Source organism: Oryza glaberrima, chromosome 3 (genome assembly GCF_000147395.1).
Source record: "Oryza glaberrima chromosome 3, OglaRS2, whole genome shotgun sequence".
Lineage (NCBI taxonomy): Eukaryota > Viridiplantae > Streptophyta > Magnoliopsida > Poales > Poaceae > Oryza > Oryza glaberrima.
The window spans coordinates 30,589,977-30,726,505 of record NC_068328.1 but is presented as its reverse complement, the minus strand read 5'-3'; the positions used below and the strand labels follow the sequence as shown (position 1 = coordinate 30,726,505).

At 43.1% G+C, this 136,529-nt stretch overlaps 15 protein-coding genes, 1 long non-coding RNA gene, 19 other non-coding genes and 3 pseudogenes across 40 annotated transcripts; 10 read left to right on the top strand and 28 right to left on the bottom strand.

Annotated features, from left to right (window-relative positions):
• Positions 1-2,452: 2,452 nt before the first annotated feature.
• LOC127768922 (probable WRKY transcription factor 57) lies at positions 2,453-7,483 on the top strand. Of its 2 annotated transcripts, none has more exons than XM_052294591.1 (4): positions 2,453-2,852; positions 4,179-4,337; positions 5,440-5,943; positions 6,974-7,483. In XM_052294591.1, the coding sequence occupies exons 1-3, from the start codon at positions 2,554-2,556 to the stop codon at positions 5,918-5,920; spliced, it is 939 nt and encodes a 312-aa protein (XP_052150551.1). In that variant the 5' UTR covers positions 2,453-2,553; the 3' UTR covers positions 5,921-5,943; positions 6,974-7,483. The 2 variants fall into 2 exon arrangements, with proteins under 2 accessions (XP_052150551.1, XP_052150549.1); XM_052294589.1 differs by having other exon boundaries at positions 5,440-5,951.
• A 3,519-nt stretch (positions 7,484-11,002) lies between these two features.
• LOC127767044 (UDP-glucose 6-dehydrogenase 3) lies at positions 11,003-13,521 on the bottom strand. The gene is made up of 2 exons (XM_052292248.1): positions 13,355-13,521; positions 11,003-12,837 (listed from the first exon to the last, which is right to left on the bottom strand). Exon 2 carries the CDS (start codon positions 12,817-12,819, stop codon positions 11,377-11,379), a length of 1,443 nt encoding a protein of 480 aa, XP_052148208.1. The 5' UTR covers positions 12,820-12,837; positions 13,355-13,521; the 3' UTR covers positions 11,003-11,376.
• A 10,850-nt stretch (positions 13,522-24,371) lies between these two features.
• On the top strand, positions 24,372-29,751 carry LOC127765320 (uncharacterized). Of its 2 annotated transcripts, none has more exons than XR_008016107.1 (5): positions 24,372-24,644; positions 26,067-26,704; positions 27,310-27,348; positions 27,714-27,893; positions 29,618-29,750. It is a non-coding gene; the product is annotated as an uncharacterized LOC127765320 (long non-coding RNA). The 2 variants fall into 2 exon arrangements; XR_008016106.1 differs by having other exon boundaries at positions 24,373-24,644; positions 27,689-27,810; positions 29,618-29,751.
• Positions 24,673-26,557, bottom strand: LOC127765319 (UDP-glycosyltransferase 83A1-like). Its single transcript, XM_052290191.1, has 2 exons — positions 26,086-26,557; positions 24,673-25,987 (listed from the first exon to the last, which is right to left on the bottom strand). Exons 1-2 carry the CDS (start codon positions 26,555-26,557, stop codon positions 25,113-25,115), a joined length of 1,347 nt encoding a protein of 448 aa, XP_052146151.1. The 3' UTR covers positions 24,673-25,112.
• Positions 28,028-30,405, bottom strand: LOC127765318 (UDP-glycosyltransferase 83A1-like). The gene is made up of 2 exons (XM_052290190.1): positions 29,605-30,405; positions 28,028-29,462 (listed from the first exon to the last, which is right to left on the bottom strand). The coding sequence occupies exons 1-2, from the start codon at positions 30,089-30,091 to the stop codon at positions 28,576-28,578; spliced, it is 1,374 nt and encodes a 457-aa protein (XP_052146150.1). The 5' UTR covers positions 30,092-30,405; the 3' UTR covers positions 28,028-28,575.
• A 1,037-nt stretch (positions 30,406-31,442) lies between these two features.
• On the top strand, positions 31,443-34,813 carry LOC127765317 (UDP-glycosyltransferase 83A1-like). The gene is made up of 2 exons (XM_052290189.1): positions 31,443-32,791; positions 33,710-34,813. Exons 1-2 carry the CDS (start codon positions 32,299-32,301, stop codon positions 34,597-34,599), a joined length of 1,383 nt encoding a protein of 460 aa, XP_052146149.1. The 5' UTR covers positions 31,443-32,298; the 3' UTR covers positions 34,600-34,813.
• A 932-nt stretch (positions 34,814-35,745) lies between these two features.
• LOC127765315 (UDP-glycosyltransferase 83A1) lies at positions 35,746-37,495 on the top strand. Its single transcript, XM_052290186.1, has one exon. The coding sequence runs from the start codon at positions 35,836-35,838 to the stop codon at positions 37,246-37,248; it is 1,413 nt and encodes a 470-aa protein (XP_052146146.1). The 5' UTR covers positions 35,746-35,835; the 3' UTR covers positions 37,249-37,495.
• Positions 37,496-44,979: 7,484 nt separating this feature from the next.
• LOC127765316 (UDP-glycosyltransferase 83A1-like) lies at positions 44,980-47,696 on the bottom strand. The gene is made up of 2 exons (XM_052290187.1): positions 47,064-47,696; positions 44,980-45,989 (listed from the first exon to the last, which is right to left on the bottom strand). The coding sequence occupies exons 1-2, from the start codon at positions 47,560-47,562 to the stop codon at positions 45,100-45,102; spliced, it is 1,389 nt and encodes a 462-aa protein (XP_052146147.1). The 5' UTR covers positions 47,563-47,696; the 3' UTR covers positions 44,980-45,099.
• Positions 47,697-63,135: 15,439 nt separating this feature from the next.
• Positions 63,136-66,310, bottom strand: LOC127765144 (protein Asterix). The gene is made up of 3 exons (XM_052289985.1): positions 66,074-66,310; positions 65,703-65,803; positions 63,136-63,397 (listed from the first exon to the last, which is right to left on the bottom strand). Exons 1-3 carry the CDS (start codon positions 66,248-66,250, stop codon positions 63,334-63,336), a joined length of 342 nt encoding a protein of 113 aa, XP_052145945.1. The 5' UTR covers positions 66,251-66,310; the 3' UTR covers positions 63,136-63,333.
• A 146-nt stretch (positions 66,311-66,456) lies between these two features.
• LOC127767745 (uncharacterized) lies at positions 66,457-71,760 on the top strand. Its single transcript, XM_052293181.1, has 7 exons — positions 66,457-66,636; positions 67,693-68,811; positions 68,980-69,951; positions 70,078-70,126; positions 70,215-70,462; positions 70,954-71,061; positions 71,261-71,760. The coding sequence occupies exons 2-7, from the start codon at positions 67,742-67,744 to the stop codon at positions 71,487-71,489; spliced, it is 2,676 nt and encodes an 891-aa protein (XP_052149141.1). The 5' UTR covers positions 66,457-66,636; positions 67,693-67,741; the 3' UTR covers positions 71,490-71,760.
• Positions 71,761-77,503: 5,743 nt separating this feature from the next.
• On the top strand, positions 77,504-84,903 carry LOC127765485 (protein LEO1 homolog). Of its 2 annotated transcripts, none has more exons than XM_052290397.1 (12): positions 77,504-77,894; positions 78,609-78,772; positions 79,008-79,116; positions 79,835-80,011; positions 80,593-80,766; positions 81,096-81,227; positions 81,310-81,489; positions 82,087-82,218; positions 82,956-83,069; positions 83,142-83,357; positions 83,902-84,021; positions 84,104-84,903. In XM_052290397.1, the coding sequence occupies exons 1-11, from the start codon at positions 77,592-77,594 to the stop codon at positions 84,013-84,015; spliced, it is 1,815 nt and encodes a 604-aa protein (XP_052146357.1). In that variant the 5' UTR covers positions 77,504-77,591; the 3' UTR covers positions 84,016-84,021; positions 84,104-84,903. The 2 variants fall into 2 exon arrangements, with proteins under 2 accessions (XP_052146357.1, XP_052146358.1); XM_052290398.1 differs by lacking the exon at positions 77,504-77,894 and adding an exon at positions 77,923-78,457 and having other exon boundaries at positions 84,104-84,898.
• Positions 84,904-85,814: 911 nt separating this feature from the next.
• Positions 85,815-88,833, top strand: LOC127769016 (protein CANDIDATE G-PROTEIN COUPLED RECEPTOR 2-like). Of its 2 annotated transcripts, XM_052294700.1 has the most exons (7): positions 85,815-86,261; positions 86,929-87,120; positions 87,834-87,993; positions 88,084-88,186; positions 88,273-88,354; positions 88,492-88,586; positions 88,741-88,833. In XM_052294700.1, exons 1-6 carry the CDS (start codon positions 85,947-85,949, stop codon positions 88,567-88,569), a joined length of 930 nt encoding a protein of 309 aa, XP_052150660.1. In that variant the 5' UTR covers positions 85,815-85,946; the 3' UTR covers positions 88,570-88,586; positions 88,741-88,833. The 2 variants fall into 2 exon arrangements, with proteins under 2 accessions (XP_052150660.1, XP_052150659.1); XM_052294699.1 differs by lacking the exon at positions 88,741-88,833 and having other exon boundaries at positions 88,492-88,706.
• Positions 88,834-90,569: 1,736 nt separating this feature from the next.
• LOC127765138 (PLASMODESMATA CALLOSE-BINDING PROTEIN 2) lies at positions 90,570-93,012 on the top strand. Its single transcript, XM_052289979.1, has 4 exons — positions 90,570-90,885; positions 90,975-91,214; positions 91,368-91,401; positions 92,601-93,012. Exons 1-4 carry the CDS (start codon positions 90,819-90,821, stop codon positions 92,785-92,787), a joined length of 528 nt encoding a protein of 175 aa, XP_052145939.1. The 5' UTR covers positions 90,570-90,818; the 3' UTR covers positions 92,788-93,012.
• Positions 93,013-97,016: 4,004 nt separating this feature from the next.
• Positions 97,017-102,243, top strand: LOC127766686 (LRR receptor-like serine/threonine-protein kinase RPK2). The gene is made up of 4 exons (XM_052291802.1): positions 97,017-100,507; positions 101,062-101,122; positions 101,305-101,552; positions 101,651-102,243. Exon 1 carries the CDS (start codon positions 97,314-97,316, stop codon positions 100,461-100,463), a length of 3,150 nt encoding a protein of 1,049 aa, XP_052147762.1. The 5' UTR covers positions 97,017-97,313; the 3' UTR covers positions 100,464-100,507; positions 101,062-101,122; positions 101,305-101,552; positions 101,651-102,243.
• Positions 102,244-102,752: 509 nt separating this feature from the next.
• TRNAR-ACG (transfer RNA arginine (anticodon ACG)) lies at positions 102,753-102,825 on the bottom strand. The gene has a single exon. It is a non-coding gene; the product is annotated as a tRNA-Arg (tRNA).
• A 1,472-nt stretch (positions 102,826-104,297) lies between these two features.
• Positions 104,298-106,276, bottom strand: LOC127767586 (60S ribosomal protein L13a-4). Its single transcript, XM_052292966.1, has 4 exons — positions 105,915-106,276; positions 105,700-105,816; positions 105,519-105,606; positions 104,298-104,682 (listed from the first exon to the last, which is right to left on the bottom strand). Exons 1-4 carry the CDS (start codon positions 106,184-106,186, stop codon positions 104,539-104,541), a joined length of 621 nt encoding a protein of 206 aa, XP_052148926.1. The 5' UTR covers positions 106,187-106,276; the 3' UTR covers positions 104,298-104,538.
• LOC127769147 (small nucleolar RNA SNORD24) lies at positions 104,894-104,976 on the bottom strand. The gene has a single exon (XR_008016714.1). It is a non-coding gene; the product is annotated as a small nucleolar RNA SNORD24 (small nucleolar RNA).
• On the bottom strand, positions 105,148-105,226 carry LOC127769176 (small nucleolar RNA R12). Its single transcript, XR_008016741.1, has one exon. It is a non-coding gene; the product is annotated as a small nucleolar RNA R12 (small nucleolar RNA).
• A 5,899-nt stretch (positions 106,277-112,175) lies between the features above and the next one.
• LOC127767585 (uncharacterized) lies at positions 112,176-114,911 on the top strand (annotated as a pseudogene).
• LOC127769104 (small nucleolar RNA Z107/R87) lies at positions 114,783-114,899 on the bottom strand. Its single transcript, XR_008016674.1, has one exon. It is a non-coding gene; the product is annotated as a small nucleolar RNA Z107/R87 (small nucleolar RNA).
• A 126-nt stretch (positions 114,912-115,037) lies between the features above and the next one.
• Positions 115,038-115,119, bottom strand: LOC127769107 (small nucleolar RNA snoR77Y). The gene has a single exon (XR_008016676.1). It is a non-coding gene; the product is annotated as a small nucleolar RNA snoR77Y (small nucleolar RNA).
• Positions 115,120-115,196: 77 nt separating this feature from the next.
• Positions 115,197-115,292, bottom strand: LOC127769102 (small nucleolar RNA snoR31/Z110/Z27). The gene has a single exon (XR_008016672.1). It is a non-coding gene; the product is annotated as a small nucleolar RNA snoR31/Z110/Z27 (small nucleolar RNA).
• Positions 115,293-115,339: 47 nt separating this feature from the next.
• On the bottom strand, positions 115,340-115,437 carry LOC127769120 (small nucleolar RNA snoR31). Its single transcript, XR_008016689.1, has one exon. It is a non-coding gene; the product is annotated as a small nucleolar RNA snoR31 (small nucleolar RNA).
• On the bottom strand, positions 115,394-119,328 carry LOC127767587 (60S ribosomal protein L13a-2-like). Of its 2 annotated transcripts, none has more exons than XM_052292968.1 (4): positions 118,993-119,328; positions 118,762-118,878; positions 118,572-118,659; positions 115,394-115,623 (listed from the first exon to the last, which is right to left on the bottom strand). In XM_052292968.1, exons 1-4 carry the CDS (start codon positions 119,064-119,066, stop codon positions 115,504-115,506), a joined length of 399 nt encoding a protein of 132 aa, XP_052148928.1. In that variant the 5' UTR covers positions 119,067-119,328; the 3' UTR covers positions 115,394-115,503. The 2 variants fall into 2 exon arrangements, with proteins under 2 accessions (XP_052148928.1, XP_052148927.1); XM_052292967.1 differs by lacking the exon at positions 115,394-115,623 and adding an exon at positions 116,293-117,707.
• LOC127769144 (small nucleolar RNA R30/Z108) lies at positions 115,504-115,599 on the bottom strand. Its single transcript, XR_008016711.1, has one exon. It is a non-coding gene; the product is annotated as a small nucleolar RNA R30/Z108 (small nucleolar RNA).
• LOC127769103 (small nucleolar RNA Z107/R87) lies at positions 115,706-115,824 on the bottom strand. The gene has a single exon (XR_008016673.1). It is a non-coding gene; the product is annotated as a small nucleolar RNA Z107/R87 (small nucleolar RNA).
• LOC127769133 (small nucleolar RNA SNORD14) lies at positions 116,302-116,422 on the bottom strand. The gene has a single exon (XR_008016701.1). It is a non-coding gene; the product is annotated as a small nucleolar RNA SNORD14 (small nucleolar RNA).
• On the bottom strand, positions 116,481-116,601 carry LOC127769123 (small nucleolar RNA SNORD14). Its single transcript, XR_008016691.1, has one exon. It is a non-coding gene; the product is annotated as a small nucleolar RNA SNORD14 (small nucleolar RNA).
• Positions 116,666-116,816, bottom strand: LOC127769121 (small nucleolar RNA snoR2/U65). The gene has a single exon (XR_008016690.1). It is a non-coding gene; the product is annotated as a small nucleolar RNA snoR2/U65 (small nucleolar RNA).
• LOC127769099 (small nucleolar RNA Z112) lies at positions 116,877-117,060 on the bottom strand. Its single transcript, XR_008016668.1, has one exon. It is a non-coding gene; the product is annotated as a small nucleolar RNA Z112 (small nucleolar RNA).
• LOC127769105 (small nucleolar RNA snoR77Y) lies at positions 117,122-117,203 on the bottom strand. Its single transcript, XR_008016675.1, has one exon. It is a non-coding gene; the product is annotated as a small nucleolar RNA snoR77Y (small nucleolar RNA).
• On the bottom strand, positions 117,281-117,376 carry LOC127769101 (small nucleolar RNA snoR31/Z110/Z27). Its single transcript, XR_008016671.1, has one exon. It is a non-coding gene; the product is annotated as a small nucleolar RNA snoR31/Z110/Z27 (small nucleolar RNA).
• On the bottom strand, positions 117,424-117,521 carry LOC127769119 (small nucleolar RNA snoR31). The gene has a single exon (XR_008016688.1). It is a non-coding gene; the product is annotated as a small nucleolar RNA snoR31 (small nucleolar RNA).
• Positions 117,588-117,683, bottom strand: LOC127769143 (small nucleolar RNA R30/Z108). The gene has a single exon (XR_008016710.1). It is a non-coding gene; the product is annotated as a small nucleolar RNA R30/Z108 (small nucleolar RNA).
• Positions 117,965-118,047, bottom strand: LOC127769148 (small nucleolar RNA SNORD24). Its single transcript, XR_008016715.1, has one exon. It is a non-coding gene; the product is annotated as a small nucleolar RNA SNORD24 (small nucleolar RNA).
• Positions 118,198-118,277, bottom strand: LOC127769175 (small nucleolar RNA R12). Its single transcript, XR_008016740.1, has one exon. It is a non-coding gene; the product is annotated as a small nucleolar RNA R12 (small nucleolar RNA).
• A 298-nt stretch (positions 119,329-119,626) lies between the features above and the next one.
• LOC127768964 (uncharacterized) lies at positions 119,627-122,913 on the bottom strand (annotated as a pseudogene).
• A 7,771-nt stretch (positions 122,914-130,684) lies between these two features.
• Positions 130,685-132,569, bottom strand: LOC127766404 (uncharacterized; annotated as a pseudogene).
• Between the last annotated feature and the right edge of the window lie 3,960 nt (positions 132,570-136,529).

Here is a 136,529-nt window from a genome sequence, read left to right as displayed (position 1 = left end):
TGGAGAGTTTGATTATTTCAATGTATAAACTGCAGAATTAATTTTGTTGCAGTGTAAATTTGATGGGTTAAATTTGACGGAAAAGAATATTAACCTTTGATGGGGATTAATCGATATAGGGACAGGAGTGGTGGTTTCGTGCAGGCCAAGTTAGGTGCAAAAATGATTCTCTTCTGGGACCCACACGCACCTCTCTCTGCTCTCTTTTCACCATCGTCCTTTCCACGGCCAGGTCTCTTATCTACCCTCGTAACTAAGTAATCGACGGTGGTAATTAATCTTAAGATAATTCTGAAAGTAATTAATCATTAAACTAATTCACCCGTGCCTGTGAAAACTTTTTTAAAAAGGTTGAAAGATTACTTTGCCGATTCGACAGATCTTGTTTGGAACATTCAAATCGACTGTTCGAGACGACGCAATGGAAACGGACATGTGAAATTAAATATATGCAGCTTTATTTTCTAAAAAAGGAATGGGATGAGGAGCTAAAGCTTCACTAAAGAACATGACATATTCTTTTTTTTTTGGCGGGGAATGACATAATTAAAAAATTTATATATATGACTTTAATAGTAATTTAAAAGCCAATTTAGAAAATAAAATAAGATAAAAATGCCAAAAGTTAAATTTAAATTTTGGTAGCGTTTTATAAGACATAGTGTAAACGATGGGAGCTAGTATAACATTAACTCAATCCTACCCCAAAAAGTGGACCACTTAAATAAGCGATTTAAGCAAATGTTTAACTGGGAAATTATGTTTATCCTGATCGAATACCGGCCACAAATGGTGTTATCTAATTCGAGAACTTAACTCTCAGTGGTTCCTTTCATGGAACAGTTTTTGGATGTGTATCAGTTGGTTGTATGCATGTGGCTACAAGGTGTGTTATAATACTAACTGAAGCGTCGGTGTGGGGCCTAATTAACCTTTCATCAATTCGTAAAACAGTATTGTAATCATGTAGGAATCCAGCTAATGGCGCCGAGAGGCGACCTGCAGAATTATTTAAGCAGTAGTCACTTCGTTGTTTCTTTATGACGACGTCCAACCTCGTAAGAGAATTGGTCAATGGGCGGTGGACATGCTGGTTACGTTGTACATTCCCTTCTCTAACCTCTGTTTATTGAGAACTACTCCACAAATTACTAGTAGTACAATGTTTGAGTTTGATTTGATGCAATTTTTTTTCTAATATTTACATGTTTAGGTTAAACCGTTAGAAACGTATAATTTGATCCGTAAGGGTTTGTCTATAAAAAGTTACCAAGGACAATTCGACCCACACGGTCTAAATTTTTTCTTGTGTTGCATAAATGCATCAACAGAATATTTTAGATCAAATTTTCTTTCTAGTCTACCTAGTACATTGTATGACTAGTTTCTAAAGAATAAAACATTGGAATTCACGATGATTAAACCCCAAAGCATACTAGAAACCACTACAATAAATATGGTTACCGGCTTACTAAGAGAGGGAAGATCAATCACAGCTTTACCATCCACGAATTAAACGGTTTGAAATCATGTCGACTTGACAAAAGAAACTTCTATAAATTCCAATATCAAAAGCTAAAGTGAATTATTTTGTTTATTCCATTATTAAAATATATATGTGTTACATTTGGTATTATATTTGTTTATTTTAGGATAAATAGAGTAATTACGAGCTGCATTAACATAATCATGGTTTTCTCTCTTAGGGCCTTTTTGATTTGGAAAAAAAAGAATTTTCGAGGGTTTCAATCATACAAATATTTTATGAGGTATTTTAAAAAAAAGATTAAATCATATTATATCGTTTGAAATTCTTATGGATTGAACAATCCTATAAAAGTTTTAGAAAAATTTAGCAAGAGCTTCCGTATCTTGAAAATTCCTATATTTTTTATACGATTCAATCAAACAGTTATTTATGTGTCTTTTCTACTTTTTATAATCCTCTATTTTACACTTGCATTCTAGAGTCAGGCCGAGTTTAATTCCAAACTTTTTATTCAAACTTCCAACTTTTCCATTATATCAAAATTTTGCTACACACGTAAACTTCTAACTTTTCTATCACATCGTTTCAATTTCAACCAAATTTTTAATTTTAATTTTGACGTGAACTAAACACATGCTCATCTGTTTTCTTCGATCCTACTGTTCAAAGAAAAAAAACAATGTGCAGCAACATACCACGGTTCGACCCTTTTTACAGTTTTACCCCAACACCCACCATGACCAAGAGAGAGAAAGCATCCAAAAAAAAAAAGTTTTAACCTCCGAGACGACGCGTCTAGCCCAGATACCGATAAAAATCACGAAAGCTACTTCTTTCCCTCCCCCCTACCCCGCCCGTTAATTAATTAATTAATTAATCACCCAAAAATAATCCATCGCCACCACCCCCCTCCCCCACACTAAAAATCCAGAACAACCCCCCCCCCCCCCCCCCCCACTCCCCCAGTGCACCGCAGTTCACTGCACTCTCCTCTACAAGCGGATCACCGGAGAAGAGATCGATCGGTAGCCGTAGCACGGCACGGTGGTTGATCGGCGGCGGCCATGGCCGGAGCGGAGTGGTCGCCGTTCGACGGGGACGCCGCCTTCGCGGAGTACTCGTCGGCGGTGCTGGCCGAGCTCGGCGGGTGGGCGGCGCCGGGCGAGGAAGGCGGCGCGGGGATGATGGTACCGGCGGCGCTGGATCTGCCGGTGGATGTGGTGGGGGCGGCGGCGCGGGAGGAGGAGGAGGAGGAGGAGGAGGCGCCGGCGAGATCGGGCGACGGCGCCGCCGCCGCCGCGTCGTCGAGCTCTAGCGGGGAGCCCGCCGCCCCCGACAAGCGACCGGCCGCCGCCGAGGCAGCGTAAGTAGTACACGTGCCCCGCGTGCGTGCGTGCGTTAGAGTTCGTCGCCGGCGTTTGGTTCTCTCGCTTCTCCTCCGGCGAGCGGCGGAGCTAGCTCATGCGACGAGTTTTCGTTTTTTTTTTCTCTCTTTTTCTCTCGTTGCAAATTGCAACACGTTTACATGGATTACGCGTCGGGGAGGGGCAATCTGGTAAAAAAACAGAAAAAAATTGCTAGTAGTAGCAGATCCGCGTGCCGCGTCGTCTCTCGCGCCGCGATTTGCGTGCGAAGATTGTTCCAAGTTTCACGCGGTTTCTCTTGTTCTTTTCCCCTCCTCGCCTCGCCTCGCCTCGTTTTGATTTCGCCTATTACACTATTCATCGTCATCGTCAAGTACTACTACCACTGTATAATAATAAATTAATAATGCCCGTATCCAATACGGATACGCGTATTTTCTTTTACTCCACCATTAATTCGACTTGCGTCCAAACATGTTCTCCAATTCTTTGTTACTTTTATGTTGTTGATCGATCTCATCGTTCAAATTCTTGCTTGGCTAATTACTTTGTGTAGCATATACACTTTTTTCTTATAGTATATTGACGTGTAAATTTTATGGGCGTTTCCGAAAAAAATATCATCGTTCAAATATGTTTGCAAAATCTTGGTCGAAACGGGAAGAAATGGGGAGTAATTATATACTCCCCCGTTTCAAAATGTTTGACATTGTTGACTTTTTAGTACGTGTTTGACCGTTCGTCTTATTAAAAAAATTAAGTAATTATTTATTCTTTTCATATCATTTGATTCATTGTTAAATATACTTTCATGTACACATAGTTTTACACATTTCATAAACTTTTTTTTATTAAGACGAACGGTCAAATATGTACTAATAAGTCAACAGTTTAAAACATTTTGAAACGGAGGGCGTATATAGAACGGTCTCTTTTGCGATTTCGATGCATCGGTGGTCTGAAATCTGCATGTCAGCAGCGACGCTGGTTGGCGGCGAGGGGGGTGTAGTGGAGTAGTGGGGCTATCTACTGGAGTACTAGTACTGTACGTCGCCATGTCTGGAGCACTGACCTGACGACCGACCGACCAATTTCTTTGTCTTACCTTGGCCAACTTGATCCAAGCACTCATTAAACCCTGCACTCCACATCTATACACATCGATCTCCAGCCCACACTGCATTTAATTTATTAACTGCATCTTGCAGCGACGGTATGATATGAAATGACGCGGTGGTTTCAGTGAAGAAAGTGTGCTAATTTTTTGAGTTTTTCATGGCGGTTTCTTTGATCGGTTTTGACAGTGCATGTGTGTGTTTGATTAGGCCGGCGGCGGCGGCGACGGCGACGGCGAAGAAGGGGCAGAAGAGGGCGAGGCAGCCGCGGTTCGCGTTCATGACCAAGAGCGAGATTGACCACCTCGAGGATGGCTACAGGTGGAGGAAGTATGGGCAAAAGGCGGTCAAGAACAGCCCATTCCCAAGGTGAGCGCGTGACAATCGATCGATCGCTTCCTTCTGTTTCTGTCCATCCCCTCGATCGATCATATCTCGTGTGTGTTCTCAGCTCTCACAAGCATGGGGGGCAAAGCTTGGATTGCTTGTTTAATTTCTTTCTTCTATCCTGCTTTATATATACCATATATGTGAAGTGAAAAATCTTTCTGAACAACTGCTAATCATTTGGTTTAGATTTTTGGTCAACAAAAGCTTTTTAAAAAATAATCTAAGTTCATGCAGTCATTGTGTCAAAGAATACTCGTTCTAATGCATGTTCTACATAGTATATATAACGGCTTGCATATTAATTGTTTGAAGTATGCCTGTATGTGGCTCTTGGCTAGCTTAGAGTAATTTTCCCTGATCAGTTTACTTTTTGTTAGCAAAGCCTAGCTATTTTCATCTAATTCTTCACTATATATATAGTAGTAGTACAATATTTATTGCCCTTTACATATTATCTAGTTATATTAGAACTGAATATGCCAAAACGGCAAAACCCATGGTTTTAAGGGGCAGTTTTTTTATAGTGGGGCATATGACAGAATCTGTGCAACTAGATATCTCATATGTCGTAATGGAACATTCTTCTTTTATCGGAGAGTTTTCTTTTACGGTATATATCTTGTATTATACTCCCTCCGTTTTTTAATAGATGACGCCGTTGACTTTTTCTCACATGTTTGACCATTCGTCTTATTCAAAAATTTTATGCAAATGTATAAGATATAAATCACACTTAAAGTACTATAAGTGATAAACAACTCATAACAAAATAAATTATAATTACGTAAATTTTTTGAATAAGACGAATGATCAAACATGTGAGAAAAAGTCAACGGTGTCATCTATTAAAAAACGGAGGTAGTATTTCCCTTATTATAGCACTAGTACTATACATAGTCAAATTCTATATCCATACATGCATGTGCTGATGTGCTATATACTTTGTTAAATTAATTAGAATCTTTGTTATAATTAATCACCAAGACACACCACCATCCATAATTGCCATCATTATTAAACATGGATTTGTTCAAGGCTCAACTAATCATCACATAACAAAAAATGGTTTTGCTTGACTCAGGAGCTACTACAGGTGCACCAACAGCAAGTGCACTGTGAAGAAGCGCGTGGAGCGGTCTTCCGACGACCCTTCCGTCGTGATCACCACCTACGAGGGCCAGCACTGCCACCACACCGCCTCCTTCCAGCGCGGCGTCGGCGGCGCCGCCGTCGCGGCGCACATCCACGGCGCGGCGGCCGTCGCCCTCGCCGAGCAAATGTCGGCGTTCGTCTCGCCGCCGCCACAGCCGCATATGCTGTACGGTTTACCCCGGTTGCACCCGCCGTCCTCCGAGACCGCCGTCAGCTGCTCGATGCCGACGACGACGTCTTTGCAGGAGCTGAACAATGGCGAGGGGCTACAACGCCCTGGCTATAATAATAGCCCCCAGGCGGCGGTGACCATCGCGCAGCGGCCGCCGTCGCCGTCGGTGCCTCCGGCTGTTTCGTTTGACAAGGGGCTACTTGATGATATTGTGCCTCCTGGAGTTAGACTTGGATGACAATACTCAAATATACATGCATGGTAAGTTGGTAAGTAGCTACACAATGGACCTCATTAATTAGAATTATTAGCAGATGTTAAATTGTATATGTTCTTATGATACTGCTAACGAAATCTGGAAGTTGGAACTCACGAAAATTTAGCCACTCCTAAATTAAGTTGATTCTTACTCCTATGTAAGAGACTGCACACTAATAGAATCAAATTTTATAATTGTTCTTACTCGCATAAAAAATATAATTATTCTGCTAGTGGTTAGCCCAACAAATTATATGATTTGTGTCACAATATATTTTTGTTTTATTTGCTTGAAATATTTTAGTATATATATATTGTTTTTCCGTAATATTAACAATAATGCAGTGTAAAACTATAAACATTTAACATTCAATTTTGAAGACAATTAAGGCTCTTAAGTAATACTTCCTCCGTTTTACAATGTAAGACCTTTTAGCATTGCCCACATTCATTTAGCATTGCCCACACTTACATTCATTAACATCTAAATAAATGTGGGCAATGCTAGGAGGTCTTACACTGTAAAACGGAGTGAGTAGTTTATTGTTTTGCGATGTAGTATAAGTATTATGTCATTTAATTTGTTTTAAGATAACTAAGACCTTCTTTGTTTGATATTAATATCCTTAATTTGTTTTGCCGCAGTCCTAAGTACTTTTGCATGGTAGAGTACCTAGTTGGTGTGTTTAGGACACCGCATAATTTGATCCCCCAAGTTTTGACAAGTTCTTTTGGATATACACACAATTATTATTTGCTTATTTCCTAAGTTCGGATGGATTATTTTATCATGCAGGAACAATTGATCTAGTAGTAGTTACTCACTGGAGAATAAACTGCTGACAAAAATGCTGCATACTCTTACGTGTGTTCTTTCCAACGTTAACAACACTATTGCAAGGACAAATATGCATTAATATTTATAAGTTATATTCATTGATTGGTTTGAAGATGTGTATGCACGCCTTCAAAGTTTTATATTTATACACAATTTTTACAATCATAATCTAATTCAAATGCACATCCATTGCAGACTTATCTCCCTACACTAGATATTTGAAGTGTCATCTCATCTCTTGGCATGGAGACAGCTGGCAGGAAGGCAAATCACGCAGCTAGGGTTCTTTGATTAGCTCCTGCTGAAATCCACCGTCTCAGTCATTACCTACCAATTAATGGCTTGGAAATTAGGAGTATATATTAATTAAGCTTATTGCAACGATGGAGAGCTGACTTACAAGTGATTGCAAACCTCATTGGTCAGCCGGTGGAGTATTTTTCATGGCAAACTTTTATGTGCCCGATTAACCGTAGTCTGTGTATGCAGTTGGCAGCACTAGGCATTCCCTGACTGTATCTTCTTGGCAGAAGAATCTCTACCTATGTTAACTACTTCTGCATTATAATGTGTATGTAGGTTGGTGTAGATATATACTACTAGCTATATCTATGTACACTTATGCTAAATTAATGTTGTGCTGTAGTATAATGACAACCATTCAACCTTTTGTTCTTTATTCCAAGTGACTTCAACTGAGATCAATTTTGGAGTTTTTAATTAGTGCTCAGTAATAATGTGATAATCTTGGTCATTTTATATACTCCATCTAAAATATAAGGATTTATAGGATTTATTTATTTTTACCATAACATAAACATTCCTGCACTAATTTCTAATATTCTTATTATTTCAATGATTCCAAAATCAAATAAATGCTTGGAAAGGGAATATAAACAATTCAAAATTCAAAAAATAACCACTGAAGCAACTAGAAAGAAATCATGTGACCCAACCTTGGTACTTCCTTCGTAAAAAAAAATATAAGGCACAACTGCTTTCTTTCGATGTTTTATAATTTAAGACAAATATACATGTGCAATTAACTAACACCTCTCCTCTTCTTTAATTCGTTTTTTTAAATCTTCCACCCTCTCGATCTCTAATTTCGATAGGTGTATACATTTTATTTATTGGATTGGTACAAATGTGATGGTAATAATATTTTTTCTTGGTTTTTACTTAGTGGTAGTTACGTCTAATATTTCATGATTGAAAGAGCATTAGCTAAACAACTTAATAATCCTTATATTTTAAAAGTGAGGGAGTACAAAGATAAAGCTGTGTGCAAAAGGAAAAAAAAAAGCTGTGTGGAAGCAATGCCATCTACACCAACTTTGAATTAATTTTGATGTGGATGGAATGTTCCCTTTGTGTTCAGCAATCCCTTTATGTTAGCTTGTACGGGCACGTGAGATCCCGGACCCCAGTATTACACGTACTGTCAGTCTGTTTGCATCAGGGCATCACCGTATAATATCGTGCATTAATTCTTGCAAGTACTACTGCTCAGTATTATTCCCACTATGGCATGTAACAAACAAACTCAAGTGTAGCAACTACTTCAATCCTTTTCCATCACATCAACCTGTCATACACATAACTTTTCGGTCACATCATCTCCAATTTCAACCAAAATCCAAACTTTGAATCCAACTAAACACAGCTCTAGTAACCAAGTATGGCTGTGTTTAGTTCAGCGCAAAGTTTAGATTTTAGTTAAAATTGAAAATGATGTGACTGAAAAGTTGTGTGTGTATGACAGGTTGATGTGATGGAAAAGGACTGAAGTTTGGATTCAAACTTTGGATCTAAACACAGCCTATAGCAACCACATTAGAAAATCGTATTATTCCCACTGGCATGAATGGCAGCAAGCCTCTTTAGGAACCACATTAGAAAATCGTATTATTCCCACTGGCATGAATGGCAGCAAGCCTCTTTAGGCTGTGTTCGGTAGTAAGGGATGGAAACTAATCCCTCCCGCTAAAAAAGATCAATCTATTAGCGCGCAATTAATTAATTATTAGAATATGTCTTTTTAAGCAACTTTCGTATAGATTATTTTTTCAAAAAATATACTGTTCAACAATTTAAAAAACGTGCGTGTATAAAAAGAGGAGAGTGGGTTCCCAATTATGAAACTTTTTTTTTCATTTTTGCCACTAAAATTAAATAGTGTCCTTTCTTTCCTCTATTCCCTCTATTATCTACATCAGGTCATAGTTGCAAAATCTATTTTTTCTGCTAATATATTAGGTGGTGTATGAGACTGATGAAGATGAAGATTGAATTGAAGCACATAAAACAAGAAATTCATTAGTATATAATTAATTAAGTTTTAATTATTACAAACTCGATAAATGTATATATTTGATATTTTAAAGCAACTTTTATATTAAGAATTTTCTCACGAAACACGTTTAAGGCCATTCCCAATCTAAGACAATAGACATAGTTTCCACAAACTTCACATCATCAAGAAACTAGTACTAGACACTACTCTTCCAATGTAAACACCACTATTCTATACTCAAATTTAATGCTAGTCTCACATAATGTCTTGGATGTTGTATAGAAACCATGTCTCATGCAAGACATGATTTCCTTCTTTTTCCTTATTTATTCACTTGCCACATCATTTTTCATTTTAGGTGGCAGTTTATTTAATGCTATAGATATCACTTTAGTTATTGGGTTGTGAATAGCCTGTTAGTATGAAAAACATATCAACGGAAACCGAGATTAAATCGAAATCTTAATCAGAAAAGAACCCGTACTAGTAGTTTGGAAGAAGGAAAAAGAAAACAGCGTGTGAAACCGCGTCGTTGTAGCTACTATACGTCGGTGGGAAAGTGCGCGGAAAGCAGCTAGCGTAGCTATATTTCTCCATGGTCCATGCCGTGGAATCTCACCGCCGTATGACACATGCAGGGATGCCGGCATATGTGCGGCCATGCACGCACGTACTCCAGCACTCGCTGATGCCCGCGGTTGCACCGCACGACACGCCAAAGTAGTGCTCTCTAGCTTGACCCCGTATACGTTAACGTTGTGTCCATCTGTGATCTGTCCATGTGGAAGGTATACGAAGGTTTTACTTTGAAGATTCGTTCACATTTGTTTGACGTGACCACAGCACTGACTTGACTTCACTTCCTGTATCGGTATAGCTGTACCACGCACACATGGAGGTAATCACTAGTGCCGGCCACAACCGCGACCATCGTTTACTCACCACGTCTTGGCACAAACCGACTGCGGGAAATCGTACGTGGCAGACAAAAGCGTGTTAAATTAACTAACCTAAGATAATTCTTCTTTTTTTTTTGGTTTTTTGCCAATAAAGATGTATTACGCACGTACCCCTCCGTAAAAAAAAAAATCAATCCTATCATGAACATAGACACATATGGTTCAAAGCTAGGTATTTGTTTTTTTTCTGAAACAGAGTAGTACTCCCTCCACCCTCAAAAAAATGTTCAATCCTAACTATAAATATAGACATATGTGTGTTCAGATTCATAGTTAGAGTTTGTCTTTTTTTACATAGTAGTACGTCTGAGTATGCTTTTTAATAACAAAATTATAATGTTAGAGATGTGTTATTGGTCTCCGTCTCTTTAGACGTGCACTAGAAAAACACACTCATATCCGATACAGTATGTAAGTGTTGTGCGTGTGCTAGATTGAAAAAAATTTCATCTTGGTCGCACGTCACCGGAGAAAGTTCACTTTAACTTTCGTTTAAATATAAGTTAGATTTGATTTATATATCGAAATCTTTAAAATCAGATATATGGACTCTCTAACTATTAAAACGTGCCAAAACGATTTTCTCGACGGTTTTAAGGGCAGTTTGGACTGACGAATCCGGTGTCTCATTTGGCACGGGAACAAGACGACACGTTTATTCACAGGCACGCCCGCATCCCAAGCGGGCGCGTGGAGATGGGCCGGCAAAAGCACATGGCGGAGATGGGGCCGAGGAGGGTGGTTGATAGCTGGGCCGCGTGCGCGGCCGAACGATACGCGGCGGATTCGGTGGTTGGGCTGGACACCACACAGAGCCGAGCCGAGCCGAGGCCGCGTGGAAAAAACGAAGCGTTTTTCGATGAATCCGACCGACACAATGTACTACTCGTTTAGTCATTTCTGGTTCGTTTTTGCGCAGACAAGAACAACACAAGTTTTGCAGCAAGAGATATATTTGAGAATAGTACAATGGAATAACCAATCTGCTATAACAAGTTGACTGAATAATACAGGTAAATTTTCGTTCAGATGGCCCTCAAACAGCAAGAGCCATGATGACAGGGGGAGGGGGAGGGGGGGGGGGGGGGATTATAGTGATCTAGAACAGTGCAAACGATGAAAAAAAAAAACTTCAACAGCGATGACGATGATTTTACTAACAAGAACACCCAACTTTTTTATGCCTGAGAAAATGGTAGTGTCGTCTCCTGCAAAAAAAAACGAACTATAAAGAATTTTAAGTGGCCAACCCATCTTGCATTGCTCTTCTTCCAAGTCGAATTCCTGCAGCTCGAATCGAGGTTGAGAATCGAATCGATCGATTAAAATTCACATAAATCTTATCATGCCACGGCGGGCATGTCCTTGAGCCAGGCGTCGAGCGGCTTGCCGATGGAGTAGACGATGAAGCCGATCTCCCTGAGCTTCTCCGGGTCGACGACGTTGCGGCCGTCGAAGACGAACGCCGGCTTCTGCATGTTGTCGTAGATCTTCTGGTAGTCGAGCGTCTTGAACTCGTCCCACTCGGTGAGGATGCAGAGGCCATGGGCGTTCTTGGTGGCCTCGTACGCGTCCCACACCACGCTCACCTGCTTGAACGCCGTGGGGCTCGTCGGCTGCAGGTGCATCGGGTGGTCCCAGTCGAACTTGCCCATGGCGAGGTCCCGCTGGATCTGGTCCTCCGTCACCTGCGGGTCGTAGATGCTGATCTGCGCCTTGTCGCCGAGCAGGCCGTGGCACACGTCGATCGCCGGCGTCTCCCTCGTGTCGCCGGTGTCCTTCTTGAACGCGAACCCCAGCACGGCGATCTTCTTGCCCGACACCGTGTTGAACATGGACGACACCACCCGGTTCACGAACCGGCTCTTCTGGTAGTCGTTGATCTTGATCACCTGCTTCCAGTAGTTCGCAACCTCGGGGAGGCCATTGCATTCGCAGATGTACACCAGATTCAGGATGTCCTTCTGGAAGCAGGAGCCGCCGAATCCAACGCTGGCGTTGAGGAATTTGGGGCCAATCCTCGAGTCCTTGCCGACGGCGTACGCCACCTCGGTGACGTTCGCGCCGGTGGCCTCGCAGAGCGCCGAGATGGCGTTCACCGACGAGATCCTCTGCGCCAGGAACGCGTTCGCGGCGAGCTTGGAGAGCTCGGCGGACCAGAGGTTGGTGGTGATGATCCTGTCCTCGGGCACCCAGTGCGCGTACACCGACTTGAGCGCCTGCACGGCCTTCCTCCCCTCCGCCGTCTCGCGGCCGCCGATGAGGACGCGGTCGGGCTTGAACAGGTCGTCAATGGCGGTGCCCTCGGCGAGGAACTCCGGGTTGGAGAGGATCTGGTAGTTGATGCCCTTGCTGTTGTGCGTCAGGATCTTCTCGATCGCCTCGGCCGTCTTGACCGGCACGGTGGACTTCTCGACGACGATCTTGTCGGACTTGGACACGTCGGCGATCATCCTCGCCGCGCTCTCCCAGTAGGTGAGGTCGGCCGCCTTGCCGGCGCCGAGGCCGCGCGTCTTGGTCGGCGTGTTCACGGACACGAAGATGATGTCCGCCTCCGCGACGTGCTTCTCGACGTCCGTGCTGAAGAAGAGGTTCCTGCCCCTGCACTCCTTGACCACCTCGTCGAGCCCCGGCTCGTAGATCGGCAGCTGCTCGCTGTTCCAGGCGTCGATGCGCGGCTTGGAGATGTCGACGACCACCACCTCGATCGCCGGGCACTTGAGGGCGATCACCGCCATGGTCGGCCCGCCCACGTACCCAGCTCCGATGCAGCAGATCTTCACCATCTTCGCCTAGTGCTCTTACTGGAAAAAAAATATTACAATTTTTATTAGTATTAGCAAACTGAATGGAGTGATGAAACGGATTGCTACCAAGTCAACACTAGCAAATCGGGGTTCGCGGATCACGAGCTGACGAACCGGGATCTCGCAAGAAACACGGGAAAATGGGGGCGCCCAATAGAATCGAGATGGAAACATTTCGAGGTTTTGGGGAAGAGTATCAAATCATAGACAGGGGCGGGCGAGATCCATCCATTGCCGCGACCAACTCTTTAACATGATTTTTTTTGCATAAAGGAAGTAAATTTGCGAGCAACATCGCGATTTTAAGCGGCAAAAGTGAGAAACCGTGATCCAGAAAGGGGGTGAGAGGAAAATGAGATCTCCATCTCCATCTCCCAGATCCGAACACAGCAAAGCTAATATCTTCAGAGAAATCAAAAACGAACACAGCTACTAGATCAAGACTTTGCAAGATCACACAACAAACTACGAACTAAACCACAAATGATCCACAGGACCGTGAGAAGGCACTCACCAGATCTCAGCAAGTTTGGGCAAGATCTTGAGGGAGACACTGAAGAAGGAGAGACCTCCTCTTGTATGCAGAGAGAAGCTGCCTACAAGTTGTGTGTGTTCAGAGGGGAGACTGCCCCCCTTATATTGGCTTCACCACTGAAGCCACCGAATTGGGTCTGAATTGGATCTACCCCTCCCCACTCGAGAAATTTTACTGTGTCAAGGCCGGTCAGACACCAGCATACTACTACTACTAGTACTATACGAGCAAGGTCTCTGACAAGTTGAAGTCACGCAATCCATGGGCCACACCAAACTCGGCATTTATCAAAGGTTCCCATCAGCACAAACCACCAACCTCTTTACTCCTTTAACCCCATTATTATTAGTAAATGGAATAGTAAGACACATTAGACAAAAGGAGATAACATGCTGGAGTATTGTTCAGTGCTGAGAACAATATAGTTCAGACTTCAGAAATGGCCATGTAGTACATACTCCATAGATATGGCAGGTTCAAAATTATCTGAGGTCAGGACTCATGATCATACTAGGGTCCCCATCGTTCTTATTAGAAAATAAAAATAAATTTGTAGGTGAAACTTTTATAAATGTGTTTTTGATGACTTAAAAGTCAAAGTTGAAAATATCTCAAAATTAAACTTGAAAATTCAAATTTTGGCTTTTTTTTTTTGCTGATTAGACCATCCGATAGGAGCCTAAATTTAACCAAAATGCAAAGATTATAGTGGTAATTTGGGATGTAGGACTAGTAAAGAAATGTCAAGATGTGCGCTTGTGCCACAATCCAACGAGAGGAAGAACGGTAGAAGCCTCCAAGGACGGACAACAGACACTGACAAATTAGGGGAAGGTGACGCTGATGCAAACCAACGTGACAACTCTCACCAACCAAAACGTGTGTATGATTAACTGATTTTTGTACTGTCATCTGAATAAGATACAGTTGCTGTTCAACAGGGAAGCTTCAGCGTCCATGGAAGAATTCTTTAGGCTTTCTTTAAACACAAAAAGGAAAAGGAGAGAATTTTCTTGGTGTTAAGTCACTTCTATTTGCTTACTGAAACTAAAGACTTTATAATGATTCGATCTTAATTCCTCTTTTTTCTTAAGGCATCATTTAGAGGGGGGAAATGGGTAATGAGAGACATTTGTTTACACAGTCCGAGTCAAGGACTGTCACATGTTCCAGGTAGCAAAGAAAGCAATCAAAAAAAATAATAATCCAACATTTCTTTCTTGAAAACGATAGTCCAGTTCATTAAGTTCAGTCTTTTCTCCCTACCTTTTGACACAAATCAGAGAAAAAAAACAAGTCGCATCCACCTAAAAACAAACCTACAAAGAATTTGTGTCTATGAAAATAAAAAATCCCCAGAACACATCACCAACAACAATCAGAGCAACAAAATAAGAGACATTAAATTCACTAAACAAATTAACAGACACTAATCTAATTAATCTGAATCTCAAGTCACTTCCCCAACAAATAATTGACCCACAAGATCACCGACATTGGAGGAAGAGCGTCCTCGCAGTACCATCTCATCCCCCACCCGAATCGGTTGCAACCGCAGCAGAAGCTAACCAACCCGGAAAAAAGAGAGAGAAAAAGCGAGCCATTGATTCGCCTTTGAGTGAGTCTCAAGCGACCACGAAAACGCATCCGATCAAGCGATCAACCCAGCAACGCACATGAACAACGCTGTAAAATCTTGGCACTCGTCCGGTGAAATGGAAGGATCCGAGCGCCCCCAATTTACACGCAAAGAGAACATCAAACAGCGACTCACTTCAGCAAGCTCACGCAGATTTATTGCTGCAAATTTTTACCAGCAGGCTGCTGCAGCGTCGCGGTTGATCGATTGGAAGGAGAGCGACGGCGTCAATTTTTTTTTCTTTCACGAACATGTAAAAGAATAACGCATCATTATATTAGAAGAGAGTAAGGCTTTAAAAACACAACGCAACTGGCCATGAAAGCCATTGCTAGGGGAAAAAAAGGAAAAAAAAAAACTGCTCCTATATAGTGGGAGGAAATTTGGCTGTTTTTTCTGATCTGGTTTGGGTTTGGGGAATTATTTTTTTCAGTGTGAGTGACAGTTTTGTAGGGCACTGTTTTAATCGCTGCTACGAAATATTTAAGGAAAAACGTAAATGTGAAGATCATGCACTAAATATATTCCTTTTTTTGACCGAACACACTACATATATTCCTTGTTTGCATCAACGTGTGCCACTTGATCCGCTACTACACATTGTTTTATGTTTTATAGTATAAACTTTTCCAAGCTATGCGGTCAGCATCAGGCTGCAAACCTGTTTATCAAGTGCTTGCGCACACACGCAGATAAAGTAAAACTACAGATTTGCCTAAGAATGGACTAGTAACAATTGGAGCCGGGATCGTTGGTGTGATCACTTGCCTTCCGTCAAGAATTGTGAGGTAAGTGTAGCTATCCTGTGAGCTTACTGCCACTGACCGGCCTAGTGAATGCTTACAGAAATGCAGTTGCAGCAGTGCATTTTGGTGTGGGTTTGGCTAAGTTAGGAGGGGTGCCAATTAGGCTGGAAAATAACTTGAAAAGAAGCGGTTTAATTAGGCATGGCAAAGGGATAAATGTGATGGATGCATCACCAACTTCACTTCGCTCTTTTGTGTGTGTTCCTTTCTTTATAGCCACCTCATGAGTGATGATGATGATGATGACCATTGGCCAACGTGGCATGTGTATACTTTGGGCACACTGCTATGTGCTACCCAACATGTGGACTCATGGTTTAGTGGTTTACTGCAGAAAAGGGCAAGTTCTTTCCTGCCTTTTTTCAGTTTCCACTACGTGCATGCATGGAGCAGAAACACAGTACGGAGAACGGGCCGGAGAAGTTGCTGCGTTGGACCGAAAAAAGAATCCACTGCTGGCGCACCGACAGAGAACGTAGACGATGTGCACGTTTCGGCACAAAATAGCGGTTTCATCATATCTCTGAAGTCAGAACCGGTTGGATGAGCTCGGGCACGATACGTACCAGCAGTCCAGTACAGCCTCCAATCCTTTGTCTTTTGGCACAACCAGAATTTCAATTCTCAAAACTTAATTTTATACTAGTACTAGTTAATTTTTTAAGAATTTATTGTCTTATTTTATTTTTAATATTGAGAATACGTATTATTTTCGGGTGTTAATAAGGCACAAGATCGAATTGTAAACTTAATCACCCAAGTCCTCGTTGCACAAAAATAAATCTTTAGGGTGTGTTTAGTTCACGTCAAAATTGAAATATTGATGGAAATTGGAACAAATGTGATGGAAAAGTTAGAAGTTTATTCATGTACTCTCTCCATCCAAAAAAAAGACAAACCATGGTTTCCGTGCCCAACGTTTGACCGTTCGTCTTATTTGAAAAAATTATGAAAAAATGAAAAAGACAAGTCGCGTATAAAATATTAATCATGTTTTATCATCTAACAGCAATGAAAATACGAATTATAAAAAAATTTCATATAAGACGGACAGTTAAAGTTGGACGCGGAAACCCATGGTTTGTTTTTTTTGGGACGGAGGGAGTAGGAAAGTTTTGATGTGATGTAAAAGTTGGAAGTTTGAATAAAAATTTTGCAAATAAGGCCCTATTTAGTTCCAAAGTTTTTTTTCCAAACTTCCAACTTTCCATCACATCAAATCTTTCAAACACACAACTTTTCTATCACATCGTACCAATTTCAACCAAACTTCCAAACTTTAGTGTGAACTAAACATAGTGTAAACAGACTTTAAGGACATCACCAATATATATGGCAAAGTGATCCATATAGATGGGACCCACATAAATAGCTTTTACCTATGGCAATCTCCACAATGTATATGGATACAATGTATCATTAGGAGAAGAGATAGGAGTAGAGATAGATAATATAATTTATTCCATATGGGTGGTCCATATGCATATGGATACCTTTTATTATTTTTTCTATATGAACTAGTTGCATAATGGTAATGGGTGGTTGAATGAAATATTCTATTACTTATGGACTTACATGCCCTATTACTGTAGACGTGAGCAGCGGCAATATATACGACGGGTAAATTTTTTACTTTTTGAGCACGTGGTGAGAAACGACGAGGCAAACTCATCAGAGTCAGCAGAGGCCGACGGGACGGGCCCGTCGGTTCGAAGCTGCCACGCAGCTCACGCGAGGAGGAAAATATAAAAAAAACGGCCGATTCACCGATGCTGGCTGCTGCTGGGGCCTCCTTCCGCGAGAGCGAGACGGCGACGCGGCGCGAGACGGTGACACCGAGTGGCCCGAGTGATCAGCTGGAACCAACGATGCGTGCGTGCCGAACCATCCACCCCACCGATCGAGACGAGACAAAAGCGGCAGAAATTTTGACCTCGCGTGTCTTCCATCGTGATTGCTGGCTTGCTGCCGGGTTTTTCCCCGTGTGCGCCGCGCCACACCGACGGCGCGCTGATCGATCGGCAGCAATGTCACGATGGTTTTGCACGCGCTGCACACGGTAGCGTAGCCACGTCGGGTTACCCTCCCGTACGTTGCAGAAATGGCCAGCAAGCTAAAGACTGTGTTTAGATCTAAACTTTGATCTAAACTTTTAATTTTTTTTATCACATCAATCTATCATATACACATAACTTTTCAGTCACATCGTACCAATTTTAACCCAAACTTTTAACTTTAGAAAGAACTGAAAAAAAAAAAAAAAAAAGACCCCAGGCGGGCAATACAAGAGCGGGGGCACGTACGGAGCTACACCTACCGTTGTCGCTGTTGAGCTCTCAGGCCTCTCCAGCCGCCGCTTACCACGTGCAGAGGTCGCCGGGGCGTCGGGCCAAGTCAACGGCGGAGGCTGAGTCAGCTTGTGGGGACTGGCGACTTTGCCATCTTGCTCCAGCTCCAGCTCTCTTCTCCGGTGGTTGGTCTCGCGGGCAGCGTAGCAACAGGCAAAATAAGGGGAAGGGTTTATTGTATTTAGTTTAGGATCTCATTGTTTATCCTATGATCATAGAAACCGTTACTAAAATTTAAATTTTAAAACTTAACTTTGATATATTTCAACGTATTTCTCTTTTACGTTACCTTTTTAGTTCATTAAGGATACATATCCATAAATTATATTTTTATTATTAAAAACCATTATATAGTTTATAATCAGCCGTAGGTAATCGATGTTGTCATTCGCAGCACAGGCAAAAATGATGGAAATGGGAGAAAAAAAAAAGACATATTGCTGCAATTTTGCAAAAACTCATCATTGACCTGGTGCTGTTTTTCCCCCGGTTGAACTTGCTCACGGCGAGGTCTGGATCTGGTCTTCGGTGACACGTACGTGGGCGGTGTGGGCTTAATATGCTGTTATCTGATTACTTTCAAGTTTCAACTAAAAGACTTCATCTTTCTTTCTCATTTTTCCTTTAAGTCATCATCTAGGAAAGGGAAAAGGTGCTAATGTTCTTCTTTACATAGCCCTAGCCCAATATTCTGGATTGTCACATGCTCCGGCTAACAAGTCAACAAAAATCAACTCCAAGTTCAATTTAGTTTTTGAATATACACAAAGTCAAATATACCATCTTTTCAAAAAAAAAAGGAGTCAATATACCATGACCGTACAAACCACAAACATATATCTATTCCATGCCGCCTAAATAAAACCGTCAAAACAATTTTCAGGTTGTGAATACATGTAACCGATGCAACCAAAAGCCATTAATTAGTCTTGGATGAGTAAAAAAAAAGATAATGAGACCCCTAAATAATCCTAAAATTAAGTTCTAAAATTCAAAAATTGTTATGGTTTACGAGTCTACAACTTCAACAAGTAGTAGGTCCTTATAAGCCTGCAATAAAACAACAAAAGTTCACTTAAAAATCTATAGCATATAAAGCTTCCTCTATGACCAACCTAGTCATAAAAAACACAAGACAACATACCAATCATAGAACAAAACAACAACCACCACCATCTCAACAACGATGACAGCAACAAAATAAAAGAGAAAGTACCTCTACAAGAGACATCTAAACGAACACCAGGTACCTCAGCATCTCAAGTCCACCGACATTGGAGACGAGCAAAGGAAAGAAAACGCAATCTCAGTACCATCTCCCCATCAGATTTCGGTTAAGAGGCAACCAACAGAAGAAAAAGCTGGTGATTATTTCTCTCTTGAGTGCCAACTAAGTGACCAAGAAACGCATCAACCAGCAGCACATAGGATTTAGAGCGTTTTGGTGGCGGATGGATGGATGGATCCAGGCGTCTTCAACACGCAAAAATGTGGAAGAAATGCGAGTACGAATCGGAGCAGAGGAGAAGTTGGGATGGAGAGCGACGCCAATCGTTGTCTGGTTGTTAGAGAACTCTCCCGTTTTTTTTCTTGGAGATGTTTGGCTTCAGTCTTTTTCTGAGGTCTATTTAATTCAGTGCAGTGTATTTCTCTTCCAGAAAGGTAAGTATTTTATCTGTATTTTTACCTGAGAACTTTAGTGAAAATACTGGATGAACCACCGTGTAATTTGTTCAGGAGGAAGTAGTTTCTCTCTTCTGTTTTGTACTACAGATCAAGGCTGGTGTTTATGTCTGCAATAGTTTACTTAAAGGTCATTATCTTTAGCAAAAGATCAAGGTTGGTGTTTATGTCTGCAATAGTTTACTTAAAGGTCATTATCTTTAGCAAAAGTTTACTTAAAGGTGTTGTACATGTTAAATTTGTGAAGCACGTAAGGGGGTAAGATCACTACATGCCTGGCTATCAAACGGTAATGATGTCTAGTAGAACCATGTCATGATATTAATCACATGCACTGACACCTTGACGTTGTAAAAGAAACCACACTAATCATATGCTTCTTCTGAAAATAGTAGTATTCAAATACTGGATCTAAAGGTCAGTCATGTAGAGATAAACAGGTTCCATTTTTTTTATCATAACTCGGTGGGCTGAAACGATGATTTATTAGGCATCCATCGATCAATCAGCATCCTATATATTAAACGATCGGTCAAGTATGCATGTTGCACTGTGGAAATTTAGCTCAAACACAAACCGGAATTCATACATCACACATGATCAAACAAATCAATTTTGCTTGCACTATACTCAAGCTGCATCTACTAACGAACTCCTGCACACACTCAAGACAACAACAACGAAATCCTTGCCTAAAAGTGGACACCAGGGAGATAACGGTCCGTGATTGGAGCCGGGATGGTTGGTACAGTTTCGTCAAGAAATGGGAGAAATGTGTAGCTATCCGTGTGATATTAGCAAGTCGTTGGCCTTCAAATTCTGGGTCTAATGAGTGCTCGCTGCAGTACATGTGATGTGAGTTTGGCAAAGTTAGGAAAGGCACCAATCAGGCTGACAAAAAAACAACGTTCAGTTAGGCTTAGAGGGAGCAGAGAAAATGGCATGCACCAACAACCTATACTGTCATTTGGTGAATTTTATTTTATTTTTTCTCCTTTATTCTCTTGTGAATCATGATTGCCAACATGGCTTGTCTACTTTGGGCACATTGCAATCTGCTATAGGGAACATGTGGGCAGCCAGGCTCACCTAACACGGAAGGTGATGAAAAATCATCATTCTAGCCGCACAGAAAAGTTCAGGTTCTTTTGTACCCTTGGAGAGGCTGGAGCAGCCACGATCAAAAGCTGGAACTGTTGAAACCAAAAAGATTAGATTCGGAGGTGAAAAGTTTTAACGTGTCACATCGGATATACGGATACACATTTGAAGTATTAAACGTAGTCTAATAAAAAAATAAATTATAAAATTCGCCTGTAAACCGCAACACGAATTTATTAAGCCTAATTAATCCGTTATTAGCAAATATTTACTGTAACACCATATTATCAAATCATGGCGCAAATAGGTTTAAAAGATTTATCTCACAATTTACACGCAATATGTGTAATTAGTTATTTTTTCGTCTATATTTAATACTCCATACATGTGTCCAGATATTCGATATGACAAGGTGTAAAATTTTGCCGGGATAAAAATAGGGCGCCCTTCTCCTTTTGTACCGCAGGGTCCGTTTCTTCTCAAGTCTGAACTGGAGCACGTGCATTATACGTACCGTACCGTGTAATTCAAGTTCCTGTACGGGAGAACACATTCTTCCGGTCATCGTGTGCCAATCTTTTGAGAGAAAAAATAGCATACATTGATACATACCATCTGTACACAAAACCAAATTCGTGCTAGCGAACGCGAATGCGAACAACGGAACAAGGCGACACCGGCAGGAATACCCGAATACAATATATCATACGATTCCTCGCGGACGCACACATGTGGGAAGAAGCCTCAGAGTCAGCGGACGCCGTCGGCGCGCGCGTCGATCACTCGCGGGAGAGAGAGCGCCAACCGAACGGTCGTTGCAGGCGAGCACGCCATCGTGAGTCCACGACCGCGACCGCATCGGCGCCCCGGCACAGACGAAGGCGTGGCAAATCGTTTTCCATATTGCCGCGATCGAGACGGCGGCGCGGGACGCGTCGAGTGAATGAGCTGGAACGAACAGGAGTAGGGAGCACCGGAGCAGTAGTACTTTTTTTTTTTCTTTTACAGTAGCGCGCTGGCGCAGCGCCCCTGCTCCGAAGCAGCCGGGGACGACGAGGCCGGTGCATTGACTTGTGGTTTTGCGGTTTCGGAGTCGCGCGTGTGGCCGTGTGCTGGGTTCCGGATTCGGCGCGCGAGTGGTAGCCAAGCCAACGACGGTGAATGCGTTGCCGCGGCCGGTGAGGCGGGGGCTTCCTTGCGGCGGTGCGGTGGCGGTGGGTGCGTGCGGGATTGCGGCTTCCACGTTCTGCCGCACTGTTTGAGTGAGCGTTTGGAAGTCGTGTATGTACTGCCACGGAGCTGCTGATATCGTAGCCACAGATTGACAGATTACTTTCATGTTCACTTTGTTTCGACTTGTAAAGTGCCTGTTCAGATTTATAGTATAATATATCATATCTCTCCAAAATCTCTTATATTATAGAACAGAGGAAGTACCAAACTAAACATAATGCTATCTTGGTCACCCTATTAAAACTTGATAATTCTGAAGGTTTCCTCTTATAAAAACTTCATAAAATTTTGGTAAGGCTCTAAATCAAACAAATTACGTCCAACGCTACCAAAATATGGTGATGTCAAATTGTGCCAAAATGTTGGTAACAAATTTGCTACATGCTTACAGTTGCAGACACGTCGGCTCGGCTAATTCTTCATTCACATAGATGTTTGGACCTGGTGGTTTCTTATTGGATTATCCTAACATATACGTATCAGGTACACTCTTCATCCTAAAATAAATTTATTTATGAGTTTTTTATTTAACATTTGACCGTCCCTCTATTAATAAATTTTTGAAAAAAATAAAAAAATAACACATAAAATACTATTCATATTTTATTATTTAATTATAATAAAACTACTAATAATAAAAATTATACTTAGGGAGGGTATACAGCCCAGTCGAACGACCAACGCTGCTATTGCAGGCCTTTTACTTCCCTCCGTACACAGCACCGGCAACACGGCCCCAATTTCCTATGGAATAAGTTCACGCCAGGTCCCTCAACTTAGCAGTGAGATTTTTTAAGGTCCCTCGACCGCAAAACCAGAAATATTTACCCCTCAACTATGTAAAACCGTAAAAAAAGTCTCTAAGCAGTATAGACGTCTGTTTTCACTGACGTGGCATCCTAGTCAGCAAAAAATAAAAACAATAATAATATGTGGGACCACATATAAGTGAGAAGGAAATAGGAAGGGCCCACTTGTCAGCATCATCCTCTTCCTTTCTATTTTCTTCTTCTTCTCTTCTTCCACTTGCCATAGAGGAGAGAGTTGCAGCAGTCACCGCAGCGGCGGCGGAGAGCGGAGTCGGCGACAGGCGAGCGGCAGCTGCGAAGCAGGCAGGAGGCAGGACGGGCAGCGGTGGACGAGCGTGGCTGCGAGTGCCGGCGGCGGACAAGCAGGCAAGCGAAGCGATGGAGAGTGGAGCAGGTGGCGGGCGGTGACGACGGGCGAGCAAGCAGGCGGAGCGACGAAGAGCGGAGCCTGCGGCGGGCGGCGACCGCAGCCGCCCACAGCTGTATGGAGATCGATGTCAAGCAAGGCGCCGAGAGCCCTGCATCGTCGTCGTCCATCCCGCTCGACCCTTCCCTGCCTATCCTCCCGTTCGCTGCCGAGCCCTCTCCCGGCGCTCCCATCGACGCACGCGACCACCCCCGGCCACGCTCCTCCGCATCCTCCGCCGGGTAGCGTCGAGGAGGTGCGCGGCACCGTGGAGGTGGCATGGCTGGTGACAGCGAGGTCGCCGCTCGCCCGCTCACCCGCCGTGGCTTCGGATGGGGAGAGGCAGGTGCCGGGCGCCTGCCTCCTCTTCTCTGGCGCCGGCCGCCTCCTCCGCCGGTGTCGCGCTGAGGAGGTGCGCGGATGCCGGCGACAGCGAGGTCGCCGCTCGCTCGCTCACCCGCCGCGGCTCCGGATGGGGAGAGGCAGGCGCCGGCCACCTCTCTCCCCTTCTTCGACGCCGACCGTCTCTCTCACGCTTCTTCCCCGCGCGCCGGCCGCCGCGCCCGTCCCTCACAGAAGAAGAGAAAGAGAGAAGAGAGAAAAGAGAAGAGAAGGAGAAGAAAAGAGAAAAAAAAAGTGTAGCTGATTTGTGGGCCCATGTATTTTTTTAATTTTTTTTTCTGACTAGGATGCCGCATCAGTGAAACCACCCATATATGCTGACATAGCACCTTGAGTGCACAGTTTGTGTAAGTTTAGGGGTACACATTTATGGTTTTTATGGTTAAGGGACCTCAAAAAATCTCACTGTTAAGTTAATGGACCTCGGGTGAATTTATTCCGTTTACTATCCGAATAACACAAATGAAATTTGAAAGCCCAACTTAAATCTACCCGGCCCAACTTTCCCAAACGGAAACGAATCCAGCTACCAGCACAGGACTACAGGAGGCGAGCGACCGGCCGTACAAGCATAGAAGTTCAGTTCCAGATTTGCCTTGCCGCTGCGTTGCTGAACTCTTCGCTGATGCTGCCCCGCGGCGGGGGGCGGCGGAGTCCCGGGGAGTTGGGGGCGCTGCCTGGGTGGACGCCGGCCGGGGAGCCCGAGGCTTCGAGGAGGAGGAGGAGGAGGAGGCGAGCCAGCCGCCTCGCTCAAACCCCGTGCCGCGCGCGGGCGGGGGGGCATATCGGTCGCGCCGCGGGTGGAGCCGTCGCGCGGTCGCGAGAACGGCAAGGATATCTTGGTGAGCTCCCGCTTCGCGCTCGTTTTTTTCTTACGGTAGGGCGGCCATCGGGGACAGTTTCTGTGTGGTGTGTGCTGCGTTCCGTCGCCGGAGTCCGCCGTTGGGCATTCCGTCGAACACCTCTAGTGCATCGGCAAACCCTTTGTCGACGGAATGCGTAGTGCCCTGTTTTATTACCAAACTCGCATTTGCCCCTTGTGATTTTCTCCTGCCACTTCGGAGGGATTGGGAACCCCGCTTAATAGAGTCAATTTTATACTTCCAGTGGTCGCTAGCCCATTCTGATGATGGTACTAAACAGCTCATAATCCAATACTACTTTCTATGTTGAACGATAGGCTCATAAACAACAGTGTACATCAAACAACGGAATCTTTATTATGGTGTGCATTCGGTTTATTTTATTGACCGATTAATCCTATTTTGACTGCACCAAGACTGCAGTGATTTTTTCTGCATCCTGAAAGATCATTGTTCTCTCAGCAAATTGACAAGCTCGAGAAAGTTCTGGTGCGAGGACCCTCCCTCTTGGATGCTTGCACGGGCCGTGGTCTTCAGTGTCACCGCTCTTTCCTTGATCTCCTTGTCTTCTAGGAGCTGCGCCGCCTTGTTCTTGATCTCCTCCTGTGTGACAACCCCTTGCTTGTCTCGGCAAAGCTTAATGCCTGTCTTCCACACATTGCATATGTAGCTCTGGTTGCAGAATTGGTCGGAAAAATAAGGCCAGCATAAGAACGGGACACCGTGCAGTACACCTTCCATTGTTGAGTTCCACCCACAGTGCGACATGAAGCAAGCGATTGAAGGGTGTGATAGTACTCGTTGCTGGGGAGCCCAGCTAATAACCAACCCCTTGCCCTTGATACGGTCTTTATATTCATTGAACCAATCTTCTTGGATTCCATTGGTAAAGTTAGGTCGGACAACCCACAGAAATGGTTGGTCAGAGACGGCAAGCCCGTTAGCAAGCTCATGGAACTGAGCTACGTCAAAGATGGTGGAGCTCCCAAAGGCCACGTAGATAACGGAGCCGGGGGCCTGTGTGTCGAGCCAGGTGAGGCAAGTCATGTCTTCAGGCAAGAAATGGCCTGTTGGCCCCGAAGCAGGTGCTAAAAGTGGGCCGACAGGCAGTGCATTTGAGAGGAGTTCCAATGCTTCGGATTCTATCTCCCTGAAAGTGTTGCAGATGATCATTTCAGCAAGTGCCATTAGTCGGTTGGTCTTAAAGACATTTTGGATGTTATATCTCCGTCTTTCTTGGGTGCTGCCAAGGCTGACCCAAGGGATCTCGGCTGCATCAATAGGTGGCATCAGTTGGACCATCTCATGCTTCTTTACATTCCCTGCATATTTTGCATGTGTTTGGCTGGTTAAACCATATGAAGTAAATAAGCATGTGACACAGAAATTACTTTGTTGCAGGTGATTTAGTTGTCCTTACCAGTTTCATCAAGAATACCATCCTCTATCAGTTTAGGAAGGTTCATCCTGAGTGCAAAGATAGCTGCGGAGTAAGTTGAGAACAAGGCAATACGGACACCCATTGTGGTAGCCAGTTCTAGTGCCCAGCTCATGGATACATCTACTATTACCCACTTTATCTTTTCGGATCTAATCATCTTCTCCAGGGGGCTGAGCATAGCGGCTGGTAAGACCTGAACCAACTTGCCGATGTCTGTGTGGTCATCAGCAGGGTCCAATCCATCTGGAATGGAGAGCATGCGAATTCCACCAGGGATTGCTCCTTTCTCTGCCAAGGCCTTGAGGACACGGTCGTGGTTGAACTCAGTGTTTACGAAGTCAATCTTGAAGCCTTGATCAGCAAGCCTATGAGATAACTCCATGAGTGGGATGACATGGCCTTGTGCAGGGAACGGTAGCACCATGACATGAAGTTGAGTAGCAGCGGCCATGGAAGTTGTCTTCTTAGAATTGTCTATGTCTACAAGAAGCTTGTGAGGTGTAAAACTGGAACTTCCTGAGGATATATATAGCCTGATATGTTCAACAGCTGTGTACGCCAAGGGTCACCTGGCCATTCCTATTTCATCAGCAAACATGTAATATGTTGACTATCTGTTTCTCCCTTTCGTAGAAAAGGTTATCTAATGACCATTCATATAACTATAACTTATTAAATAAATTACCAAACTTGCGGACCAAGTTGGTGTCTCTGTCATGTTAGGTCAAGCAAAATAGCCAACATGTACTAAGCAAAGGGATGCTGCACGGGATCTGCTTTTGATTGCTGCAGCCTAGATGTGGCCATGTCCTGTTTATGAAATGACTACCACACTTCCATATCTTTTAGGCTTATACACATGTGAGCATGTGACAGATTCCTGTTATTGAGTTTCTACTAGCTTGGCCTACCCATTATGCATAAAGAGCTTCACTAGATTAGTGTAGGTCCAAAAAATTGCTATCCCATAATAACAAGGCATGAAGTTCTTTCCAAAATTTCTTTTTCAAAAATATAAAGTTCTTTCTGAAATTTAGCTAGGTATACTAAAAGGCAAGGATCATATAATTCATCTGGAAAAAAAAAAGATGAATTTCAAACTGGTCTTATATTGTTTCTTTAGTACTTCAGAGCAACTTATTAAAAATTGTTCTGATCCTATACTTTCCAAAACTGAATGTTGGTACTTGATAATTTTCTCAGGAATGGTGCATCCTGCGATGGAGCCATACTGCCATGAAGGTACACATTTTTCAGCACTTATGAAATTCATGCTTACCTAGTTATTTCATGTATGGTTATCTTCTGTTGGCTGTTGATGGGTACATCTGGGTTTTGATTGGTACTCCCTCCGTTTCACAATGTAAGTCATTCTAGCATTTCCCACATTCATATTGATGTTAATGAATCTAGATATATATATCTATCTAGATTCATTAACATCAATATGAATATGGAAAATGCTAGAATGATTTACATTGTGAAACGGAGGAAGTAGTCTGTAGTCTCATCTGTTGATATTGAGAACTACTGCAAATTTTTCACCTGCAAAAATAATAATAGTGGCTTGTTATTCACCTAGGCTTTTATGGACGGTATGCTAACAGATTATTCACATGACGTGGCATCGACCTCGTTGAACAATCTCGGCAATTTTGATTCGCCATGATACTCCAGACTGCCAGCTGAAAGGTGACATTTTAGGTAATTTACTAGGTATAAAGTGGTCACATTTGAGAGCGAGTGCAAAAATCCCACCAGTTTTCTTTGGTGCTGCATTTGTTCAGGTAAGTTATTCACCTATGCATTACCCAATTTGTTACTGCAAGAGGAGCAGTTTTATCATGGAATATGCTGCTGAGTCTAAAATATGCATGTTGATCTATATGTATACCCGCATGCTCCTCCACATGTTTCTGATCTATAAAGCTGTCCCTTGGTCCACCATAGACGAGTTGTCTCTACTTAAAACTTTGGCTGAACTTGATTCCCATCTTCAGTTCTAGAATTGGGTTCCATTTCTAATAAAAAAAATGAACTCAGCCCTACATGGCTTGGTATAAATGGCAGCATTCGACATTTATTTGCTAATAATATCACACGATTCCTAGCTGGAGTGTTTAAGGTACCAGATTGATGTCTGAGAACTAAAAAGTCGTTTTCTGAAGTTGTTGGCTGTCACTTTCAATACCTGTCAGTTGGCCATCTGAAAAACAGTATTTATCCGTTTGCAAATATAAGCATTTCTGGCTATACATTGCATAGCCTGAAATGCTTATATTTGAAAACAGAGGTAGTAGTTTTTATTATATTGCATTACATTTAGCAGTAGCACTGGTGATTCATCTATTACACTTTTCAGAAAAAAAAAAAGAGAAGGTATACTTCCAGTCCCATGAATTTGCCAAAGCACCTCAATGATTAATTCTGACCTTTCAATTTTCAGAACAATTTTGACAATCTTAGACACTACTGTTCTCTTAGCAAATTCACAAACTTCAGCAAGTTTTCATGGGAGGACCCTCCCTCTGCTATGCTTGTGCATGCCGCATGCTTCCACTTTGCTGCCCTTGCCTTGATCTCCTTGTCGTCAACCAGCTGCTCGACCTTGTTCTTGATCTCCTCCTTGGTGACAACCCCTCGCTCATCCGCCTGGAGCTTCACTCCAGTCCCCCACACATTGCATATGTAGCTCTGGTTGCAGTACTGGTCGGCGAAGTACGGCCAGCACAGAAACGGCACACCATGCCGGAGCCCTTCCATCGTCGAGTTCCACCCGCAGTGCGACACGAAGCATGTGATCGACGGGTGCGAGAGCACGCTCTGCTGGGGAGCCCAACCGACGATCATTCCCTTGCCGCTGACACGGTGCCTGAACTCCTCCAGCCAGCCTTCGCCGGCACCATTGGTGAAGTTTTGCCTGATCACCCACAGGAATGGCCGGCCAGAAAGCACTAGCCCATCGGCGAGCTCTTGGACCCGCGCCATGTCGAAGACGGTGAAGCTCCCAAACGCCACGTAGACGACGGAGCAGGCGTCCTGTTCGTCGAGCCATGCCAGGCAGGTCGTGTCCTCCGGCCAGAAATGGCCGGCTAACCTCGACGTCACCGGCGCTTCGAGCGGTCCAACCGGCAGCACGTTGGGGACGAGGGCCAGCGCCCCCGGCTCGATGTCCTGGAACGTGTTGCAGATGATGACCTCGGCCGAGGATATTGTCGGGTTGGTCTTGAACACGTTCTGGATGACCATCCTGCGCCCGTCCGGCGTGCCGCTCAGGGTAACCCAGGGGAGCTCGACTGCTAGAACGGGCGGCATCGTGGGTCTCAATTGGATCATCTCGTTTCTCCTCACATTCCCTGAAATGATTATATGTTCTTGATCTCAATTAACCACATGAGTAATACAACAAACAACTCCAATACGACATTTGTAATTGTAAGACGCAGAATTCATGATTTTGCATTTGCTGTTCATGGATGATTACTGATGTGTTCTTACCAATTTCGTCCAGGACGCCATCCTGGATCAGCTTGGGGACTTGCAGCCTGTGCGCCACAACGGCGGCGGAGTAAGTCGAGAACAAGGCGACGTGGACACCCACCGTGGCGGCCAGCTCCGTCACCCAGGCCATGGACACATCGGCGATCACCCACCTGATCCCCTCCGATCTGATCATCTCCTCGATGCCGCCGAGCATGGCGGCCGGCAAGCCGTCACCCAGCTTGGCGATGTTGGCACGGTCACCGGCAGGGTCCATGCCGTCCGGGAAGGACACCATGTGGATCCCATCAGGGATCGCCCCCGTCTCGTTCGCCATGGCGTTGATGACGCGGTCGCGGTTGAAGTCGGTGTGCACGAATTCGACCTCGAAGCCGAGGCCGACGAGCCGGTGAGAGAGCTCCATGAGAGGCATGACATGGCCTTGCGCAGGGAAGGGAAGCACCATGACATGAGGCTGAGGACGAGGAGGAGGAGGAGCCGCCATGGATGCCAATGGAGCGTGCTAGTGTGTGACTTCACTGCAAGAACTTTTTGAGTTGGGTGTGATTTATACAAGAAAGTTGTCAGTTGCCATTCAGTCGATGTGGATCTGGATGTGCTTAGATGCCTAGAAAGGCGATACAGTCGGCGCTGTTGCATCGGATCGTGATGCATGCATCACCTATTTTGTACTGCCTGTTGGACCTGTAGACATCTGCTTTCTTTTTTCTGGTACAACTTGATGTTGAAAATGTGTTGTTTCGAGTGACAGCCAAATGGCCGTGTAGAATTGCCGGCTTCCCATCACATGGCCTGCCAAAAAAAAAAAAAGAAAAAGAACAGAGGCTACGGAAGCTACTACTCCCTCCGTCTCACAATATAAGAGATTTTTAGTTTTTTCTTTTAACTTTTGACCACTTGTCTTATTCAAATTTTTTTTTGCAAATATAAAAAATAAAAAGTTGGGCTTAAAATACTGTAGATAATAAAGCAAGTCACAAATAAAATAATTAATAATTTTAAAAAACTTTGAATAAGACGAATGGTCAAACGTTGTAAGAAAAACTCAAAATCTGGAGTAGTATATAGCCATGTAGGAGTAGGAATTATTAGGAAATGGAAAGAAAGGCTTACCAGTATTTCCAACAGGTGCTGAGTTTTTTTCAGAAATTATGGAAGGACACATAACTTCATCAATCTCTTTTACAGTAATGTGCCATTTCTGAAGGCAGCAGCAGTTGCAAAGTTCTTTTACGCACAGACAAGATCACTCAAATAGTGTCTTGCTTCTCGACGTGTTGTCTTGCAGTTCGTCGAGCTCGTCCGTGTTGGGGAGCTTAACATTCTGAGCGGATTTGCTATTGCGCGGTAAATTAGTTTCATCAAATCAATAAATAAATATATTTTAATAATAATAATAAATTTGTCTTGGGTTAAAAATATTACTACCTTTTTTTACAAACTTAATTAAACTTAAAACAATTTAACTTTGACTAAAGTCAAAACATTTTATAACCTGAAACGGAGATATCTAAGCGGATTTGCTATTGTGCTGTAAATTAGTTTTATCAAATCAATAATTGAATATATTTTAATAATAATAATAATAAATTTGCCTTAGTTTGAAAATGTTACTACTTTTTTCTACAAACTTGGTCAAACTTAAAACAGTTTAACTTTAACTAAAGTAGAAACATTTTATAACCTGAAACGGAGGGATTATCTCGTTAAAATTTTTCAAAAAAAAAATCAGAATTCATTTCCCACGCATACGCTGCCAAAACTTCAAGATATGTTGATGCATCAAGCATGGTGACGTTACGTATTATGATTGGCTCAGCCTTTACTGCCTTGGAACTAACCAGAGAAACGTATGGTCGCCGTTGCCATCCACCCCGGCGCTCTGGCCAAAATCCACATATTTCCACGTCCGTCGTGAGAGAAGCCGCCTTGGATGATGTCAACCATGGTGGCGAACTGGTGAAGCTCGTCGGGAGGATCAACGCCAGCGCGTCGGCGGCGGGCGGAGGCGGGAGGGAGGTGACATGGATGGTCGCCGACGTGAACATGGCGTGGGCGTTTCCCGTGGCGAAGAAGAGAAGCTCGGCCTCCGTGTCGCCGTCGGCTGCTTCTGCCCTTCGTCGGTGGCGATGTCCGTGGCGAGGATGAGGATCCCTGAGCTGGTGAGGGAGGCGTTCTTGACGAGAGCGGCCTGACGAGGTGGCGCCGCGCGTTCCGGCTTGCTCCGGCAGGCTCTTGCTGACCTCCCGCCCATTCCTGTGGGTGGTGAGGCCGGCCGGGCACCGTGAGCGAGCTGTGCCTCGACGGGCTAAGCCGCCGCGTCGGAGCTGGTGCCCGCAGCAGCGTCCACGGCGTGCTTCGTCTTCCACTGCAGCTGACTCACATGGCAAAACAACTCTTTCACGTCACAACACTTTCACGTCCTTTGGTTAGTGTGGGATATTATTTGACCATGCCGATTTAACCAACGTGGTAAGATAAAAATTGTTACATCCGTAATATATGATGTGTCGCTGTTATTTTGCCACGTGGTTAAAAAGTTTAGATTTTAGAAATAAGTTTTAGAAATTGTTTGTTGTTAAAATAAAAAAAAATCCCTCGGCCACACCCCCAAGGCTATAAGCTGCAGGTACGTTCTGTTGCGGCCTCTAGCCACACACTCTCTGCTTCTCTAGCATCACAAGGTAGACGATGGCTAAGGGTCACGTCCTCGTGCTCCCGATGCCATGCCAGGGCCACGTCATCCCGCTCATGGAGCTCTCCCACCGCCTCGCCGACGAGGGCTTCGAGGTCACCTTCGTCAACACGGAGGTGGACCACGCGCTGGTGGTGGCCGCGCTACCGCCGGGCGGCGCCGCGGAGCTCCGGCAGCGGGGGATCCACCTCACCGCCATCCCCGACGGCCTCGCCGAAGACGAGGACCGCAAGGACCTCAACAAGCTCATCGACGCCTACTCGCGCCACATGCCGGGCCACTTTGAGCGGCTCATCGGGGAGATCGAGGCCGGCGGCGGGAGGCCCAAGGTGCGGTGGCTCGTCGGAGACGTCAACATGGGGTGGTCGTTCGCCGTCGCCAGGAGGCTCGGCATCCGCGTCGTCTCCTTCTCGCCGGCGTCCACGGCGTGCATCGCCTTCATGCGCAAGATCCCCAAGCTGATCGAGGACGGCGTCCTCAACGAGAAGGGTATGTGTAATTTAAATTAATTAATCCCAACTTGCGTTTTGCTTTATTGACTGTAGCGTGGTTAATTAGTCGTAAAATGTATTCTTTTCGTTGGTTTTTCATTTGGGTGTTTATTGACTAACCACTCATAAATCTCTCTGGTTAAAAAAACTAGCTGAGTGGTCCGCACAATTACACGGTTAGTATCCATATAACATTATCTATTTCTAATATGATTTTACTTAAAATTTTTTAAATAGTTATATCGTTATTTTAAGATTTTGAAAGATCAAACTTTATCATCCGTGTTTATAGCCATGTTTCTATTTTCTATTTTTCTAGTTTTTAAAAGTCACCCCATATTTATTTATTCTCCTTAGAACATTTAAGAATTGGATCATGTAGTCTTCAGAGTTTATTGTCTTATTAGGTTTGGTTTTTCTAATTTTTAGAACTCTCATCAAACGCTACCACTATACTTATCTATGGCTCGGGCCGTCCATTGTCTCTTCCCTTTATTGACATTGGGATTTTTAAAAGTCGACCATAATTATTGCTTGGTTATTTTTTACTTTATAAAAATCGGATCGTAAATCAGATGAATAATTTAAGAGAAAATTCCATAAGAAAAACAATACATGCACTTTTTTCTTGAGAATCAATACATGCACTTTTGAGTGTACTAGTAGCTAGATATGAGATTAAGTTAGCTGGTTATATCAATACATAGAACTGTCTTATTGTAGACACGTACATAAATTATAGGTAGATTTACGTGTAAAAGTTAGTGTTTTCTTAACAGAGTAACTTTTTATTATTAATTTGACAGAGATTAATAATAAACAATCAACAATTAGTACTGACATGTAGATGTGAATTGAAATTGCCAACTTGTAGAGATTTATCTCACGTGCGCGATCGAACATTTTACACTTGCAGGGTGGCCGGAGCGGCAGGAGACGCTGCAGCTGGCGCCGGGGATGCCGCCGCTGCACACGTCGCTGCTGTCGTGGAACAACGCCGGCGCGGCGGAAGGGCAGCACATCATCTTCGACCTCGTCTGCCGGAACAACAAGTTCAACGACGACCTCGCCGAGATGACCGTCTGCAACTCCTTCCACGAGGCCGAGCCCGCCGTCTTCAAGCTCTTCCCGGACCTCCTCCCCATCGGCCCGCTCGTCGCCGACCGCGAGCTCCGCCGTCCCGTCGGCCACTTCTTGCCGGAGGACGCCGGCTGCCTGGACTGGCTCGACGCGCAGCCCGACGGCTCCGTCGTGTACGTGGCCTTCGGCAGCATGGCCATCTTCGATGCGAGGCAGTTCCAGGAGCTCGCCGTGGGGCTGGAGCTCACCGGCCGGCCGTTCCTGTGGGTTGTCCGGCCGGACTTCACCCCTGGCCTGAGCACGGCGTGGCTGGACGCCTTCCGGTGCCGCGTCGCCGGCAGGGGCGTGATCGTCGAGTGGTGCTCGCAGCAGCGCGTGCTGGCGCACGCCGCCGTGGCGTGCTTCGTGTCGCACTGCGGGTGGAACTCGACGCTGGAAGGGGTGCGCAACGGCGTGCCGTTCCTGTGCTGGCCGTACTTCTGCGACCAGTTCCTCGACCGGAGCTACATCACCGCCGTGTGGCGCACCGGGCTCGCCGTGGCGGCCGGCGAGGAGGACGGCGTCGTGACGAGGGACGAGGTGAGGAGCAAGGTGGAGCAGGTCGTCGGCGACGGCGAGATCAGGGAGAGGGCGCGGCTGCTCAGGGACACGGCGCGCGCCTGCGTCAGTGAGGGTGGCTCGTCGCACAAGAATTTCAGGAAATTCATTGACCTCCTAAGTGAGTGACACTGCAACCGATCGACTGATATGCGTCCAAATTAATACCGTACTTCCTGTTTGTACAAGCAGAACTCCATACTTACCTGCATTACTGTATCCGCATTGATGCAAAATCAAAACAATTTACCATATACTGTATTTATATCTATCTTGTTACTTGCATGATCAAACTAAATGGCATGCCTTGAACCCTAAATCCAAATTTAAGACCTTCCCTGGAGTTAAGCAGATCTCCCAACCATTCGTGTGTTGCGGCGTAATTTTGTGTCAACAAGTTTATAGAAAAAATAAACAACATAAACCACACCAAATTAGTTTTATTACTTACAACATCGAATAAATTTTGATAGTATATTTGTTTTGTGTTCAAAATATTATTATTATTATTATTATTATTTTTATAAACTTAGTCAAACTTAAAAACATTTAATTATGGAATAACCAAAACAAATTATAATATTAAATAGAGGAAATAGCAGAATATTAAACAGAGGAAATAACTTCAAAATTAATTGTTTTGTTTGCTTTAATGTTGCTGGTCTTAAGGTTAATATACTCTTGATTGAACCTCATGAGTATTCACGAACAGAGTTAGCCCAGTCAAACAAGAAAAAAGAAATAGACCCCAAAAAGAATATTAGTTATGGTTTTTAAGAACCAAATCCTGAATTTAAATATGAAAATAGTGAAATTAGGATTGCGCTTTTTTTAGCCGAGAAAGTACAATACAATATAAAAAATATTGAATAGATCGAATGGTTAAACACATTAAAAAAAAATAACCGCGTTACATGTTAGTAAAGAAAATAGAGGGATTATATCCCATGGAGTACCCTTTTTATGATTAAAGAAAATAAAGAATTCAGAATCCATTTCCTACGCGTGCTGCCAAAACTTAAGATATGTTGATGGATACGGTGACGTTACAGATAATGATTGGCTCAGCCTTATTGCCTTGAAAGTTTATCTTTGTTTTGCGTATTTAGTGGATTATTGTGAAAAATCTCAAGTTGAAACTAACCGGAGAATAAACGTATGGTCGTCGTTGCCATCCACCTCATGTCGCCTCGATTCAGTATCTTTGTCACTGATATATAAACCTATGGTTTATCGGACCTACATATAAGTCACAAAAGTATGATGTTTTTCAAGACAGAGGATCTCAATCCATGTCGCCTCGCCGGCCGGCGCTCTTGCCAAAACCCACATGCTTCTAGCGCACGTCCGTCGTGAGAAGCCGCCATGGCCAATGGTGAGTCTCACGTGTTGGCCTTGCCCTTCCCGGCCCAGGGCCACGTCATCCCTCTAATGGAGCTCGCCCACTGCCTCGTCGAGCATGGCGTCAAGGTGACCTTCGTTAACACCGAGGTCAACCATGGCCGCATTCTTGGCGCCTTGGATGATGCCAGCCATGGCGGCGAGCTTGGAGGCGTCGACATGGTGTCCATATCGGATGGGCTGGGCCATGGCGACGACCGGAGCGATCTCGGCCGGCTCACCGAGTCGCTCTTGTCGGCCATGCCCAGCGAGCTGGAGAAGCTCGTCGGGAGGATCAACGCCAGTGCGTCGGCGGCGGGCGGAGGCGGGAGGGAGGTGACATGGATGGTCGCCGACGTGAACATGGCGTGGGCGTTTCCCGTGGCGAAGAAGCTCGGCCTCCGCGTCGCCGGCTTCTGCCCTTCGTCGGCGGCGATGTTCGTGACGAGGATTAGGATCCCTGAGCTGGTGAGGGATGGCGTTCTTGACGAGAGCGGCATGCCGCGGTGGCGCGGCGCGTTCCGGCTTGCTCCGGCGATGCCGCCCGTCGACACGGCGGAGTTCTCGTGGAACCGCGCCGGCGACCCCAGAGGCCAGCCGGCCATCTTCCGGCTGATCCTCCGGAACAACGCGGCCACGCACCTCGCCGAGGCCATCGCCTGCAACTCCTTCGAGGAGCTCGAGTCGGGTGCCTTCGCCGTCGACGTCCCGGGCCGCGTGCTCCCCGTCGGCCCGCTGGCCTCCGGCGGCAAGCCGGTCGGTGGCTTCTGGCCCGAGGACGCCTCGTGCGCGGCGTGGCTCGACGCGCAGCCGGCGGGCTCCGTCGTGTACGTCGCGTTCGGCAGCATCGCCGCCCTCGGCGCCGCGCAGCTCGCCGAGCTCGCCGAGGGGCTGGCGCTGACCTCCCGGCCGTTCCTGTGGGTGGTGAGGCCGGGCACCGCGAGCGAGCGGTGCCTCGACGGGCTCCGCCGCCGCGCCGCGCCGCGCGGCCGCGTCGTGGGCTGGTGCCCGCAGCGGCGCGTGCTGGCGCACGCGTCCACGGCGTGCTTCGTCTCCCACTGCGGCTGGAACTCCGTCGTGGAAGGCGTCAGCAACGGCGTGCCGTTCCTGTGCTGGCCGTACTTCGCCGACCAGTTCCTCAACCAGAGCTACATCTGCGACGTGTGGAGGACGGGGCTGAGAATGGCCGCGCCGGCGCCGGCGACGGCGCCGGCCGACGAGGCGCCGGCACGGCTCGTGGCGAGGCAACTGATACGGCGCAAGGTGGAGGAGCTGATCGGCGACCAGGAGACGAAGGCAAGGGCGATCGTGCTGCGGGACGCTGCCAGTCTCGCCGTCGGCGACGGCGGGTCGTCGCGCCGGAATCTCACACGGTTCTTGGATCTCATTAGAAGTTAGAAGCTGATTGGATGGATTACTCACTTTACCAAACTTCTATGCCACAAGTGTGGTATGCCATAGTTTTTGTGGTACCAAAAAAGAGAGCCACACTTGTGGCAAATTTTTGTTAACAAGTGAGTGTATAACATGTGGGCCATGAGAGTAGAAAAGTGTGGCATGCCAAATCTTTGGCTTTAACCAAACATTTACACCAAAAAGTCAAACTTGACTAACTACAGTGTGGCAATGTTTGGGAAGCAACCAAACAGCCCCTTAGTCCCTTGCGTCTCACGGGACTACCTAGTGATTAGTCGAATATTATACTATATTTATCTATAAACTTAGTTAAATTTGAAACAGTTTAACTTTGATCAAAATTAAAACGTCTTATAATCTGAAACGGAGGGAGTAGATTAATACAATAATACTCCATGTGATATACCCTCTTCTTTTTTTAATATGTGCCACGTTGAATTTTTCTACAAGTTTGACCATTTGTTATATTCAAAATTTTTATATAAATATAAAAAAGTCTCAAATCTCTACTATTATAAAAATTGAAGATGTTTTTGTCGATACTTTGGTACGTCATCCGTGTGTGGGTTGATTTTTAACTCCGTTCGCTTTTGGAAATACATATACGTATTTGAGTAAGTTTTCAATTCATTCGCTTTTGGAAATACATAAGGAATCGTATAAGAAATCTCTTTTAAAAAACTCGCATGTTAACTTGAGATGATTGGACTCCTAATTGTAGCTTATGATTTTCTAAAATATATATATATCCAAGCAAATTAACATAGTGAATTTTACCTTAATTAAACTGTATCTTTATCTCTACTATTATAAAAATTAAAGATGTTTTTGGCGGTATTTTGGTATGTCATCCATGTTTGAGTCGGTTTTTAAATTTGTTCGGTTTTAGAAATATACATCCGTATTTGAGTCGGATTTTAAGTTCGTTTGCTTTTGAAAATATAAAAGAGTCGTATAAGAAATCTTTTTTTAAAAAACTAGCATACTAACTTGAGATGAATGTCAGACTCCTAATTACATCTCATGATTTTCTAGAAAAAAAAATATCCTAGCGAATTCTCACTGTGAATTTCACCCTAGCCAAACCGTATAACAATAATAAGATTAAAATAACATTCATCTGTTGCAACGCACGTGTATCTTTTCTAGTATTAAAATAAATGAGGATGATTTTGTCCAATTTTTGGTACGTTGTCCATTGTTAGCTAGTGCCATAAGTCCATATCAATTAACTCCGTAGCTCCTCTGATCGGTTGATCCACGGTGCAGTCGGATTATTGTTTTCCTTCCGTTGTCCGAACCGCAAGCAAGCCCACGCAAGTATACACCAATCTTTACGAGCACATTCAAAATTGGACCAATATATTTTAAGACTTACAAAGTCATTATAAACGTATCGCTATCACGGATATGTCACCTACCACTAAAAGAATAATTTGGTAAGTAATTTTCATTAGAAATCTACTAGTATTGCGATTAAAATTTGATAACTCAAAAGTAAAAACTAACAATTATTTTGAACAATTCGAGAACGTAAAAAAATTGAGCTCTTCTACGGTATTCTCTACTGCGGTGACGATCAGAAGGCATCAATTGAAAACTCAAATGTCCTTCCTAGCTTACCTTCAATATTTGTTACATAGGAGTTACTTGGTGAGTATAACAAATTAATTAAATCACAAACACCCATTAAAAAAAATTAAAACACAATCAAATCTCAAAAGTTACTTGCTGCCAGTTCGTTAGCTGCCATGTGGTAGAAATCAAAATCGAGATTTAGGATAGCAGAAATGATGTGAATAAATCCCCGTCATTAACAAAGTCAGCGGCCGGTGTATCCAGATATCCGGATCATCGGTGAGGATGGCATACGGTGGTGCCGGTGGAGAGGGGCTGCATAGGCGGTCTCGTATGCGCAATCGATCTAATCAGACCTTATTATGTAAAAGTCAAAAATGCCTAAATAGAAAGCACCGTAGAGATGCTAAAAGAATTAGGATCATTAAAAGAAGTTCAGAGCCGAGAATGCCAGTGATCTGCATCACGTCTCTCTTCGATCGAATCTGACGAGAAAATATCTATATTGGAGATATCTGTCTCAGATCTGGTGTGTGGATGGATAGAAGTACTAGTAGGCCTTGGGCTGCTGCAAGAAGTCAGTTTCTTTGGGCCTGGCCGTCGCTAAGTTGGGTTGCTACCTCCTGGCCTGTTGATTACTGTTCTATGCAACTAGCTCGTTAAGGCTTGAGCTGACTCGTTATCTCTAACGAGCTAAAATGCTAGCTAGACTTGTTAGGAAAACTAGGAAAGTAGAAATGCGCAGGCATGCATCATAGCCTGCGTTTCATATCTTATAAGGCAGCATATTTACCACATAATACCATTTCGTCATAAATTTTTCTCAGCGTTGCTTAGATATTTTTTCTATCCTATTAGTTAGCTTTATAACGTCAATATTTAATTAATCCCCATAAGCAATTATCTATAATCTTCGTCATAGGTAGTCTAAGTTTGTTTAGGTAGTCTAGGTTTGTTTAGAAGACATATGTAACAAATTAAATGTAATTTAATAGTATGGTGTTTTTTTTTCTGAATTGAATGCTTAGGTCATCACCAATGCGTAGCCTCAGACCGTGTCCCTAGCTCACACCGTCCCTTTTTCATGCCGCGCCGTGCCTCAGCATAGCCGTGCCCCCATCAGAGGGACGCGGCTCTTCGAGCGCCTCGGCCGAGGGAGCGATGGAGGAGGCGTGCTGGGTGGGGGAGTAGCCCAAGGACACTGCTCTGAGCCCCGGTTTTTCCCCTTCCACAACCCGTAAAAAGCAGCGATGAGAGAGAAAGGAGAAAGAGGTGACAACGGATCGACGACGGCGACGACCGGATCTGTGCGCCGCTCGCCGGTCGGAGTTGGAGCGCCGCGCCGTCCTCCCCGCCTTCCACCGTCGGCGCCGCGCCCGCCACCGCCGGCGACGACTAGCGGGAGGAGGCGCAAAAGCAGTTGGAGTTGAGGTAGAGCAGTGCGAGGTCGGCGAGCAGCCCAAGCTCCGGGGGCATGTACCCGGCAATGTCGCTGTGGTTAAGGTCGTCAGGCGATCCCACGGCATCGGCGCGCGGTGAAGTTGGCGCCGACGCCATCATCATCGGCAGCGGTGAGTGCGATGAAGAAAGCGACGGCGCCATCGTCGATGTGGTCACCACCTGCACCGTCACCGTCTCCTCCTCGATGCGGCGCGGCCGGCGCCGCTCCATCCGCCGAAGGGCCAGATCCGGCCACGGCGGCGCCGGATCTGTCGCCTTCGGGGTCGCCGCCGCCGCCGCACGTAGCTGGCGATGGGCAGAGGGAGCGTGGCGTAGTCGGTGGCGGGAGAGGGAGGGAGAGAGCGTCGGCAGGAGAGAGAGCGCTGGAGAGAGAGAGAGAGAGGAGGGAAGGTCGCGTGCACCCGGTGGAGAAAGAGAGAGAGAGAGAGATGGAAGAGATGGGTAGAATAGGAAAGAGAGGAAGAGGAGAGAGAGGAGTTTTTTTTTTGGGTTGGGACACTCGTTGGGCTCCTGCATTATAGAGATGAGTACCCCTAAAGTACCCTCAGTTAGTGAGGGCATTCTAGGAGTGGCTCTGATTATAGATACCCTTATGGGTTAACTTTTTTCTAACAAAATTTAGAAACTGCAATAGCTAGAAATGTGTTTCAATTGTACCGTCAAGCTAGCCCTCCTTTTATTTGGTTCATATCGATGTATTTTTTTACATACATACATTATGTGTGCTCCATGGTATCTTTTCTTAAAAATTAACCTAATCAATATGAGTCCTAAAAATTTAATTTAATATTCATATTTTAAATGTAACAAACATAACTTTTAAACCAACTATGTACTGCTATCTTCTTATTGTGCCTTATGTATGCAATAGTTTGTTGAGAAATTCACAATACCATGGCATAGGATAGAGTAAAGTCATTAACATATAAGCACTTAATAAAATATGTAGTGGTTATTGCAATGGCTATTCCAATTTAAGTGAAAATTTTGTAATTTTTATGTCAATTCATATGACATGTAAAGGTTCCTCAGAATCCCAGCTCCAAGTTCCTGCATGGTGAACAACACCTGCACTTCTTCCTGGTACGCATTATGTCGAGCAGTTCAAGGGCGTCCAAGAATCACCCTCCTTTACCGTAGACGTCCATCCTCACGCAGTACGATACGGCTTTCGGCGCCTGGACGTTGTTGTGCCTGGCCTCCTTGAAACCGAGCAGCAGCGCACTGAACGGCAGGGCGTCGGGCCGGAACGCGTCGCCTCCCGTACCTTTGGAACAGCGCGAGTAGCGAGCGCCCAGAGTCCACAGACTCGAGCGGCGAAGTCAAAGCAGGTGATGGCGGCGGCGGCGGCGAGCGCGGGAGTGGAGAGGAGGTGGGGCTGTGTGTGGCCGGGAGGGACACGAGGACGCGAGCAGCGGCCAGAGGGAACGGGAGGTGGCTCGTAGCGGCGGGAGCGAGTGAGTACGGCGCTGATACACTGGCCCGATCTCGGACTCCGACTCCGATTCGTTAGTCGTTACAAAATCCGAGAGTCGGTTTCAGTTCCTTTCCTGCTGATTATAAACGAGGATACACCTGATTTCCAAGCATTCTACCATCTCCGTCCCAATCTCTCACACATCTCACTCCACTTCTCCTTCTCTCTTCTCATCTCATGGCGTCGCCGGTGAGCTCCTGTCCCGCTGCTGCTGCTGCTTCACATCCATCGTCCTATCACTGCCGAGGTGTTCGTCCGGCGGCTGGACAGTACTGTTTCTCTACTTCCCCACGTATCACGTTGGTTCGCTGGACGCCACCTCGCCACGGTTGGGCTAAGCTCAATTTCGATTGGTGCGATCGGAGTCGACTGCAATTGGTGCGTGCAATGCAAATATCATCAAACGAGCTTTTGGATGATGCTAGGGCTTCGAGACAGCGAGATGATGTGGTGTTGGTGAAATGGTGATCTATACTAACTTACATCGCAGCTAGCCCGCACAAGAACAAACCAAAGAAACACGAAGAAAAGCTAAACTGCGACGTTGGTTGATGCGAATGTATGACAGTTATTGGATCTTCTTGGATTAGCAAAATGGAATCCTCTTCATGATTGGAACAGGAAGGTGGCGACGGTTTGCTCGGAGGTCTCTCATGGGAGAAGTTCTCACATGGAACAGAGAGAAGCAGAGGAGGAAGAAGACCCTTGTTGGAGTTGGCCAGCTGCAGCAGCCGTATGATCGAATCTGAATGTCACACTGATGTAACATCAATGCTTGTTTACAAAGCATTCAATTCATCCACTTATGTATGAATGTATAATGCATGAGATATTGAATTGAACTGTTTGTCTCCAATTAATTTCTATTGCAATTGTTTGAAAAAAATCCCCATATCTTCTGCACGAATTTTTTATGCAGTGGCCTGGACTATTCATATATGAGCTATCTATTTCTCTGGTTTTGTGTAACTAATTTAGTATTGCATGTTTGCAAAACGATACTCCATCCATCCCATAATATAAGAAGTTTTAGAGTTAGACACGGTTATTAAGAAAGTAGGTAGAAGTGGATGATGGATGGTTGTGATTGGATGAATAGTGGAGGTAGGTGGGAAAAGTAAATGGTGGAGGGTTGTGATTGGTTGGGAAGAGAATATTGATGGAGAAATTGTTATATTTTGGGACAAATCCCGAGGGCTAAAATTTATTACTCCCTCCATTCCAAATTGATCTACATATTTCATAGGTACACTAATACCAAGAAAAGCTAATAACTCTCCCATACTATATTTACTCTAGCAATAAACTCGATGCATGCACCATCCCCAATATTTCCTAGCCAATAGCAAATCAAGATATTGCATATGGGTTATAAATACTTGTGTGCATGGATGCATGCATCAATGTCCATTTACTCCAATACACAAATAACGAATAGACTTAATAAATGAACATAAATATGTAGATCATTTAGGAATAACCTCAAAAAAACTATATGTAGAACAATTTGTAATGGAGGGAGTATATTTTGGGACGGAGGAAGTATATAATAGTGCAACATGTGTTATTTAATTATTTAATAGTATTTTATCATCTAGGTGACATGTAAAAGGGCATGGGTGTTGTCCATCAATGAAAATATTTTATCATTTTGGATTGGATACTATTGATTCAGTTTAGCTATACTTTTTTTAGACTAATGTAAAATGACATAATATTTGTTGATCTTTTTTTAGTATTTTATTGCTATTTTGATGTCATGCACGACTGTGCCCAAATGTCATATTTCTTATATCGCAAAATATAGTCATACGGATCTTATAACATTAGTTTGATTATAAATAGAGCAATAATTAAAATAGACATGAGGCATGTAGCTTATAACTCTTGTTTGTTTTTCTTTTAGTTTGATAGAGAAAAATTAGTGAGGGTGAGAGGAATGAATACTGTAGCGCTTGAGCTAGAGAGGGAAGGAGTGGGTAGTGTTGGGCTCATGTGAGGGGGAAGATGGAAGCGACTTTATTTTTCTATTTTTTTTTCTAAACGACTTAAGTGAAAGCTGATGATTAGATATGTTTTCTATGATTTCTACTTTTTTTTTTAGTTTTAGGATGTGATATGATGTGACTTAGGATTTTTTCTAAAAGTAAATTTTAAGGTTGAAAATAATATTAATACGACATTGATTTGTGGGAAAACCGATCGTCGGATGTTTTAGTTTTCATTTGAATTTATATTATTTTTAGTTCTTACAACTTGACACGTGGTGAATTTGTAGCGCTCTAAAATGTGACACATGGTGGCTTTGTATGTTTGTTAAATTTTATTATTTAGACTACATAGATCCTCATTCACTACTTTAATTATATAAAAAATAAGTATTCAAGCGAATGAAAACCTGGAATTTATTCGGTTTCCATGTAAAGTATTTTATTTTTTATCATTAATATATATGTAAAATGGATCTTAAACTATTTAGTTGTCTAATTAGAATTAAAAGTTTGAGTAAATTAAAAATCGGATATAACTCTTATCAAGTTGTCTAACTATTTGTTGTTTCTATTAAATAATTAGTTAAAAATAGATCATTTATTTATAAAAGCAAAATTTAAGGATATACAATATATTTATGCTTGCGACATATGCGGCCAGAGTCCAGTGTGCTGCGGCCGTGCAACCTTCATGCATTTTGAGGAGAACACATCTATTCTGGACTTCAAGATATTTTATCCCAGCACCACCTTTTTCTTTCGGAGAACAGACTATGTCCCACGCGATTTTGCAGTTGCGAAGAAAGCTCTTCGGCACTTGTCAATGGCGGCAATCACACCCTTAGGGAGAAGGATGGCTCCCATCATATAGGAAGGGAGGGCCGAGAGCACCGAATTGATGAGAGCGAGCCATCCATCAGAAGACAGAAGGTGACCGCGCCAACCGGCAAGACGTTTGTCAATCCTAGTGATAAGCGGTTGGAAGTCCGCGAGACATAGCTTGGTAAAAGAGAGAGGGAGGCCTAAATAAGGTTGGGGGGAGGAAGCTATCGGGCAACCGAGAATCCCAGCCAACCGAACCGCCTCATCGTGCAAGAAATATAGGGAGCAATGTGCTCTTGTGGAAATTAATTTTTAGCCCAGTGGCCTCGGAGAAGGAATCAAGGATGGCTTTGAGCGCCACAAGTTGTTGTGGAAATTAATATGTAGTATCTAATTTTGCATCAAAGCGGATTCAACGATGCAGGTAAGTTTGGAGTCGATCCCATCCAGTTTCAGCTTGTACATACATTAATTTAGGTATATTTCAGTCGATCGGTTGCAGTGTCACTCACTTAGGAGGTCAATGAATTTCCTGAAATTCTTGTGCGACGAGCCACCCTCACTGACGCAGGCGCGCGCCGTGTCCCTGAGCAGCCGCGCCCTCTCCCTGATCTCGCCGTCGCCGACGACCTGCTCCACCTTGCTCCTCACCTCGTCCCTCGTCACGACGCCGTCCTCCTCGCCGGCCGCCACGGCGAGCCCGGTGCGCCACACGGCGGTGATGTAGCTCCGGTCGAGGAACTGGTCGCAGAAGTACGGCCAGCACAGGAACGGCACGCCGTTGCGCACCCCTTCCAGCGTCGAGTTCCAGCCGCAGTGCGACACGAAGCACGCCACGGCGGCGTGCGCCAGCACGCGCTGCTGCGAGCACCACTCGACGATCACGCCCCTGCCGGCGACGCGGCGCCGGAAGGCGTCCAGCCACGCCGTGCTCAGGCCAGGGGTGAAGTCCGGCCGGACAACCCAGAGGAACGGCCGGCCGGTGAGCTCCAGCCCCACGGCGAGCTCCTGGAACTGCCTCGCGTCGAAGATGGCCATGCTGCCGAAGGCCACGTACACGACGGAGCCGTCGGGCTGCGCGTCGAGCCAGTCCAGGCAGCCGGCGTCCTCCGGCAAGAAGTGGCCGACGGGACGGCGGAGCTCGCGGTCGGCGACGAGCGGGCCGATGGGGAGGAGGTCCGGGAAGAGCTTGAAGACGGCGGGCTCGGCCTCGTGGAAGGAGTTGCAGACGGTCATCTCGGCGAGGTCGTCGTTGAACTTGTTGTTCCGGCAGACGAGGTCGAAGATGATGTGCTGCCCTTCCGCCGCGCCGGAGTTGTTCCACGACAGCAGCGACGTGTGCAGCGGCGGCATCCCCGGCGCCAGCTGCAGCGTCTCCTGCCGCTCCGGCCACCCTGCGAACGATCACACGTGCCTGCTCGTGAGATACCAGGAATCGCTACAAGTTGGTCCTAATTGTTGATTCTTTTCCTCAGTTAAACACTGTCAAACTTATAATAAAGAAGTTGCTTGATCTGTGTGCTAGAAAAAAAATTCAGAATTACAAATAAATCTACATATGTACGGAATACTAATTTATAAAAAGGAAAGAAAGAAATATATATATTTTTTCCCGAGCGATTCACACCGGACAATGCAAAATTTATATAACTCTAGAAGATTGTAACCAGAAAAAGCGAAGAAAAAAAAATAACACTACCCATGTACCCACTGTGTCAATGTATAGATCCGAAAAAAGGCTAACAGCGGACCGACCGCTGCTAGATCAACAAAGGGATTATAGCCGAGATCGTTCAAAATCTATCCTTAACAAACCGACACCAAACACCAGTCTAGCCACATCTGAAAAGGTGTTACAGTAGTCTAATAATCAAATCACCACAAGAGGAGAGGAACGAGACTCCAGCGTACAGAATGATGCAGTAGTATTAGTATTATACTGTAATAATTGTTAGCCAAAGTTTTTTTTTCACTATTGATATCATAGTAATCTCTCCATCCCATAATATAACAATCTAAAATCGGATGAGACATTTCATAGTACAACGAATCTGAAGAGATACATGTTCAGATTCGTTGTGCTATGAAATGTCTTGTTCGGTTTTAGATTGCTATATTATAATACAGAGGGAGTATTTATGAAATTATTTGCTAGGATATATTTTTTTCTTTTACCATTCAATAAATTGGCCATCATTTTAGCGGAGCTGTAGATTAATAAAATCATCCTATATATTTATACTTTTATTTTATCTGAGTAAAAAAAAAGAAAACTCAGGTCGTAGATAAAACTTTCCTAGTGTACCAGCTTGTCGTTTTGTGTTAGCTGCCTCAAAGATCGGTGGCTAGTCAACAAACACCCAAGTGAAAAACCAACGAAATTAAAGAATAAATTTTACGACTAACCACGCTACAGTCAATAAAGCAAAACCCAAGTTGAGATTAATTAATTTAAACTACATGCTTACCCTTCTCGTTGAGGACGCCATCCTCGATTAGCTTGGGGATCTTGTGCATGATGGCGAGGCACGCCGTGGACGCCGCCCAGAAGGAGACGACGCGGATGCCGAGCCTCCTGGCGACGGCGAACGACCACCCCATGTTCACGTCGCCGACGAGCCACCGCACCTTGGGCCTCCCGCCGCCGGCGCCGGCCTCGATCTCCCCGATGAGCCGCTCCAGGTGTCCCGGCATGTGGCGCGAGTAAGCGTCGATGAGCTTGTTGAGGTCCTTGCGGTCCTCGTCGCCGGCGAGGCCGTCGGGGATGGCGGCGAGGTGGATCCGCCGCTGCCGGAGCTCCGCGGCGCCGCCCGGCGGCAGCGCGGCCACCACCAGCGCGTGGTCCACCTCCGTGTTGACGAAGGTGACCTCGAAGCCCTCGTCGGCGAGGCGGTGGGAGAGCTCCATGAACGGGATGACGTGGCCCTGGCATGGCATCGGCAGCACGAGGACGTGACCCTTAGCCATATTTGCCGATCTCCCTTCTCCTCTTCTTCTACCTTGTGAAGTTGTGATGCTACTATGGCTTTCTGTGGAGGCTGCAAGAGTGTGTGGCTAGAGGCGGCAACTGCACGTACTTGCAGCTTATAGCCTCGGGGTTGGGGCCTGGGGGCTGGGGGGTGTGGCTTGATCCGGTGACCTAATAAATTATACCTCATCCGGTTCCATTATTTTTTAAAAAATAATATATATAATAAATAAAATTTTATTATAGTACTTTGTAAGACAAATATAATATTATTTTAGCGTTTACTTGTCCAAAACATTAAGATGGAACCGGAGAGTAGAAACATTAAGAATTGTTAGTGAGCACCGAGTAGCAGTAGCAGCCTCACATGGCAAATATAGTGTACTCCCTTCATTCTTAAAAAAAACTAATTTAAAAAAAAATTAATTTAAGTGAAGATGTGACACCACTTAGAACAACGATTCTGGACAAGTTCAAGTGATCTAGATTGTTTTTTTATGGTTGGAATACGTGTCAAGCGACAGTAGCTTAGCAAAGCTAGGTGATCAACAAGTGTTAACAAGCTGATGTATGCGTACGCCAGCGCAGATACGGTGTACCACTCCCATAGTTTGTCTAGATTCGTTTTTCTGTTATATTTTATCGTAGATTGAGTTTCTTTCGAATGAAAAAAATAAGTAATAAATTAAGTTAGGCTGGTGGTCGACCACGAGTAACTGTTTCTATTGGGTGAGATATATCACTATATCAGAGTCATAATCATATCTGGTTCTGCTCACTGTAGAAGTGTAGATGGCACGATTTGTTTTTCTTTCGCTGGGCTATCGGCCAATCAATCAATCTAATTATCCATCTCGATCCACGTATAGTACTAGTACTGTGCAGTCTGTACTACATGAGAGAAAAAAACAGCTAACAGAGACCACATGGTGATTGTCTTATACGGAAATCGTACTATGATGCTACCACCTACTAGTTCTCTGGTAACGCAAGTGTCACAGCGAAGAAGCCGAGTAAACAGTGAATCATTGATCTACTCTCCGTCTTAAGAAAAGCCTAATCTATAATAGGATGAGATATTATGTAGTACAACTAATCTATATAAACTGATAATACTATTAGTGAAGAGCACTAAAATATAACTCATTCTAGATTGGGATTTATGGGACGGAAGAGAATATATGTCGTAATGCCGTCGAGGCATGCAGCAAATGCACCTCCTTCGGTGTAGTAAAAGCTAATAAGCGCACACCCATTTGAACTTTCTCCACGCGGACATTTATGGACCATTCTTGATTTAAGGCTTTTTAAAATACAATATTCTTGAAACCCAAAACTATAAAATGTGTAGTATTTAAATGTTACTCCTTTCGGGTTAATAATACTTGTCGTTTTGAACAAGGGCACGGTCTCCAAAAAATAACTTTGACCATTATTTTTCATAATAATATGTATAAAAGTGTTAATAAATATATAATTTTATTAAAGTACTTTTTAAGACTAATCTATACATGTAGTCATCATATTTGAAAGACAAATATTTTTAAAATGATTCATAATCAAAGATTCTAAAGTTTGACATCACCCTTATCTAAAACGACGAGTATTATCAGCCCAAAGAGAGTATCATACCTTAAATCGTAAGGAATAAAAGATACAGACAACTATTTAGATGGAGCACAAGAAAACATGAGATTTTTAAAAGAGAGAAATATACGTAATGAAAAAATTCGACCGAGCGCATGCTAGGAGTCCTAAAATCGTCTTGGTCACCGCGCAAGGAGACTGGAGAACAACTGGTGATGCGATTTCGTGTTGCTTCCCCATCCCGGTTAGGAAGGGACCACACATTGAGATTAGATTTTGTTTGGATGTGTCTGACGAAAATATGTAATTGACTTATACTTTGTATTTGTTGTTGTAGAAAACTTTTCCTTTTTTTTTGTATGTTTCTCAAAATAGTACAATCACAAACGCTCATGATGTACTTACCTCTATAAATATACACACACATTCTATCCTTATGAACAATTTCGAAAGGCTAAACCGACATATATATCACGAGACCGACGATGTCTCCACGAATTGCTTAGTTGTTTGATTAGACAGTTAGTATGGAGTACTAAAATTTTACTATGAAGTAGAGAAACAATATTTCATTGTTTGGGTAGAATGTTTTGCTTTTTACAGATAGTTTCTTAACCAAGTAGACACCTTTATTATTAGTACTTATTTCAATATAACATTCCTATGTTTTTAATATATAGCAGAAAGTTTCAGAGGTAGGAACCAACTGTAACCATTACTACCTACTCCGTAGAATTTGGTATAAATATCAGGTCCAGACGTGGAAGTCTTAGCCTGTATTCTTCCCTCAGTTTTTCCAACTTATCTCTATCGTTTTTCACGTGCACGATTTATAAATTAGTTTTTCCAACTTATCTCTATCGTTTTTCACGTGCACGATTTATAAATTGTTAAATGGTGTATTTTTTATAAAAAATTTCTATACGAAAGTTGTTTTAAAAAAATAATATTAATTTATCTTTTTTAAAAAATATCAATACTTAATTAATCATGCAATAATACATGCTTCGTTTTGTGTGCCGGGAGAAGGGGTTTCCAACCCACACCTCCTCCCGAACACCGCCTTAGTGGGGTGGGCAATAAAGACCACTACAAATTATATAGTAATATATTTCATGGAAGAAAGATTATACTGTGTAATTCTTAAAAAAAAAACTTATGACCAAATAAATAGGTCATCGTCCGGGATATATAGCTGAGGATGTGCATGATTTTGTATCATATTTTTCGAAGTCCTTGCTAAAGCTAGGTACTTGATTTTGGTTTGCAAAAATCTCCTATTGGTGGACTTGCTATTTCTTCCGCATTGACTTTGACTTCTTGGTATTTCTAGTTTCTTGGCAGCTGTGGAAGAAGCAAAACTTCGGGGTTTTTGACTCTGCGCTCGCTTCTATCCCAGTGGTTATGGAATCCATCCGCTCGGAGGGTTAGCTGTGGTCTTTAGCTGGCGTTGCTGTTTTTGGGGATTTATTTCTTGGGAGTGTAGTGTGGCTCTGCCCCTTCCCGCTGTTTGGAGTTGCTTTTTTAACCGTCATAGTATTTTCCTAGCTTCAGATTTTTTATTTTGCCTTTTCTCCCCCTCTTCCCTTGGCATAAGCCAGTGTAGCAAATTGCGTTGTGTAACAAAAAAAAAAACTCTTTTCCTTCTAATATGTTGACGTGCAATCCTTTTACGCATTCGCCAAAAAGACTTGCTATTTCTTCACAAGGCGGCTACCAAATTAGAAGTGCAGTACTATCGGGAATGCTCTAACTCGGGCGACCGGCGTGGGGGGAGCCGGATCGGGTGCTCCCGCGCCCCTCCCACCACGCGCTGCATGCAGGCCCTGGGCCCCACCGCGCCTCTGTTCCTATATGCCATTGCAACAAATCACCCACATATTTTGGAACCCCTCTATTAAGAGGATTTGGTTTATTTTTGTTCCATAAAAAATGTTTCACCTAGTGTACTCACAATGTTTCACTATGTATAGATCTAATGTTGCAGTTAACTGAAATATTCCATCGCAACAAAAAAACCCCCACATATTTTGGAAACCCTATATTAAGGGAATTCGTTTTATTTTTTATTCCACCGAAAAATATTTCACCTAGTGTACTCACAATGTTTCACTATGTATAGATCTAATGTTGCAGAGAACTGAAATATTCAATTGCAACAAAAAACCCACATATTTTGGAAACCCCCCTATTAAGGGAATACGTTTTATTTTTTATTCCACCGAAAAATGTTTCACCTAGTGTACTTATAATGTTTCACTATGTATGGATCAAATATTGCAGTGAACTGAAACATTCTTTCGCTATTTGCTGAAACATTGTTTTTATATAAGGTGAAACAACACCCGATTTAAACGAGTGAAACATTTTCGATCTACTTAGTGAAACAATTCCGATATACCTGGTGGAAAATCGTGCAACATTTAAAATAATTCAATAATAAGCTAAAAAAAATTTCGCTGGAATATATCTATGTGTGGTCTTATTTTGAAGATTTAATTGCAACGAATTTAATGGTGCAATTGGATTATGATTTGGATAAGTAATTTAAGAGAAAAATCAGTTTAAAGTAGTTTTGCACGTAAATCGGGCGCTGCTGTTGACGATTTTTCTCCAACCGATCGGGTGCCCGACCTATAGACTCATCCCAGTACTATTCCCGAAAAATGCCCGGTAATTAATTAAAGGACCAAACAATTGTTCGATCAGAAATTAATGACTACACAAACACGCCCCAAAGAGAGACATCCAGGGATTTTCCGGCTACCTTCATAAGGTGATGGGTTAACCGACCCGAGTTCATTGTTTTATCTCTTTTATTTACTAGAAAAAATACACATGCGTTACAACGTATGAAAAGCTACTTTAATCTTGTTATTGTTATACGATTTAGCTAAGGTGAAATTCACTGTGGGAATTTATTTGGATATATACTGTTTTAGAAAATCATGAGCTTCAATTAGGAATTTTAGTAGTCCGATCGTCTCAAGTTAATATGCGAGTTGTTTTAAAGAAATTTCTTATACGACTCCTTCCGTATTTCCAAAAGCGAACGAACCTAATAACTGATTCAAATACGAATATGTATTTCCAAAAGCAAATGAACTTAAAAAACGACTCTGTCGGAGAATGAACTCCTCCATTAGAGAACCGTGAGGCCCTCCTTTGTGAGTTCGGCCGGAGGCAGCGGGTGAGATTCGAGGGCTTGGTGAGCGAAACTGTGTGATCTTGAGGGCGTTCAATCCCCCAAGGACGATGAGACAAAAGGGGTTTATACAGGTTCGGGCCGCTGAGAAGCGTAATACCCTACTCCTGTATTTGGGATTATGGTAGAGTATTACAAGGGTTCCTAAACTCCGGAGAGCACTCTCGCCCTTCTTCTCCTAGAGTTCAGGCCTACTGAGTGTCGTCCTCCCTTTTCTCGGTGGGCAAGGTCCTCCTTTTATAGTTCAAGGGGATACCACATAGGCCCAACAACTTAACTTCCTCGAGAAGTATTACCATCTTTGCATTAAATGCATGTCTTGTTCCTTAACTTGGAAGCCGCATACACGTCGCCTCGGTCGTGGGGCCTACCACATCATGTTGCCTGACACGGGGGGCGCCCATGTCATTCACCATTTAATGGGTAAGACTTATGGGCTCCTATTACACCGGGAAACGGGAGCCTAGCTTTGATCAGAGCTGGAGGACCGACTCCGGCTGGGATAAGAGGATGAGAACCTCTCACCATCATTATTTGATGGGACATGTCAGGCTGCACGCCGCCTGACACACGAGCAGCGCACAAGCGCACTAGCCAGTCCCATCGGTCATTCGACCGGTCACAGACCGGTTGAGTACACTGCACGCTGCATTAAATGCTGCATGGCGCGACTGCTCGAGTCGCCATAAATGCGGGTAGGTGGGCACTTGTACGTGGTGACCTAGAGAGAGGGTCGGGGGAGCCCGACCCCTAGTCACGGGAGGGGGCCGCCGCCGCCCGACCTCGGGCCCGATCCCCCCTCGGGGGAGGGCCACGTGGCGCCTGGGGCAGCCTTCTCCCTCTAGTCTTGGCCAGGGAGTGGCCGCCACCCCACCTCAGGCCTGACTCCCCTTGGGGGAGGGCCACGTGGCATTGGGGGGCAGCCTCCTCCCTCTAAACATGATACCCCGGGCCCATATCACCGACAGTAGCCCCCGGCGTTAGCCCTGGCTAAAACCTTTCCCAGGTGGTTAGGGTTGACGCCAATCTGCTAGTCAGTTGACATGCGGGCCCGATCTTCTGTCCTATCATTCTAGGAGTTGGGCGGTGGGAGTTTAGTCACGTTCATACGTCGCCTTAACTTCCCACTTTCCTCCCGGTCTCCGAGGCGCTGCGGGCTCGGGAGTTTAGCCCGTACCTTAGGTCATGAACTTATTTCCTGTATATACTCAGCAAATGTTGTTAGACTCTCTCTGGCCCGTGACCTTACGCCGCGTACCTCGCTTGCCCCTGCCTCTTGTTAACCTCTGTTCGTGTTCTACTTCATCTATTCAAACGATTCTTTTTGCGTGAGCGTGGGGACTGAACTTTCCATAGTCAACAATCTTTACCCGCGATCAAACCAGGCTGGGCGCCGTAGCCAGCCGGCGGGGCCAAAGCTAGCTGCTACGGAAGAGCCAGCACATGGGGCCCCGGGCGTCGGCGGCGACCAGAGCTCGACGCAGGGCTAGGATAGAGCTAGGAATCGTAGCCCCCACACGTCTAGCAAAGAATCGTTTGAATGGATGAGGTGAATACAAACTTTTTGTTACCAAGGGAGGCAAGCCAGCGCGCGACACGTGGGTACCGCGGGACCGTGAGGAAGAGATGGGCGAGAGATAAACATAAGCAATAATAATTCTATGCAAACGATCATCTTTGCACGAGTGCGAGGACTAAATTTTCCATAGCCAACAATCTTCACCCACGATGAAGCCAAGCTGGGCGCTGTAGCCAGCCGACGGGGCCAAAGCCAGCCACTACGGAAGAGCCAGCATAGGGGGTCCCAGACATCGACGGTGCCCAGAGCTCGACGCAGGGCTAGGATAGAGCTAGGAATCGTAGCCCCCACACTTTTAGCAAAGAATCGTTTGTATGAATGAAGCAAACACAAACCTTACTTGCATGTCGCGACCTTTCAAACCTTTAGCTTGAAGAGGGCCTCCCTCCATGGGTCCCTAACCACTTTGGGAAGCCTGCGACCACTTAGCAAACGAGGTCAAGTTCCCACAAGCCTGTGTCCCCACGCTACACATTCTGTTTGATCTTTCCTTTCGGTGGCCTCATTCCAATATCTCTCCCTTCTACACGGACGACTACTTTCGTCCGAGTGTGAGAGCCGAAAAACTCTAGAGCCAGCGATCCCCGTCCACAGTTGAGCCAGGCCGGGCACCGTAGCCAACCAGCGGGACCAAAGTTAGCCGCTACGGAAGAGCCAGCACATGGGATCCTGGGCTTCGACGGCACCCGGCGCTCAACTTAAGGCTAGAATAGGGCTAGAAAACTTAGCCCCCACACCTAGCGAGGAAACGTTCATGTAGATGGGAGCGAGGTTGGGCTTTTACCACCGAGGGAGCAAACAAATGCGCAACACGCGAGCGTCACAGGGCCATGAGAAAAGAACGGGGGAAAATAAATATAAGACTTCAAGCTGTATTAAGCTGATGAATTGAAAAATTGAAAATACTTGAAGCTTGAAAGGACGATTAGTTGAGCTGGGCCGAGCATCGTAGCCAGCCGGCGGGACCAAAACTAGCCGCTACGGAAGAGCCAGCACAGGGGGTCCCGGGCTTCGACGGCACCCGGAGCTCAACTGCAAGAGTCCTCCTAGGAGTAGACCGAGGCAGGTGGCAGGTTCATGAGCGATCCCCGCGCTTGGCCCTGAAGGGCCATGGGGAAGAAACTCGCCTTGACCCGGTCGTCACCCCACGCCGCCTCTATGATCGTCGTGTGGATCTGGAGGGACTCGGAGGGGTTGACGCTACCGTGGTGGGCCGAAACTTTGGGGGTTATCGGACATTCCGAAGACTCGCCATAAAGACCTGGCCGCCAGCCTTATCCGGTGAAGATGCGGGAGGCCTAGCCTCTTGCCTGGGGTGGCGCGGCACTCCTGAGGAAGCTGCGCCTTCCCTCGCATTGGCGGCGCAACACTTATTGCGCCGGCGCTCGAAAGAACCTCAAAAATCACGAACGCGCCCCCTACCTGGCGCGCCAGATGTCGGAGAATGAACTCCTCCATCAGGGAACCGTGAGGCCCCCCTTTGTGAGTTTGGCCGAGGGCAGCGGGTGAGATTCGAAGGCTTGGTGAGCGAAACTGTGTGATCTTGAGGGCGTTCAATCCCCCAAGGACGATGAGACAAAAGGGGTTTATACAGGTTCGGGCTGCTGAGAAGCGTAATACCCTACTCCTGTGTTTGGGATTATAGTTGAGTGTTACAAGGGTTTCTAAACTCCGGAGAGCACTCTCGCTCTTCTTCTCCTAGAGTTCAGGCCTACTGAGTGTCGTCCTCCCTTTTCTCGGTGGGCAAGGTCCTCCTTTTATAGTTCAAGGGAATACCACATAGGCCCAACAACCTAACTTCCTTGAAAAGTATTACCATCTTTGCATTAAATGCATGTCTTGTTTCTTAACTTGGAAGTCGCATACACGTCGCCTCGGTCGTGGGGCCTACCACACCATGCCGCCTGACACGGGGGGCGCCCATGTCATTCACCATTTAATGGGTGAAGACTTATGGGCTCCTATTACACCGGGAAATGGGAGCCTAGCTTTGACCGGAGCAGGAGGACCGACTCCGGCTAGGATAAGAGGATGAGAACCTCTCACCATCATTATTTGATGGGACATGTCAGGCTACACGCCGCCTGACACACGAGCAGCGCACAGGCGCACTAGCCAGTCCCATCGGTCATTCGACCGGTCACAGACCGGTTGAGTACACTGCACGCCGCATTAAATGCGGCATGGCGCGACCGCTCGGGTCGCCATAAATGCGGGTAGGTGGGCACCTGTACGTGGTGACCTAGAGAGGGGGTCGGGGGAGCCTGACCCCTAGTCACGGGAGGGGGCCGCCGCCGCCCGACCTCGGGCCCGATCCCACCTTGGGGGAGGGCCACGTGGCGCCTAGGGCAGCCTTCTCCCTCTAGTCTCGCCAGGGAGTGGCCGCCACCCCACATCGGGCCTGACTCCCCTTGGGGGAGGGCCACGTGGTATTGGGGGGCAGCCTCCTCCCTCTAAACATGATACCCCGGACCCATATCACCGACAGACTCATACACGGATGACGTACCAAAGTATCGATAAAAATATTTTCAATTTTTATAGTAGTAGAGATAGAGATTTAATATTAGGTTATTTTTTAATATTCACTTTTTCTTAAGACACCCGCGAATGCTGAACAAAACAGGTTGCGATCACACGGGGTGCGTACAATTCTGCGCGTACAATTCCGGCGTATACAATTCCCCCGTGCGCACGGAAAACTGTTGAAAAAAAAAAAACTCGAGAACGACAATAAAATGTTCAATCATGCGCTATATCAACAACTTTCACAGGTCCTTGGTCAACTGCCAAGAAAACTTCAAGAAACTTGTCAGCTGTCGGTCGATATATCTCATCGTTATTACTTCCTCCGTTTCACAATGTAAGTCATTCTAGCATTCTTTATATTTATATTTATATTAATAAATATAGATAGATATATATGTCTAGATTCATTAACATCAATATAAATATAGAAAATGCTAGAATTATTTACATTGTGAAACGGAGGGAGTAGTTTTTTTCACATCGGTGCTTCAGGCTTTCAATGAAAATATGGGGAAGATCCTACAGCTGGACAGCTGGTACTTGGATATATTTTTTAAAAAAACCAAGAAATCAATCAGAGTTGTTTGCCACTTCAGGCAGCAATTTATTCCGAACTCTCGAGCATGCATGAGCTTGAAAGCGACTGTTCCTCCAATAAAATGAAGCAAGTGAAACAAAATCAAGAGCTCAAGGAGCACTGATAAACGTACTTTATGTAGACATTGCTCTAAATTTTATTTTTAGAAAAAATGAAGGAAGAAATCTAGAAGAAAATGACACCCAGAAGACGGGTCTTATTTTTTTAACTTATGCTTATATTTATCAGCCGAAATTTAAAATTTCATTTGAATTTGATTTTTGATTTTTTTTATTATAGTTTATTTTTCAGCATTTACTTTTAGATCATTAAGAACACGTATATAAAAGTTTTATTTCTAAATATTTTTCATTTGAAAATATGTCGTTTCGTTTTTTTCCTCTTCTCAGCCAAACGATGGTGCTGATAGTACCGCACAATTAAATTATTGAGGATATACAATATATATTGTTGTACCCTAGTGATTGAGTAAGTGTATTTCTGTGGAGGCTGCAAGAGTGGGTGGCTAGACCGCTAGCTAGAGGCGGCAAAGCTTATAGCCTTGGGGTATGGCTGATCCGTTGAGTTATGGCTAATAAATTATTTTTTATATAATTATTATATTTAAGTTATTTATGGTTAAAAATTTAGACTGAAAAATAAATTATAAACATTATAAGCTTTAAAATGTAAATTCTGACGAGTGAACAAGCAGACAATAAAAATAATATATATATTTTTTGGCTTACTAGGCACGGGCACTAGCAGAAAGCAGCCTCACACGACATACGTGTCAAGCAACAGTGGCTTAGCACAACGAGGTGATCAACGAGTGTTAGAGCAACCATAATATGACTATAAGAAGAGGTTATAAGGTTTTATGGTGACGATATGCATTGTGGGATAAACAATAAGACATTAAATGTAAAAGATAGCTTTAAATTTGGCTCAACCACAAGGAAAGAAAAAAAATAATGGAGTAAAACTAACATAGCTGATAAAAAGGTGGTAGGATTTTATACCTTTGGAGCCTATCTTAACATATACAAGTATGTCCATTGTCTTAGGTTATACTCTCTCCGTTCCTAAATATTTGACGCCGTTGACTTTTTTAAATATGTTTTACCGTTCATCTTATTCAAAAAAAATTTGTGAATATTATTCAAAAACTTAAATAGTTGTAGTATATTTAACAATTAATGAAATGATAGGAAAAAAATTAATAATTACTTAAATTTTTAAATAAGAAGAATGGTCAAACATATTTAAAAAAGTCAATGACGTCAAATATTTAAGGATGGAGGGAACATTATATCCTAGACTAGTTAGGTTGATTATTTTTAAGACGGAGGAAGTTAAGCATTGTGGCATTGACTATAGAGATAGTGGGATCCACCTTATTATTGCTATCTATGGCCATAAACATCGAGCGTAAGCGTACGTCGCCAGTTAAAAGACAATACAATGTGTCCAGATTCAAACTTAGAGTTTATTTATTTATTTTTTTATAGAGTAGTACTAGTGAATTAAGTCAGGGCCGGTGGTACCACGAGTCCAGTAACTGTTTCTATTGGGTGAGATATCACTATATGTCTATATCAGAGTAATCATATCTGGTTCTGCTCCGTTACTGTAGATCGCACGATTTGTTTTTCTTTCGTTGGGCCATCGTCGGCCAATCAATCTACTCCCTCCATTCCAAAATACAAGAGCAAGTTTAATAGTATAGTCAACTACTAGCTCCAATTCATCTATAGCCAATTTAATAGATTATTCATACAATAGTTACATACTACACTATTAATATCTGGTCCCACCTGTTATACACACACTACGTCTTGGAGTCCGTGCTACAACTGGCTATAAATCTGTAGCCCGTTGCTCTTCTCTCTCCTCATTTAACTTCTTAAAATATATTTGCAGCTGGATTATAGCCTGCTATTGTACCTGCTCTAAGGCATAACCACCCTTAACACAAAAACCAAGAAATAATTATTATCTTTTAGTTTGGATCATTCTAATAAATATAATGCATGCATCCAATAGGATTAGATAACATGTGACTGGGGATTTAAAATAGTAATAATTTAATGGAGAAGATGCCATAACTAATTGTATGCTTGCATGCATATTTTATATTATGGAATATTTAAGAAAAGTGGTTGTGACTTATATTATATGGATGGAGTATCTAATTAACTAATTAACCAGCTCGATCGATCGACATATAGTGCCACTGTGCAGTCTGTACTACGTGTGGAAAATTGCAGCTAATCAGAGACCACATGGTGATTGTGTTATATACGGAAATCGTACTAAACGATCGTTATCATTAATTGATGCTACTATTTCTTATTTTATTTGCTCACAAGTCAAACAAACTGAGAAATGGGTTCAACTTAATCTGATCCATCCTAACCCTTAAATCAAACACATGCTAAAAGAACTAAAGACTAATAAGTGCACGCTCATGTGGACGTTCCTCCGCACGAACACTTTCTCACGCATTATTATAGCTTCATTGGTCGCTAAGAATTGATTATGTGTCAAATGGTTTATTAACATAAAAAAATTAATAGTGAAAATGTTTATATGTATGTGTGTGTGCGCGCGCGTTTAGTGACCTGAAAACTAATTCTGGACAAAAATACATTGAAAAAAAAATCCCTAAAATCAACCTTAAAATAGAAGATGGACCGAGCATTGAGCTTAGAAATTGTTTGGATGGATTCAACGCAAATATGCGACGTGAATAGTACATTGGTGGAGAAACTATCATTGGTCGGTCGACTAAATTTCACAATAGTCCCTGTTGTATTAAAAACCGGGACTAAAAGTATCTTTAGTCCTGGTTTTAAAGCTCCAAGGGTACTTTCCAATCTTTAGTACCGGTTGGTGTTACCAACCGGGACTAAAGATCTATTTGTAGTCCCGGTTGATAACACCAACCGGGAAAAAAGATCGCCATAAACTTTACTCCCGGTTGGTGTTACCAACCGGGACTACAAATAAATCTTTAGTCCCGGTTAGTAACACCAACCGGGAAAAAAGATCGACGCGGAGATCGGAGAGGCCTACGCGATTGGATTGAGGTATCTCCTCCCCTTCTTTAACTCCTCCCTCCTCCTCTCTTCAACCTTATCTCCTCTCCTTTTAACTCTCTCCTCAACCTTATCTATTCCTCTCCTTCTCCTCTCTACACAGCAGCAGTGGGGCGAGGAGATGCCAGGCCGGCGCGAGGGCGATGGGGCGCGGAGGGCGGCGCGGCGCCCGGCGAGGCGGTGGCCGCTGGCGGCGGCCTTTGAGGCGGCAAGGCGTGGATGGCCGGCCGGCCGGCGCAGCGAGGCGGCGCCTAGCAGTTTTTTTTCTTTCTTTCTTTCTTTTTTGAGAATCTGAGCTGAGCTGAGATTGTTGTGAGATATATTTGATTTGTGTGTGATGTGAATATGTGATAGAATTTTGTAGAAGTTGTGATGTAATTTTTTTTAAGATTTTGTGATGTATTTGAGATAATCGATTTGTGGATTTGAAGGCAATTTGAGGATGATTGTTTTGGGATTTTGGGGACAGGATAGGGTTAGGGTGAAATCAATATATTAAAAATAATAAAGAGAAGAAAATAATAAAAAATCAACCGGATCTGCCTCTTTAGTCCTGGTTGGCGTTACCAACCGGGACTAAAGATAAACACCAATCGGGACTAAAAATCAATTTTTACTCCCGGTTATCTCACCCAGAACTAAAGGTAGCGATCTTTAGTCCCGGATTCGTAGTCCCGGTTGGAAAACCGGGACTATATAGGGGTTATGAACCGGGAGTAAAAACCACTTCTCCACTTGTGGTACTTTGTATTTATTGTTTTTATGAAATTTGTCTTCTTTTGTGTGGAAAGTTTTTCAAACATAAGTGCTTAGCCATTTGATCAGAAAGTTAGGCCCTGTTTGATTCAGCTTAGAATTATTATAATATAAATTATTAGGAGTAAGCTAAAACAACAAAGTAGATTATTACGATAGATTATTATAATCTGTAAGCTAGATCGCTATAATCTAATAATCTCCTCTGGAGGAGCTTTTTCCAGATTATTGGATGGCTAAAGACCCACTACCCTTATATGCCTTCAATAATCCAGAGAAACAAACAGCTCACAGCTTATTTTATGTTAGCTTATTATAATCTAGCTTAGAGTAATCTGATTTAATAATCTAGATTATAATAAACTTAAGCTGAAACAAACATGGTCTTGTATGGAGCACTACTGTTCAGTGAAGTAGAGGAACATTTTATTGTTCGGGACCTTTGGGGTAGAATGTTTTGCCTTTTAACAGAAAGTTTCTTTCTTATTCCGTTCTTATTTCATTAGCAGTTTTGACTAAAAATTTATTCACAAATTTGCAAGAAATCCGATGCTTAGTTTTCCTTTTTACCATAAGCTAAATAATCAACTTCCATCCACAACAATCTAGAAGGTCTTTTTTACAGCATGTCCACCTACTTGCAATCTACACGACTAAATAATAATATCCTAGACGTAAAATGGTCATAAAAAAGACCACAATTTTGTATTGTTTATTCTAGCGTTTGATCGTTCGTTTTGTTTTTTAGAAAATATGGTTAGTATTTTTGTTGCTATTATATAATAAAATATAAATAATATTTTATGTGTGACTAATTTTTTAATTCTTTCATAAAATTTTTAAATAAGACGAACGTAAGACAAACGGTCAAACTTTAGACACGGAATCTCACAACTGCACTTAAAATGGTACGAAGGTGGAATGTATTAAATATATATGGTCAAATAGTAATTAAATGACGAAGGGAGTAATATCTTCCCTATAAAATTAGAAGTCTCTGCTTACCCAAAATAGGTTATCGTCGGGGATATAATAAATGAGGACGTGACGATGCACGATTTTGTACGACAAATTCCGAGGCCAAGACTATCGTTTTATTTGAATTTTCTTTTTAAAAAAAATAGTCACACATAAAGTATTATTCATGCTTTATCATCTAATAACAATAAAAGTACTAATTATAAATTTTTTTAAATAAGATAAATGGTTAAACGTTGGATATGAACAACACAAAACTACACTTGTTTTGGAATGAAGGGAGTACTACTTGATTTTGGTTTCCAAAGATCTCCTATCAGCGGGCTTGTTATTACTGCTTAATGCTTCACAAAGTACTAAAAGTCCACTACAACTCCTGAAAATGCCCCGCAATTCAAAGACCAAAAGATTGCCCGTTCAGTAATCAAGGGCTCTTGACAAATTGCATTCACGAAAACGCCCCCAGCGAATGCTGAGTAAAACAGGTTGCGATCACGGGGCGCACAATTTGTCAAGAGCCGTGCGCACGCGAACTGTTGGAAAAAACTCGAGACGACAACAGTGCGTTCAATAATGCGCTACATCACCTTTATCAAACTCACAGCTGCCAAGAAACTCAAGAAAGACAGGCACCACAGACTTGTCAGTTGCCACTTGCCACCCGATATCTTTGATCTCATCATCATTGGCATTTCTTAATACGATGAATCTAGATGTATATTTATCCAGATTCGTTGTCTAAAAAATATTCCAAAGAACACATCTTTTACCCTATCACATATATGCCGATATCAAATTTTGAACCTTAAAACTTAATTTTGAATTTTGAGTTGAGTTGATTTTGAGATTTTTTTCATCACAATTTCTTTTTTAAGATTGCGTTTAAGTTATGAAGAACACATATAGACAGGTTTTAACTATAAATTATTTTATTGCTAATACATCATTTGTCGTATTATTAGTAATTGATTTGGCGTATTATCTATAATTGGCCAACTGATGGCAGCCCAACAACTGATACTTGGATATATTAAGAAATCAATCAGAGTTGTTTGCCACTACATGCAGCAATTTATTCTCGACTCTCGATCATGCATGAGCTTGAAAGCGACTATTCCTCCAATAACATGAAGCAAGTGAAACAAAATCAAGAGCTCAAGGAGCACTGATCAACGTGCTTGATGTAAATTGTAAAATAATTTTTTAAAAAGAGAGAGAGAGAGTGGAAGAAATCTAGAAGCAAATGACACCCAGAAGACGGCCAGAAGAACTACACCAGTACCGCACAATTAAATTATTGAGGATCATACATATTCTTGTCCCCTAATGATTGAGGCAGTGTATTACTGTATTTGCTACATGCTCAGATGAAATTCAGAGATGTGAGCGCGGCCAATAGCTTCTGGAACATAAAAATACAAGTGATACTCTCATACAGTTGCATAGTGTGCATCCTGATTAGCGCTTTGTGCCTGGACGAGGGGGGCCAAGATAGTTCGTCACCAAGCCCATAACTGCAAACCTGGCAATATCACAATTTTGGTGAGTTTCTTCTAGTGAAAGATCTGGTGACATAGAGAAACATTGTAGGAAATCAAAGACCAAAAGTTGGCAGAAGGGAACATAGGGTGTGTTTGGCAGTTGTAAGTGGCTGCTGGCTGCAGCTGCCTTGAACTGCCGCAGCTGCAGTCGCTGCGGTAGCTAGCACAGCTGATCAGCCCCATAAGTCCATCAGGAAATTTATTTTCTTAACAACTTGTTCCTTTCTATTAAAAACATGAAACATTTTTTGGTTGACATAGCATGATATCTGAAATCTACATAAAATTTCTGTGGTCAATAAAGCATTACTCAACGCGATCACGTTGAGGGTATTAGATATTTTATTTGGAGATGACCACTTGAGTAGTTCAGCTTTCTGAAATCTGAAACATACCCCTGATAAAATATTCTTAAATAAAGCAGAACGACAGAATGCACAACATGGGAAGGTGGTATATAGACCCCTTCCAAATTGTAGATATATCTAGTTGATTTGACAGCTTCTGTATTCTTAGTGTTGTTTTCATAGTGCAGTAATAGACCAACCTTGTAACTTTGTTTTTAACACCACCAATTAACCAAGCATATCACCTATGACTATACCTATGTCAAATTTGAGCAATAATAAGTTTAATAGGTACGCAAAGTTAGATTATTTCAACTGTGCCGAAGAAGTACGCAAGTCCCAAAAGAAGGCAGGTAAGGTTTAAGAAGAATCCTCGACAAATAAACTTTCATCATAAAAAATCCTTTCAACTAATAGAATTTCATTCCTCTGCACTAGAGAGAAACATTATTTGAATTATTGTTTGATAAGCAATGGTATCTCATTGAATATGGTTAGAAACTTAGAGTGTTAATTATTGAGTGAATCAGCTAAGTAGCTACTCCCTTCGTTTCAAGTTATAAGACGTTTTGACTTTGGTCAAAGTCAAATTACTTCAAGTTTGACTAAGTTTATAGACAAATATAGTAATATTTATAATATCAAATTAGTTTCATTAAATTGATAATTGAATATATTTTCATAATAAATTTGTCTTGGGTTGAAATATTTTTATTTTTTTCTACAAACTTAGTCAAACTTGAAGCAATTTGACTTTGACCAAAGTCAAAACGTCTTATAACCTGAAACTGAGGTAGTAACATCTAAGGAGTGTTCTAATCAGCTTATGTCTTTATGGATTATGGGCACCACAGTTCACAAACTACGATTTTTCTACATCAGCATTGTGTAAATAACTTGTTCTGAGCTATTATATTCATTAGGTTTATAATATTTATTATTTAATTTATCCCTATAGGCAAGGTGGAGACCACAGATCAAGAGACTGGGGATTGGATGAAATTGTCACAGAAGAGGGACAAAAGAAGATGTTGGCTGTTTTATTAATTTCCTGCTTTATCCTGTGTTTGATCCAGTAGTTCAAGACAAGTTGGTTGTAGTGGTGTTTGTCGGAGTGTTGTCATGTCTTTTATCCTTTGCTGCTCTAGCTACTTAAACTCTGTTAAGACTTTTGTCATCTCATTTCGGTAATGAAATGGAGAGTTCTTGCTCTCTTTCTCAAAAAATAAAAATAATCCCTATAAGCAATTTCCATAATCTGTCCAATCATCATCTAGAATGCTCACGAAGTTTAAAATTAGTTCCCCAGTGCTTATTACCTTACTTCTCATTCACCACATTAATAAAGTACCAAACTAGCATTACAATTTACAAACTCCAAGTCAGGGCAGCTATGCACAAAGAGTGGAAAATGATGGGAATAGCTAATCATGTACGTTATAATGACTACACCTATGAGAAATGGCATTCACAATACAAGATGGGTGTATAATTTCCACTTGGGTCAAGCTGATAATCGTTCCTTTCCAATGCAAAGACAGTACATCCCATAAATTTATCATTGTGAACAGACATTCAGATCATACAACGCGAAACCAGAGCACATAAAAGTACTAAGGGTGTGTTTAGTTCACGCTAAAATTGGAAGTTTGGTTGAAATTGGAACGATGTGACAGAAAAGTTGGAAGTTTGTGTATGTAGGAAAGTTTTGATGTGATGGAAAAGTTGGAAGTTTGAAGAAAAACTTTGGATCTAAACTCAGCCTAAATAAGTTGATGACTATAAATATTTTGGTTAACTTCTAGTTTAATTAATACAGACCATCAAATTGTCTTACTGCCAAAGCATATGTTGCTGCATGTTCCTCTAGATTTGAAATTCGAGTAGTATTTCCTAGTGGTTAAACAATGCATAAAGTAAATACGTGAAGGGAACTCACATGAAAGCCATGGATAGCTGCTTGAGATCATTCTCGAAATTCTTCATGTTCACCAGAGACTGCGCGCAGAAGATGATAGCGATCCACGAGCACACCTTGTACTGCAAACAAACAGGTTGCAAGCCGATTTTAAACAAAGCCAACAATGACCCAGCGAAATAACAATACATCAGAACATCGCCACCACCGATTACTTAGCAACCCGCAATTCACAAAGCGTGGGGGATACAGATCTAGCAGCCTCTCGCGCAGATCCATCTAAACTCAGATCGGAGCCCGAGCATGAGCAAAGAAGACGGGGAGCGTAGGTCGGGAGCGACGAGTAGTGGAAGGCGTGGTGCTTGCTCTGAGATCGAATCGAGATACCGTACCCGGAGCATGACGCCGAGGACGCCGAAGACGACGGCGAGGAACCCCGCGTAGTCGATGGGCAGGTCCTGCGGCGACAGCTTCGGCGGCGTGTACTGCCTCGCCGTCGACGGCTGCCGCGGGTCGTTCACCCCCGCACCCCCGCCGCCGCCGCCGCCCGACGACGTCGCCTCCTTCATCTCCTCTCCTCTCCCCTCCCCGATTCGAAACAAAACGAGAGTAGAAAGAAACTGGAGGAAGAAGATGAGGAGGAAAAAAAAAAAAGAAGAGTAGTTAATTGGATTGGGCCGGGCCCACTGGCCCACGACTAGGGCCCACCGCTTCGGTCCGAGCACTGAAAAGTCAAAGCGGCGCACGAGTCGGCTTCCTCCAGTTTCACACTGTTTCGTCCGTCCCCTCTGCTGCTTCTTTTTTTTGTCGCCCACTCCTCTCTCTCTCTCTCGCTCTCTGGCTCGCGAGCTCCAAAACCCTAACTCCCTGAGCTAGCCGCGGCGCGGAGGGGGAAGCCGGGGAGGTCGGAGCAGCGCCGGCGCGGTGCCTCATCGCCGCCGCCGCGGTCTATTCGGTATGCGCCCCCGCGATTGCTGGCTCCAGCTCGCTTGCACGCACGCTCGTTTTTTGGTAGCTTAGCTTTGGCTGTTTAAGCGGTTGAGCTGAGCTGCGAATTTTAAGTGGGGTTTCTAGTGCTAAGCTTCTAATTGCACTGTGTGCGCGTGTATTTGTGATTAGCTCAAGTAGTTTTGGGGTTTAATTAGATTCGTATTGAGCTTGGGGTTTTGGGGGTTTTGGTATTACTGTGTGTTAAGACATTACCTGTTGCTTGGTGGTATACCGCATTCAGTTCTTGCAGTACTGTAGTAGCTTCGAGAGGTCCGCTCTAAATCTCTTTTTGACCTGCTGCTAGCTAACTGGCTACAAGCGTGGAGGTTCACCGGCAATTATACTCGATCACGATCCATGGTTTTTGAAGGACTGTCCTTACCATTGCCCTGTTAAGATGTTGAATGTTACTAGCTTACTAGTTACTGTACATTGTTTGATATAATTTGATTGTTGAATGCGATTGTAGTTGGTCCAAACTTTGTGATTAAGATGTAGTTGGCATGTGGTGCATGCCTTGAAGAGACGTACCTTAGTGTTTATTGGCATCCCGCATGGTACACAAGTCAAGCAGTTACTCAATGTTAGTAAATTGAAGGGGAGACATATTAAGTGATCACTGTTTTAAGGGTGTCAGATAGCTGTGCATCCTCATTTCTCTTCTCTTCAATTAAGATGTACCTCATCCTTAATTTTTCTAACAGTGGGTACACACTTTAGGCTGTAAGATGCATTACTATTAACTGTTGGGTTGCCACGCTACACATGCTCATTGGCTAGTTATTTGAAAAATAAAAAAGAACTTCACCAGTCAAATTGTGCTGTAGGCATAGTTAAATCTTAAAATGATTACATCATGATAGTACTTGATAGGACTGTAAGCCCAACTCAATACCCTGTGTCACTCACTCATCATGTTTCTGAAGGGAGTACTCTTACCCATTAGCAATGTTAGGCTATGATACAGTTTTATCAATTACTATAGCATGCTGACTAAAAGTACTACTTTTTCACGTTTCAGGGGACCAGTGAATTTCTTATTGCAGTCCTGGTATGGTGAGTGCACCAAAATGTTGGCAAAAGTAAATGAATCTGGTATAAAAGATACGTCAGTCAACCGCAGTACGTCTGGTTTTCAACAAGATGCTAATTATGAATTCTCAAACCGAGCTTTACAACATGGATATTCAGTTCCCGGACCAGTCTTTGAAGAAAAATCTTTTTCAGCGGCCCAAGAGTTTGTTCAGAATAGTCACCAATTTGACCACTTCTTGAGACCTTTTCGGCCTGGACAATGTGAAGGAATGCAGATGCCAAATGATAGCCTAGACATCACCCAACGCAGCATTCTTTCTAATGCATCGTGTCTTGATCATGCAGAAGAAATAACTTCATATGATACTGATGGTTATGACGATAGAACAATCTCATTTGGAAGTAGCTGTAGCACAATACCTGCAAGTTATCCATATATTAGCCCTTTGCAAAGAAATCACCTCATTTCAGACACACGGGACTGTACTTGGACTGCTCTTATGCAAGAATCTCTGGAAGCGTCTAACAGTAACAATGGACTCAATGAAGATTGCAGTGACTTGACTTTCAGTAATACAGAATTTTCAGGTGGGAATAAAATGCAAAATCAAGTTGTCTGGGACAATGGCTGCCTAACAAGTCCATCTTTTACCTCAAATTTTTTGCCTTTCCCTGGAGATGCTGAGTCCGCATTCACAAGTGCCAGCACTGTTTGTAACTTACAAAATTTTGTTGATCTCCCACATGATATGAATAATAACGAGCAAGACAAACCATCTTCTGAGCTCAGAGCGCCCCAACAGAAAGGGGCAACAAGAAGCCATATTTGTCAACATCGAGATGAAATGCATTCTGCTGAATGGGGAACATATCCTGGTAATGAAGACTCTGATTTGATGCCAGCTGCACAGGATAAGCAGAATAAAGTATTGCATGCACAGTTCAATTCATCTGTTATTAATATAGATGGATCTGCGGGTAGTGGCATGGAAAAGCTACATGGCCTGTATGAATGTGAAGAGCAAATGGAAATTGATTCACTTCTTAATTCATTCAGTGCACCAAGTGATGCTTTTTCACAATCATATGAAATATTCCAGAAAAGGTAAACCTGATTGTAATCTCATTATATCATTGCTGTAATAAATTCACTATTTCATTTCCAGTCTAAAGTTGAAATCTGCTTGCATAGAATTAGTATTGTTGTTCTAAAATTATGCACTCTGTATTCTGCATCTTGAACTTCTGTTAAACCAAATTTAATGAAATGCAGTGAAAGTTTTGTTGGTCTTGACAAAAAGGTTAAATTAGAGGAAAGTGTTTCTGCCACATGCTTCAGCAATACCGTTCCTTGTATGCAAGCTGGGGCTCCTGAGTCAGCTATATCTGATGGATCTTCTTGTCATCAACAGTATAATTCTACTTCTCAAGTAACTGATTTATTTTACACTTCAGCATCTCAATGGGCAACAACGTCAAGTTCTGTTTTGCCTTTACCTTTTTGTGGGTCCAATCCAGTGAGTTGCCTGGGGGCAAATGGTGAAGATCACTTGCTTACCGATGACCATACTTTACTGCATGAGCAACGAAGGGCTGTTTGTGGTACTAGCTATGATTTGACTGATAATGTTGCTAATCCTGTTCTTGAGTTCACAAATATTTTGGATGGTCAATCTAGTCTCAACAAAACATATATATCCCATGATGGATTAGTGGCAACCAATGGTGTATGGAAAGGACACCGTGACGTGATGGAAAATCACCCACTCGGAGTATATTCTTCAAGCCATGCCAGGCATCCACAAATGGAGCTGCCCATGACACGTACTTCTCATGTTCTACTGCCTCCTCCAAACCTGTCCAACAACCCCAACTCATCATTTGTCAGAGGAACAGAGCTTAAGAAGGCCGAGCTAATGGGAGCATACAGCACTACAGAGAATTACTTGGATCTTGATAATTCTGAAAGGAAGGGCATCATCTGCCCTAAATCTTCTGAACAAAATGTTGCCGAGAATATTTGTAATAAAGCAGCTGAATACCAATGTAATGATTATAGCCAAATTGTTTGTAATCAGCAAACAGTTCTACTCCCACTGAATAAAGCTTCACATTTCGGTGGTTTGCCAACGAAGAAGTTTGATGGTAAGCTGGTTTCACGGCAAAAAAAGCGGAAAAGGGCAACAAGTCTTCTATCGTGGCATGCACAAGTAATGTCTGGTTGTAGCAAGACACATCATACAAGGTGATGATTTTGGATTAGAAAAACCCTAAATCCCTAATATGAATATACTACAAATATTCCTTTGCTTTTCAGTGGAGTTTGCTTTTGTTGACAGATGGGCTAATAATTACTGTAATATTTCTGCAGAAAACCTGAGTTGGATTGGGCTCATGCTACCAGGAGATTGGTTGAGAAGGTTGTACATTTTTTTCAAGTTGTATAAGAACCCTTTCTATTGTACTGTATCATTTTACTTGGACTGACGAGCTTATTATCCACACCAGGTAGATGCTGAAAATATGAAGACGAAAAATAGCACATTTGTGTCTCAAGCTCAGAAAAGACTTGCTTTGACAACTAAGCTGATGCAGTACATACTTCCTGTTCTGCCAGATAGACTTCTTGCAGCAAATGCTATTGATTCCTGTGAAACCATTGTATACCGCACTTCTCGACTGGCCCTTCCTGACGCATTTAACCCAGCTATATCTTCTGTCAGTGATGCAAATAACTTCATACCAACTGAGAGCATGTAAGGTTTTTGTTTGAATTTTTTATCCCTGTTTTAGCTTAAGATCTACAATTCAAAATGATAGTTTTAACAAAATAAGATAAAAAATCTAGATAAGTAAGGAATCCTAATGTAGTCCATCAGGTTATAATTACTTCTTCCAGTCACAGATACCTGTTGTTTTGGACATACCATTGGTCAAAACTTTCATATTTTTTGAGTTTTATATCTTTTCAAATATTTAGAATGTATATGTGTGAAATCATATGGTTAGGTTCATCTCAAAAAGTACTTCCATAATACATTTTTTTTAGATTTTACAAATATATATTAAATGGAAATCATTGATCAGTATTGCATTTTGGACACCATGCCCATGTCAAAAATGACATGTCTGACCAGGAGTATATATATGTCATAACCAGCTGTACGTTTATTGCTACTATCCATAAACATTGGCACTACTCCCATCTTGCATTGATATCGAGAATTTTCTTGTGGTATTTGGCCAGGCCACAGAATCAGACTAGCACTTCTGAAAAGGAAGACGATAAACTTGTACCTGAAGTTCTGGAAACATTCACCATGAGGTTTGATGAGCTGCAAAATTCCTTCTCAAGGTGCGGATTTTTTTTCCCAAGACTGGCAGTCTTGTCAATGTTAATGTTGTCATACATCTTGACCAGCTATAGACCTTTGCCCCACTTTAGACAGCACCAAAGTTGTATTGCCAATTTCTGGCATAATATCCTCTAGTTTTCAGCACCTTGCACTGCCAGAATTGCAAATAGGCCTTCACTGTGTATTTGTGTATTTCAGAGCTGAGAGGGCAACCACGTTTCAAGATTTGGCAACCGAGACACGGGATTTGGAGCGGTGGTCCATTCTCCACCATTTTATAAAGTTGCATAAATACTCTAGATTGCATGAGGATGATGTCTCGAATACTAGACCCAAACCCTGCAGATCAACCATCCGGAAGCATGCTGGGCCTGATCAATTGCCAGTGGACTTTCTGAATAGTGTTCGTTGTCGCCTCCTGAACTAGAATTGGTCAGTTACTAACAATTCTAGCCCCTGTTTTGCCCTGTCCTCCGCAGCCCGTGCATGTTGTAAAGCCGGGCTGTTCAGGAGCATATATTAACCATAGCATGTACTACGGCCCCCTTCTCCTGCTAGGAGATTATATATATCTTGATTCTTGTATATTCTGGAACTAGACGCGGGAGCTGTGTTGATGCCCTTTTGCGAACAGCTACAGTATGCTTACTAAACGAAATTAACACTGGTACTGAAAGCAATATCTACTAGCTTCAAGATGTTCTTTTTCGTCCTGTTCTCTTTACACTTGAGATAATGGTCTGTCCACCGGGGAGCCATGGTGGGAATTATCCAATTTTCATGTCTACATATTTGTACAGGTACAAATGTTTTACCCAGGATTTCGATTGCTGACCCTTAAGCATTTCCCGTACCTTTTTTTATTTTTAAAGATAACTAGTGTGTGCGCATGTGTTTCATTGTAGTTATGTAGAGGCGGAGAGTGTTCTAAGTGTGGTATATCACCTTGATATAATTGATTGAGTTTAATAAAGTTTCTATTATTTAAAAAAAGTTGGAAATGTTATGATATTGTCGAGATGCAAATTATTTTCTATAATTTTGTAAAGGGCACGAGTATAAAAGCTAAAATGGGTGAAAACTGTACTAATTTAAAACTCCATTGAACTTGATAGGATGGATCAGCCAATTATGTATCTTTGGTTGATGTTTAGCACCCGATTGGAATTCGGTAAAAGTTCTCTCATAGTTTCTGAATTAAGGGTGAGTTTGAGGAGAGGGGGATTGAGAAGGTTGGGAAGATACGTAAAACGAGGTGAGCCATTAGCGCATGATTAATTGAGTATTAACTATTTTAAATTTTAAAAATAGATTAATATGATTTTTTAAAGCAACTTTCCTATAGAAAATTTTTATAAAAAATACACCGTTTAGTAGTTTGGGAAGCATGCGTGCGGAATACGATATCCTTTTCTCACCTAATCTCCCAGAAATCATGACAAAGAACGCAGCGTAAATGTTTTTCATGGACATTTTGCTCACCAAATAGAGCCTCGGTATAGTTCTTTAGCATATAATAAGTAAAATGGGAATTGATTAATTTATCATAAACTGGTTTTGAAACAAGCACTAACTTTTACTTCTAGTTTTGTCGTTTCCATTTGCAGCAGTCATTTACACCCGCTAGCTGGAGCTTTATGTGTTGATGACTTGATGTTAGCTGCTGAATGGATGTTTACATGGCTATATGAACTTGAAGCACAATGCCTAAACCAGTGACGGAGCCAGCGGTGACATCGGCCCTAGACAGATGGCCTTGTTTGGATCCTTCGGGTTATTAAATAGTCCTCCAGAATCTTACTATTTAAGAGTATTAAACGTAGATTACTGACAAAATCAATTCCATAACCCTTAGGCTATTTTGCGAGACGAATCTAACGAGGTATATTAATCTATAATTAGCGGATGATTACTGTTGCATAACTATAGCAAATCATGGATTAATATATTTCGTTAGATTCGTATCACAAAATAGCCTAGGGGTTATAGAATAGGTTTTGTCAGTAATCTACGTTTAATACACCTAAATAGCAATATTCCGGAGGGCTATTTAATAGCCTGAAGCATCCAAACAGAGCCGATGAAGAGCATTTTTAGATCAGTGTTCACGGATGTTTCACCGATCAACGGTGACAGTAGCAACTGATAACGCTAGTGGCGGAATCTCGGGACTACTTCCAATTAGGGGGAATTTAACTATTTGCTACTTTAAGGTTTGGCAATTATCCAAATGCCCTTCTTAGACCCTGTTTAGATGGGACTAAAACTTTTAAGTCCCTATCACATCGGATGTTTGGACACTAATTATAAATATTAAACGCAGACTATTAATAAAACCCGTCCATAATCTTGGACTAATTCGCGAGACGAATCTATTGAGCCTAATTAACCAATGATTAACTTATGTGATGCTACAGTAAACATTCTCTAATTATAGATTAATTAGGCTTAAAAAATTGTCTCGCAAATTAGCTTTCATTTATGTAATTATTTTTGTAAGTAGTCTATATTTAATACTCTAAATTAGTGTCTAAATACATGGACTAAAGTTAAGTCCCTGAATCCAAACACCACCTTAGATTTGCACATATATTTTTTCCCCTCTTAAGAGGTGGTCTCTTAACTATTTGCCACTTTTGCCTACGTGTCATGCCAACATGGCAAACTCGGGTGAAAAAAAGGTGTGGGACCCACTTATCAATCTCTTCCCCGCTCTTCCTCTTCCCCATCGATGCCGGCGTCGCCCCTGTTTCTCCACCGCGCCTGCACCCATCGACATCGGCGCCGCTCCGCCTCCTTTACCGCCGCTGCTCTACCTCCGCCGCCGCCCTCCTCCTCCGTCGCTACCACCTCTCCGCTCCCTCCACTGCCACGAGTCCTTCCGGCGGCTCCGCATTCTCCGTTGTCGCTTTGCCTCCGCCACCGCCGCCGCGGTTGCCGCTCTGCCGCCTCCACCATCGCGAGGTGTCTGTCCACCGTAGATCCACCTCTGCTCCGCCTCCTTTGTCACCCTCTTCCTCCATTGCCGCCTCTGCTCTGCCTCCTCCACCGGCGCGGTTGCCTCCTCCTCTGCCGCCGTCGCCGTCGCCAGTCCACGTCCTCCACCGCCGCTGCTCTGCCTCATCTGTCGCCACTCTACCTCCGCTGCCGCCCTCCTCCTCTGTCGCCGCCGCCACTCCGCGTCCTTCACCACCGCGAGGAGTCCGTCCGGCGGCTTCGCCTCCTCCACCGCCGCTTTGCCTCCTCCATCGCCGCGACGAGCTTGTATGCTGCTGCTCCGCCTCCGCTCTGCCTCCGACGGTGCTGGTGGTAGTCAACTGCGAGGCGGCGGCGGTGTTGACAGGTATAGGCATGGTGGAGAAGAGAGGTGATGCCGGTGTCGATGGGGAAGAGGAAGAGCAGGGGAGAGACTGACGAGTGGGTCCCACACCTTTTTTCACCTGAGTTTGCCACGTTGGCATAATACGTAGGCAAAAGTGGCAAATAGTTAAGAGACCACCTCTTAAGAGGGGCAAAAAATATGTGCAAACCTAAGAAGGGTATTTGGATAATTGCCAAATCTAAAAGTGGCAAATAGTTAAATCCTCCCTAAAAAAAACTTTAGAGCATTTCCAGACCGCTAGGCGCTGGCACGTTTCATGGGTACTTTTTACGGTTTTACCGATCGAGTGGTGATAACGCCAGTAGTAGAGTCTAGACTTTCACCGATCAGTGGTGATAACTGATAACACTAGTGGTGGAGTTCAGACGACCGCCCGATGAGGTCACGTTTCATGGGTGTTTTCACCCATCATACGGTGGTAACGCTAATGACGGAGCCTAGACTATCATCAAATCATTAGGTAATAACAGCCGAAATAATTTCTATTTTCTTCGTTTCTAAAATATTTTCTTTTGGCTCCTAGAACTTCTTTTTAGAAATATAGTAAAAAGCAAGCGCCCACAATACGTACGCTCATCCTTATGAACACACACTCTCGAGTACCTCCGAAAAACTGGGCTGGACTTTGACGTATTTTTGCAAGTGTACAAGCTCCTTGATTGGGTGACACAAACTGATATGGTCCATTTTCCTGTTCAATATGCTATTCACCCATACCCACGCTTTTTTTTTTGTCTAGTGTTCGGTATATACAGCATGCGAAAGGGCATGTAGCATATTGATTGTAGTGACTTAAGTAACACCTCAAGATCTTGAATTCAAATCTTCATAGGAGCGAATTTCAGATTAGGTTATTTGAGGGCTAAGTTCCTATTTAAAAAGGCTTCTTATGTTTGGGTTATTTGATGGCTAAGTTCCTATTTAAAAAGGCTCATTATGTTTCTATGAAATATAAAGCAAATAAGAGAAAAATCCATCGTTAAGGATAGTACTATGGGCCTGTTTGGGGGAGAGCAAATAAGAGAATTGGGTTATTTGATGGCTAAATTCCTATTTAAAAAGGCTCCTTATGTTTATATGAAATATAAAGCAAATAAGAGAAAAATCCATCGTTAAGGATAGTACTATGGGCCTATTTGGGAGAGTTTCTAACTGTTGCATCTTCTCTCAGAATCAGAAGCTTCCCCAAACAATTTAGTTTTTTTTGCAGATTCTGAGAAGCTATAGTTGTAGAATTCAGAAAATGAATTAGAAGCGAACTAAAAGTCGGAAGAATCCAGAAAATGAACTAGAAGCGAACTAAAAGCCAGAAACCGGGAATCAGAAGCTTCCCTAGAAAATGAACTAGAAGCGAACTAGAAGCTTCTCTAGAAAATGAACTAGAAGCTTCCCCAAACAATCCAGTTTTTGGTCCAGATTCTAAGAAGCTGTAGTTATAGAATTCAGAAAATGAACTATCAGCCAGAAATCGGGAAACCCAACAGGAAACCCAACTTTCCTAGATTTTCAAAAGTTGGTTATTAACCAGTTGTTTCTCAGAATTTTAAGCTCTCCTAAACAGACCATATAAAACTCAAAAACGTAGGGACATACTCGAAAAATCGGCTTAAGAGCCATATCCACCGCTGGCCCAAACCTTGCCATCAGCCAAAGAATTTAAACAAATCAGCTTAGAACAAGTACAATAACATATTATAAGCCAACTATTAACACATGTGGAGGAGATAAAGAGGACAAAGAAGAAAAGTGTGCTACAAATTTATATCAGGCTACAGTACGGACTTCAAAACGCTATGTGTGTATGAGAGGTAGGACTAGGTATTAATAGTGTGATATATATATTTATAGGTAATTATTGTATGAATATACTACTTATATTATTAGATATTTATAGGTATATAAACTAGTAATTGGTTATATTATTAAATTTGCTCTTTAAGAACTGGCTCCATCGGTGACCAAGCCTTTTTGTCATCAGCTGAAGAATTCGAACTCAAGTTTCGGACCGAAATGAACAACCATCCTCAACTTCTCGAGATTTTAAAATCCGATTATCCTAGCGCTTGGTCGCCCGGGGGAGGGGGAAAATCGAGCGCTCCCCCCCCCACGCGCATGTGCTCCCTCGGGCCCCACCATGTGTCCTTCCCTCACCTGCCACGTGTCTCCACTAAAAATGTTTCACCTAGTGTACTCACAGTGTTTCACTATGTATAGATCTAATGTTGTAGTGAATTGAAACAAATCGCCCACATATTTTGGAAATCCTATATTAAGGAAATTCGTTTCATTTTTTTTCACAAAAAATGTTTCACTTAGTGTACTCACAATGTTTCACGATGTATAGATCTAATGTTGCAGTGAATTGAAACATTCTTTTACAACAAATCACACATATTTTGGAAACTCTATTAAGAGAATTCGTTTCATTTTTTGTTCCACTAAAAATGTTTCACCTAGTGTATTTATAATGTTTCACTATGTATGGATCAAATGTTGTAGTGAACTGAAACATTCTTTCGTTATTTGCTGAAATATTGTTTTTATATAAGGTGAAACAACGCCCAATTTAAACGATTGAAATATTTTCGATCTACTTAGTGAAACAATTCCGATATATTTGGTGGAACATCGTGCAACATTTAAAAATAATTCAATAATAAGCTAAATTTTTTTGTCGGAACATATCCATGTGTGGTCTTGTTTTAAAAATTTAATTGCAACGAATTTAATGGTGCAATCGAATTTAATTCTGACGTCAGCATGACGTCAGCGTCCGATTTTTCCACTCCTCCATGGGGCGCCCAACGCCTAGTCGCCTCCTTTAAAATCCGCCTTGGCAAAAAAAAAAAAGAGGGGAGGAATAAAACTGGAGCCGTCAGATCGTGGCAAACCTGATGATCACAGCCGTTGGCCATTCAGGCTGGTCATTGAGGCTCGCCTGATTGCCTGAACCGCAATGTGGGCCCCACCTCCTACCGCTACGGGACGCTGCCGTCTGCCACGTAACCCTCCTGCGGGTTCGCACTTAAATGCCAGTACCCACCTTGCCGTCGCCGTCGCCGCCGGTGCCAGCGTGCAAAACCCCGGCGAGCGCGGCGGCTTCCGCCTCCCCACGAACACACGCAACGCGAGGGAGAGGAGGGGATCATGGCGGACGGGTGGGGCACGGGGAAGGGGGACGTGGAGGAGGAGCGGAACCAGATTATGCAGAAGATCTTCGGCGACGAGTCCGGCGAGGAGGTGGTGGTGGAGGAGGAGGAGGAGGAGGAGGACCCGGAGGAGTACCTGGCGCACGACGGCGACGATGCGACGAGTGGCGGTGATCGCGGTAGCGGCGGCGGCGGCGGGGATGGGGGCCAGCTGCAGGACCGCCGCCTCGCGTCCCCTGCGGCGGAGGTGGTCGAGGAGGAGTACGGGTTGGAGGACAACGGCCACGGCGGCGACCAATGGGTAACATGACCTCCCTCCCGTCCCGTGTGATCTCGGCTTGTTTACTGCTTCGACTTGGGGTTTAGGGTTTTAGCTCCCTCCGAGGCGTTCTATAAATTTCTGGAAATGTGCTTGTGGTTCGGGGTTTTGTTCCCTGGGTTTGCGGCGGTACAATTGTCGCGCTACTGGGTACAAATTTACACTACTGAAATAGTTGATGCATCTTACAAGTAGTGATATTTTATTTTATTTTTTTAGTACGAGACCACCAATGGGTTCTGGAGGCTCTAGTGGTTGCCTCATTCCCCACAGAAAAATCATGGAGGAGTTGTAAATGGTTCGATATATGTGTCGTTTTTCTTTTTCCATTGATTTTTGAATCATAAAATGTATGCATAATTATCCTGGAAGCTTATATTATGAAACTCTAAGCAGAGTTGGAGCGTTGGAATTTGGAGCATATGCCATTTGCAGGGGATTCTAAGCTCGGTTTCTGCCGTTCCGGCAGTGTGTCCCAGTTTGCCTGATGGAGGACTTTGCAAACATACTCCCTGAGTTGAATTGCTGTGCATTTGTTGATAATGGTGCTGCACTGCGACTCATTCTGATTGCTTGCCATGTTTTGTTACTGACTGATTCCTTATTCCTAATTGTCATGTGCTGCATTTATTTTGTTAACTTGGTATTTACCTCCCAATGTAGTATTGTAATACAAACCGCTGATTATTTGTATAGGAGGAAGGGCAAGGTGAAAGCCAAGGGTCAAGTGGCATGGCCCAGGAAATTGAGGCTGACTCTCATGATGTGGAACTTGGCAATCAGAGTACACAAGTTCACATGAAAGGCGTGAATACTGCAGAGGGAGGTCATGTCAAGAGAACAATAACCAGCGAAACAAGGTTTGCTCTTTGCTGCCTCTTAATCTTAGGGTCTGATGTCAACTATTATGCTTTCTCTATTATAGATTATAATATGCAAGCTTAACATCTGTCATTTTCGAGTTGTCTACCCTGGTGATAATCATCTTCTGCTGACAACAAAATTCACCTATTTTATCCAGTGTCTTAACTATTCTCCCTTTCCAACCTTCACTGCTAGCAAGGCAGCAAAACTTTACATGTAATCCTATGGCAGGTCAACAGAGAACGAAGAAGACCATGAAGTTCTCCATGATGCTTTTGATGATAACGATAAGGATGGGCTTGCTCCATATGGTTCTCGAGATGACAATAAACATGCCCATGTGAGACAACAAATGAACTCATTTCTTAACTCAACTTATAAATTCTGTGCATAACTTTTTGTTCTATCCATGTCAGTTTTTGTGTACTTTTATGTGTATTTAGATGATATTGGGGTGTCGGCAATACATGATTTCCGAATCACTGGTTTTATGTGCCATGGCATACAATTTAAAGATGACATAAAGGTGTTACACCATCCAGTGACAAACTAATCACCTTTTGAACATCCGCACAGTATTGAAAAAACACAAATTTGTCCACTAGTTTGTATTGTAGCATAAAGTCAGTAAATTACAAGATCATGAAAGCATTTTTCATGAAAAGCCCAGAGGTATCAATTGATTCAATCCTGTAGTCCAAAATAAAATTCAATGAGATATTGTAGCATATAAGTTCTAAAAGTTCGATAGAAGCCATCCTAAATCATTATTTTTTTAATAAAAGAAGTGTTTCTTTTTTGTTTCTACTTTGTACATTGTACACTAGAAGAAGGAAGGAAAATTACAAACTCATTTGATTTCCTTTCTGGTAAGTACAAGTTGTTTGAGCTGGTCTGGTACTTCTTTTTCTACATGATTATTCTTTTTGATGGCTAGGCGGTATATCTATGTTCTTACTTATCTTTTATCAACTGGAAAATTTATTCCACTGTTTCCATATGTGTTTTTAGCCCTTGGGGATCACTTAACATAGTCAATCAATCCTGTGCATTCACAGGAATCACTTATGAATGATGAAGGCCCCTATGAGGAATTACTTCCAGAGGACATGGTTGATGAAGATAAGCATTATGAACCGGGTGAAAATATTGAACATGAACTGAAAGATAAGCCACTTGGTCCTCCGCTGAATTTGGTGGTTCCACGTATGCTGCCACCTGGTCAACCTGACAGAGTGAGTTCTGTAATATAGGACGCATGTAGCAGTGAACTATATCTTTTATTATTACTGTGCATTTTGCTACCAACTTAACATTTCTAACTACATTAATCTACCATATTTGTGGCCAATCTATGCATATTTATGAAGATATTCCCTTCATTTTTGAATAATTGGCACTTTTAATCAGTCTTCTTGATTTCAAATACTTGGCACTTCATGCTTCCCAAGACGAATTTCCCCAAATACTTCTATGCATGGCCCTTTCTTTTCCACCTTGTTATTCATGCGCCAGATACTACTGAGGAGCTATTCTTGTAACTACAGATTAAAAGTACAATTTCCTTGGTATGGTTGTTTTTGTCAAGAGTGTCAATTATTTGAAAATGGAGGAACTATTTGACCAAAGATCAAAATTTTGACAGTGTGCTTCTCTGTTGAAACAATAATGTCTAACCGATATCATCTCATAGTTCTCTGTCCAAAGGTTTTCATAGTTTGCAATAATACCTGTTTTATAAGCTCGTGATTTTTTTTTCAGCACCTTGTAGGCTTGTACAAATAGAATTTTCTTTCTGATTGGGTTTCTTTTTTAGATGAATGTGATCAAGGTTTCAAATATTATGGGGGTTAATCCAAAACCTTTTGATCCTGAAACATATGTGGAGGAGGATGCTTTGACAGATGAATCTGGGGGCAGGAAAAAAATACGCTTGGAGGATAATATTGTCCGCTGGAAAATCGTTAAGAACGCTGATGGCACCGAATCTGTGAGTCAAAATTTCATGCCATATTCGTTATGCCATGTTTTGTAGTTTCTTCTTCCTTAGGAACCTTGTCGCATTGTCAGTGTATTGCACTCACTGTTTTCTGCACCTTTTCACTATGACATTTTGTTCGTTTTTACTATGGAATATATATCTGATAGAGAAAACAGTTTTGTGACTTTGCTTAGCATGTTTGTGTTATATCATTCAAGTTTGTACATGAGGATTAGATATCAAGGGTCTTGCATGTCATTGGTGCTCTGTTTAACCTGTACTTCATGACTGCTATTCTTCCAAATTACTATTAAATCTTTAAGCGTTGTTTCTTGCAGCGTGAAAGCAATGCACGTTTTGTAAAGTGGAAAGATGGAAGCATACAACTGCTGATTGGCAATGAAGTTCTTGATATATCTGTAAATGACTCAAATCATGATAATTCCAACCTGTTTCTGAGGAATGGAAAGGCAATTATACAATCTCTTCCCCTGCCTCTTTTATCCATTGATCATCACCATGTTCATAAACTCACAACTGACTTTTTCTCAGGGGCTTATGCAATCACAAGGAAGGCTTCTACAGAAGATGAGGTTTATGCCTTCTTCACTGTCCTCACGATCCCATCGCTTATTAACTGCTCTTGTTGATTCTCAAAACAAGAAAACAATCAAGATGCAAACATGGATTGATGAAAATGATCCTGAGAAAGTGAAGGAAGAAAGAGAAAAGGTAATAAAAAGTTCTCTTATATATATACAGTACCTCAATATCATGTATCTGATTTATGTTCCTGTAAGTTTACCTTCTTAACTGGTACTAAGCTGATATCTGTAGTCCATTAGTTGTTTTCAATAGTTGGCTGTAATCTTTAGGAATTCTATAAACATCAGGTACATGATTTGTAGCAATAATCACCAGTTATTCTAATTATTTGATTTGCTCTGAAAATGTTGCTCCAACCTGATATTCAAAAGAAAAGGTCTGTACAGGTAGGTTTCTTTAGTCTACACAACTATAATTCATGGCCCATTTTTGTGGCCTAAATATTATATACCATGTTGGGATTTTATCACTGTTTCATTCATTGGCTTTGTTCGGCTGCCATTATTTTCACTGTGGTGCAGCCAACAAGCTCAATGTGTTGTTTCTTCCGGCTGTTGCAGCACAGCAGCGTTACAAAGCAGCCGAACAGGAAAACACATGCAAACCATCGTGATATTGCTTTTATCATTATGTTTAAGTTGTATCTTTTGACTTGAATTTTTTTTTTTTGATGGAATGACTTGGATGGAGCTTGTCCTTTATACTGATATATGATTTACACAGGCTGAAGGAGAAAATATTCGAGCTAGTTCAAGTCTTCAACGAAAAAGAGAACAGGTGAAGCGCAAATACAGTCAGCCTCTTAGGAAAAGGCGGAAGCTTACCCCAGGTTTTCTGGAAGATGCATTAGAGGAGGTTTGGTTTCTTGCCTTAGTATTGAGTTTGCTCATTTAAGAGGTAACGCTGCAATTAGGGTGCTCCCACCCTGTTCCACCATAATTTTGCACAAATCTGTAAAGTTAATACAATTGGTTATTTAGTTATTACTTGGGGAAAATTAGTAACGTAGGATCCGATACCCACCAGTTATGGCCTAAAACCTAAAATTTATGCCCATTATGTCTAATCCCTCGTGCTTTTCTGTCAATGGTCTTGACCTCAGGCCCTCGTGTGAGAGATGATGTTGTCTACGTAGACCGATATACTTCTTTCTTTCTCCACTGTGACCAATATTGAAGTATACTTATTTGGCCATCCATGTTTGAGTAACTCTCTTGCATTTAACGAGATAGACATGCCAAATTTCTGTTTGAGATATAAATTTCATATTCACTACATGGCCATGAGCATATTCGATCAACGGCTGCAACAAAACTATTGCTTCCAATTGCAGAGGTTGCCTTTGTGCCCTCCCACAGCCACGGCCATTTCTTCAACTAACTGCATGGGAATCAGCAAACAGCTAGGTAGTCAGTGTTGGGTGTGCGTCTGTAGATGGGTTGAAACATGGTATTAGGGTTTTTCTTAACTAATTTAAAGACACCACCACATTACCCTTCATAAAACTAGTCTCAGCCTTCCAATTCACTATAAAGTTGTGTGGAACTGCAAATTTTGGTGGAAAAGCATTCATAATTCTGTGATGGTTATAGGATGAGGCACCTGGTGTTGGTTATAATCAGCGCCGAGGCCCAGGCCATGCACATTTTGAGGATAGCTTGGAGGCTGAAGCACTTTCTAAGAGACACGTAACTAATGCAAAGAAGGTCAGTGACAGAGTCATCTTATTTTGATGAACCTGTTGCTATTTATCCATATTTTTTTGTTCATGATTTCAGGCAAATGTAGGGAAAGCTGTTCCTTCTCCCAGTGTACCCAAGCATCAGGTGAATGAGTATTCCAAGAGTGAAAGTGAGGAATCAGAGTATGAAACAGATGTCGAGGATATAGATAATTCACCAACAAATGGAAGGGAAGATGACATGGATGAAGAGGAGGAAGAAGACCCAGAAGAAGTCATAGGTGATACTTCCATGTCAGATGAAAATAATGAGGTGAGATAATGTTGACTTCAAACTCTTGGTTGGCTGTAAAAGAACTTCATGATAACCTGGAAAGAAAGTGCAGATGGATTGCACGAGAATTTTTCTTGCATAACTCAAGGAATTGCTAGTTATGGACTATCATTGGCTGCCCAAGTTTGATATCTCTAATAATATCAGCAATTATATCTACATGACCCGCCTTACTAGACGATAAAAACTTTGATTGAACCAGCTATTTGCATTCATCATTTGTAACTCCACAATGGCACCTGCACTTTCAATTGATTGATTGTGTCACACAATGACTAACAAACTGCCTTATGATGCTAGTAGTAACATTCTACTAGTCATCATAGTTCATTTTAAAGGCTGTTGGCTGATGTTGATCAACCGTTGTTCATTATGTCTACCAAATATCTGCTGTATGGACCTTTCGAATAAGGCACTCTCCTGCAAATATTTCACATTTTGCTTGGAACTTCTGGTCCTGTGCGTTCACTTCTTTTGTGCCTTTGATTGTTTGTTGTCACCATTCAACCTATTTCTATTACAGGAACAAGAGCATGTAAAGGAGCGCAAAGGGTTCAACTCTGACGACGAATCTCCACCAAGGAAACAGCCTCTTAATCGTAGAAAGACGGTTGTTTTTGACAGTGATGACGAGTGAGAAACAGTAAGCGCCTCTGCCACCTAAACAGTTCTCTGGCCTCCACTGCAAATCTCAAGTAATTGCTCTTTCCTCTGCTGTTTGGCAGGGCCAGCTGCTGCTGCTGTTGAGTTCATATGTGATCTATTGCTTACAATTACCGTATCATATTTTGGTGGAAAGAAAACTCACATTACTTGGTTCTATGTCGAAACATCGACATCGTTAGATCCTGACGTTAGAGCTTAATGCTGGGAGATACTAAAAGTGTTTTGTATATACAGAATTACTGATAGAGGTAGCAGACAGCCAATCTAATGGATGGTGCATGTGCCCGTGAAAGTTCTACCATCAAGATACTTCACTGCCAGAAATACTTACCGCTTTCTAAATTCTGATGAGGTGACAGTGAATTCTTGTCACCGACTATCTGAAACAAGCTGGTTGCTATAGAATTTGTTAAATTGAAGCTTCGCTGTTCGCTTTGAGTTGAAACTGTGTTCGCTTGTAGTTAAAACTTGTCCCGGTTCACAAAGCTACAAGTGGTTGAAAGTTGCTTAAACTTTCATTTGAAAGCGATTGGTGCGTGGGGGAGAGAAAAGGTGGCGTCACGCGTGCATATACATCTTTGTTTTAGCGTGTGATTTCCATAAAGAAAACCTATGTTTGCAAGTAGGGATGAAAACGGAGCGGATAGTTTCCGTCCGTTCCAGATAAAAACGGATACGGATACCTTTCGGATCGGATAATTCGGATACTGATATGAATATGGATATTTTATCCCGGATACGAATACGGATATGGTGTCGTTGTTTCTGTCGGATACGGACAATAATTCGAATATCCGCAGAAGCCATGAGACATACCCCATTTCTCTCTAACTCTAGAACCTTCAATATACCTTTATATATTTTAATAGTAGTTTATCTCTTAACACTAGTCCATACTATTAATATTATTTAACTTTTAAAAAATATTTATAAATTATATTTCATTTTATATAAAATGAGCTAATTATATATGTTGATATTTGTTTCTATTATAAGTTGAGTTGGTTTTCGTGTTCCGAGAAAAATTTGTTTTCATATTCGTGTCCGATCATATTCGATTCTTATTCGTATTCGAGATAATCTGTATTTGTTTCCGTATTCGAGCTATCCATATTCGTTTTCATATCTGGTAAAAAATATGAAAACGAATATGGTAGGAGCATTATCCGTCCGTATTCGCTCCGTTTTCATCCCTATTTGCAAGTACTGTACATTTTAGTCCATAACGTTGGATACACCATTTTATCTTTTCCACATATCCATGATTCTCTCCGGTGAACTAAAACTTCAAAACCCTCACAAAAACTCAAACCATCAAGCTTACTACGTATAACAACAATTCATGTATAATCAAGTCAACTTGGAAGATGTTGTAAGGCGCAGTCATGTCATTAGTCATCCAAAAGTAATCAATTTTGTTGACAAGCATCATGATTAGTACAAACCATGTGTCTGTACTTCACAACCTCCGTTCCAGTTTGCAACATCTTGGGACGAAGGAAGTAAACAATTCGGTCATTTTCAAATGGATTTCCTTGTCACTTCCCACAAGCATGAAGCCATTAAGGCATTAACCATGAGCCACTAGTAGTTGGTGCTGCATCTGCAAAAAGAAAAAGAAAAGAAAAAAAATCCTAACGAGAAAACAAAACGGATGAGAGAGCCACCAGCTCGTGTCGGCCCGTACACGTCATCCCCGGGCCCACCCGGCAGCCCACAGCCCATAGACCACACCGCACATCGTCTTCCCCTCTTCCGTTCGATCGCATCGCATCGTCCTCCACTCCGCCCTTTTGACCCAACCCCACCGACCCAACGAACGCGAGGCCGCTTCGGCAACCTCCTCCGCGCGATCCCCCAACCCCCGCGAAACCCTAGCTCTCGCTCGCGCGGGGTGCGCCGATGCGGAGGTGGCTGGCGGAGGGGGTCATGGAGCTGGCGGTGGGGGCGCCGGAGTCGAACTCCTCCTCCTCCTCCTCCCCGTCGGGCGCGACGCCGTCGTCGGGGGGCCCGATGTGGTGGGTGTCGGGGTGCCACGGGACGGTGTACAGCCTGGCGGTGATGCTCCCGTCGCTGGCGTTCGTCGGGTTCCTGGCGTGGCAGGCGCGCCGGAGCTTCCGCCGCCTCAGCTACGGCCGCTCCCACGTCGTCGTCGTCGCCTACTACGCGCTCCTCTGGGCCGTCGCCGTCCTCAACCTCCTCTGGTGCTTCCTGCAGGTTCGCTTTGCTCGCCTTCCTCGTTCCTCGTCTTCTAATTGGATTTGGTGGGTCGTGGAACTGCCTCTGCTTGGTTGCTTGATTAGAAGTATCGATTTGATGGCTGTGACATGATGCGTGTTGTTCTAGTAACGATGAGCGATGGGTAGGGTTGTTCCTGTAAGGTAGGGTAAATGATTTTGATGTGACACTAGTGGAATAACCTATTGGGGCAGAATAATCAAAGGTTGCAGGTTCTGAAATGCTTATTATTAACCTTGTGATGTGATTTTTTTTCCGCTGGGTCTACCCTGTGAATTGTGTTCCTGGTTCTGATGAACAGCAATGTGCGGACATATTAGTATTTGATTGGGGAGTAGCACGCGTGGGTTGATGAACAGTGCAACTTTTGTATGTTTAGTTAATGTTTTGTTGTGAAGTAGAATAAGTGAGGGTGGAAGTTAGGTGGATAGGTGTGTTTCATTGGACAAGCTGTTTTGGTGAACTTGCATTTAGTTTTTTTCTTGATAAAACTTGGCAATTAAGCGGGTGGAGGTTGGGTTGTGATTTGTGAACTGGTGATGGAACCAAGCAAGTTTTGACCTATTTTAATTCTATCATATGCTACACTACATATTGTTATTTCTCTTATTCTTGTATAACAGCCTTTTTATTTCTTTGTTGGCAGGCGTGGCAATGTATGCCTGATAGGGCGTTCTCATGGAATGTGCTGTCTCTGTTTACCAAATCAGGGATGTTATTCTTGGAAGTTAGTCTCATAGCATTTCTGCTTCAAGGAAACGAAACCAGTGGTTTTGAATCTTTGGCACGTACGTTTGTTATCTCTGGAGCTGTAGTTGCTGCTGATGTATTGCTCAAGGTATGCCATTGCTCCATTGTTCAGGCAGAGTAGAAGTAACCGCTTACATGTCTTTGTTGTTTTAGTGATGGCATTGTGTTTCTTTACTTAGCTTGTGCAACTCACCCAACTTTATTAATAACCCAAACAAAATTGCAATGCTATGTTATGTTGCTTTCTGAACAACAATATGCTAGAAATGTGAATTTGTTAATGTATCAGGCTCATCATATCCGTTTATTGGAATGGTGACTGTATGCTATTTCCGGTGTTCCATAATTTTGTACTACCTCCATCCCAGAATATAAGGATTTTTAGAGTTGGACATGCTTATTAAGAAGGTAGGTAGAATTAAATGGGGGAAGGTTGTGATTGGATGAGAAGTGGAGGTAGAGTGGGGAAATTGAATGGTGGAGGGTTGTGATTGGTTGCGAAGAGAATGTTGGTGGAGTATTTGTTATATTTTGTGACAAATTCTAAAGGCTAAACATTGTTATATTTTGGGATAGAGGGAGTATTGCAAGTTTGCAACTCGTGCACATTTTCTATTGATATTTGCCTGCACTCGTCTCATCATACTGTAGAAGAAGTATTTGACTGCTCAAAAGAAAACAAGGCCCTGTGACTGAACCTTTTAAGCCTTCCATTGTTGCTATGTGTTTTAGTTATCATACTGTAGGTAGAGCCTAGGGAATACTATGTTAGCTTTGAACTCACATTTGCTCCTTCTACAGACTATATATGTTTTTGGGTTTGGTGTCTCTTTGTTCATTGATGTTGACCAAGGAACTGGTGGGAAGTGGGGCCTATGGTTTCTACACAAATTGGTGCTTACTGGTGTCTATGGCCTGATTGTGTTCATGTATCACTCAAGGTGGAGAGACAGGTTACCTGGTAATTGGTTACAATTTACAGCACAGTTATGTTTGTTTAGGTTGTGTGTTTGCTGTTCCATAATCAGCATTTTTTATTATTTTGTTGCAGCAAAACCAGCATATTATAACTATGTCTGTGCGATGTTACTACTGAATGGCATATCACTGTTTGGATGTTTCCTTGTTGCAACTGGAGCTGGATTTGGTTTATGGTAAACACTAGCCCTTTTGTAGTATTTCAGTGTGATGCTAATTCAACATTTGAGAGCATTATTTGAGCAAATATTTCTTGTTACAGGTTGTACAATCTCACCAGTGTATGTTATCATTCTCTTTACCTTCCGCTTCTCTATGTGACTTTCCTAGCAGACTTTTTCCAGGTACTAGGGTATCTTCTGTTCTATCAACTTATTACTACGCTGCTTTCTTGATCTTGTACATTGGGATATTCTACGGACCCTCTTGTTCTTATATAGCTTTTCTTCATCAAAAATTGCTGGTTCATGTCTGAGTGTAGGAGGAAGATATGCTCCTAGAGAACGTCTACTACTCAGAGATGAAAGACGCTGGGTTCTTTGATGCTGACTGGGATTGATCTGCAGATACCACGCCGTATGACCACTTTCATGTGAATTTGCAGTCGTAGCTTTCATTTCTGGAACTTAATCTTAGATGGGAAAATTGTATGTAAACAACCGTTATAATCAAATGAAATATGTAAATTGATATCGATATGCTTAATCTTAGTAGGTATCTTTTATGACAGGTGGTTAGCAGCCCAACTTAGACAATGGATGAGGAAGGGTGTTTTTAACAACTACGAAACTATCACCCTGATGAATGAATTTACGTTTCTGTAGCCTCGTAAAAATTCCATACTAATCACCTCGATATGCTGTTGAAAGTTTGGTGTTCCGTATTTTGGGTTGACGTGTGTATACACCAAAATTTGTCATGGTGCGAATCCTGTTTCTTACTGTACTTGTCACAACATTTTAGCAGACACTAACACTATAACAGGTCAAACTTTGGTCACTCCACCAAATTTATGAATATTTCGTTGTAGTGTATGTGTGACATATAGTTAAACAATTTTTATTTTCTCCGAATGGAAGAATATGAAAGAAATAGATTGTCAAAGTTTAACTGATGATGACAAGTATTGTGAAACAGTAGCAGTAGGAACTTTTGAAGTTTGACTGACGTCGGCCATATCACCATGCTAGTTGAAATGTGGGATTCCTGTTCAGTGTTTCTTGTTCAGAATAGCAAGTACTCCAATCTACTAGTGTTTGTAATCCTTCCGTAAAATTCTGGCTTTAAATTTAGCTATAGTTTATGTGCAGATTGAGAGCTAGAATTTGGTTCATTTTAGAGTTGTAATCTATTACTACTACTACATCGGGCAGTCTTTGTTTAGCACAAATAAGCACAATGCGTCTCTTAATAGCACAACTCATCTGCTAGTTAAGATTGGACCTTTGCAATCTGTCGCTCTCCCCTGGACCCCCGAGCAGAGCAAATCCAAGTACAGAGATTTGAGACGCGAGGCCATGACCGTTCGTCCGGTCAAGAGCCCCTCCTAGCTTGTGTCACCGTCCCTCCTGCCACTTCCATTACTCTTGAGCCTGGAGTACTCGGCTACTCCTAGTACGTTGGATTGGATTCGGCATGGGCACGGGCCATAGCTGCATAGCAACGTTGTGCTGCCTGTGCTCATGACGGCGTGGTGTACTGGTGTTGCTGTTGCTGCCTAGGATCATTTACTCCTACGCGACGAGAGCTTGTGCGGTTGTGCCAACTTTTACAGTTTACACCCATATACAGTACACGTTACGTTCTCCCTCCGCGGTTTGTGCTGCGACGGAGCTAGAGTTCAAGTGAGCCTAGACAAAAAAAGGGAGTTCTGACTGCGACAGCGCCTCAACGGGCCGAAAACAGCAACCCCTTGCGTCCCTGGACACAGTCCTCCATCCACTCACCACCCAACCATTTTTCCTCTTATCAGAATTCAGATAGAAGTATACTACAACTTCAAAAGTACTACTAGTCATGTACAGTTTGATCCATTGTAGATCTGTAATGATCTTCTGTAAATTAAGATTAGCAGTTCGCAATGTCGCGTGCCTTTTGATGATCATTGAGATGAGAGCAAACCTCTCTCATCCGATCATTATAGGCATAGTCCAGCGGTTGGCTCGGCTCATTGGGCCCCCAACCCCAACCCCCCACAACGCCACGCCCAAGAAGAAGCAACCAGCAGGGGCGCAGAACCCCTGGCACCTCCCCTCCCCTCCCCCTGTGCTGTTCTACGGCTCTGCGTGTGTCTGTCGTTTGGTAGGGGAGGGTGGCGCTGGCGCAGTAGCAGCAAGCGAGCATTGCAGCAAAACATCACACGGCCATGGCGTGCGTACTTGTACTGGTGGTGGCGTTGGTCACGCGGGTTTTTTGACCGTTTGTGAAAAGCTACGCACACCGCTAGCCACTGCCATCCTGGACCGTCCAGCCAGGTATGCATTGCACGGCGCCTCTACTACGGGACACGCCACTTCACAAAACGGCCCAGCTCGCTCTGCCTGCTGCTTTTGCTTGCGTTTCTCTCGTGAAATCTGCTGTGAAAAATCCTCCTCGCCTCCTCCATCCATCGTGCAAAACAGCCACGCGAGAGAGAGAGAGATAGAGAGAGGAGAGAGAAACCGAGTCACTGGCTCACTGCCAGCCAGCCTACTGCATTTAAACCCCCACTCTTCCAGCAAGAGGAGAGGGGGAAGAACACAACACAGCAGGTGAAGCGAGAGAGAGAGAGAAGCCACAGGCGCAGCCTCCTTGCTCGCATCATCATCCATGGCGGCGACCGCGCCTCGTCTCCTCCTGATGGCTCTCATGGCCGCCGCCCTCGCCGGCCGGTCAGGTATGTACTAGGCGTTCTTTGCCTTCTAATCTTCGCGTAGCCTTTGATTTTTCTTGGCGATTCTTGGGCTGACGAGTCTTGGGGTGAAGAGGGGGCGTGGTGCATTTGCAGGCAGGACATGCCGGACAGCACGCTGCAGAAGACGCTGGACTACGCGTGCGGCGACGGCGCCGACTGCAAGCCCATCCAGCAGAGCGGCGCCTGCTTCAGCCCGGACACCGTCAAGGCCCACTGTTCCTACGCCGTCAACAGCTTCTACCAGCGCAACAACCAGAACTCCCAGGCCTGCGTCTTCTCTGGCACCGCCACCCTCGTCACCACCGACCCAAGTAAAAAGCTCCTTTCTTTCCCTCCCTCTCTCGCTCTACATGCAGAAAAAAGTTCAGAAAAACGAGTTTGATGATATATTATTTCTTGGTTCAGATTTGTTTTTTTTTACCTAATAGTTCTTGTTTCTTGTGTGTTTTGTTCTTTGGATGCAGGCTCCAACGGCTGCATGTACCCTGCCTCTGCTAGGTAATCCATCCTTTCGCTGCATTGATGTTTTTGCAAAGTTCCATTTTCCTTTTCTTTTCTTGATGCATGGCCTAGTCGCTGTTTCAGTTCTACTCAAGTGTTAAGTCCCCTTACATAGTTGAATCATTACATGTCACTTGGATGCATTGCCTTTCATTCACTAATAAACCATAGGAGAAACCAACAAAGATTTCCAGTCGTTCTCCGAACTGACTGAATCAAGATAAAGATTGGTTCTCTGAACTGACTGAATCAACATAAAGATTGAGTAGTAAATGCAAGATTGAGTAGTAAATGCAACATCTTTCGGTGAGTCTCTAGCCACCAACCTAATAATCGATCTGCTCTTTTGGCCCTCGTTCTTGAATACAACTTAAGGCAACTCTGGCTCATTGCAAGTACTCCTCCTACTAGTGATAACACATTTTGGTGCCTTCTGCCATGTGGGAGCATTCAGTGGCCGGGCGGTGGTGGTGTTGTTCTTTGGTTGGAAATCTCGGAATAAAGGTCATTTTGCGCGTGGGGTTCCGTTCCTTTTCCCACATTTGGCTGCATCGATGAACAACTGTGTCTTCAGAGAGTCTTTTTAGGGGAATCCTATACCCTTGAGGTTCCATCTCCGAGCTTAGATGATGGAGCCCCTTTCTTGTCACTTTTGTTTGTATGCAGATTCTCAGCATTACTCTATAGATAACACCTCCTTTTCAAACTAGAATTAGTGTTTAGAGGAGCCTAGAGATTTGCTGGGTCATTACATGTGTGGATTCTTTAGAATGGATTCCAATCTTTTGGTTAGTCTGAAGTCTCTGGGCTGATATGATATGGTCGCCTTTTCTCTTGTGCTCCTAACCCCACCATGGTACTACTAGACTTTGTAAATACGTCTGCATGTGCAAGAATGTACTCCATTCTTTTCAGACTTCTATCAATGCTGGCAATAAATTAAGAGTGAGCATCCACTCAGCAAGCACCACATTTTGAATATGATCACTGGAAAGTACAACATGGTAAAGCCTGAAGGAAGTGATTCCATGATATATCATATATAAAACTGCTATTTTTTAAGGGTCTAGTTGAAGTAACGATATCTAATCGCATTGATATGCTAGTGATCACCTCTTCTGACAGTGAAGTTTCAAAGAAAGTCAGCTCAATGGACTCTTGTCACACTGCTAACTGTTTTCGCATCCATTTTGCAGCGCTGCTGGGACGGGCACACCGACAAGCGGCAACGGGGGCAGCACTGGCGTGGACGGCCCTCCTGGAATGGGGCTAGGTCCTTCAAGCTTCAACGACAACAGTGGCGCCAGCCTCCTCCCGGAGGTCGGAACGGCGATGTGGATACTGATCCTCGCTTGCTCAATCATGGTTCTGAACTTTAGTTAGAGTTTAGGGCGTGCGATGAGGAGACAAGACACCCCCTCTCCTCCCCCCCCCCCCCCCCCCCCCCCTACTGTTCAGGGGTCTTGTTTCTTGCACTTTTCTTTCTAGTGGTAGTGGTGGTGGTGGCAAGCAGAAAAAGAACCCTTTGATGACAATGATTGTATTCCATTCTGGTGAAGAATTTGGGAGTGCTGAGACCCTAACGGGTTGCATGTTGCTGTGCTGCCATTTCCTCCTTTTTCGCTATCTCTGCTGTAAATTTTTAGTTCATGCTAGGTGGGAGGTTTCATGTCTTGTTATGATCAGTTGTCCTGTGTAGCATGGTTGCTCTGAATCTCTCTCTGATGATGCTGAATGGAGTGCCATTTGATATAGTGCTATTGTGAAATTTCATGGTAGCAGTTCCTGTGCATGGTTGCTGTGATGGTGGGTAGGACATCTCTGGAGCCATTTTTTATGCAAAATTCCTTGTACGAATTCATGCGTTGCAAACAAGCCCGCTTGTACGAATTCATGCGTTGCAAACAAGCCGGCGTTGCAAACAAGCCCGAACATTGCATTCATTTCTTGATACGACAGGGATGGATTGTGTTTTGGTTGACAAAATCTAAGGAGAGCGATTTTGTGCATGAAATGGCAAAATGGGCCATTGCCGGCTCCGTAATTCTGCTCCTGTTTTCTGTCCAGCGGTGCGTCACCAACAATTCTGAAAATTCCATTTGGAATTGTTTCTGAAAGTTCCATTTGGAATTGTTTAGTGCAAGAAGTGAGCGATTAGTCAGCTGAAACAGCAAATTTTCTTTGCACACATCACATCCATAATTCCATATACATCCTGATCCTGGGAGACTTTTCTGCATATGCCACGATCATTTGAAAGGACACTGTTGAGCTTGTTCTGATTGTGGCCACCATAAGGTGTCTTGTTCTGATTATGGCCACCATAAAAGGTGTGGTTTTTTTTTAAAAAAAAAAAACTTCATCAATATTTCTTAGATTTTTGAAAAAAAAACTTATCAACTTTATAATATCTAATTAACTCATTTGTACCCTCAAATAATTACCATAAACTCATTTTCATCATCAATTAACACTTTTAAATGGACATGAACGTATATAGCACTTGAATAAAGGAACAAACTCCTTCATGTAAAGATTGGACAAACAGGCTTTCTTGTACAGTACTCTGAAATTGCTACGGAGGTTGACATTCCTCTGAAATATCCTTTCGGAGCTGCTACATACATACTCAGGAAAATTGTGAAAAAGGTTCTTGCATAATTGCATCGAAAAAAAGTTTGTGACTTCCACAAGTTTCTCTCAAAAACTTTTTAGTTGCTGGATCTATATCCAACACCTCATTTATTCATCTGTTGTTGATAATATATTTTCCCGCCAAACCGAGGGCTACATTTGTTGCCTTGATGACTCTTGTTACTCTTTAGTTCGTGACGTAAGCCCTTATATCCAACACCTCATTTATTCATCTGTTGTTGATAACATATTTTCCCGCCAAGTCGAGGGCTACATTTTTGCCCTGATGACTCTTGTTACTCTTTAGTTCGTGACGTAAGCCCTGATATTCGATCATTCCTGCCTTGTCTCTATTGGCGCTTGAGTTCTATAACTACCTATGCTCCTCCCTGTCATCAAAACTGATAATAGATATGATCTTTATATTTTGTGTTAAAGACAAAAATAACTTTCAGATAATAACGACAAGAGAAAGATGACCTCAATATAGAGAAAACAAGAGAGCCATCTACAAGAGAGGGAAAACAATAAATGTAAGTGCAAAGATATTGTCGTTTGTAGTGAGCTGGCAGCCCACGTAAAACAATTGCAAGCGCATCATTCAAGATCATTGGTGGGCACAAGACCCGACAACCCTAGATAGTTGCCTCAGTTTGCCGTCAATATACAACGTTGCAGTTGTCCTATATTACCTAGAAATTGAATGATGTCTATGGCCATGTACACGTGTTATATCTAAAGTGTTTGATATTCTTTTGCTTTGAAAAGAAAATAAATATTCTAACTTAATTCGTGAAAAAATCTTGAAAACAAAAAGGGGATATAAAGCAAGTGCCTAATACTTCAATGGGCCAATTCATATATAGTTTCCTATAAAAGCACTCGTGGGCTACAAATCCTTTTCCGTGGGACATTACCAGATCTTTGGTGGTGACTGATCATCGGTGAATATATACCATGTGCCATTGTGACAGAAATTCTCTAAGCAACCTGATCAAGTCGTTCCCGTGCTGTTTGAAATGTAGGCAACTAGGTATTGTAACATGACCACCAAACTGTGAATAATTGCTACCACGGCCTGTAAATTCGTAGCCATGAATTTTCCTTTTCTCATTTTCATCGTCTTGTGGGAAGAAGATGCTGCTGTGTTTTTCATCTTCTCACCATCGATCGAACTTGGCATATACAAGTCTTCTTTTTAGTCATGGATATAAATCCAATCCTTATATTCATGATAATTGAATATGCACAGTTAAAAGTTACACGAATGTATATACTTAATACTATCTTATAACTAAGATACAAAGATAAACGTACAACCGAAAAAAATATAAGAAGACTAGCTTTTCCTGTTACTGCAAACTTCAAAAGACGTGGAACTAATCCTTTCGCCACCACTCCCTCTAGCTACCGCTTCCAAGTCATATCTGCAAATTTTACAAATACTCCCGCAGGTTTTAATTTTCTACTTGAAATCCAGTTTCATACTAAAATCTGCTTGCATTTGCTTTTTTTTTTTTTTTACGGATGCATTTGCTGGTTTGCATACCAAAAGAAAGGCACGTACCAATACGTGCCATCATGGAGTCAACGAACACGAGTCAGTCTCCTACGAACGGCTGCACGTAGGCGCCACCGCTGCTACTGCTTCACGCCGACGTCCCCGTCCCCGCCGCCGCCGCCGCGCTGGGCATGCCACATGGTCCACGGCGACGGCGGACGGCGACGATGAGTTGGCACCGTCTTGACCCGTCTCGTGCACGCTCTCGACGACCCACCGGGGGCACGGTGGGTGGGCCCCACCCACCCTCACCGCGGCGCTGCACCACCAATCCACCGTGCGCGCGTGAGCCACTGGCACGTGGGCCCCGCTCCGCTGACGGTGGGGGCGCACCGCTCAGTGCCACGCGGTGGGTGGGCTCCAGCCTGGAAGTGGTTGGGGGGCCCTCCTCCGTTTGCCGCTATCTCGTGGCTGCTCCTTCGTCACGCAGCCACGCAGCCACACCGCTCTGTTTACACATTTTTTTTAAAAAAATTAATTTTCAGTACGTCATGTTGTCTTCTTCTACTCTGAGTGACATCGTTTCTACGTACGCTTCTTCTAGCAGTAGTACACTCATCATTTCTTTAAAACTATTTGTCTACAAAAAAAAGTTATTAAAACTCGAGTTTTTTCTCTCTAAATCAGGAGATTAAATAAGAAGACGTTATAATAATAAATCAAAAAAAAGGGAAAAATAACATACGGTGAATCAAAGTGAGGAAAGTGCAAGGAAAGAGGTGGCTGCAGGCACCATCATATCCATCGCTGTGGCTCAACGGCGCTGTGTTATGGTGGGTCCCACGAAAGGACGAGGGCCACACGACCCCGACCGAGTCGCACTCCTGGACGGTCTCCTCCTTACCTGGCTGCGCCCACGAGTCAGTGGGGGTGGGAGTTAATGAAATGAAATGAATGATAGGTGGATGCATAAAATAATTGGCAGAAAATCATTTAATTTGGAGCCAATATCGGAAATGAAAATTGATGATGGGGATGCGAGGTGCACGAGGAGTGATATGTGCTTTATTATTTCTGCTTTGTGATTAATTAATGTGCAACATAGTTTGGTTAATTCATCTTCAATTCAATTACTACCACTAGTATATTCAATTGCTGAACTTCCATAACAGGTTTTCTTGCAATAAATCTACTAATCTCCCTGGTACTTTCTGCTTAATTTGGTACACTTTTGTAATTATTTCCTCAAGAATACTTGAGCCAGGAAAGGCAAGAACCAGTCAAAATTCAAAAAGCATGGGTACTGGGCAGGAAGGGACAGCCGACAGCCACACCCATCAACAAAACAAAACCCATCTTTCCCAGGGCAAAACCGTCAAATCCCAACAACCTCCACAGAATGAAAAAGCACCATTAAAAAACTAAGATTTTTTTTAAAGAAATATCACTAGAAAAACGAGCAGAAGAAGAAGACGATGACCACCAAAGCAAGCAACAAATGCAAAGACCAACACCAAACCAAAGCAGAAGAAGAAGAGAGAGAGAAGAGGAAGCAGCCAGATTACGTGTCTCCCCCTCGGGAAAGCCGCTAATTACTTTCTAGTCCTTCTTCTCCTCCCCATGTGAGTCGTCGTCTCCTCTTCTCTTCTCTTCTTCTTCTCCTCCACCTCGTCGTCGTCGCCTCTCCACCTACCGGAAGCCGCGCCGCCTCCGCCGCGTCGTTCTTCGCCAGGGCCAGGTCGTCTCCGTCGTCGGCGCACTCGGCTGGCCGGAGATGGTGGCGGCTCGCCGGAGCGCGGCCTCCTCCTCCTTCTTCCTCCTCCTGCTGGTGCTCGCCGTCCGCGTCCGCGCCTCTTCCGACCGTGTCCAAGAACGGGACAGATCGGCTCTCCTCGAGCTCCGGGGCGCCGCCGGGCTGCTGGGGCGGTGGCCGACGGGCTCCGCCGTCGCTGACCACTGCTCCTGGCCCGGGGTGACCTGCGATGCGAGTCGCCGGGTCGTCGCCGTCGCCGTCGCCGCGCCCCCTGCCTCGGGGAGCTCGGAGCTCGCCGGCGAGCTTTTCCCGGCGGTGGGGCTCCTCACCGAGCTGAGGGAGCTCTCCTTACCCTCGCGCGGCCTTCGCGGCGAGATCCCCGCGGAGATCTGGAGGCTGGAGAAGCTCGAGGTGGTCAACCTCGCGGGGAACTCTCTCCATGGCGCGCTTCCTCTCGCCTTCCCGCCGCGGATGAGGGTGCTTGACCTCGCCTCCAACCGTCTGCATGGTGAGATTCAGGGCTCTCTCTCGGACTGCAAGAGCTTGATGAGGTTGAACCTTTCCGGCAACCGCCTCACCGGCTCGGTGCCGGGTGTTCTTGGCGGCTTGCCCAAGTTGAAGCAGCTTGACTTGTCCCAGAACCTTCTTACCGGAAGAATTCCCTCAGAATTGGGGGATTGTCGGGAGCTCCGCTCCCTGCAGCTGTTCTCCAATTTGCTGGAAGGTTCAATTCCACCAGAGATTGGAAGGTTGAGGAGGTTGCAGGTTTTGGACATATCGAGTAACCGATTGAACGGTCCGGTTCCAATGGAACTAGGGAATTGCATGGATTTGTCGGTACTCATATTGACGAGCCAGTTTGATGCTGTGAATTTATCTGAGTTCAATATGTTTATAGGAGGAATTCCGGAAAGTGTGACAGCTTTGCCAAAGCTTCGGATGCTATGGGCGCCAAGGGCAGGTTTTGAAGGGAACATTCCGAGCAATTGGGGAAGGTGTCATAGTTTGGAAATGGTTAACCTTGCGGAGAACTTACTCTCTGGAGTGATTCCAAGGGAGCTAGGGCAGTGCAGTAACCTCAAGTTTCTCAACCTCAGCTCGAATAAATTGTCTGGTTCTATTGATAACGGTCTTTGTCCGCATTGTATGGCTGTTTTTGATGTCAGCAGAAATGAACTATCCGGCACAATTCCAGCATGTGCTAACAAAGGTTGCACACCCCAGCTTTTGGATGACATGCCATCTCGTTATCTGTCATTCTTCATGTCCAAAGCTCTAGCACAGCCATCATCGGGGTATTGCAAATCAGGAAATTGTTCTGTTGTATACCATAATTTTGCAAATAACAATCTTGGAGGCCACCTTACATCATTGCCATTTAGTGCAGACCGATTTGGGAACAAGATATTGTATGCTTTTCATGTTGATTACAATAACTTCACAGGATCTTTGCATGAAATTTTGCTGGAACAGTGTAATAATGTGGAGGGGTTGATTGTCAGTTTCCGGGACAACAAGATATCTGGTCGGCTCACAGAAGAAATGAGTACAAAATGCAGTGCTATCAGAGCATTGGATCTTGCTGGCAATCGAATAACAGGAGTGATGCCTGGTAACATTGGTTTGTTGAGTGCTCTTGTCAAGATGGACATCAGTAGGAATTTGCTTGAGGGTCAAATTCCTTCCAGTTTCAAAGAGCTTAAGAGCATGAAATTTCTGTCATTAGCTGAGAATAATCTCAGTGGCACCATACCATCCTGTTTGGGTAAGTTGAGATCACTGGAGGTTTTGGATCTCTCGTCTAACTCCCTATCTGGAAAGATCCCTAGGAATCTTGTGACACTGACATATCTTACTTCACTTTTGCTGAACAATAATAAGCTTTCCGGAAACATTCCTGATATTGCCCCATCAGCATCACTATCCATTTTTAACATTTCATTCAATAACTTGTCTGGCCCATTGCCTTTGAATATGCACTCATTGGCATGCAACAGTATTCAGGGAAATCCATCCCTCCAGCCTTGTGGGTTGTCTACACTCGCAAATACAGTAATGAAGGCCCGATCACTCGCAGAAGGAGATGTTCCACCATCAGATAGTGCAACTGTTGATAGTGGTGGCGGCTTCAGCAAAATAGAGATTGCCTCAATTACATCAGCATCAGCTATTGTTGCAGTTCTCTTGGCTCTGATTATCCTATATATTTACACACGGAAATGTGCATCAAGACAGTCAAGACGTTCAATCAGGAGAAGGGAAGTGACTGTTTTTGTGGATATTGGTGCTCCATTGACGTATGAGACTGTTGTACGTGCTACGGGGAGTTTTAATGCAAGCAATTGTATTGGAAGTGGTGGCTTTGGAGCAACATACAAAGCTGAGATTGCACCTGGAGTTCTGGTGGCGATAAAGAGGCTTGCGATTGGAAGGTTCCAAGGTGTTCAGCAATTCCAAGCAGAGGTAAAAACTCTTGGGAGGTGTCGCCATCCCAATCTTGTGACACTCATAGGATACCATCTCAGTGATTCAGAGATGTTTCTTATATATAATTTTCTTCCTGGTGGTAATTTGGAAAGATTTATACAAGAAAGGGCTAAGAGACCTATTGACTGGAGAATGCTTCACAAAATTGCTCTAGATATTGCACGTGCACTTGGATTCCTTCATGATAGCTGTGTCCCACGCATTCTGCACCGAGACGTGAAACCAAGCAACATTTTACTTGATAATGAATACAATGCATACCTTTCTGATTTTGGATTAGCAAGACTACTCGGGAATTCAGAAACACACGCAACAACTGGTGTAGCAGGTACTTTTGGATATGTTGCTCCAGAGTATGCCATGACATGTCGTGTTTCTGATAAGGCAGATGTGTACAGCTATGGAGTTGTACTTCTTGAGCTTATTTCAGACAAGAAAGCACTGGACCCTTCTTTTTCTCCATATGGAAATGGCTTCAACATTGTTGCCTGGGCTTGCATGCTTCTGCAGAAGGGTCGAACCCGTGAGTTCTTCATAGAAGGTCTGTGGGATGTGGCCCCACATGATGACTTAATTGAGATTCTTCACCTCGGTATCAAGTGTACCGTCGACTCTCTTTCATCCAGGCCCACAATGAAGCAAGTTGTTCGACGACTAAAGGAACTCAGACCGCCTTCTTACTAGGAATAGCAATTCAAGGTTGATCCGATGTTTACAAACTGATATAGGTACAATGAGCCAACTTTCCATATCTGCTAATTTTGCTGCACTTTTTTTTACCAAACTTTGATTGGTACATTTGTAGTGTAACCATTTTTTTTCCGCATGTGATTGTGTTTAAGAATCATGAAAACATAGGTTCAACACAAGTGTCCCCATGTGATATCCGTGTTCATTTTAGAGAGCATATTTTTAATATATCTGGTTCCTACTCTAATTAAATTGTCCTGTCAACTTATACTATACCTACAATTCTGTAAAACTGTACGATAGCTTTCCGGTATAATTATTTTGTGCATTATGAAGACATGAAATTTCTATAGAAGCCTGGATCACCAACGAGTTTCAGTCATCTGTATCTTTCGTCAACCAATATTGACTTATCGATACTCCAAGAAGCTTAGTGGGTAGCAGAAACATGTGCTTGTTCCCTCATGTGAGGTTGATATGTTAAAACATGTGCTTGTTCTTTCTTCAAATCACTGCTGATTCATTTTATGGCCATTTATTATGAAATTGTGCATTATTCTTGGATATATTATTGATGTAATTTTATCTGCAGGAAGCAATGGAACATCAGAGGGATGAAGTTGGTGATCTTGATCAGATGATTTGCTACCAGAGTAAGTTCATTTTCCTTTTTGTAGATGACCATAACTGATTTCTGCTTGTATGATGTTATGTAAATTATATCATTACATGTCCAATTTGATGGTGCACTATTTCATCAATTAGAGTAGGGTTCAGTTTTTTCTGTATGATATATGAATGCACATTTATGAAGTCATTGATTTCTCATATATAGGCTGTGGAGGATTCTGTTGGTCACAACTGCCAATGATGTTTCAAGCAAATTAATGGACAAACTGGCCACGAGCCAGTAAATCGATACCTTGTTGCTGAGCAAGTAGGATGCTTGGCAGTTGAACCCTTGTTACCATGTGACTATGATAGATCGGAACTAAGTAATGCTACTCGGCGGAACGAGAAGTCTGAGGGAGTCTGGCTGTGCCTAGCATGTCCTACAAGCGTAGTACCTTGTTTTCTGAGAGGGTGAGATGTTAGTCTCTGATTTGAGTCTTTTACCTGGTTTGATCATATGTATGGTTGCCTAACATGTGGGCGCTTCTTTTTCTTGTTCATCCATGCAGCAAGGCATGCGGGCATAACGTAGTCAAGCTTACAGATGATAGGTTTGTACGCCTCGTGGACTGCTAAGCTTGGTTCTCTTCGTTGGAAATCGAATGTCATGATGCGGTGGGACGATGAAATTTCTTGTTGGAAATTTACAAGAAATTTCTGCAGGCCAATCCATCTCCAGAATTCCTTGCTGCAATCCTTGAATTCTGGCATGCTGGCAATCCATGGAAGATTTGGCCGCTGACCTGAATGGAGGATCTTTATGTTAGCCCACTGTACTCGAGCAGTACTACAGGCTAAGCACGCCCCCACAGCAGTAGCAACCTTTGATGGTGTTATGGGATGGCCAATCTTTGTGTTATGTTATGGGACGCCTTAATATCGCAAGTCGGCGACTCATGGATAACTGGACGATTGTTGATGAGAAGCCTTCGCTTTTGGTAGATCATGATTTAGCAAGCTTGGAGTGTTCACTTGTTGAAACTTGAAAGATGTTCATAACAGCGTCCAGTGGGTGCTCGTCCTTTCTTGCCCATTTCTGTACTACCATATACGGAGTACTCCTTCGATCCAATAATATAAGGGATTTTGAGTTTTTTTTTCACTGTTTGACCGCTCGTCTTATTTAAAACATTTGTGCAAATATAAAAAATAAAAAATTGTGCTTAAAGTACTTTGGATAATAAAGTAAGTTAAAAAAATAAATGATAATTCCAAAAAAAAAAAATTCAATAAGACGAGTGGTCAAACAGTACAAGAAAAACTTAAAATCTCTTATATTATGGGACGGAGGGAGTATATATTAGTAGTAAATTATATCAATCTTGTGCCTTTTTTTCCCACCAAATGCGAAAAGGATGTAGTATCAACCGCTGATTATCTTTTTACTGTTGAAATTACCTGGAAGATAATCAGGTGTGTGCGCATGAGCGCAATCTGAAAGCCGTTCTGCAGTGTGTATAGTATCCATCACAGCAGTTGATCAGGTAAGAGAGTAGCAAGAAGTGATAAAAAAAAAAAAGATGACACAAAAACGTTCTCCAGTGTACTCCCTCCGTCCCCAAAAAATTAAAAATAGGAATGGATCAGGTAAAGAAGGTAAAAAACTAAAAACGACTCCGCTGGGGATCGAACCCAGAATCTCTGGTTCCGTAGACCAGCGCCTTATCCATTGGGCCACGGAGTCATTTTGTTAGTGAATTCTGCGGAATCTATTTGTACGATGGTCCAAGCTTATCCTTTGCTCCAAGTTGCTTTCTCCTCCAGCTTCCTGAAGATTAACAGATGACATGTTAACAACCACACCAAGTACACATTATTCAGCTTACATCACAAGCCCTTTGCAATTTCACGTGCTTAATAAAATGCCATCTAAAACAAAATTACAATTTCACATCAGAGCACACGGTTATGACATATAATCTCATATTCTCCTATACAGTTCCTGAAAGATACTATCTCCATTTAATATTATAAGTCGTTTTGATTTTTATTAGTCATTTTTCATATTTTTAATGAAAAATAAATATATTATCAAAATATATTAAATATCGGTTTTAATGAATCTAATTTAGTGTTGTACACGTTGCTAAATTTTTTTTTATAAACTTCATCAAACTTATAATATAAAACAGAGGTAGTACATGAAATCCTTATTAATAATCATAAACGAACACATTATAAAGCATTTTTGTGAACAGAAGTTTTATCGTTCATCGTCTGAAATGTCGTGATCTGTCAGAGGCAGCCGTCCCAATATAAATGCATATAATACGTATTATGTACTAATGCATTTATATTGGAACGGAGGGGGGTGTGTTTAGTTCACACCAAAATTGAAAGTTTGGTTGAAATTGGAACGGTGTGACGGAAAAATTAGAAGTTTGTGTGTGTAGGAAAGTTTTGATGTGATGGAAAAGTCGGTAGTTTAAAGAAAAAGTTTGGAACTAAACTTGGCCTAGTGGAAAATAGATAGGAATCCCTAGTTTCTTCATCAACCAGAATCATGCACACTTCAACACAACGGGCACCCATGTCTTTCACGAGCATGAATTATGAGCTTGACTACCGTGTACTGACATCAATACAATGGCTATGTGCGTACATAAATTGTTCCTCGGCTTCATGGATCAAAAATACTGCCATCAAAGATTTGATACAACGGCTACAGAGAAGTGGAATGTGCGTACATAAATTGTTCCTCAGCTTCATGGCTCAAAAATACTGCCATCAAAGATTTGATACAATGGCTACAGAGAAGTGGAATGTGCGTACATAAATTGTTCATCAGCTTCATGGGTCAAAAATATAGTAGGCTGATATCTTACCAAGATGTACGTTAGCGAAATTCATCTTGGTTTTTTCAAGGAAAGCATGCACCAGGAAAGCAGTCGAGCAGAAGTGCGCGCAAGGAAAGCAGTCAAGAGAGTTGGCAGCAGAAGAGCAGGGTAGCCAAAGGAAACCGTAAAAGCAGAGGAAATAGATGGGACTAATCTATCCGTAATGCAACAATAGCAACAACAGTCTTTCTGAATGGTAATCTACCCGGGGTCAATGAACGCTCTGGAACTTGCTGAGATAAAGCACACGCATTATATCCAGTCTTAACCAGAAAAATAATCAACATAAACTTGCAGACGGACGCTCAACAAGGGCAAATAAGTTAAGAAAAACCGCTTTGTCAATATGGGACTATGACAGCCATCGGTAGAATCTCCAAATGCACACATTTGACAAACAGAAACAGTTCATCGACTAGAAAATTTCAAATAGGAGTAGCAGAACTGGGATGCATAACAACGGTTTAAACACCTTGATTGTACTATCATGAGTCACCATACTACTAGGAATAAGGGGGCACATGTTTCACAAAACTGATGATGCACGAAAGCACAGCTTCTCAGTATTTGATCGGAGCAAGAATCTCCAGCTGAGGACCCAGCTTCTCCTCGGCTGCCTTCTCAGCCTTGACACGCAGCTTCGCCAGTTGCTTCCTCCTGTCATAGGCAACCTTGGCCTTCTCCTTCCTCTTCTCCTCAAGCTCCTGAAAATTGAACAATGAATTCAGTGAGAAATGACCATCAAATCAACAGGCATAGCACAAATTAGATAACTTAGCCAGATGACAAAGTTAGAACTAACATAATAGTGGCAAAGCTGAAAACGAAATAAGAAATCACCCAACATGCAGAGCTACCCCAAACATGCAATTTCACACTAAGAGGTTTTTACTGAAGAAATTGGATGATGTTATGGGCCTCAGAGATCTTGGTGGTATGAGATCATCAACTGGGAATCCCCATCAAGAGTAGCAAATATTTAGCTTACATCACAGGCCCATTCCAATATCAGATAATCACAACTTAATAATTACATCATCAATCGCATAGCACTATGACGAAAATCATTTGTAGCTAGTGGACTAAATATATCAGCAAACATCACAATAGGAAATTAAGATAAAATTTTACAACCAGGAAGATAAAAGTTTACAGTCACAAATGGCATGATCTGTCAGAAGTAGCTGGTTGTTAAAATCATATTGGAAAACCAATGGGAATCCGTCTGATTTTCTTCATCACCCAGATCATGAGCATTTCATCACAAAAGAAATATATGAACCATATAAATTAACCACGGCAAAACTAGCAACTATAATAAGGCAGTCTAACAAACGAAGGATCATCACAATTGAAAAGAACAATCTAGTGCCTTATTTTTTATCAAGCACAATTTCATTTCATCAAGGTATCCAGTTAACCGAAGGAGCAAGCATTTACTAAAAACTAAATGAATGGCCCGATCCATAAATCTACATCTGGTAAACAATCCAATCACAACAATTACCACACAGCTAGAAAGGAAGGAATGGAAACTTACCCTGATGGTGTCATAGTAGTTCCAGCCAACCTCCTTGGAGAGCTCGCCGAGGAGGCAGTACTTGTGCCCAGGCTGCAGCCTCAAAACCCTACAATTCGGCACCAAACAAACACCATTAGACTACTCGCTCGCGCACAATTACACAAAAAAAAAATCCAAACAACAAGCGAATCCGACGTACTTGAGCGCGTCGGGGATGACCATGCGCTTGGTCCTGTCGTACGGCGGCGGCACGCCCTCGTACGCCTTCAGCCTTGCCAGCGCCGCCTCTCCCCTCTTGGTCTTGTGCGGGATCATGCTGCGGGGATTCACCACGAGGTCCCAAAATCAGAACAGAAATCAGAAATCGAAATGACAAGGGGGAAACGGAGAGAAATCCATGGATCCGCAGCTTACCCGCGGACGGTGCGCCAGAGGATCTTGGCGGGGGAGCGGAAGTGGATGGGGCCATGGGAGGGCTTGGTGTTCATCCTCTTGCGGAGGAAGCGGAGGTACTTCATCTTCTGGCGGACGAGGCCGCCGGACATGCAGATCTCCTCGCAGCGGACGACCACCACGCGCTGCCCGTTGAGGAGCTCCTTGGCGATGATGGAGGCCAGGCGGCCGAGCATGTGGTGGCGCGCGTCCACCACCACGCGCGGCGCGCACACGCCGGAACCGGACACCATCTTCGACTTACCTCTCCTCTCCTGGAGGCGGCGGAGGCGGCGGAGCTAGGGTTTGGAGGGGCGGCGGGGGTGGAAGCGGAATGGGAGGGGGGTGAGACACTAGGGTTTCTTATTTATAGATCCTCTCGGTTAGGGTGTCCGCTTCCGCTCTTTATTGGGCCGGACCGTGGGCTTCTTCTGTTACAATTCATGGCCCAATTGTCATATTTGGTCGGAATAAGTTTACTTTGAGTCTCTAATGAACACACGGAATCTAAATCGTATCCCTTATCCGCAATACCAGAAATCTTGGCCCCCGAACTGTCAAAACTGGTGCAATTTGACTCCCTTGGTGATTTTAGAGGGCGGTTTCGTTGATGTGACGCATACGTAGCACTGTTGATATGGTATTCGTCCCACGCTCTCCCGCCAGCTTCGCATTGGGAGAGAGAGAGGGGTAGCAATAGAGAAGAAAATAAGAGGAAGAAGAGGAGGGGTGAGAATGACATGTGGGTCCCATGTGGGTCCACTGTTTTTAAATTATTATTTTAACTGACATGTGGGGTCACAGTTTTTATTATTTTTCAAAAATCAAATTACCACGTCAGTTGAAGACTGAGTCAAATTAGCCACGTAGTCGCCACATCATCTAATACTACCATCCAAACCGCCATTGGGACCTACATTGCACCGGTTTTAACAGTTGAGGGACCCATTATATTTTGTTTTTGGTTGAAATATGAAAATCGGATTCATTGACAAGTTAAGGGATCTCAAATGAACTTATTCCGCACAACTATCATATTTGGTCTGTCCAGATGAGCTGAGTTTATACTGTACTATAAAATGTGAAAATATTAAAAAAACACACATTTTTATTTTTCAGTTTGGTAAGATGTTTTTTATTTGAATTGTTCAGTAAATTTACAGATGAGTTGAGTCTACTCTTTGCATCGGCAGGTAATTGATGTCAAACAACTGCACTGTAAAAAGGTGCGTGGGGGAATCAAAAGAACACATTTTTTGTTTTTCAGCTTGGAAAGATATACGTACATTTTAGCACTTCTAAAAAAAAATCTTACAGAACTCGTATACAGCTGACATGGAGCGGCCATGAACATAGAAGCACTGGTCAGTGGCAGTGTGACACTATTCATTCATTCAAGATCATCGTACAAAGCTACTGTAGTAGAATATGGTGCGAAATCCTCTGATCCTCAATACACTCTAGAACAATATTTTGCAAAGGATAATAATGGATGATTGTACAAGTAAATTCACCTATTTTGCCTCGAACCTTTGCATCAGCCATATGAGAATTGTGGTAATCTTGATCGATGTCCGCAAGCAAACCATTAAGATCTAGAATAAGAAGCTTTTTCTTCCGAAACCCTGTCAAGGATACTCTTGGTAACAAGGTGATTGGAGGCTTTTGCTCATACGCCTGAGGTAATCTTGAAGGCCTTATGAAGTTCACACTGTTGTGGGTTGATAAGTAAAAGGGTCTCTTTTGTTGGAGGGACTAAGACTTTATGGCCTATTTGGTTGGAGGGACTAAAACTTTAGTCCCTTCACTTTAGTCCCTAGAGTTCCAAACAGGAGGGACTAAAAAGGACTTAAAAGTGCATGAGTCCATTAGTCCCTATGGGAGGAGTTTAGGCCATTCCCAACCTAATGACTAGGATGGTGTCCATAGCATTAAATAAGATGCCACCTAGGATGAAAAATGATATAGCAAATAAATAAATGAGGAAAGAGAAAAAAACCATGTTTTACATGAGACATGGTTTCCACACAAGATCCAAAACATCATGTGAGATAAGTAGCATTAAAGTTAAGTATGGAATAGTGGTGTTTGCATTGAAAGAGTAGTGTCTAGTACTAGTTTCTTGATGATGTAGAGTTTATGGAAACTATGTCTAGTGTCTTGGGTTGAAAATGGCCTTATTGGTACTAAAGTAGCTCCTTTCCACTTGTTGCCCCCTCGCCCCACGCATGGGCAGGGTGCATCTCTCTTTGTATGGTTTTAGGGGTAACATGGTTATTGTACAGTCCAAACACCCCCTTAGTCCCCCTTAGTCCCTTCACTTTAATCCCCTTTAGTTACTAAAGTCCCAAAGAGGGATAACTAAAAGGGACTAAAAGTGTATTAGTCCATTAGTCCCTATGGGAGGAGCTTATAGGGACTAAAGTTGCTTCTTTCCACCTGTTGCCCCCACGCACAACCCTCCCTTTGCATGGTTTTAGAGGTAACGTGGTCTTTATACAATGTAATTAATGACCTTTAGTCTCTTTTAGTCCCTACATCCAAACAGGCATGGACTAAAGTTTTTAGTCATACGACTAATTTTAATCCTAGGACTAAATGATCCAAACACCCTCTAAGCTTCTTCTTTCATGCGCAGTTCATTTCTCTCTACATTGGTATAATCGATATGTCTTCCATAATCATATTCCCACTTCTCCATGGCACTAAATCCATAAATGTTTAGATCACGATGAACATCTGATACACCGTAAGGGAGCATACATTGGGTGTACTTTCACCGTGTTTAGTTCCAAAGGTTTTTTTCAAACTTCCAATTTTTCCATGGCATCAAAACTTTCCTACACACACAAACTTTCAACTTTTCCGTTACATCGTTCCAATTTCAACCAAACTTCCAATTTTGGTGTCAACTAAACACAGCCAATATGAGCCTACTCTTAATCAATCGTTTATTTTTTTTTCTTTTCCTATATAGAGGAGAGACCTACTCTCATACCATGCAAATAAGCCTACTATTTGGTTGGTTTAATAGAAAAATCATTTGTTCACAACGGTTTATGAGATATGATATGTTCTATGCAAGTGATAGCAAAAGTGATAAACAAGGCTAATTCGTCTAAACGTACCTTATGCCTTGGCTAATTTACTGAAATTGAACAACCAAAACCTTAAGGCTGTGTTCTTAAGTTCAAATTCCCAACCTCACTATCTTGTTTACCACGTGTACGCTTTTCAAAACTGCTAAACGATGCGTGTTTTGTAAAAAAAATTCTATAGAAGAGTTGCTTTAAAAAGTCATATTAATCCATTTTTGAAGTCTTTTAAGCTATTAATTAATTAATCATGCTTTAATCCATTGCTCAGTTTTCCGTGTCAGATGTGAGGTGATGTGACCATCAAGTATATCCATACAACCAAGCATGAGAAATATAAAACATTGTCAAATAATAAATCGGATGAATGGAGGATCTACAAGATATTAAAGTCTAATGAGTTTTGGAATCCAGTTCGGCGTCCAGAGACAGCACTGACTTCATACGGACCTAGCGCTTTCATGCCAACTCCGAATTTTGTGATATTGGACTTCGTGGAAAGCTTATCTCGCTACATTTCAAACGCATCCGGCCTCATATCCAAATTCATTTCGGGTCAACGGGAATCATCAAAACAAGGCAGTGTTGTTGCTGAAACCGAATTGGGAAGTGTCTCCCTCCACCTCCACGAATTAGCACTTAACCCTAGCTTTATTTTCCTCTATAAATAGCTTTGTACATCCTAAAAAACAATTGGGTTTTGTTTTGTTAAATTTTGCCAAGTGCCATTCATCTTGTCTCTAGTCGTTGCTCGATTAGTCGGCGACTATAGATTCAGAGCCCCGAATAGTTGGTGTGTTGATTTGCCGGGTCGATTAGGTCTACCACTTCAATCGCAACTATTCATTTGTGCTTAATCACCTATTCACAATATTTAGATTGCATCTTATCTTGTTCTTGCAGTGTTCTCTCGTTTACATTACAGGGATCATTAATCGCGCGTCACGGTTGGTACGATATCGTTTGTGATATAGCGATTGCACAACGTTCTGAACTTGTTCTAGTTGGTAGTCACGTCGCAAACATCGCACTCGATTAAAGCGAGAGTTATCCCTCTCACTAGAACTCTCACTAGAAGATCAGGCCACGAGAGAGAGAGCGCCATCATGAGGGTTTCCAACCCTCACCTAAGAACACAACCTAATAGGTGCTTTTGTCGTCGTACTTGCTTCGTCGAATTCTACATAGGAAAATACATCAATATTTATCTTTGCAAAACCAAGATTAGACGCCACCCAATCCCTTGGAGACATGTTCCCAATTCCCGACCTATAACTATAGAGTGGATTGAAGCAATGTTTCCAAGCTAGTAAAAAATCGTAGTGTGGCAAGGGCTTTTGCAATGCCTTGTGGCATGTTGCCGTTGATATGACGTGACAGTGTTACCGTTATCTGCGGTATCAACTTAGATGGCATATGGCCAAAAGATTTATTACTAAAATAATATTTTAGAGTTTATTTTTAAAATTTCAAAAAGGTTAAAAAAATTCATGAGTGCGTGTGCTAGGCTGCTAGTAGCTATTTTCATTTTCCCTTACAATTATACACCCTTCATTCACAAATATAAATATTTCTAGCATGTAAAATCTATTCAAAATATTGTATGTCAAGAATACTGCTTCCCAAATCTGTCATCCTGATGATTTCCTGTATTTATTGCTCTTTCATAGTCGCGTCATCTAGCGTTATCTTTCCCAGTAAAGTAAAACACCCACGGATGTAAAAGTGATTTCACTTAAATCTTAATCTAGTTAATCTGTGTTAGAGCTTCTAAAAGTATTTATATACTTATATTTGCGTAGGGAGAGAAACAGACAAACAGTTACTAGTCCTGTGAGAAGCAATCAAGCAGCACAATATTGAATGCGGTCATTACCTATCTGCGCAACATCACGCTACCAAGGCATAATTACATTCTATAAAAAATAAGCGAGTTAATTGTGTAAGACACAGCGGCAGATCGTGACAATTAGAATGTGTTTGTACTGTTGTATACTTGTCTATTGGCCATTGCTTATGGGTTCTATCTCGGCTGTTGCATTGCTGGTGCCTTCGAACCTTGGCCCTTGTAGCTGCCTCTTCACCAAGGCCGTGTAGATGCCGTCGTGGCTGAGGAGCTCGTCGTGCGTGCCGCTGTACCTCTACTAATTGCTGACCTGATTCCAACCAAAAAACAAGCAGCTATCTACTTATCATTCTTCGATGCCCTGATCCCTCTGCACCCATCAACATATGATGATGATATGAACATGCTTGATCTCTTGCTTGGAGAGCCAGAATATGACATGGTTCTTCCTTGATGCCACAGGATGCAATGGACTCTCTGATGAAAGGGAGGACCGTTCTTGTGATAGCTCACCGGCTGTCCACCGTCAAGAGCACCGACACCGTCGCCGTCATCTCCGACGGCCAGATAGTGGAGAGCGGCACGCACGACGAGCTCCTCAGCCGTGACGGCATCTACACGGCCTTGGTGAAGAGGCAGCTGCAAGGGCCAAGGTTCAAAGGCACCAGCAACGCAACAGCCGAGATAGAACCCATGAGCAATGGCCAATAGACAAATATATTGAAGTAGCTTCTTCTGCACACTTGATTTTTGTCCCTTCTCCGGGCAGGTGGACTCCGTTTCCTGGTGATCCACTGAATGTAAACGGATATGAATTCATCCACTCTGAAAATGCCACGCAGTCCCGCACAACAGTACAAACACATTTTAATTGTCATGAGCTGCTGCTGTGTCTTACACAGTTAACTCACTTATTTTTTATAGAATTTAATTATGCCTTGATGGCGTGATGTTGCGTGAATGGGTAATGACCGCATTCAATATTGTGTTGCTTGATTGCTTCTCACACGACTAGGCTGTGTTCGGCATCCATGTTTCATGAAAAATGGAGCAGTCTATTAGCACGTGATTAATTAAATATTAACTAATTTTTTAAAAAAATAGATTAATTTGATTTTTTAAGTAACTTTCGTATAGAAATTTTTTTAAAAAATACACCGTTTAGCAGTTTGAAAAACGTATATGTGAAAAATGAGGGAGATGGGTTCGGGAAAGGGAAAAGGGGTACCAAACACAGCCATAGTAACTGTTTCTCTCCATGCGAAAGTATAAGTATATAAATACTTTTAGAAGCTCAAACACAGATTAACTGGATTAAAGATTTAAGTGAAATCACTTTTACATCCGTGGGAGTTTTACTCGGATTTCAGGGAGCACCATGCAAAAAAAGCATTTTCTGACATTTCTTCCTCCTCTGTCCTGACGTTAACGACTCGCACAATTCGCTAAGCTCCTCCTCGTCTCTCTTCCCCCTCGATTTCTCCCCGGGGGCTTAGATCTAGAGAGAACCCCGCCGATGCTCCCGATGGTGATGCTCCAGGGCGGCGGCGGTGCCGCCTCGTCGTCAAGTCGAAGCGGCGGAACCAGCAGCGCAGGCAGCGGCGGAAGCGCGCCGCCGCGAGGAAGAAGCGGGGAGGATCCCCTGCCTCAGGTAACTACCAGCCGCGTTGCGAGTTGCGATGCGCTGTCGTTGTTGCTCGGGTTTCATCTCTCTCTCTCTCTCTCTCTCTCTCTCTCTCCCCCGCTAATAATAGACGTTTGTTCTGCGGTTCGATCAAATCTAGAGAGGTAGCCTAGCATCCGTGAAAGCGAAACCCTCTATTGTGTGATCAGAAGACATGCTTTGCTTTTTCTGATATCTGTTTGAGTTTAAGAAACTCTGTTTGGAAATTTCTAAGTTTTAGTATTAAGAGGTTCAAGGCTACTACCTGATTAGATTACCTTTTTTCTTTGCAGAAAATAATGGAGAGGAGCACGCTGATGCTCAAGGATGCTTACCTGACATCTCTACTAGCAAGTCTGAAAATTACAAGGAACGTGCCTTTTCAACTCAAGGAGATTTGCCCCAGAAAGCAGGTTGTGATTTGGAAGCAAATTTGTGCGCAGAATCAGTGCAAAGTTCGTCCAGTCAGTTGGTGCATTCAAATGAGAATAGCAATCCAAAGCGTCCAGAAGTGAAGAATGCTAACTCAGCAGGGAATTCAGAACATTGCATGCTCGACACCAGGAAAACTACAGATCATGATACATCTTCCATGCCACTTCAAGATTCTAGGTTTGATGCAAATGTCAGGATCCACGGCCTACACTCCACAACTGAAGAGAGAGTTTGTCAAAGCACAGTCGGTGATGGTTTTACCGGCATGTCAAATGCTAGTTACAACCCTTACAGTGTACGGATAGGACCTTTTATGAGAGAACCTTATACCCTGCACAGCCATTTTCTGCATCCATCACATGTTAGGGGTTACATAGGCAACAAGTTTATGGGTTTTCCTCCTGTACACCCAATGAATGCATTCGATCCATTCAATCAAGGTTTTAACTTCTTCCATACAGGAAATATCCCTCCTTACGGTGTATCAGATGTTCATCGTGGTCTAAACATTTATGGATTAAGTACCATGGGGAAATGGGAATATAATTATGGAAGACATATGGATTATACCAATGTAGAGAGAAATGAAATGCGCATGACAGAAGAAGCTTACTTATCAACACACAATAGTGCTAACTTCATAAGGCCTTCAAGTTTACCTCTGACATATCAGCAAAAGCCTCCAATCACCTTGTTACCAAGAGTATCCTTGACAGGGTTTCGGAAGAAAAAACTTCTTATTCTAGATCTTAATGGTTTGCTTGCGGACATCAACCAAGATTACCACAATTCCCATATGGCTGATGCAAAGGTTCGAGGCAAACTAGGTGAATTTACTTGTACCATCATCCATTATTATTATTTGTAAAATATTGTTCTAGAGTTGTTACACAAGATGTTAATGCTCAAAATATACCTCCCTACCAGTCTTCCGAAGACCTTACTGCCACGATTTTCTTAGTTTTTGCTTACAAAATTTTGAGCTAGGCATATGGTCCTCAAGAAAAAAGTATGATCTCTTGTCCATATCTATCTTTTATTACTTTCCCATCATTGCTTCAACTGTACTTACTGTGTAACTCTCATTTCTCCAGGCAGAATGTTGATTCAGTCATTGATATCATCATGAGAGATTTCAAACCTTTGCTACAATTTTGTTGGGTAGGTCATATCTAACATTTTGGTGTCTGTGTCTCTACTAGTCTACTGCAAGTTATTTTTAGCCTGGAACCTTCATGATCATATCTAACATAATGGGCAGGACATGTCTAAATGCACATTTACTGGACACAAAACATTGGAGAACATTCACAAACCATTGGTACTGAAGGAATTGAGGAAACTGTGGAACAAGGAAGAACCTGATCTACCGTGGGAGCAGGGGTACTATTCGCCTTCTAATACGTTACTTGTGGATGATTCTCCTTACAAGGCACTGCGTAATCCGGTATTAGCTTTATTCTCTTTCACATACCACTTCATTTGAACAATATATTTGCCTTATTGATTTTTTTTTCATGTCTGTGTTCTGCAGCCATATACTGCCATTTTCCCTCAACCCTACAGTTATCTTAACAGCAACGATAATTCATTGGGTATGTGATCATTTCATATCTGTAGATGCCTTATCTTCCAGAGTAATACATCTTATTCACGCTGTGAATTGCAATGCAGGCCCTGGTGGAGATCTTCGTGTTTATCTGGAGAACCTCACAGTTGCAGAAGATGTCGAGTGCTACGTTCGCAACAATCCATTTGGCCAACCTTTCATCACACAGAGTGATCCACACTGGAGCTTCTATGCAATACAAGATGGCTCGGTTCAGCGGGAAAATCGGCATACAAATCAATCCCAGAGGAGTGGATCCAGAGAGAGACCTGTGATTTGGTCTGTTGAGCTTGAATATTACCAAGTCGTCACTGCCATCGCATAGCTTGCATAATAGAACAGCGTGACAAAAAAAGATCAAAACGAAACAAAAGAAATTGCAGGATGTAGAAAAAATTCAGGAAGCCAGACAAATGTCGTCATTTGATACGATCTATATAACCTACAATATTATTGGATTAAGCCTCAGGAAGCCAGACAAATGTCGTCATTTGATAATCCGACGGTAATTCCAACAATATGCTAATCATCACAGGCTCAAAATCATAGATGTAGGAAGCAGAAACAATTATAAAACACGCAAGATTGGATGAAAGAATATAAATTGGATATTTAAAGCATCATCAGAAAGAAATGCCTTCTCATTCACAGTGTGATTGCACTGTGTCAGAAGGTGTCCTAAGATGGTTATAAGGTTTCATCCTCTGATACTGTAAAAATTCCACATAAACTATAAACGATAAAGGATATGTTCTGTGACTGGATTCAGATGCAGAGATGTGTAACGTCATATGGACAACAAAAGCCGTCCTCTGATCAAGTGTTGGATTATGCATCAATTACCTCCTCACAATCCAAACAGATCTAAGAAAACAATAAAAAAACATAGAAACAATAAGAACAAATTGGAGGAGGATTTCATGTTACTCAGTGGTGGCTTTAATAATTGGTTCGATTCTGCCAGCGAGCGTCCTCAATGCCTTCAGAAGAGGGAGCATAATATCCTCATCGCAACAGCCTCCTCCAATGCAAAGAACACAGATCTAAACCGAAAAGGAATAAAAAAATATACAAATTTCAACACAAAATATCAAACCAGAAATAAGAAAAAAAAGAGCAATACAAGATGGCTCGGTTCAGCGGGAAAATCGGCATACAAATCAATCCCAGAGGAGTGGATCCAGAGAGAAAGACCTGTGATTTGGTCTGTTGAGCTTGAATATTACCAAGTCGTCACTGCCATCGCATAGCTTGCATAATAGAACAGCGTGACAAAAAAAAGATCAAAACGAAACAAAAGAAATTGCAGGATGTAGAAAAAATTCAAGTCCTCACTGCCATTGCATCGCATGCATAATAGAACAAAACAGCCGTGAAAAAAAACATCAAAATGAAACAAGAAATCACAGGATGTAGCAAAAAGTGCAGAAGAATAAGCAGATCTGGCTGTGCTAGGAAAAGCGTCTACGGGGGAGGAAAGAGGAGGAGATTTGCTGCAGCAGTAGCACTAACCCTCAAGCCTGGCAGGGCGAAAGCTCTTAGGCGGCAACTGCGAATGTCATGAGAAACAAGCCTTGATTTTAGCATCACAAGGCATCCATCACAGCCGACATACTTTTCAGTAAACATGAATGACTAAACTGGCAATCAAATTAATTGAAGATAATGAATTAAAAATGGGCAAAACAAATTTTTTAAAGAGGATAGAGTTGGTGTTGCTGTGCATCAGACATCCAAGGAAGGAATTAGCAGCACTAGCTCTCAAGCCTGGCAGGGCGAAAGCTCTTAGGCGGCAACTGCGAATTTCATGAGAAACAAGCCTTGATTATAGCATCATTTGCAATGCAGAACACTAACTTACACAGAGCAAAAGAACACAAATATGAATATATAAAGAACATGGCTCAGACATCCAAGGAAGGAATTAACAGCATTAGCTCTCAAGCCTGGCAGGGCGAGAGCTCTCAGGCGGCAACTGCGAATGTTATGAGAAACAAGCCTTAAATTTATCATCATTGCCATACTATTTAGGATTTGTAAGAAAATAAAAACAAAAACCAAAAAAGTTGTTACTTCAAATAAATCAAATGTAATCACAGAAACCGGCTCTGTAGACCGATGGAGATGCAGTCCCAGGTTCCTATCAACATGTGAAACGTCGGAAACCAACTCTGTTTTGGCCCAATCAAAGCATCACCGGTCAAAGCCGTAGCTACAGGTGACGTGGCATCAGGCCTAAACAATCACAAAAATAGCAGATGCAAATTTTAGATTATATGAGACAAAGCTACGCACAATCCCTCAGAGACCCGTTTAAAATCACACACACAGCCGAATTAAACCAATTGCAAATGGGTACTCCATCCCAGACCAAACCACAAAGGTTATGGTCGAAGGATGGACACTTGCAAAGGAGAAAAGCAGCTGCTGTTTACAGTGTCATACGGCACTTCCTATGGTCTTAGATTCCTCACCGGGACCAGGTTGCAACTCATAATACATGAACAGAGTTTAGATCTATATAACCTACAATATTATTGGATTAAGCCTCAGGAAGCCAGACAAATGTCGTCATTTGATAATCCGACGGTAATTCCAACAATATGCTAATCATCACAGGCTCAAAATCATAGATGTAGGAAGCAGAAACAATTATAAAACACGCAAGATTGGATGAAAGAATATAAATTGGATATTTAAAGCATCATCAGAAAGAAATGCCTTCCCATTCACAGTGTGATTGCACTGTGTCAGAAGGTGTCCTAAGATTGTTATAAGGTTTCATCCTCTGATACTGTAAAAATTCCACATAAACTATAAACGATAAAGGATATGTTCTGTGACTGGATTCAGATGCAGAGATGTGTAACGTCATATGGACAACAAAAGCCGTCCTCTGATCAAGTGTTGGATTATGCATCAATTACCTCCTCACAATCCAAACAGATCTAAGAAAACAATAAAAAAACATAGAAACAATAAGAACAAATTGGAGGAGGATTTCATGTTACTCAGTGGTGGCTTTAATAATTGGTTCGATTCTGCCAGCGAGCGTCCTCAATGCCTTCAGAAGAGGGAGCATAATATCCTCATCGCAACAGCCTCCTCCAATGCAAAGAACACAGATCTAAACCGAAAAGGAATAAAAAAATATACAAATTTCAACACAAAATATCAAACCAGAAATAAGAAAAAAAAGAGCAATACAAGATGGCTCGGTTCAGCGGGAAAATAGGCATACAAATCACCCAAAGTTAGAAATAACATATTAGTGGCACTGCTGAAAACAAAATAAGAAATCACCCAACATGCAGAGCTACAGGCACCCCAAACATGCAATTTCGCATCAAGGGGTTTGTACTTTAGAAAATGGATGATGTTATGAGCCTCAGAGATCTTGGTGGTATGAGATCATCAACTGGGAATCCCCATCAAGAGTAGCAAATATTTAGCTTACATCACAGGCCCATATCAAAATCAGACAATCGCAACTTAATAATTACATAATCATTCCCATAAAACTCTTGAAGAAAATCATTTGTAGCTAGTGGACTAAATATATCAGCAAACATCACAATTGGAAATTAAGATAAAATTTTACAGTCAGAAATGTCATGATCTGTCAGAAGTAGCTGGTTATTAAAATCATATTTGGAAATTCAATGGGAATCCGTCTGATTTTCTTCATCACCCAGATCATGAGCATTTCACCACAAGAAATATATGAACCATATAAATTAACCACCGCAAAACCAGCAACTATAACAAGGCAATCTAACAAACTAAGGATCATCACAATTGAAAAAAAACAATCTAGTGCCTTATTTTTTATCGAGCTCTATTTCATTTCATGAAGGTATCCAGTTAATCGACGGAACGAGCATTACTAAAAACTACTAAATGAATGGCCCGATCTATAAATCTACCGCTGGTAAACAGTCCAATCACAACAATTACCACACAGCTACTCCTTGGAGGAATGGAAACTTACCCTGATGGTGTCATAGTAGTTCCAGCCAACCTCCTTGGAGAGCTGGCCGAGGAGGCAGTACTTGTGCCCAGGCTGCAGCCTCAGAACCCTACAATTCGGCACCAAACAAACACCATTAGACCAATCGCTCGTGCACAATTACAATAATCACAAAAAGAAAATATCCAAACAACAAGCGAATCCGACGTACTTGAGCGCGTCGGGGATGACTATGCGCTTGGTCCTGTCGTACGGCGGCGTCACGACCTCGTACGCCTTCAGCCTTGCCAGCGCCGCCTCTCCCCTCTTGGTCTTGTGCGGGATCATGCTGCAGGGGATTCACCGCGCCGCCGACGCAAAATCAGAATAGGAATCGAAATGACAAGGGGAAAGCGGAGAGAAATCCATGAATCCGCACAGCTTCGGGGTTTGATTAGCTTACCCGCGGACGGTGCGCCAGAGGATCTTGGCGGGGGAGCGGAAGTGGATGGGGCCATGGGAGGGCTTGGTGTTCATCCTCTTCGGAGGAAGCGGAGGTACTTCATCTTCTGGCGGACGAGGCCGCCGGACATGCAGATCTCCTAGCAGCGGACGACCACCACGCGCTTCCCGTTGAGGAGCTCCTTGGCGATGATGGAAGCCAGGCGGCTGAGCATGTGGTGGCGCGCGTCCACCACGACGCGCGGCGCGCACACGCCGGAGCCGGACACAATCTTCGACTTACCTCTCCTCTCCTGGAGGCGGCGGCGGCACTAGGGTTTGGAGGGGTGGCAGGGGTGGAGGCGGAATGGGAGAGGGGTGGGACGCTAGGGTTTCTTATTTATAGATCCTCTCGGTTAGGGTGTCACGCTTGCGCTCCTTATTGGGCCGGTTAGTGGGCCTCTTCTGCTGCAATGCAGTTTCATGGCCCAACACGCTTTGCAGAATGCTTTGGCTCTAAAAGGAACGGCTCTAAAATAGATATGCCTCTCCTCTTTGCGTGAGCAGGTAATTGATTCCAAGCAACTGTATAAAAAAGTGAAAATATTCAAAGGAACACGTTCTTGGGTTTCAGTTTGGAAAGATGTGTATTTTTTTTAAGGTGAGCTGAGTCTACACTTTAAGTGGGCAGGTAATTGATTTCAAACATTTGCACTGTAAAAAAGAGAACAAAAAAAATCAAAGAAACACAAATTTGTGTTTTTTCGGTTTGGAAAAATGTAGTTTTTTTTCTCAAAGGTTCATTATTGCAGTTCAAACGGAAAATTCGAAGTACATGTAGACGAGCAAGATGCTAAATCTGCACATTTCGTGCTGAAAGACTGGAAGTAGAAACTGAATAAACATTGAGCAGCAATGAACATTGAGGATTTGAGGCCATGGCAGTGTGACAACGTATTCATTCATTCATTCATTCAAGATCATCGTACAAAGCTAAACACATGGTGCAAAATCCTCTGATCCTACGTACACTGATTTCAATCTTTTTTCCAATATGCTTTTAAAGTAGCGTATACAAGGGTACCATAACAGAGTATAACTTTCCGCCTGGTCTGGAGTTGGAACAACCATCAGAAGATCGACATACAAGCTGTAGAGCAAATTCCTATATTAAATGGAGAATTTGGTCCTTGGGAAATAGTATTAAGAGGCAGAGGTATACAATAGTGTTAATCATGGTATATAATAACTCTACCCAGAAGGTACATAGGAGTACCTTCTCATTAACACTGCAATACCTATACGTCGCAAAAATATCCCATGGACAGGAAAAAGGAAAAATAATCAGAGAACTAATATTCCTATAACTCAGGAAATAGAGTAACTAGCTAGCTATTTGGGCATAGAAGCTCCAGTGTGGATCACTCTGTGTGATGAAAGGTTGGCCAAATGGATTGTTGCGAACGTAGCACTCGACATCTTCTGCAACTGTGAGGTTCTCCAGATAAACACGAAGATCTCCACCAGGGCCTGCATTGCAATTCACAGCGTGAATAAGATGTATTACTCTGGAAGATAAGGCATCTACAGATATGAAATGATCACATACCCAATGAATTATCGTTGCTGTTAAGATAACTGTAGGGTTGAGGGAAAATGGCAGTATATGGCTGCAGAACACAGACATGAAAAAAAAATCAATAAGGCAAATATATTGTTCAAATGAAGTGGTATGTGAAAGAGAATAAAGCTAATACCGGATTACGCAGTGCCTTGTAAGGAGAATCATCCACAAGTAACGTATTAGAAGGCGAATAGTACCCCTGCTCCCACGGTAGATCAGGTTCTTCCTTGTTCCACAGTTTCCTCAATTCCTTCAGTACCAATGGTTTGTGAATGTTCTCCAATGTTTTGTGTCCAGTAAATGTGCATTTAGACATGTCCTGCCCATTATGTTAGATATGATCATGAAGGTTCCAGGCTAAAAATAACTTGCAGTAGACTAGTAGAGACACAGACACCAAAATGTTAGATATGACCTACCCAACAAAATTGTAGCAAAGGTTTGAAATCTCTCATGATGATATCAATGACTGAATCAACATTCTGCCTGGAGAAATGAGAGTTACACAGTAAGTACAGTTGAAGCAATGATGGGAAAGTAATAAAAGATAGATATGGACAAGAGATCATACTTTTTTCTTGAGGACCATATGCCTAGCTCAAAATTTTGTAAGCAAAAACTAAGAAAATCGTGGCAGTAAGGTCTTCGGAAGACTGGTAGGGAGGTATATTTTGAGCATTAACATCTTGTGTAACAACTCTAGAACAATATTTTACAAATAATAATAATGGATGATGGTACAAGTAAATTCACCTAGTTTGCCTCGAACCTTTGCATCAGCCATATGGGAATTGTGGTAATCTTGGTTGATGTCCGCAAGCAAACCATTAAGATCTAGAATAAGAAGTTTTTTCTTCCGAAACCCTGTCAAGGATACTCTTGGTAACAAGGTGATTGGAGGCTTTTGCTGATATGTCAGAGGTAAACTTGAAGGCCTTATGAAGTTAGCACTATTGTGTGTTGATAAGTAAGCTTCTTCTGTCATGCGCAGTTCATTTCTCTCTACATTGGTATAATCCATATGTCTTCCATAATTATATTCCCATTTCCCCATGGTACTTAATCCATAAATGTTTAGACCACGATGAACATCTGATACACCGTAAGGAGGGATATTTCCTGTATGGAAGAAGTTAAAACCTTGATTGAATGGATCGAATGCATTCATTGGGTGTACAGGAGGAAAACCCATAAACTTGTTGCCTATGTAACCCCTAACATGTGATGGATGCAGAAAATGGCTGTGCAGGGTATAAGGTTCTCTCATAAAAGGTCCTATCCTCTGGTTCTCCTGTACACTGTAAGGGTTGTAACTAGCATTTGACATGCCGGTAAAACCATCACCGACTGTGCTTTGACAAACTCTCTCTTCAGTTGTGGAGTGTAGGCCGTGGATCCTGACATTTGCATCAAACCTAGAATCTTGAAGTGGCATGGAAGATGTATCATGATCTGTAGTTTTCCTGGTGTCGAGCATGCAATGTTCTGAATTCCCTGCTGAGTTAGCATTCTTCACTTCTGGACGCTTTGGATTGCTATTCTCATTTGAATGCACCAACTGACTGGACGAACTTTGCACTGATTCTGCGCACAAATTTGCTTCCAAATCACAACCTGCTTTCTGGGGCAAATCTCCTTGAGTTGAAAAGGCACGTTCCTTGTAATTTTCAGACTTGCTAGTAGAGATGTCAGGTAAGCATCCTTGAGCATCAGCGTGCTCCTCTCCATTATTTTCTGCAAAGAAAAAAGGTAATCTAATCAGGTAGTAGCCTTGAACCTCTTAATACTAAAACTTAGAAATTTCCAAACAGAGTTTCTTAAACTCAAACAGATATCAGAAAAAGCAAAGCATGTCTTCTGATCACACAATAGAGGGTTTCGCTTTCACGGATGCTAGGCTACCTCTCTAGATTTGATCGAACCGCAGAACAAACGTCTATTATTAGCGGGGGAGAGAGAGAGAGAGAGAGAGAGAGAGAGAGATGAAACCCGAGCAACAACGACAGCGCATCGCAACTCGCAACGCGGCTGGTAGTTACCTGAGGCAGGGGATCCTCCCCGCTTCTTCCTCGCGGCGGCGCGCTTCCGCCGCTGCCTGCGCTGCTGGTTCCGCCGCTTCGATTTGACGACGAGGCGGCGCCGCCGCCGCCCTGGAGCATCACCATCGGGAGCATCGGCGGGGTTCTCTCTAGATCTAAGCCCCCGGGGAGAAATCGAGGGGGAAGAGAGACGAGGAGGAGCTTAGCGAATCGCGAGTCGTTAACGTCAGGGCAGAAGAGGAGGAAGAAATGTGAGAAAATGCTTTTTTTGCATCGTGTGCTCCCCGAAATCCGAGTGGCGGGCGGGAGGCGGAAGGAAGAGGGGCGGAACAGGTGCGCGTAGTGTGTGTGGGTCGTGTGTCGCCGGTTCTTTTTGGACTTTTTCTGGGTTCGATTCGACCGAGGTTTGAGGTTCCGGCTCGAGCCTGTCGATTCGAGTCAGACTAAAGAACAGCAGACCCAGTGGACTTCTTTTTTATTTTCAACCCTTTTGTTTTTTTAATTACACAGTAGATGTACACGTGCACACACCACTATACACATAATACTACACTTACATCTCCGCAAATGTGTCTCCTAACAGATATTCCAAGAGATGAAAATCATAGTGGCATATCTCTGATCTTACTAAAGTCCTCTTGAAAGCTTACTTACATATATATAATATTCGTGCGCACTAGGATTTAAACCCTGGTCTACCACCACACCACTGAGGGTTTTAGTTTTGGCTAATCTGTACATTAGTCATCACCTACAAAACAGGTAGCGATTCTTTTATATTGTGTCCAGTGAGAGGATCGGGGACGAGTCCTTCGGAGAAAAACTGTGTATCTGACCATCGTGCTTGAAAGAAATTAATTGTGAGTTATGCGCGTTAATCACGCGGGCCAACAGGTGGAAACAACCGTGTGATTCTCTTCTCAATTCTTTAGCCAAGAGATTATTCCGAACAAACAATTCACCTTTTCCAAATCCATTTTACAGGCAATGCAAACACCTCTCGAGAAACTAGGATCTTCATTTCTTCCGCATCTGCACCATGCCATATAAATTTCCATAAAGGTAGCAGCATGACTCTCGTATGCATAGCTCCCCTTGAGGTTGAAATGGAACTATTTAGGCTTAGGAGTGATGCTTTTATCGAATATGAGCCTATTTTCACTCAATCGTCTAGTTTTTGCTTTTCCTGTATAGAGGAGAGATCTACTCTCATACCGTGCAAAAAAAGCCTACTATTTGGTTGGTTTAATAGAAAAAAAATCCTTTGTTTATGAGATATGATATATTCTATGCAAGTGATAGCAACAAGGTTGATTCGTCTAAACGTACCTTATGCCCTGGCTAGTTTACTGAAATTAAACAACCAAAACCATTAAAAGGTGCTTTTGTTGCCATACTTGCTTCGCCAAATTCTACATAGGAAAATTGATCAATATTTATCGGGAAATTTTGCTACAGGACACTTGTTATATGTGGTTTTAGCTCTACGAGACTGCCCAAACTCACTTTCGGGGGAAAACACTCCATAAACGTGGTAATTTGCCAGTGGACACCGCGCCGATTAAAATAATACTTTCCGGTTGGGAAGGAGAGAGAAATCGCGTGAAATGTCAAAAATGCCCTTGGGCCCACATGTCAGCTCTATCTCCTATCTCTCTCTCAAAGCGCGCTCGCACGGGTGGCGTCGGTCGTGGCGGAGATGGCGAGAACGGCGGCCGGCGGAGTGAAGCGGGATGGCGGCAGCGGTGCACGAGCGCGCGGCCGCCGGAGCCACCCCTCGCCGCCGGCGCCATGCCCGTGCCCGCTCCACCAGGCGTGGGGCAGCCCCGACGCACTTGTCGGCCGCCTCCGCACCGCCTTGACCCGTTCTCGTCGGCGCCAACGTCGGCATCCACGCCGGCCTCATTGCCGAAGTCACGTCGCCATGGTTCATCCTGCGCTGTGCGTGGTGACCGCGCCCGCGAAGTTGGTGCCACAGCCTTCGCCTGACTCCTAGAGACCGACGACGGCGACGGCGAGGATCCTCTAGGCACTTCGCTCAGCCGACGCTGCCACTCCGGTGGCTGCGCGCTCATCCACCGCCGCCGCCGCGCTCCACTCCGCCGGCCGTCGTCCTCGCCATCTCCGCCACGACCGACGCCACCCCGTGCGAGCGCGCTCTGAGAGAGAAGAGAGAGATGAGGAGAGAGATAGGAGATATAGCTGACATGTGGGCCTAAGGGCATTTTTGACATTTCACACGATTTCTCTCTCCTCCCCAATCGGAAAGTATTATTTTAATTGGCACGGTGTCCACTAGCAAATTACCACGTTTATAGAATGTTTTCCCCCAAAAGTGAGTTTGGATAGTGTCCTAGGGCTAAAACCACATATAACAAGTGTCCTGTAGCAAAATTTCTCATATTTATCTTTGCATAACCAAGATTATACGCCACCCAATCCCTTAGAGATTTGTTCCCGATTCCCGACCTATAACCATAGAGTGGATTGAAGCAATGCTTCCAAGCTAGTAAGGCCGTGTTTAGTTCCAAAATAATTTTTCAAACTTCTAACTTTTCCATCATATCAAAACTTTTTTACACACACAAATTTCCAACATTTCCGTCACATCGTTCCAATTTCAACAAACTTCCAATTTTAGTGTGAACTAAACACAGCCTGAAAAACCGTAGTGAAATGCGCAATCCATTTTTCGCTGGGACGGCGGAAGGACGCCGTCTGAATTTCATTATCATTAGATAAAATGCACTGTTCATGATGTCAGGTAGGAAACTTATTAGTACTGGTTTCAGGATGTACGAATTATGCAATTCGGACGAAACTCTGAGAGAAAGCAGCAAAACTGATTACTACTTGACTAACGCCCACAGTCAAATCAGCTGTTGATCAGTTCTCATTCAACTTCCTATTGCCTTGGCCATGAACAACAGGAACAAGGTGCTGGCTCTGAAGGCACAAATTTTTTTGCAGGAATTGTAAACAAGTATTGTGCCATCAACAAGCACGAACATATGGTATGGTACCAATAAACAAGTATCAAAAAGACATTCAGGCAGTAGCAAAACAAACCCAGCTTGTGAACATGACACTATGGCACTTATGATCTGATCTCTCAGATCAGCAGCCTGGCAAAAAAAAAAAAGTCTAGCTAGCTTCCGCACCACAAGACTCGTGTTCTGCAAACTATCATGATGTCATCCACTCCCTCCATTGCCGGCAAACAACAAAACAATGCACAACTTAGATGGATGACAGTAAACACTACACAACCTAGATGGATGATAGGAAACAGTACACAACTTCGATGAATTTACTAGTACTAGATGGACTAAGAGCAGATACAATAGTGCTATTAGGAAGGCTCCAAAACTTGTTAATCAAAGATTAAGGAAAGAAAATCACAGATCTAGAAAGAAGCCAGCGCTTGTTCTGGCACCGGCGCTTGCACAGCGTCCCACGCTATATCGGCCGGGAGATACAATAAAAAAAATTCACTGTATCGGTCAGGAGATACAATAAAAAAAATTCGTTTGTAGGTCCTACTGTTTGTTAATTTGTTTGAACTAAGGCAGCTTATAGCTAACTTATAGTTAGCTTATTGTATGAGTTACTCTTTAAGTTAGCTCTACCTGAGACATGACAAAATTTTGAAGCCTACTGCTAGGTTGCACTATTGATCTTGCTCTAAGTACTAGTAACGATAGACAAATGAAGTGTTAAAAGGATATTCAGCCATTCAGGCAGTAGCAAAACAAACCCAGCTTGTGAGCACGAAGTGATGGGAAAGTGAATTCATTCTTTGAGGGGATATCTTCTTGTTTCGCGCGTGCCACCTAAATAGTCATTAAAAAATATGAAAAAAATAGTAACATAGATTAATATAAAATATATCACTGCACAAACATGCAAGTTTAAATTTAACTTCTACATGTTATAACAAAAATAACAAATATAGTTGTAAATGTGTGATAACTTTTTTCAGTTTAATTTGTTATTTTTGTTGTAACTTGTAGAAGTTGAATTTGGTCTTGCATGTTGATGGAGCGATATATTTAGTATTAATCTATGTTGTTACTTTTTAAAAAAAAAATTGATAACTATTTATATAACATGCAAATAGGGATGAAAATCCACATCCCGAAGTGATGGTAAGTTGGCAACCTGACCTCTCTAACTCGCACCTCAAGACTGACTTGCTCTGAATTGATCTCACAAGTCTTCATCTGATCTCTGTTTTTGAATGATATCCTCCACTCCCTCCATTGCTGGACAGCAAAAGTACACAATCTTGATGGCCTCAGTTTAAAATTGTTGGGCAATACTGAAAATAATGTTTTGCTACACTACAAATGCAAAATAATATTCAGCTTACAATCTGCCTTACATGAACCCTTTTCGTGTTCCTTGTTCCGGCAATAGTGAATGGTGAATATTTTAATATGAAGTAAGTCTTCTTTTGCAATGTGTAGAGTGGGATAAAAGAGAGGTACAGAAGTATAGGAGAGGAGACAAGAAAATTTGGGGACGATAAGTAATTTGTTTTGATTCAGCCTGTGTCACTTATATTAAGATATTGGTCTATAAATTCAAGTTGTGATGATAGCAGAAACATTCAAAATGGTGTGCTAGAAGCCTAGAAAGATTTGGGATTTGGGAGGAGGACGTTAAGAACATAAGACCAACTGTAGGAGGGGAGGCTTATAGCAGAACATATGTGGTTTAGTTTCAATTCAGGGCTTAAACCTGTTTTAGTTCGATACATTCAATTGTAGCAAAAACACATTTTTAACATTTAAGTGCACAGCGGTATATTTCTGAACACTTGATGGGTTAAAAGATTCAGTAGGCAGTGCCCTGGCAAAAGATTCATTAGACAAAAAAACCTCAAGTGCCGAAGGACTTTCGATACTCCTAGTTTTCTCACCTGAAAGATTGGCTGCTATGTAATATGGAAATATTTAAAGGCATTACTTAATGCGATAGACCGTGGCAACAAAGCAACAGTCTTCGGTGAACCACCTATTAATCAAAAGGAAAAGGAAAAAGTCTATATGGAGTTTTTCCTTAACGAAAAAAACCTGTTGCATAACAAAGAAAAGGTGCTGAATCATCCAGTTTATACATACATGCCTATTCCTGCAATCATGCTCGTTGTAAATAGGGAATTCTATATCGGGGAGAAGTGCTATCTTCTAATCATCTCAAGGATGAAATACGAGCGCAAGAACTTTTATAATATTTTCAGTTTAGCGAAACAGGTTTTGCAGGGTTTTACACAACTATCCCTTCATTGCCCAAAGTCAGTCACTGTAAATTGTAATATCCTAGGGCTTTACTCCTACTTCTATATTCCAATATAAGCTAGCTTCCACGTAGATTTGAATGTGTTCAGCAATGTTCAGCAAACAGAGCATTTCAACTTCATATAACTTGAAAATTACATATTTTTTACCCACAAATATCTTTGTGAGAAAGCCTGCGTGTTATACTGTAGGTCCATGCTTTCAGGAATTTCACATCATTTTTAGGCCTTTCTGAGAATATTATGTGTGATTTGCAGGTCCAGAGATGCCTCCTGACAAATTCATGTATGCTCAAACTAACGTTTCTGCCTGTAGGCTGTAGCGGTTTCAGGAGCTATTCTGCAGGTTCAATGTGAGGAAAATTCTGGCGTTCAAAATATAGTCCTAACAAAAAGAAAAGGATTACTTTAGATGATTGCTCGGCTGCTTCGGCAAGGAGCAGCCTATATGCCCTTCGTAAATACCCACAGAACACTGTCCAATTCATCATACATGCTCCCACAGAAGTGCTATATAATGGATCAAGATGGTTGGGAATTCAATTGCATCAAATTGACCAAAATTATGACGCAGATAAGATTATCACACCATCGACAGATAAGCACTAGGAATTGATATACTCCCTCCGTTACAAAATATAAGGCACAACCACCTTTAACCAAAAGACCAAGAAACAATTATTATCATCTTCTAGTTTGGATCACCCTAATAAATATAATGTATGCATCCAATAGAATTAGAGATCTTGAGGGTGTAGGATTTAAAAAAGTAATAATTTAATGGAGAAGTGGTTCTAGTTAATTGTATGCATGCATGTATGCCTTATGGAACATCTGTGAAACTCAAATCATCCCTCAAGGGGATATCCCCTCATTTTTGCATGTCACTTAAAAAGTCATCAAAAAATTTGAAAAAATTTAGTATGATAGATCAATATATGATTTGTCACTTCACAAACATGTAAATTCAAATTCAATTTATACAAGTAGAAACAAAAATAAAAAATTTGACTATGAATAAAACGCGTAATTCACGGTCAAATTTATTATTTTTGTTTCGAATTGTATAAATCGAATTTTAACTCGCATGTTTCCAAAAAGATATATCATATATTGATCTATCTTGATTTTCTTTTTCAAATTTTTTGATAACTTTTTGAATGACATGCACAAAACGAGGGGATGTCTCCTCGAGGGACAAAAAAAATCCACTTCCGGAACATCTAAAAAAATAGTTGTGCCTTATATTATGGAACGGAGGGAGTATGTATCAGCAAGCATCAAGCACGTCAAACTGTGTCGACGATATGGCCCCGGGGGTCCCTGGTCTAGGGGGAAGAAGGCCCTCCCTGTGTGGCACGTACGGTAGGTCCAGTCCCCATGTATGGGTCGCGCCCTCAGAAAGAGAGCAGCCGTCCCCCCCCCCTCGGCTTGGGGTGCCTCGTGCCACCCCTCAGGCCCGAGGGGCTGGATCGCTCCGAGGCCCTCGCATGGCTGCCACGTGGTGGCCATGTGGAGAGCCTGAGCGGGCGGATGCGCTGTCTACCAGGCGCATTCATGAGCAGCGCGCCAACCGCGGGGCAGGGCGTGCGCCGCTCACAGATGGACGTGTGCTTGGCGACCGCCTTTTGACCGTTTGTGACCCAACAATGGATGGAAGGGACGGGTGGTAGCGCACCCACGTCCCGATTCACGTCAGGCGGCGTGGGGGCAGGTATGCCCCGTCCCATCGTGCGCAGTGGGCGGTCTTGCAGGTCATCATCTCCGATGCGCGTGTGCCCACAAAGTCGCCAAACATTTAATAGCGAATGATAGGGGATGTCTCCCATGTCGGCCGGCAGGCTTCAGTGGGGGCCATCCAGGAGAAGACGTGCGGATCGCTTCCGGCCAAGGCACGAGATGTGTTTAAATATAGGTAGAGTGGGCCCCACTCCCGTGGAGAGAGAGAGCAGGGGCGATGCATGTGGTATCCCCTTCATCTTTAAAAGGAGGACCCCGCACTGCGTGTAAGGGGATGACGCTGAAAAAAGAAAACAGATTCTAGGAAGAGGCAGGCCAAACCCTAGCTGGTACTCCCAGGATCTGAAATCTTTGTAACCGCACGAAGATCAACACATAGTCAGGAGTAGGGTATTACGCTTGATAGCGGCCCGAACCTGTATAAACCCCTCTCTCTCACTCTCTCGCCTTCCACCTCGTGATCTTGATTCCCGCAGATTCACCTCGCTCGCGCGAGAACACGTTCCTTAGCATTGTACCCGATTCCCAGGCCGAACTCACAAAGGAGGGCTTCACAGCCTCCCACTAGAGAGGATCACCCTCCAACAAACTGAAAGCACTATAGAATGAGCATGAGCCATCTCCAAATAAGGTATGCGAGTTTTTGCAAAAACAGTTAACCCAAGATAAATTCATATTACTTCAGTGCATACACAAGATTATGAGATCGACAAGGAAAAACATACTGGTACCGATAAACAGAAGTATTAAAAAACCCAGCTTGTGAGGCCCCCGGCTTTTTCCCTAATAAGCCAAAACGGCTTATTAGGGAATAAAAATGAATTTATAGGTAAAACTTTTATATATATGTTCTTGGTGACTTAAAAGCCAATGCTGTAAAAGAAACTACGTTGAAAATATCTCAAAATTAAGTTTGAAAATTTAAATTTTGGCTTATTTTTTGGCTGTTTAGACCATCCGATGGGAGCCTGAACATCGAATGATGGAATTCAGAGTCTGATCTCCCTAATCAGCATTTGATCTCATAACTTGACTGGCAAAACAAATCTACCTGGCTCCCGCACCACACCATTTGCTTCTGTGATATCTCTCTCTGCATGTTTTCATCAACTTCCTCCGATCCAATGCTGGGCAACAAGAAAACAGTAGACATGTCAGATGGATGACAATGCTAACGCCATAACATGTTTGCTACAGTAACAAACAAGACAATGGGTAATAGTAGTAATCCACAACATTAGCATGTATAAAATAACAAAAGAGTACACAAGTCAGGTGAATGACAATGCTAGTGCCATAACATGTTTGCTACAGTTGCAAACAAGACAATGAGTAATAATAATTCTAGTAATTCACAACATCAGCATGTATAAAATGCGCAATCAAATTAAGATGTTACCAATTTCAGCATGTATGAACTGGAAATTCAAAAGAAGCTGTGTGTATAATCACAAAACTGATTACCTGACTCCATCTCGACCCAGGATTGCACTTTGCCCGAATCCATCTTCCTATTGTCAGGAACAAGGCGCTGACTATATATCAAGGTGCCCGAAGAATTCACAGCCCAACAAACCAGAAGGGACAATCTTATCTGGGCGCCAGGAAAGAGGGTTGGACACAAGCCTCTTGCTTGTCATGTTGAATCGGCAGACGTGGTGCACCGCAGGGTCCTCCCACCGTATGATTGGCCTGGACAGTATGGAGTAAAGGTCTCCACCGTCGCCTTCCTCCATGCTGATCAGCCGTCGCCTTCCTCCATGCTGATCAGCAGGGGTACACCGGCTCGGTCTCCGGTAATCCATCCTTCTTGAAGTCATCCAGCTCCCACAGAGTTCCGAAGCGCAGCTCCTCACCCTTGGTCCACTGCAAGGTATCCATGTCCAGTGTCCACTCCATCACCGTCTGTCGTCCTCCGGCACAGAATCATCGAAGGAGATGGAGACGAACTTGATCAAGTCCCCAGTGCCGCAGCCCATGGTTCGGAACATCTCAGCTGGCCCAGTATCAGAGTCATCAAGGGCGTCAGACTTGCACCCAGGGGGCAACTCAATGAAGTCAAAATGGACGAAGAAGCTATCCATGAGGTCCTTGATGCGGCAGCACAGGACGCCCTTGGTGAGATCGGCCCAGAAAGCATGGCTACTGGACGTGAACTTGACGTGGTGGCAGAAGGACGCTGGCGTCTCCTTGGGGAAGCGCGGTTTCCTGGTGTGCCACGGTTCACCGGAGGGATTCGGGTACATCTTCTCTCGCGGCGGCGGCGGCGGCAGCGACGACGTCCACAGGTAGAGCAAGTCAATGCAGGTGGATCGTCCTCCTCTCTTGTAGGGGTAGTCCTTGGCAAAGAGGACTAGGGCGTGCTCATCACCGTAGCGCACAGGGACAGGGTTCGACGGTAGGTAGATATCGCAGCACCAATTCGGGATGGGGATCATGGACATGGAGGCGTGAATGGCATCATAGAGGAGGTAGTGCTTCAGCTTGCTAGATGTGAAGACGAAGGACAGGGAGAGGACCATGAGGTTCTTGTCCGCGACCTCGACGCGGGCAGTGACACCTGAGATCTCGTCGACATTGTCGAACTCGATGGCGCGAATCAGCAGATCCGCCACCTTGAAAGCTTGCTTCTTCTTGAGTTCTTCCGCCATGATGTCGCGGATGATGTTCTTGTCGGCGCAGACGGCCAACCGAGAGAGAGCCGGGTGCTCCTCGGCGAGGCGCGCATAGAGCTTCACACTCTTCGCCAACAAGGGGCCGTACCTCCCGCACCCTTGGTACCTCTTCTTCTTTAGGTCGATGGACGCCCACCCTTGTTCCGTTTGATCGATGGAGAACATGTAGTCGGGCACACCTGGATCCAACAGGACGCACCGAGACGCCGGCCACGCCATCGCTAGGGTTTCGGTGGAAGGGGACCGGTAGATTTTGATGGGAGAAGAAAAGGACTAGTTATCCGAGCCGGAAGCAGTGGAGCCGAGGCAAACCCGATCCGACCAGTCAATCTATATAGGTCTTGTTTACATATTATATAAAAAATGGCTAAAAACGTGATATCAAATCTTTAGACATATGTATGGAGCATTAAATATAGAAAAGAAAACCAATTACACAGTTTTTATGTAAATTGCGAGACAAATCTAATTGCGCCATGATTTGACAATGCTTTGCAAATTGCGAGACGTTAACGTCAGGGCAGAGGAAGAAATGTCAGAAAATGTGTTTTTTGCGTGGGTTGTGCCGTGCTCCCCGAAATCGAGTGGCGGGCGCCGGGCGGGAGGCGGAAGGAAGCGAAGCGGAGCGGCCGGTTCTTTTTGGACTTCTTTCTAGGTTTGACTCGACTGAGGTTTGAGGTTCCGGCTCGAGCCTGTCTATTCGAGTTAGACTGAAGAACAACAAACCCGGTGGATTTTTTTAATTGGATCCACGCCACTACAACTTTGATGAATTGAAAAAATACCACCACTATTCCCGATATTGGTTGGGTGCCATCGGTATTTTGCAAAATTTGAACCATGCCACTATATACGTCTTGGATGCAGTTGGGCCAGGTTTTTTCATACCGTATTTTCATACGAACCAAAATACCCCCAGTACTCAGAGGATGACAAGTGGGACCCACCTTGTCATACTTGTCTTCACCCTATCTTCTTCCCAACCATTATCTTGATTGTTGCGCCAGGACATCGGCGGCGACCGGGTGGAGCAAGCAAGCTGCGGCGGTGGAACGAGCGACAGCATCAACCACGAATCGAGCAGCAACAATCCAATCAACAACGCAGCAAGCAGCAGTGGTGGTGGCGGCCGGCGGGAGGGGACGGATTCGGCGGTGGCTCAAGCAAATCCGCCGCCGGTGGCAGGTCTGGCGGTCGAGGGAGCACGTTCGATGGTAGCGGTGAGGCCGTGGCAAGCTCGTTGCAATGGTGGTCATCAGGTTCAGATGCGGCTCAGCGCGGAACAGCGCAAGGACGCCTGGTGGTGGTGAAGACTCGAAGACGGCGGTGAGATCCATCCCCATCCTTCTCGAAGACGACGATGGCGGTGGCACGGATTCGGTGGTGGCTCAAGCAAATCCGCCGCCGGTGGTAGTCTGGAAGTCGAGGGAGCACATTCAATGGTGGCGGCGAGGTCGTGGTGAGCTCATCGCAGCGGTGGACGGCGGGTCCGGCTGCGGCTCGGCGCGGAGCAGCGCGAGGATGCCCAGTGGCGGTGAAGATTCAAAGACGCGGTGAGATCCATCCCCATCCTTCTCGAAAACGATGACGGCGGCGACACGAACAAGACTCGAAGACCTGTTGTCGTCCTCCTCGAGCTCCTGCGCACGACTCGGCCTCGTCAAGCTTCCTAAACCGATGCCGTTGCCGTCGAGCTCCAGTCGCCGTCCTCGCAGAGATAGAGAAGGGCTGTGGAAAAAGATAGTATGACAAGATGGGTCCCACTTGTCATCCTCTAAGGATTGGGGGTATTTTGATCCGCACGAAAATACGGTATGAAAAAAACCTGGTCTAACCATGTCCAAGACGTATACAGTGGCATGGTTCAAATTTTGCAAAATACCTATGGCACCCGGCCGATATCAGGAATAATAGTGGTATTTTTTGCATTTGGCAAAGTTGCAGTAGCATGGATCCAATTAACCTTTTTTTTTATTTTCAACTCTTTTGTTTTTTAAATTACACGGTAGGCACACACATGCACACACCACTACACATACAACACCAGGGGAGGAGACAGCGTGGGGGCGGGGGGGGGGGGGTTTAGACCCCTTACCCCCTAATATACCATTAGAGCCCCCATAATACCTCCCTAAAATTCTAATCCATATATTTATAGATGAGGGGCTAATATAGACTTTGTTTGAGGTTGTTAGAAGGCCCAAAAGGCTAAGAAGGCCCAAAAAATCATAACCCAACCCTAAATCTCTCTTAGTTTTTTTTTTGCGGGGAACTAAATCTCTCTTAGTTGCTCTTGGTCATTTTGTTTTAGCCCCCGCTATAATTTTATCCTGGCTCTGCCACTGCACAACACCACACACACCTCCGTGAATGTGTCCCTTAACACATGCTCTAAGATATGGAAATCAATGGCATGCCCATGATCTCATTAAAATCCCGTTGGAAGCACACATGCATTTGCGTAATATTCGCGGACACCAAGATTTGAACCCTGGTGCATCCACAACTCTAACACCACACCACAAAGGGTTCTAGTTTTGGCTAATCCTTACGTTAGTCGTCACCAACAAAACAGTAGCGATTCCTTTATATTGTGTGCAGTGAGGGGATCGGGGGCGAGTCCTTCACGGCCCATTTGGTTGGAGAGAGTTTTTAGGAGGGATTGGGAGTATAGAGGGATGAGGCTATTAAGTGTTTTGTTGGGTTGGGAGACATATGAATTTTGGTGGGATGGGGATGAGGAATTGAGGAAGAAACTCCCACCTTTTCAATACCTGGGTAGGGGCAGGTAATTGGGAGGGAATTTCTCCTTTATTTTGTCTAAGCAAATCTCAGCCATCCGTTTTTATTAATGATCTAATCTCTAACTAAACTCCCTATCAATTTCCATCACCTCTACCAAACAAGATGGCTGGGATTAAAAATCAAATTTCCATTTTAATCTCATCATCATCAATTTTCTCGTGTAAACTCCCAATTCCCTTCCTCGAGTTACCAAACAAGCCGTTACAGAAAAACCGTGCGTCTAAACCATCGCGCTTGAAGGAAACTAATCGTGAGTTATGTGTGTTAATCACGCGGGCCAACTGGTGGAAACAGGCCGCGTGATTCTCTCTCATTTCCTTAGCCGAGAGGTTATTTCCCAACAAATAATTCATCTTTTCCAAATCCATTCTATAGGCAATGCAAACACCTCTCGACAAACTAGTATCTTCATTTCTTCCACATTTGCACCATGCCATATAAATTCTATAAAGGTAGCAGCATGACTCCCGTATGCATAATTCCCCTCGAGGTTGAAATGGAACTATTAGGCTTGGGCGTGATCTTCTACTTATACTTTACCAAATATGAGCTACTTTCACTCAATCGTCTAGCTTTTGCTTTTCCTAATATAGAGGAGAGACCTACTCTCATACCGTGCAAAAAATCCCATTATTTGATTGGTTGGGCCAATTATTAATAGAAAAATCATTTGTTCACAGCGGTTTATAGGATATGATATATTCTATGCAAGTGGTAGCAAAAGTAATAAATAGGGCTGATTCATCTAAACATACCTTATGCCTTGGCTAATTTACTAAAATTGAACTACCAAAACCATTAAAAGGTGCTTTTGTTACCATTCTTACTTCGCCGAATTCTACATAGAAAAATCCATCAACACTTACCTTTGCATAACCAAGGTTAGGTGCCACCCAATCTCTTTGAGACTTATTCCCGATTCCCAACTTGCAACCATAGAGTGGATTGAAGCAATGTTTTCAAGTTGGTAAAAAATCGTAGTGTGATAAGGGCTTTTGCAACGCCATGTGGTATGTTGCCATTGACATGGCGTGACTGTAACTGTTATCCAGCCATATCAACTCAGATGGCATGATCAAAAGATTCATTTTTAAAATAATATTTTAGAGTTTATTTATAAAATTAAAATTGATACTCCCTTCATTCACAAATATAAATATTTCTAGCATTTAAAATTTGTTCAAAATATTGTATTTCAAGAATACTGCTTCCCAAATCTGTCATCCTGATGATTTCCATATATTTATTTTTTTTATAGTCGCTATCACCTAGCGTTATCTTTCCCAGTGAAGTAAAACTACCAAGGATGTCAAAGTGATTTCACTTCTCTACTATTATAAAAATTTAAGATGTTTTCGTGGTCCGTCATCCGTG

Excerpts from the sequence above, each read along its gene's own strand:
- LOC127768922 (XM_052294591.1), top strand. The coding sequence starts at position 2,554 with ATGGCCGGAGCGGAGTGGTCGCCGTTCGACGGGGACGCCGCCTTCGCG. Across the intron at positions 2,853-4,178 it reads CCGGCCGCCGCCGAGGCAGC|GCCGGCGGCGGCGGCGACGG; the intron begins GTAAGTAGTACA and ends GTGTTTGATTAG. Across the intron at positions 4,338-5,439 it reads AAGAACAGCCCATTCCCAAG|GAGCTACTACAGGTGCACCA; the intron begins GTGAGCGCGTGA and ends TGCTTGACTCAG.
- LOC127767044 (XM_052292248.1), bottom strand. The coding sequence starts at position 12,819 with ATGGTGAAGATCTGCTGCATCGGAGCTGGGTACGTGGGCGGGCCGACC.
- LOC127765319 (XM_052290191.1), bottom strand. The coding sequence starts at position 26,557 with ATGGCCGCTGCTACTCAACTTCATGTCATGGTGCTACCGTTCCCTGCA. Across the intron at positions 25,988-26,085 it reads TGGTATTCTTGATGAAACTG|GGAATGTAAAGAAGCATGAG; the intron begins GTAAGGACAACT and ends CAAAATATGCAG.
- LOC127765318 (XM_052290190.1), bottom strand. The coding sequence starts at position 30,091 with ATGGCGGCTCCTCCTCCTCCTCGTCCTCAGCCTCATGTCATGGTGCTT. Across the intron at positions 29,463-29,604 it reads TGGCGTCCTGGACGAAATTG|GGAATGTGAGGAGAAACGAG; the intron begins GTAAGAACACAT and ends TAATCATTTCAG.
- LOC127765317 (XM_052290189.1), top strand. The coding sequence starts at position 32,299 with ATGGCTAAGGGTCACGTCCTCGTGCTCCCGATGCCATGCCAGGGCCAC. Across the intron at positions 32,792-33,709 it reads CGGCGTCCTCAACGAGAAGG|GGTGGCCGGAGCGGCAGGAG; the intron begins GTATGTGTAATT and ends TTACACTTGCAG.
- LOC127765315 (XM_052290186.1), top strand. The coding sequence starts at position 35,836 with ATGGCCAATGGTGAGTCTCACGTGTTGGCCTTGCCCTTCCCGGCCCAG.
- LOC127765316 (XM_052290187.1), bottom strand. The coding sequence starts at position 47,562 with ATGGCTAAGGGTCACGTCCTCGTGCTGCCGATGCCATGCCAGGGCCAC. Across the intron at positions 45,990-47,063 it reads TGGCGTCCTCAACGAGAAGG|GGTGGCCGGAGCGGCAGGAG; the intron begins GTAAGCATGTAG and ends GATCGTTCGCAG.
- LOC127765144 (XM_052289985.1), bottom strand. The coding sequence starts at position 66,250 with ATGAAGGAGGCGACGTCGTCGGGCGGCGGCGGCGGCGGGGGTGCGGGG. Across the intron at positions 65,804-66,073 it reads TCCTCGGCGTCATGCTCCGG|TACAAGGTGTGCTCGTGGAT; the intron begins GTACGGTATCTC and ends GTTTGTTTGCAG. Across the intron at positions 63,398-65,702 it reads CAGCTATCCATGGCTTTCAT|GTTTGCAGTTATGGGCTTGG; the intron begins GTGAGTTCCCTT and ends TGATATTGCCAG.
- LOC127767745 (XM_052293181.1), top strand. The coding sequence starts at position 67,742 with ATGTTGGCAAAAGTAAATGAATCTGGTATAAAAGATACGTCAGTCAAC. Across the intron at positions 70,127-70,214 it reads CCAGGAGATTGGTTGAGAAG|GTAGATGCTGAAAATATGAA; the intron begins GTTGTACATTTT and ends TATCCACACCAG. Across the intron at positions 70,463-70,953 it reads TTCATACCAACTGAGAGCAT|GCCACAGAATCAGACTAGCA; the intron begins GTAAGGTTTTTG and ends GTATTTGGCCAG.
- LOC127765485 (XM_052290397.1), top strand. The coding sequence starts at position 77,592 with ATGGCGGACGGGTGGGGCACGGGGAAGGGGGACGTGGAGGAGGAGCGG. Across the intron at positions 78,773-79,007 it reads ACAATAACCAGCGAAACAAG|GTCAACAGAGAACGAAGAAG; the intron begins GTTTGCTCTTTG and ends ATCCTATGGCAG. Across the intron at positions 82,219-82,955 it reads TGGAAGATGCATTAGAGGAG|GATGAGGCACCTGGTGTTGG; the intron begins GTTTGGTTTCTT and ends TGATGGTTATAG.
- LOC127769016 (XM_052294700.1), top strand. The coding sequence starts at position 85,947 with ATGCGGAGGTGGCTGGCGGAGGGGGTCATGGAGCTGGCGGTGGGGGCG. Across the intron at positions 88,187-88,272 it reads GGAGCTGGATTTGGTTTATG|GTTGTACAATCTCACCAGTG; the intron begins GTAAACACTAGC and ends TTCTTGTTACAG. Across the intron at positions 88,355-88,491 it reads TCCTAGCAGACTTTTTCCAG|GAGGAAGATATGCTCCTAGA; the intron begins GTACTAGGGTAT and ends GTCTGAGTGTAG.
- LOC127765138 (XM_052289979.1), top strand. The coding sequence starts at position 90,819 with ATGGCGGCGACCGCGCCTCGTCTCCTCCTGATGGCTCTCATGGCCGCC. Across the intron at positions 91,215-91,367 it reads CCTCGTCACCACCGACCCAA|GCTCCAACGGCTGCATGTAC; the intron begins GTAAAAAGCTCC and ends CTTTGGATGCAG. Across the intron at positions 91,402-92,600 it reads ATGTACCCTGCCTCTGCTAG|CGCTGCTGGGACGGGCACAC; the intron begins GTAATCCATCCT and ends TCCATTTTGCAG.
- LOC127766686 (XM_052291802.1), top strand. The coding sequence starts at position 97,314 with ATGGTGGCGGCTCGCCGGAGCGCGGCCTCCTCCTCCTTCTTCCTCCTC.
- LOC127767586 (XM_052292966.1), bottom strand. The coding sequence starts at position 106,186 with ATGGTGTCCGGTTCCGGCGTGTGCGCGCCGCGCGTGGTGGTGGACGCG. Across the intron at positions 105,817-105,914 it reads CTCTGGCGCACCGTCCGCGG|CATGATCCCGCACAAGACCA; the intron begins GTAAGCTGCGGA and ends GAATCCCCGCAG. Across the intron at positions 104,683-105,518 it reads ACTACTATGACACCATCAGG|GAGCTTGAGGAGAAGAGGAA; the intron begins GTAAGTTTCCAT and ends TTCAATTTTCAG.
- LOC127767587 (XM_052292968.1), bottom strand. The coding sequence starts at position 119,066 with ATGAACACCAAGCCCTCCCATGGCCCCATCCACTTCCGCTCCCCCGCC. Across the intron at positions 118,879-118,992 it reads CTCTGGCGCACCGTCCGCGG|CATGATCCCGCACAAGACCA; the intron begins GTAAGCTAATCA and ends AATCCCCTGCAG. Across the intron at positions 115,624-118,571 it reads ACTACTATGACACCATCAGG|ATCTGTGTTCTTTGCATTGG; the intron begins GTAAGTTTCCAT and ends TTTTCGGTTTAG.